The 126,050-nt window shown below is 48.3% G+C and overlaps 1 protein-coding gene and 1 pseudogene across 1 annotated transcript; one reads left to right on the forward strand and one right to left on the reverse strand.

Moving 5' to 3' along the window:
* Window positions 1–4,492: 4,492 nt before the first annotated feature.
* On the forward strand, window positions 4,493–91,435 carry DYNC1H1 (dynein cytoplasmic 1 heavy chain 1). The gene is made up of 78 exons (XM_039462777.2): window positions 4,493–4,874; window positions 15,273–15,360; window positions 18,502–18,675; window positions 18,912–19,167; window positions 19,558–19,744; window positions 22,519–22,790; window positions 22,882–23,109; window positions 25,087–26,163; window positions 26,834–27,013; window positions 28,045–28,194; window positions 31,831–31,977; window positions 34,479–34,619; window positions 35,288–35,464; window positions 35,601–35,711; window positions 35,795–35,914; window positions 37,467–37,706; window positions 39,735–39,890; window positions 40,020–40,133; window positions 40,363–40,473; window positions 40,554–40,763; window positions 40,944–41,090; window positions 41,948–42,114; window positions 42,202–42,375; window positions 43,942–44,107; window positions 44,185–44,373; window positions 44,784–44,978; window positions 45,626–45,908; window positions 46,448–46,548; window positions 47,607–47,766; window positions 49,246–49,489; window positions 49,677–49,860; window positions 50,140–50,352; window positions 51,581–51,819; window positions 52,013–52,169; window positions 54,614–54,841; window positions 55,355–55,585; window positions 55,844–55,984; window positions 56,261–56,494; window positions 56,583–56,789; window positions 56,878–56,999; window positions 58,136–58,301; window positions 59,570–59,733; window positions 63,192–63,321; window positions 66,769–66,902; window positions 67,365–67,479; window positions 67,581–67,742; window positions 67,822–68,036; window positions 68,152–68,356; window positions 69,747–69,920; window positions 70,026–70,145; window positions 70,349–70,469; window positions 72,012–72,207; window positions 72,768–72,885; window positions 72,972–73,187; window positions 73,847–74,059; window positions 74,211–74,338; window positions 76,126–76,279; window positions 77,799–77,945; window positions 78,040–78,190; window positions 78,342–78,595; window positions 78,696–78,830; window positions 78,923–79,017; window positions 79,646–79,820; window positions 80,016–80,091; window positions 81,781–81,941; window positions 82,217–82,328; window positions 82,430–82,490; window positions 82,586–82,709; window positions 82,838–82,951; window positions 84,213–84,383; window positions 84,612–84,829; window positions 84,933–85,036; window positions 88,476–88,687; window positions 89,194–89,347; window positions 90,114–90,256; window positions 90,362–90,530; window positions 90,730–90,857; window positions 91,073–91,435. The coding sequence occupies exons 1-78, from the start codon at window positions 4,619–4,621 to the stop codon at window positions 91,199–91,201; spliced, it is 13,941 nt and encodes a 4,646-aa protein (XP_039318711.1). The 5' UTR covers window positions 4,493–4,618; the 3' UTR covers window positions 91,202–91,435.
* A 2,870-nt stretch (window positions 91,436–94,305) lies between these two features.
* LOC101050624 (homeobox protein NANOG pseudogene) lies at window positions 94,306–95,025 on the reverse strand (annotated as a pseudogene).
* Between the last annotated feature and the right edge of the window lie 31,025 nt (window positions 95,026–126,050).

Genomic DNA, 126,050 nt, shown 5'->3' on the forward strand with positions numbered 1-126,050 from the left:
ACATGGCAGAACCTCATCTCTACAAAAAATAACAGCAAACAAACAAAAATTACCTAGGTGTGGTGTCCCGTGACTGTAGTCCCAGCTACTCAGGAGGCTGCAGTGGGAGGATCACTTGAGGCTGAGAGGGCAGTCCAGGCTGCAGTGAGTCATGATTGTGCTACTGTACTCGAGCTTGGTTGACAGAGTAAGATCCTGTCTCAAAAAAAAAAAAAAAAACCAGAAAACAGAAAATCTAAGGCTAGAGGAGCCCTGGGGAGGGCGTGTTGATAGAACATAAAGCAGCCTGAGGGCCAGGCCACCTTTAGAGGTGGGGAAGAGCGGGGTCCAGCAGAAGACACTGAGAAGGAACCTTAGTGAGGAGGAGGATCTGGAGAGCGTGGCTGCCGGAAGCCAGGGGAAGCTGGTGTTCAGAGAAGGAGGGCGTGCCGGCTGCATCCATGTGTCCATGGGTCAAGCAAGATGAGGACTGGTCCCTGGATTTGGCCACGTGGAAGCCACTGGTGACCTTGCCGAGAGTGCCTGCTCAGGAACGTGGGGATGGGGTGGGAAGAGCAATGCCCACCTATGCTTATTCTCAAGGAGTTTTGCTGGAAAGGGCAGCGAAGCAGTGGAGAGGTGCTGGCAGTGGGCTACAGAAGGGCTTCCTTTTTTTCATGTTAAAGATGGGATAGAATAGCTTGGACATCAGTGGAATAAATCTGGGAGGGTGAGAGAACATCTGGGAGCGAGGGGAGAATTTCAGAGGTGACGCCTCGAGAGGAGACGGGGCCCAGCACACCCCAGGGAGTAGTGCTCCTGTCTGGGGACACTGATAGGCTTTGTTAAGAGAAGGGGCCACACATCGCCAGAGGGAAGGGCCAGAGTGGTGTCAGAGGTTTTGAGGGTCTGCAGGCAGCCTGGGTTAATCCCGGGGGGTCAGGAGAGCCGGGTGGGAATTGTCTGCCCAGGAAGAGACAAGCTTCACTAACATCCTCCCTGTGGGCAGTGGGTTGCAGGCTGGCATTTTCCTTCTGGTCATTGTCATTACTTGTTCTGTGACCTTGGACCAGTGATCCAGGTGACCTTGGGAAGGTGAGCCTGCTGGCGTCACCAGGATGGGTGGGCAGCAGGATGGGGAGGGGGCCCCCTGTAAGCAGAAAAAAATTTCATGTGATGTATCCTCCTCTGCCACTAGGCGGCGACAAGAGACTGTTCTGTTCTCACCATGCGCTTCAAACGTCAACCTGCTGGGGTCAAAGCCTCCAGGAACTGCATCTGGCTGAAGCCTCACCCTGAGGCTCACCTGACAAAGCATCAAGACAGAAAGGGGGTGGGTCCTGGAACGAGCTGCATCAGAAAGCGTCCTGCAGCCTTTCCAACCCTGTGAAGTCCAGCCCTGCCCTCCAGCAGCACCCTGACAGCTCCAGAGATGGGGCCAGGAAGGTCCTGGTCCACGGCGCACCCCAAGTCCCCACAGCCACCGTGGCGCCCCTTCCTCGGGGTAAGGCATTGGTTTCACTCCCTCCAACCAATCCCGTGCTTTGGTCCAGGCCCTGCTGGTACCGAGAATCCCGAGAAGCTTTGACCTCCCTGCTCTCATTAAGTGGGGATGAATGAATGAATGAATGAACCCAAGATGGAAGTTCTTTTTAAAAATTTATTATTATTATTAAAGACGGGGTCTCACTCTGTCGCCCAGGTGGGAATGCAGTAGCGAGACCACAGCTCACTGCAGCCTCAACCTCCACCTCAGACGTTTGAGTAGCTGGGACCAAGGGTGTGCGCCACCACGCCTGGCCCAGTGTGGAAATTCCAGGGAGCAGAGCGGGGATCCTGGGCACAGAGCCCAAAAGGGCTGGGCCAGCAGGGGTTCCTCTGAGGGGTCGGTGCTGCCTGAGGGTTGGGAGAGGAAGGGAAGGATGGTATGAGACTGGGCATCCAACTTGGGACTTGGGCTTGGGGAGACCCTATGTATGGTATTTTTAAGGGAAGGGACAGGATCTCATCCATGAGACAGTACATCACGGATTTCCGATAGGATGCGAGTGCCCTACCCGCCACTGCCATCCCACATCCATCCAGAACGAATTCTCTCTCCAGCTTGCCCTACCCCCTGCCCTGCCCAGAGTCTGTCCAAGCAGATTCTACCACAAACAGGAAAAAGCTGAGGCACCAGAACAAGAGGTGGGAGAGACCAGGTTTGGGTGAGGGGCCCTACCCCCACCAGGGTCAGCTGGGAGTGTGCTGGAGTCAGAGTCCCGTGCCAGAAGGCAGAAAGGGCACCTTGAAAGAGGCTCCCTTCACCCTTCAGCCCTGGCGCAGCCCAGCCAGCCACCCAGGTAATGCACTTAAAGCACTCAGCACCCAGTCAGCGGTGACCGCTCTTCTCGTTATCTATTAAATACAACACACATCTTTCCAGAACAAAAAGCAAGCGCGTTTGGTCCACTGACGAATCCTTGTGCACTGATTGTTCAGGTTCCTTCGGTTTCCATCCGCTAAGAAATAACAAACTTGTTTCATTTTGAGCCTATCCTACAGGGCCGCAAATCCGGAGCCTGCAGTTTGCTCTCTTGGCCTGGGGCCAGGTTGCAGTTGTTTGAGTCCCTTGGATCCCGAGTGGCTGCGACTCCCAGCCTGGCGCTGACTCACGGTGCAGCCGGCAGGCATCCTGCCCATCAGCCACATCCCTGCAGGTTTTTGAGTCTCAGCTGGTATATGACCTATTCAGAGTTCACTGACCTGCACCTAACAGAATTTCCTCTTTGTCCCTCTTTCTATCCTTAAAGGACATGTGAGGGAAACCCTCTGCACGGTGCCTTGCACGCCATGAGCACTCAGCATTTGCTGTCAGTGGTGTGTCATTATTATTCATTACTATTAGGATCATTGCACAAACTCATTGCAGTTGCTTTATTTTTTTTCTGGGAAGATTATTCAGAACTGCTTGGGCACATCATACCAGGGTGGACTGATGGAGGGCAGGAAGATGGGGTATTAATCTGTCCCCTCTTCCACATGCTCCTTAAAGACAGGAATCATCTGATTAGTCTCCATGTTCCAGCAACCCCTAAAGACAGGAATCATCTGATTAGTTTCCATGTTCCAACAACCCCCCGGGACCCAGCAACCGGTAATTAGGCAAGGAATAAGCTTTTTGCATGTTCACAGTTTTTCAAAGATGATTTGGGAGAATCAAATCATGCCATCACCATTCCACCAATCAGGACTTAGCACTCTGACAGTGCACTTTGATGTAAAAAAAAAAAAAAAAAAAAAAAAAAAGCCATTGGCTTCCCTCTCTCCACCCAATTTAAGAAAGAAGTTATGAATGTGAACTTTCAAAGGCCAATTACTACCCCTTAGAAGAACCTCTAAACTACAAACATGAGCAGCCTGAATTCTATTTCTTTTATTATTTTACAAAATTTTAAATTTTTAAATATACACAGAGATGGAGTCTCGCTTATTGCTGACCAGACTGGTCTTGAACTTCTGGCCTCAAGCAATCCTCCCATCTCAGCCTCCCAAAATGCTAGGATGACAGGCGTGAGCCACTGCACCCAGCTGGGCAGCCTGGATTCTGGCCTTTATGTAGTCTGGTGTAGGGGAGGAGGTTGTGGTGGGTCAGAACTAGGGGGAAACTTGGTGGGCAGGCAACCCAGCCCCTGCCTTGTATGGACCCAGATACTGAGGCTCACAGAATGACAGTGCCAGCTCTGGGAGGCGGAGGAGCACCACTGCTGCCCTCAGTAGGTCTCCCTCTTGGTACCCTCAGCGTCCTTGAAGACAGTGATTTTTGTCATTGGGAACCAGATCCCATCCCAGCTTGACTTTACCTACAGTGAAGGTGTCATTCCTGGCTTAACCTTATACTGCCCTGAAGGTCCCCTTCCCACCTGTCCCTTTCCAGCCTGGCAAGGGGACCCTCTGAGCACGCCCGTCATCTCCTCCCCCTCTGGAAAGCATCCTCAATTCCCCCGTCTATATCTAATAACACATTTCTCGTGCCTGTATTTTGGTACCTGATAGGTGTCATTCATTCATTCAATGAGAACATTCAATGAGAGGTTAAGAGCTTAGAATGACGCCGGGCGCAGGCTAAGCGCTCACTAAACGTTAGCGCTCGCCCAAAACATCACTTATTCACTATAAAGTTTCTCGGGCTGTGTGCTATTCGCTGTCTCCACCGCAGTGAAGAAGACAGACGCGGCCGCTGACCACCCGCGCCGAGCCCGGGCGCAGAACCAGGACGCCGCCCAGCCAAGTCCGCATCTTCAGCACTAGCAGGGCGGAGGCTGCGGGCCCCGCCCAGCGCCGAGACTACAAGTCCCAGAAGGCCGCGCGACGGCGTTGCCGAGCCCGCTCTCACGCACGCGCGCCGCCGTGACGCCGAGGCCGCGAGCGGGCGCGGGTGGCTGCGGCCGCGGGCGGGGCGGGCCGGGGCTGGCCGGGCCGGGCCGGGGCGGGGCCGGCGGGCGGTGACTGACTTTAGGGCGGAGTCTGCTCCCGCTCTCAGTCGGCGCTGGGCTAGCGGACCGTCTGGCTTCCGGCGTCCGTTTCTGTCACTGGCTCGCTGTCTCGCGGAGTCGCGGTCGCCTTCCCATCGCTCCTGGAGGGTCCCGAGCGCGGCGCCATGTCGGAGCCCGGGGGCGGCGGCGGCGAGGACGGCTCGGCCGGCCTGGAGGTGTCGGCGGTGCAGAACGTGGCGGACGTGTCGGTGCTGCAGAAGCACCTGCGCAAGCTGGTGCCGCTGCTGCTGGAGGATGGCGGCGAGGCCCCGGCCGCGCTGGAGGCGGCGCTGGAGGAGAAGAGCGCCTTGGAGCAGATGCGCAAGTTCCTCTCCGACCCGCAGGTCCACACGGTGCTGGTGGAGCGCTCCACCCTCAAAGGTGCGGGGCCGCCAGGGCGGGGTCGGAGGGTCCCCAGGGCCAAGCCCCGCGGAGGGCAGGGCCTGCAGGTCCTCCGGGGCCGCAGATGTCCCCGGGATGCGAGGAGCCCGGCGGCTGCAGGTGACCTCGGCGTAGGCAGAGCCCGGCCGGCCAGGTCCCCTGGGCCGCAGACGCCCCGCGGAGGCCGGCGCGGCGCCCGGGGCTCGCCCTCGCCACACCCACTGGCCGGCCCGGAACCCCCATCGCGCCCCTTTCTCCTAGTCTCGGGCAGGGGAGAGGGGGCCCCGTCTGCCGTCACCCAAAACAATGGGGTCGCTTTGTCTGCTCGGGCCTCTCAAGATGGCCGAGTTGGGTGGAGACAGCGTCTCCCTGGGCTGAGCGCGGGCGAGGCCGCATCCCGGCCTCCAGTGTCACATGAGCTTTTCGGTTTCGATTTGTGTCCAGGCAAAGCGGACTTCGGGAGGGATGTGTCGGGGGCAGACCCGCGGAGCCGGGGGCAGCCGGGATTCTGGCTTGGGAGGGGGTCTGGCGTGTCGGAGGGGGCCCGAGGGGGCGGGTGTCCCGGTCCTGCCTTGCGGGGACCCGGAGACCGAGGCCCACGGAGCGACGGTGCCAGTCCTGGGCCTACGAGCATCACTGTTGTAGGTAGAAGCTCTCACAGCATCCTTGCTGAACGGGTGTATCCCGATTTTACACGTGAGGAAACTGAGGCTCAGGTTAAGTGATTCACCCAAGGTCACTAGCTAATCCTAGTCCTGAGACTAGACTGTATTTCAGTTCCCCGTCCACTGCATGTTTTCACTGATCATACCTTATATTTGTTTAATGCTTCGATAATCCTGATGATAACCCTATTTGAGTCTAATTTTACAGATTAAAAAAAGAAGGATTCAGGTTAGGCACCTAGTTGTGGGTGGAAGAGGCAAGAGTTAGCATATTCCAACTGTCTCTTCAAATAATGACCGCCCAGCAGCAAGGCTACATTCAGCTAAGTCTGGGGCTTCTCTGCAGGCAGGCTTTCTCATTGATTGATTGCAACCTCGTTGTAGCTCATTACAATCACTTTGGGTGTGGCATGTCCATCCAAGAACCCAAGGATGATGTCCAAGTAAATGTTAAGGTTAGCCTCTAGGGTTTGGAGATTGTCTAAAAATGTTTGCCAGCAAGCTTCTTATAATTTCAAAAAACTGGTTCTATCAGTAAGAGAACCTGTACTGTCTGCCCCATCCTTAACACAAACTGTTTCTGATAGTTTGTTTCTCTCAAAGGCTATTCTCATTCAGAAGACGCTTCTCTGTAGCCCTGGTGTCTGCCAGAGATTAGCAGAGTGTAAAATAATTTTTTTTTCTCTTATATCCACATGGAATGTTGAAGGCAAATAAACCATCTGAGCATAGAGTACTAATGTTGTTGAAGGTTGTTTACTGTGATATTTGGGGTTATTTACTCCTGAATGGAAGCCACAAGAGTTAAAAAAAAAAAAAAAATTAACTCATCTGCTCTTTTTTTTTTTTTTTTTCCAAAAAACATATGTAGTCATTGTAGAAAATGTAGTATACAGCTGAAGTAAAAGTCACTGGGAATTCTTTGACCCAGATATAATCACTGTCAGCATTTTGGTCTGTGTCTTTCTGGTCATTTTTCAATGCATATTCATTTTATTAAAGTACATTTTGATCTGCATATTTTATGTAGCTTGACCATGGCTAATCCTTGACATTTTTATTGCATGGTTTGTGTATTGGGGTCAGGTGTTTTGTGTTTTTTGTTTTTTACCTTGGGTCACCATTTCTTTTTATGGAAAAAAAAAGTTTAAGTTTTATGTTTTGCTTCTAGAGTGATCACTAGTAATTCGCTTTGTCCAGGCATCTTAAAATTGAACATTGCTAAAATTATTAGGGTAGAGGGACTGTATTTATATGGCGCACTATCTGGTATAAATTAATCTCTGTATTTTTTTATGGGAACCTTTTTTCCTTTCAGCAAAACAAATGTGCAGATATCCAAATCTTGGCTCCATAATGACTTGCACTTTTGAAACTTGACTAAGAAATGAGACCATGTAAAATTGAAATCCTACCTCATTCCTGTATTTATAAAAATCCTTGAAGTAGTTCTACCAATTCAACCTGTCTGTAATTTATTTTTCACTTACAAAAATCTAAGGAAATATTTTAAAATTAATGCAGTCCTATGATATATGGCCTGTTTGTCTTATTAGCAGCCTGGCTTCTCGGGGACACCTTAGGTTTAAGTACAGACCCAGGACTTTTGTAGGAGGGCTTTCTAATCAGTGGCTTTTATGAGTTAGCATTGGCATTTGTACATTTAATCAAATGTGTGTATCCAGTCGTTAATTACAGTGAAAGGTAGGCTTGCATTAATATAGAAAACATTTATTTAATAGACAGTAGTGCTTTTATTTATTTTATTTCTTCCCCCATCCCGTTTTTTTTTTTAAATGGAGGGAGGTATCCAAGCACTTGTAATTGAATATAGAAACTGTTTTCTTTCTTTCTTTCTTTCTTTTTTTTTTTTTTTTTTGAGACAGATCTGTCGCCCAGGCTAGAGTATAGTGGCTCAATCTCGGCTCATTGCCACCTCAACTTTCTGGGCTCCAAGTTCATTTTCTAATTTTTTTAATTTTTAATTTTTTTTTTTAGAATGAAAAAGGGTCCCCCCCGCTTTTTTTTTTTTTAGATGGAATCTTGTTCTGTTTCCCAGGCTGGAGTGCAGTAGCACCATCTCAGCTCACTGCAACCTCCGCCCCCAGGTTCTGAGTTCAAGCAATTCTCCTGCCTCTGCCTCCTGAGTAGCTGGGATTACAGGCTCCTGCAACCACGCCTGGCTAGTTTTTGTATTTTTAGTAGAGACAAAAATGTTGGCCAGGCTGGTCTCAAACTCCTGACGTCAGGTGATCTGTCCCCCTCAGCCTCCCAAAGTGCTGGGATTATAGGCCTGAGCCACCATGCCTGGCCTTTTTGTGTTGGGTTTGTTTTTGTTGTTGTTGTTTGAGACTGAGTTTCGCTCTTGTTGACCAGACTGGAGTTAGTGATCTCAGCTCACCACAACCTCTGCCTCCTAAGTTCAAGCGATTCTCCTGCCTCAGCCTCCCGGGTAGCTGGGATTACAGGCACGTGTCACCACACCCGGCTAATTTTTTGTATTTTTAGTAGAGACAGGGTTTCACCATGTTGGACAGACTGGTGATCTGCTCACCTCAGCCTCCCAAAGTGCTGGCATTACAGATGTGAAGCACCATGTCCAGCCAAATAATAGAAACATTTTTATTTGAAGCTATATATATTTTTTGTTTGTTTTAGCTACCCCAGCTAGCTGTAAACTTTTGTTGTTAAAATGCAGCATTGAACTAGGTACAGTGGCTCACAGCTGTAATCTCAGCACTTTGAGAGACCAAGGCAGGAGGATCACTTGAGGCCAGGAGCTCAAGACCAGCCTGGGCAATATAGCAAGACCCTATCCACAGAAAATTTAAAAATAAGCCAGGCATAGTGTTACATGCCTGTAGTCTCAGCTCCTTGAGAAGACTGCATGAGCCCAGGAGTTTGACACTATGTTGAACTAGGATCACACCACTTTGCCCCAGCCTGGGCAACAGAGTGAGACCTATCTCTAAATTCAATAAAGTACAGCATTACTCAAATTATAGAATAAATATTGCAAATTTAACAACTTATCTTGATAGGAATTGGAGAATCTGTGGGAAAGGGAATGTTCACTTATAGCTTCTCATTTTATTTTATTTTATTTTTTAAGGCTAGTCAAGTGAAGCAGTGGGAGTGGAGAAGGAACAAAGAAATCTGTAACTGGTTGTGATCAATCAGTTGTAAACCCCACTGCACTCGGACCAGTCTGCTTCTTGTTTTAAAAAGATAAATCTTTCTGAAGTTCCTGGCCCATAGGAAATTATCTTCCTCATAGTATACTTACAGTATGGTGACAAAACAGATGCTAGTTACTTAACTAGCCATTTTATGTTAGCGACGTTTTTGTAGAATCTCTTACTTCAGGTACCATTTTTTGGTTGTGTGTTATCCCCGTTGGGTGGCGTATGCTTCAGTTCACAGCTGATGGAACTGCTGGCTCCATGACTTGTCTGTGCTCTCCAGCTTGTTAATGACCTGCCTGGAATCAGGTGCTAGGTTGGTTGGTCTGTACGAGCGTGTGTGGTTTTGGTGGGTTTTGTTTTTGTTTTTGTGGGGAGAGGGTTTTGTTTTGTTTTTTTGAGACAGGATCTCACTCTGTCGCCCAGGCAAGAGTGCAGTGGCGCAATCACGGCTCATTGCCACCTCAACCTCCTGGGCTCCCAGTTCATATTCTAATTTTTTTTCCTTTTTTTTTTTTTTTTTTTTTTTGAGATGGAGTCTCTCTCTGTCGCCAGGCTGGAGTGCAGTAGGATGACCTCAGCTCACTATAACCTCCGACCCCTGGGTTCAAGCGATTCTCCTGCCTCAGCTTCTTAAGTAGCTAGGACTACAGGTGCTCGCCACCATGTCCAGCTAATTTTGTATTTTTAGTAGAGACAGGGTTTTACCATGTTGGCCATGATGGTCTTGATCTCTGACCTTGCAATCTGTCTGCCTTGGCCTCCCATAAGTGCTGGGATTACAGGTGTGAGCCACCATGCCCAGCCACATGTGTGTGTCTATGTGTGTATGTGTGCGTGTGTGTGTGTGTGCCCCCCGTGTGTGTGTGTATGTGTGTGTGTGTTTGTTTAACAGTCCAGTGTTTGAGACTTGGAATTTTTTTTTCTTTTCTGAGACAGGGTCTTACTGTTGTCCAGATTGGAGTGCGGTGGCATGATCTCAGCTCACCACATCCTCAACTTCCCTGGACTCAAGTGATACACCCATCTCACCTCCCAAGTAGCTGGGACTACAGGCACACACCACCATGCCTGGCTCAGTTTTGTATTTTTTGTAGAGGCAGGATCTCCACATGGTGCCCAGGCTGGTCTTGAACTTCTTGGACTCAGTGATCCTGCTACCTCAGCCTCCCAAAGTGCTGGGATTGCAGGCATGAGCCATCACATCCAGCCTGAGGATTTAATTCTAAAGGATGAAGAAATGTAGTTTCATCAGTGTAATCTCTAACACAACATATCAATATGATTTCATGCATTTCAAGGAGAAGTATTTCCTGGTTAAGTAGAAAATTGTGCTAATGGTTTTTGGAAGACCTTCTTTCTAAAGCAGCTTTATAGTAAAACATTTTATTTAGAAATCTGGACCTTCTTTCTTCAGTTTACTGTAATCTACATTCACTGAATAGAACTTATATCGATCCCTGTGACCTAGTTTGTTCTAGGGCTCTCAGTTATTCTTTCTGTCCCAAGTAAGATCTGAATTGAACAGTGCCAGATGCAGGCCCTACAGTGTTGCTCCAGGCCATACAGTACCTCCATCTCCAGCAGACACAAAGCAGGGGATCAGATTCAGCTGCTTCTTGGCCTGACTGAAGATCTGGCAGCGTTTGTTTGCAGCAGGGGCCTCCAGTTTGAAAGGAGAGAACAAACCTCGCTACCAGGCTCTGGACTCAGTGGTATTCACACGTCAGCGAGGTTCTTACTGCCCATGCTGTCACACTGTGGGTGAGGCCTACACCCTTTATAGAATACACCGTCTGCAGCAAGATAAATTTGAGTGTGCAATGTAGCATAGTAAACGAAATTTATGTACAGCACAGGGAAAACAGTTATCACTTCTTTTTTTTTTTTTTTTTTTTTTTTTTGAGACGGAGTTTCGCTCTTGTTACCCAGGCTGGAGTGCAATGGCGCGATCTCGGCTCACTGCAACCTCCGCCTCCTGGGCTCAGGCAATTCTCCTGCCTCAGCCTCCTGAGTAGCTGGGATTACAGGCACGTGCCACCATGCCCAGCTAATTTTTTGTATCTTTAGTAGAGACGGGGTTTCACCATGTTGACCAGGATAGTCTCAATCTCTTGACCTTGTGATCCACCCGCCTCGGCCTCCCAAAGTGCTGGGATTACAGGCTTGAGCCACCGCGCCCAGCCAACTTACTAGGTTTTTTAAAAATTCTTTTTTCTTTTCTTTTCTGGAAATACCAAAATGAACTCCAGTTTACATTAAATAAGTATGATATGGGATCTCGTGCTCCCTGCATGCTCCTAATGATGTTACAGTGGAAGTCTTCAGGTAGAGAATGCTCAGACTTTCTCATCTTCTTTCTGAGCCTTGTTTCAGAGCAGGGAGTGTGGTTATGGCAAAGAAGTCATGGCTCCTCAGAAGAAGGATGAAAAGGGTGGATGTCAAGGTGACAAGGAAAGCACCAGAGACAAGAAAGGGGAAAAACTAAAGCAGGAAAATAATGGGAGGACGTGTATGATAGTGATTGACCAAAATAATGTGATATTAGTATGTTTGGGATTTTTTTTTTTTTTGAGATGGAGTCTTGCTTTGTCACGCAAGCTAGACGCCATCTTGGCTCACTGCAACCCCTGCCTCCTGGGTTCAAGCAATTCTTCTGTCTCAGCCTCCCGAGTAGCTGGGATTACAGGCGCCCACCACCATGCCTGGCTAATTTTTGTATTTTTAGTAGAGATGGGGTTTCACCATGTTGGCCGAGCTGGTCTCAAACTCCTGACCTCAGGTGATCCGCCCACCTCAGCTTCTCAAAGTGCTGGGATTACAGGCGTGAGCCACCATGCCTGGCCCATATTTGGGATTTTGAAAGGGAAAGAAGACAAAAGATAAAGAGAACCCCAGGAACTTTTAACCTGTAATTTGGTAGGATGTATGGGCCAAAGGAAATGAATGGCTTTGAGACCAAAGAGAGACTTGCTGTGTGGCTGGGAGAAAGTCGGGAGGGAAGAGTACGTAAGGGAATGAGCGAGTGAGCAGGAGCCAGACAGCCTCGCCTGGCACTTCACCAGTCTGCTTTGTCCCTTTTCCAACTGCCCATTCACCAGCTTTGAGAGGGCATGCCCTGTTTACTCAGGAGAGGGCCGTATCTTTTTTTTTTTTTTTTGAGACAGGGTCTTGCTGTGTCACCCAGGTTGGAGTGCAGTGGTGCGATCTTAGCTCACTGCAGCCTCAATCTCCTGTGCTCACATGCCCTAATTTTTGTATTTTTTGTAGAGACTGGGTTTCACTATCTTGCCCAGAGTGATCTCAAAACTCCTGAGCTCAAGTGACCCCCCACCTTGGCCCCTCAAAGTACTGGGATTACAGGCTTGAGCCCCTGCGCCCAGCCGAGGGTGGTATAATTCTTAAGGAAATTGAAATTGCATGGTTTTTATATTTCATTAAAGAAGACATAATGCTGGCCAAGTGCAGTGGCTCATGCCTGTAATCCCAGCACTTTGGGAGACTGAGGCAGGTGGATCACTTGAGCTCAGGAGCTCAAGACCAGCCTGGGCAACATGGAGAAACCCTGTCTCTACAAAAAATACAAAAGTTAGCCAGGTGTGGTAACGTACGCCTGTAGTCCCAGCTACTCAGGAGGCTGAGGTAGTATTATCACTTGAGCCCAGAGGGGTCAAGGCTGCAATGAGCTGTGATTGCACCACTGCACTCCAGCCTGGGTGACAGAGTGAGACCCTGTCTCAAAAATAAAATAAAATAAAATAAATAAAAAGACGTAATGTAATGCTTACCTAATTCACAGTTTACAGATACAAGTTACTAGTAGTTTGAAATACATTAAACTAGTTTATCAATGAAGGTATACGCAGATTAGTGCTCAATGCCATTTTGAATATCTCTAGAAATTCAGTAAATTCTCAGAAGTTAACCAAAGAAGTGTTGACAAGTTGTTGTAATATGTATCAGTGTAGCTTGCAGGGAAGCGACTCATGCAGCAGGCCCAGTACTTTGATTCTCTGACTGCATGGACAGATAGTACAGTATTGGTCTGTTACATATTAACAGTAACTTTGTATAACTAGTAACTTTATCAAGCATCAGGAAATGGATTCAAATTTTACTGAAAGTGATATTACCTAATAAAACATTCAGATTGTGTTTGTATGTAAACTTCTAAATATAACAGGGTTGATCGCCTCTGTTATTAAAAATTAATAATCAAGTGTCTTTCCTCCCTGGACAATTTCTTTTTAAGTTTCTACAGAGGTAGAAAGATTATTATTTGATGGCAGTTTTTGAAACGATGTCCTAAATTGTATGTCTGTAAATGGGAGTCAGACATACTCAACGGGGCTTGATCTGTGTCTTTATGGGGAATATGCGCAAAAAGACTGGTCCAGGATGTTTTCTATAACTGATTCATAGTGACTTCTATAAGTTATTATTAAGAGAAGTTGGAATTTAACAAAGCAGTGGGGAATGTCTGTTTGCATTACTGCTGTCTGAGGATTATGTCACTGGGTGTGCCTTCCTGAGCCGAAGCAGCATTCTACTGCATTGCAGTATTCCCAGTACAGAGCTGGAGCGCTGGCCACACAGCAGTGACTCATCTCTTGGAATGGTGCCTAGTTCCCTTAACCTGGTTTGCATTAGGAGGTACAGGCCATGTGCTTAGATGCTGTGTCCGGACTGTGCAATTTCTGCATAATTTTGTTTGTGTTAATGATAGGTCTTTATGGGGGGGGGGAGAAATGATTCAGAGTTCAGAAGCTATATTTTTAGTTGTATCAGTGATTTCTTTTGATCATGATAGAATGTTAATTTTATTTTCTATATGTTGTTTTGGTGTTATTTTGATGGTATATTTAATATAAATGATGGAACAATGTTATGGAAAGTCCAGAAAATTGAGGGAGAAAATCATCCCACTACTTTGACAGCTGTTTCAGTTTGGAGATATTTCTTTATTCTCTGTATGCTTGCATTTTACAGGTTGTAATCATGTGTGGCTGATTTCAGGCAGTATGATTTCTCTTGTAATCTAGCTACATTTGAGTGGTTAGGAAAACGTTGATTTCTTTAGTTTTTTAAATCGTCATTTTTAAAAATAGCTTAGGAAGTATCTGGCATACCAGAATGTTCTGCCACCTACTCCTTCCTCTTCCTAAAATTATACCCAAAACATTAATTTGTAAGAATAAATGTTCTCTTGATAGATAATCTAATTAATTAATTAATTATTATTTTTAGACAGAGTCTCGCTTTGTTGCCAGGCGCCAGGCTGGAGTGCAGTGGCACAATCTCAGCTCACTACAATTTCCACCTCCTGGGTTCAAGCAATTCTCCTGTCTCACCCTCCCAAGTAGCTGGGACTACAGGCGCGCACCACCACCCCCAGCTAATTTTTGTATTTTTTAGTAGAGACAGAGTTTCACCATATTGGCCAGGATGGTCTCGATCTCCTGACCTTGTGATCTGCCTGCCTCAGCCTCCCAAAGTGCTGGGATTACAGGCGTGAGCCACCGCACCCAGCATGTTTTTATTTTTATTTTTATTATTTTTTGAGACAGATCTCAGCTCACTGCAACCTGCACTTCCCAGGTTCAAGCAATTCTCTCTCCCCAGCCTCCCAGATATCGGGGATTACAGGCACCTACCACCACACCCGGCTAATTTTTGAATTTTTAGTAGATACGGGATTTCACCGTGTTGACCAGGCTGGTACTGAACTCCTGACTTCAAGTTGGGAAGGAAGATACATTCATAAGTCAAACCCTGAGCAGACTCAGATAAGTGCTGTGGTGCAGCAAAGTGAAAGGCTAGACGAATGCTTCTCGGTGACCCTGGGGACATTTCTTGATAGTTTTCTTGATTGGGGTTTGCCCTGGGCCTGGCCTTGATGAAGACCGGCCATGCTACATCCTGGTGAGGAGCCTAGACTTTGGAATCACAAACTTCTGAATCCTCACATTGTTGCTTCCCAGCCACGTGCCTGTGGGCAAGTTACTGATACTCCTTACCAAGAAAACAAGGATAATAATAGTCACACCAACCCCATAGGGTTAAATGTATGATAGCTGTAAGTTGCTTAGTAAAATGCCCATCACCCAGTGGTGCTAAGTTAACAGCTGAGCAGAATATACTTGAGAGCAGGGGTGGAAAGTGACTTCTGTGTTTGAAGCACAGTGGATGAGCCACTGGGGTGGGATGCTGAGAACTTGGCCACAGCCAGCACCGGCTAGCACTGCCCACGGCCAGGCCCCGTTCCAGTGCTTTCTTGCGTCAACTCAGTTATCCTTGCAGAAGTCCTGGGATGCCCACACTACTGCGCTTTACAGACAAGAAAGTCAGGAATTTAACCACCTTGCCCAAAGTCACATAGCAAAGTCAGGAATCAGGAAAAATATGGGTAGGAAGAGAAAAATAGTGTCAAGTCATATAGGTGTTTATATGTCAGGTTGGGAGTGGGGAGAGGATAGTAATTGTCTAAGCAGTTGATTAATAAGAAATTGGAAATGTTCATATTAATTTGATACATTTATTATGATTTGTAGAGGACGTTGGTGATGAAGGAGAAGAAGAAAAAGAATTCATTTCCTATAACATCAATATAGACATTCATTATGGGGTTAAATCCAATAGGTGAGTAGTATGAATATACCATTATCTCAGATTATAAATTTGTGAGAATTAATATGAATCTTTTTTCTTTTCAAACTCAGAAATTCTTGCTAAGAGAATTAATATACATCTTAACACATTAAGAAAACACTCAAAGTTTTCTGGTCTTTAAATTCGGTGTCTTTGATTTCATGTCTTCAAATTAAGAGGATTTCCAAAACAGTATAAACTCTAAAATACTGTCCTTTTAATTGACATATCATGGCATCTATCTTGTGTTGGAGCTATAATATATTTAACATGCCTGATAATACCCAGAATATAGTTGGCCCTCTAAATCTTTGGTTCCACATCTGCAGATTCAACCAACCACAGGTAGAAAATATTTGGGGGGAAAAACAATACATACAATACAAAGATTAAAAAGCAAGTAAAAAACAGTGTAACAACTATTATGTAGTGTTTACATTGTGTTAGGGATTGTAAAGAATCTAGAGTATACAGGAAGATGTGCATAGGTTATATGCAAATACGGTGCATTTTATATAACCAACTTAATATTTGCAGATTTTGGCATCCCAGGGAGTCCTGGAACCAGTTTCCCATGTATACCAAGGGACAGCTGGATATCTGATTTTTCATTTTTACAAATAACTAGTATACATTCTATGTATAGGTTTGATTCTTTTTAGGATAAATCCTAAAGGCAACATTACTAGTTCACATATAAAACATCATTAAAAATTTTAACGCATGTTACCAGATTTTTCACCTTTCAGAAAGACCACGCTAATTTATACTCTAGTAGACATATCCAGATTTAAATATGTAAATGTCATAATGGATTCTGCATTGGTTTTTTTAAACTTATTTTGAGTATCTGAGGTTACAGAAGAGTTGTGTGAATACTATATAGAACTCGCAGATATCAGTTGTTAATGTTTGCCACTCTTGCATAATCATTTTTCCCCTGAATCATTTGACAGTTTCTTATAGACAGTATGTGCCTTTATCCCTAAATACTTGTGTGTATTTCCTGAGAATGAGGACGTTCTCATTCATAGCCTCAGTACAGTGATCAAATTCAAGAAGTGTTAAGATTGCTGCAGTATTCTCTGATTATGGTACATGTTCAGATTGTCTCAATAATATCCCTTATAGTAATTTTCCCCTGATTCCGAGTCTAGTCCAGGATCACACTTCAATTTCCTGTCGTTCTAATTTCCTTTAATCTGGAGTAGTACTTCAGCCTTTGTGTACCTTTTATGACACTGACATGTTTGACACTTGTAAACAAATAGCTTCATGGAACATTCCTCAGTTGGGTTTGCCTGATGTTTAGATACAGGTTATACTATTTTGTCAGAAATGCTATTGTGACTTTGTTCTTTCTCAGTATGGTACATCAGGAAGTTCCATTGACTTTACAGTTATATAAAGTTATTTTGGGTTGTTTGTTTGTTTTTTGAGAGGGAGTCTCACTGTGTCACCAGGCTGGAGTGTAACGGCACCATCTTGGCTCTCTGCAACCTCCACCTCCCTGGTTCATATGATTCTCCTGCCTCTGCCTCCCTAGTAGCTGGGACAGTAGGCACCTGCCACCACACCTGCCTAATTTTTGTATTGTTTTAATAGAGACAGGGTTTCACCATGTTGGCCAGGATGCTCTTGATCTCCTGACCTCGTGATCCACCCGCCTCGGCCTGCCAAAGTGCAGGGATTACAGGCATGAGCCACCAGTGCCTGGCCTGTTTGTTTGATTTGAGACAGAGTCTCACTCTGTAGCCCAGGTTGGAGTGCAGTTGGGCAATCTTGGCTCACTGCAGCCTCTTCCTCCCAGGCTCAAGCAGTCCTCCTGCTTCAGCCTCCTGAATAGCTGGGATTACAGGCACCCACCACTACACCCAGCTAATTTCTAAAAAAATTGTTATTATTTTTTTTTTTGAGACGAAGTCTCTTTTTGTCATCCAGCCTGGAGTCCAGTGGTGCAACCTCTGCCTCCCAGGTTCAAGTGATTCTCCTGCATCAGCCTCCTGAGTAATTGGGATTACAGGCATGTACCACCATGCCCAACTAATTCTTGAATTTTTAGTAGAGTCAGTGTTTTAAGTTTTTGAATAACTTCTTGAAGTTATCTGCCCGCCTTGGCCTCCCAGAGTGCTGGGATTACAGGTGTGAGCCACTGTGCCTGGCCTGATTTTTTGTAGAGCTAGGGTTTTGCCATGTCGGTCAGGCTGGTCTCGAACTCCTGACCTCAGGGAATCTGCCCGCCTCAGCCTCCCAAAGTGCTAGGATTACAGGTGTGAACCACTGAGCCAAATCTATGAAGTATTGTATATAAAGTACTCACAAGGGAATTAGAAAATTCAAATTTTATTCATGATCTTGAAGGCATTAATTTGACCAACATTGAGTGCCTGTTGTGTGCAAGGTATGGCAGTAGGTATAGAGTAATATACAAAGAAATAAAACCTGCTTTCTGTTCCCAAGAAGCTTACCTTTGGGAGAAAGATTGGCAGATAATAACTAATCATAATACTTGTCAAAATACAATGGAAACATGAAGACTGGAGAGACTGCTTCTGATTAGGGGAAGCCCACAGAAGAGGTCACACTGAAATTGAGTTTGAGAGTTAGAATTTCAGCAGATAAATGTAGATTTCTTAAGCAGAGACACAAAGCACATCATATGTTTTCGGGTCTAAGTGGTGTCTCAGGGTGGGGAAGAGGGTGCATAGCAGGAGGTGGAACAGGAAGTGCTGAGTAGGACCAGACTCGGGGGAGCCTGGAATGGCCTCTCGCCACCTTAACCAGTGAGTAACTTTTGTTTACTTAGTACAGTAAATAAATGTTCCAAATTAGTATAAGATCAAATTTGAGTATTTCTTGGCTTATAACTTGTATTTCTAGGACAGGTTAGTTTTAGGCCAATATTGTGAATTCAACCCATATATGAGACAAGTTAACTTTGCCTAGTTTCCTGTTTGTTCACATTCTATAACATAACCTCGATCCAGTAGTCTCATGTACTAAAGAAAGACAAGCAGTACATTTCACTATTAGAAAAGCAACACTTCAGTGTATTCTTAGTATGATTTTTAAAGTAATAAGCCTAATTAGGAAAGTAACATTTCTAATTTCTTCTTTTGCTTTTCTTTTTAGCTTGGCATTCATTAAACGTACTCCTGTGATTGATGCGGATAAACCTGTATCTTCCCAGCTCCGAGTCCTTACACTCAGTGAAGACTCGCCCTACGAAACATTGCATTCTTTCATTAGCAATGCAGTGGCTCCTTTTTTTAAGTCCTATATTAGAGAGTCCGGCAAGGCAGACAGGTAAAAACCATTTTCCTTCTGTGGTTTGAATGTTACATTTCACTTAATGTTCACAAGGTAGCATAGAACTTGGTGTAAAACTTGGGCATTGGGAGGGAAAGCTGGTGAACCAAGGGGATATCAACTCTGTGCATTAATACATATGTGTGTCATTACTGTTTGACAGACCTGAAATGATAGAATCTCTTTGGAGACCAATAGCACACTAGATTTTGAGGTATTTCATTTCTTTTTAGGGATGGTGATAAAATGGCTCCTTCAGTTGAAAAGAAGATTGCAGAACTTGAAATGGGACTCCTTCACTTGCAGCAAAATATTGAAATTCCTGAGATCAGCCTGCCAATTCATCCCATTATCACAAATGTGGCAAAACAGTGTTATGAGCGTGGAGAAAAGCCAAAAGTTACAGACTTTGGAGATAAGGTCGAAGACCCAACGTTTCTTAATCAGTTACAGTCTGGGGTTAACCGCTGGATCCGAGAAATTCAAAAAGTAAGAGCACAGGATTGAAAGTTATGTAAACTATGTTACTCTTTAGTATCTTTGGGAAAACTGATCTGGATTTTGCCAGTGAGGTAAATTCTGTGATAACTTGTTAGTGGTGCCTCCTCCTGGTCCTGGGGCTGTTCAGTGGAGGACTGGCCCTGGTTTGGGTGGAATGGTCAGGGAACAGTGTGAGATTGCTTAAATAGTCACCCTGATAGAGCATTAATCTCAGCAGTCTCATACCTTTGATTTCAAATCAGACCACTTTTGATTTACAGGGAAGGAAATCTACTTGAAATTTTGAAACTAATTTGTAATGCATGTGTTTAGTTAATGATACTTTTTCTACCTTTGTTTAAATAGTGAATACCCTCGGATGTTATTTTATCTTCAAAGGTGACCAAACTGGATCGAGATCCTGCATCAGGAACTGCCTTACAGGAAATTAGTTTTTGGCTGAACTTGGAGCGTGCGTTATACCGCATCCAGGAGAAACGGGAGAGCCCGGAAGTTCTCTTGACTCTGGATATCTTGAAGCATGGCAAACGCTTCCATGCCACTGTTAGCTTTGACACTGACACAGGTAACAACTAGAACTAATAATCTGATTAGTAAGTTATTGATCTGGCTTTTATGAGATCTTATTTGATAATTTAGAAAACTATAGATTACTTTTTTTTTTTTTTTGAGACGGAGTCTGACTCTGTTGCCCAGGCTGGAGTGCAGTGGTGCGATCTCGGCTCACCACAACCTCCACCTCCTGGGTTCAAGCAATTCTTCTGCCTCAGCTTCCCAAATAGCTGGGACTACAGGCACGTGCCACCACACTTGGCTAATTTTTTTGTATTTTTAGTAGAGATGGGATTTCACCATGTTAGGCAAGATGGTCCACATCTCCTGACCTCGTGATCTGCCCACCTTGGCCTCCCAGAGTGCTGGGATTACAGGTGTGAGCCACCACACCTGGCCAAAAACTATAGTTTTCGTAGATATACTGTTGTTTTTAACGATTTCCTCTCTTAAACATCGCATCTTATCTTTCCCTCATTTCCAAGTAATGAAAATCATTCCCCTACATACCTACCTTTCCCCTTTTGCTTCAGGGGTTTTAAGAACATGAAACAGTCTCTAGATATAGCATGGATTCCCTCCTCCAGATTCCCTCCTGTTTCCCACTGACGGGCTCCGTGAGTCATCTCATGGAGCTGGTAGTTGGCTGTACTATTAGCACAAAGTCAGGCGTGCTTTTCACAGGCCAGGCAAGAAGGTAGTTTAAGTAAAGCAGAAGTTATTTGCCCAGAGGACTGTGGCAGAAGAGCTGGTCAGTACCACTTTCTCTTCCTCTTTTTACTTGCCCTTTCTCTTTTTCTTCCTCCCTATTCTGATAAGTAGCCAAAATGAATTTAGTTTTCTGAGTGGAGACCAGTGCCAGTGATGTTGGTTTTTTTTTTCTTTTTAAAATTTATTTTTTAACAGGTGAGGGTCTCACTTTTTGTTGCTTAGGCTGGCGCATGGTGGCATGATCATAGCTCACTGCTGCCTTGAGTTCCCAAGCTCAAGCAATCCTCCCACCTCAGCCACCCAAGTAACTGGACTACAGGGATGCACCACCATGTCCAACTAATTGTAAATTTTTATAGAAATGAGGCCCTGCCATGTTGCCCATGCTGGTATTGAACTCCTAGTCTCAAGCAATCTTTCCATCTTGGCCTCCCAAAGTGCAAGGATTGCAGATGTGAGCCACCGCTCACAGTCATTATGATGATGATGATGATTTTTTTTTTTTTGAGAGGGAGTTTCACTCTTGTTACCCAGGCTGGAGTGCAATGGCGCGATCTTGGCTCACCGCAACCTCCACCTCCCGGGTTCAGGCAATTCTCCTGCCTCAGCCTCCTGAGTAGCTGGGATTACAGGCACGCGCCACCATGCCCAGCTAATTTTTTTTGTATTTTTCTTAGAGACGGGGTTTCACCATGTTGACCAGGATGGTTTCGATCTCTTGACCTCGTGATCCACCTGCCTCGGCCTCCCAAAGTGCTGGGATTACAGGCTTCAGCCACCGTGCCCAGCCCTATGATGATTATTTTTAAATTCTTTTAAAAACTTTAAAACTTTACTGAGCTGCATTAGCATGTACTAGGTACACAGTGTTTGATTATGAGACATTATTAGGCGTCTCTGTTCAACTCTATGCTCACAAAAAACATGTTAGAACAAGTAATTAAGACACCAGTAATCGTCATATTCTTACTTCCCCCCAAAAAGATGTGATATCCACAATTTAAATGTTAGAGGAAATTGCAAGTAGAAACCTTCTAGTTACTTAGATCACATTGTACACATTACCTGGGCACTCACTATGCCAAAATGTAAACTTCCTTTATTTTTTTAATACCTCTGCAACCTTTGTTTTTTTTTTTCCTGATACTTTTTTTGGTCTTATGCCAAAGGAAGTCAATAAATAGATTAGGACTCAAGTGCTTTCGTGATTCTGTGTCCATAGTTAGTAATACATTCACGTAACTTAAGCCATGAATGTAAAACTTAAATTTTAATGTTCTCAAGGATAAAATTTTAGTTTTTCTAAACTTGTTACTGATAAGACATTAAAATAATATAGAACGGGGTTCCCCAATACCCAGGCCTACAGACTGGTACTAGTCTGGTCCGTGGCCTGTTAGGACCCAGGCCGCACAGCAGGAGGTGAGCGGCGGTGAATGGGCATTACCGCCTGAGCTCCGCCTTCTCTCAGATCAGTGACAGCATTAGATTCTCTTAGGAGCGCAAACCCTGTTGTGAACTGCGCATGCGCAAGATATAGATTGTGCACTTCTTATGAGAATCTAATGCCTGATGATCTGTAACTATCTCCCATCATGTCACCTACAGATGGGACCGTCTAGTTGCAGGAAAACCAGCTCAGGGCTCCCACTGATTCTACGTTATGATGAGTATGTAATGACAATAATAGAAATAAAGTACACAATAAACGTAATGTGCTTGAACCACCCGGAAAGTACCCCCCCACACCATCTATGGAAAAATCGTCTTCCACAAAACTGGTCCCTGTTGCCAGAAAGGGTGGGGACCACTGACACAGGAAGCAAAGCAAAAAAGGCAAATTCTCTGAGGCTGCCACCTTCCGCCTTTAGAGTACGTATGAGATGACTGTTAAGTAAGCAAAAATGGAACAACACTGGGTTTATCCTGTTAATAACATGTTGTTTTTTCAAATCTGAACAGTTGTCTTGCTAGATCTTTTGCAACATCAAAATGTTCTGTCATAATGGCATATTTTAGTTTACTTAGTTTTGTTACTTTATATGAAAACCATTAACTCTTTCTCTGCTAATACAGGTTTAAAACAGGCTTTGGAAACCGTGAATGACTATAATCCTCTGATGAAAGACTTCCCTCTGAATGATTTGCTGTCTGCCACGGAGCTGGACAAAATAAGACAGGCACTTGTTGCCATTTTCACCCATTTGCGAAAGATCCGAAACACAAAATATCCTATTCAGAGGGCACTGCGTTTGGTGGAGGCAATTTCAAGAGACTTGAGTTCTCAATTACTCAAAGTATTGGGCACTAGAAAATTGATGCATGTTGCTTATGAAGAATTTGAAAAAGTAAGTTTTGATATATAAGAAAACCAACCTCAAGACATCGAGATGAAAATATGTCCTAATAATGAGCTTCATTTTTGAAATTATATCCTAGGTTATGGTAGCATGCTTTGAAGTTTTTCAGACCTGGGATGATGAGTATGAGAAACTTCAGGTATTGTTGAGAGACATCGTCAAAAGAAAAAGGGAAGAGAATCTGAAGATGGTGTGGCGTATCAACCCTGCACACAGGAAGCTGCAGGCTCGCCTTGACCAGATGAGAAAATTTAGACGCCAGCATGAACAGCTGAGAGCTGTTATCGTCAGGGTCCTGAGGCCACAGGTATGATTTGCATTCTAAAAATCAGTGTTTTGTTTTTGTTTCTGTTTTTTTTTTTTTTTTTTTTTTTTTGAGACGGAGTTTTCGCTCTTGTTACCCAGGCTGGAGTGCAATGGTGCGATCTCGGCTCACCGCAACCTCTGCCTCCTGGGTTCAGGCAATTCTCCTGCCTCAGCCTCCTGAGTAGCTGGATTACAGGCACGCGCCACCATGTCCAGCTAATTTTTTGTATTTTTAGTAGAGACGGGGTTTCACCATGTTGACCAGGATGGTCTCGATCTCTCGACCTCATGATCCACCCACCTCGGCCTCCCAAAGTGCTGGGATTACAGGCTTGAGCCACCGCGCCCAGCTGTTTCTGTTTTTTAAGACAGTCTCATTCTGTAGGCTAGGCTAGAGCACGGTGGAGTGATCTTGGCCCACTGCAGCCTTCGCCTCCTGCCTCAGTAGCTGGGACTATAGATGTACCCACCATGCACAACTAATTCTTTTTGTGGAGGGTGGGGTTTTTTTGTAGAGATAGGGTCTCACCATGTTGCCCAGGCTAGTCTCAAACTCCTATCCACCCACCTCAGCCTCCCAAAGTGCTGGTGTTACAGATATGAGCCACCACGCCCTTCCCATATTAATTTTTTTAATGTGTTTTTTGAAAAATTAACTCTTCCTGTTTTGCATTGTTAAGTACTTTTGTTCCATTTGTCTTGTCACTGCTGTCTTTAAGATCTAGTGAGAGAGAGAGAGAGAGAGAGAGAGAGAGAGAGTGTGTGTGTGTGTGTGTGTGTGTGTGTGTGAGACTGGGTCTCACTCTGTCACCCAGGCTAGAGTGCAGTGGCGCAATCTTGGCATAACCTCTGCCTCTGGGGTTCAAGCAATTCTGCCTCAGCCTCCTGAGTAGCTGGGATTACAGGCTTCCACCACCATGCCCAGCTAACTTTTACATTTTTATTAAAGACAGGGTTTCACCGTGTTGGCCAGGCTGGTCTCGAACTCCTGATCTCAAGTGATCCACCCACCTCGGCCTCCCAAAGTGCTGGGATTACAGGCGTGAGCCACCATGCCTGGCCCATCCAAATCTTCAGTGTTCTCCATCCATTTATCTCTTCCCCCATCTTGCAAGGACCCTACAGTCAGACTCCCCAGGTTTTAAATCCTAATTCTACCATTTTTTAGTTATATAATGGGAACACTTTATTTAATCTCTTTTTCTGAGAGTGCTCCTTTGTAAAAGATGGAGAGTAATTACATATGCCTGAGATTTATCAAAGTAATTAAATTACTAATTTGTATATGTTTTTTTCTCTTCAGAATTTATCTTTCATTCTTCTTTTAAAAAATCTAGTCCAACAAAACCACATTGTCTGAAAAATCTTTGCAGTACAGAGCTAAAATATACTCTATAGTATTTTACATGGCTTTGCTAAGTTGTGGTTATTAAATGTTCGACTGAAAGTTTAAAAATCTGTATTCCCAACTGGTAGCTTTTGTGTGGTGTGTGTAATGAAATTTTAAAAGTCTTCCAGGCACAGTGGTTCACACTTGTAATTCCAGCACTGTGGGAGGATTGCTTGAGCCTAGCAGTTAGAGGCTCCACAGAGCAAGCCTCTTAAAAAATAAAGTTTATTTTATTTACTTATTTTGAGACAGAGTCTCGCTCTGTTGCACAGGCTAGAGTGTAGTGGTACATCTCTGCTCTCTGCAGCTTCTACCTCCTGGATTCAAGTGATGGTCCTGTGCAGCCTCCTTAGTACTGGGGATTACAGGCGTACACCACTATGCCCAGCTAATTTTTGTATTTTTAGTAGATATGGGGTTTCACCATGTTGTCCAGGCTGGTCTCAAACTCCTGACCTCAGGTGTTCCGCCCACCTCAGCCTCCCAAAGTGCTGGGATTACAGGTATGAGTCTCTGCACCTGGCTTAAAATAAGTTTTAAAACCTTCATTTGGTCAACATTTCTTGATTACATATCTTTTCTCTTTAGGTCACAGCAGTTGCCCAACAGAATCAAGGAGAAGTCCCCGAACCCCAAGATATGAAAGTGGCTGAGGTTCTCTTTGATGCTGCAGATGCGAATGCTATTGAGGAAGTAAACCTTGCTTACGAGAACGTCAAGGAAGTGGATGGACTGGATGTTTCCAAAGAGGGCACAGAGGCCTGGGAGGCTGCGATGAAGAGGTACGACGAGAGGATCGACAGAGTGGAGACCCGGATCACGGCTCGCCTTCGGGATCAGCTTGGCACAGCCAAGAATGCCAACGAGATGTTCAGGATTTTCTCCAGGTTCAATGCGCTGTTTGTCAGGCCTCACATCCGTGGGGCCATTCGCGAGTACCAGACCCAGCTGATCCAGCGCGTGAAAGATGACATCGAGTCTCTTCACGACAAGTTCAAGGTCCAGTACCCACAGAGTCAGGCTTGTAAGATGAGTCATGTTCGTGACTTGCCCCCCGTGTCGGGGTCTATCATCTGGGCCAAACAGATCGACAGGCAGCTGACAGCCTACATGAAGCGAGTGGAAGATGTCCTTGGCAAGGGCTGGGAAAACCACGTGGAGGGGCAGAAGCTGAAGCAGGACGGAGACAGCTTCCGCATGAAGCTCAACACACAGGAGATCTTTGATGACTGGGCGAGGAAGGTGCAGCAGCGCAACCTCGGTGTCTCGGGACGCATTTTCACCATCGAAAGTACTCGGGTTCGGGGCCGAACTGGAAATGTGCTTAAGCTGAAAGTTAACTTTCTTCCTGAGATTATCACGCTTTCCAAAGAAGTCCGGAACCTCAAGTGGCTTGGTTTCCGAGTCCCACTGGCGATTGTGAACAAAGCCCATCAAGCGAACCAGCTTTACCCGTTTGCCATCTCACTGATCGAGAGCGTTCGTACCTACGAACGGACCTGTGAGAAGGTGGAGGAGCGGAACACCATTTCGCTTTTGGTGGCTGGCTTGAAAAAGGAAGTGCAGGCCCTGATCGCAGAAGGCATTGCATTGGTGTGGGAGTCCTACAAACTTGACCCGTATGTACAGCGCTTAGCAGAGACAGTCTTCAACTTCCAGGAAAAGGTATGCTGTAATGCAGTCCTCAGGTGTCCTGGTAATGAATGAAACACTAATCGTGAACTCAGTTAAAACACTGGTTCTCCCATAGAAGGCATGCATGATTGATGCAGCATAAGGCCATGTGAGCTGCAAAGGAGGAGGAGCCTTTGTCCTCACCAGGCTGTTTAATGGTACAGGGGCTTTAGGGAGGCCATTAAGTAACAAGCTGAGTTTAGAAACAAGTGGAGAGCTAAAGGACACAGGAGTCTGACAGTAGAATGCAGCTTTATTGCTGATGCAGCTGAATGTGCAGCAGGCTGTAGGTCTGCAGCCACGAAGGCTGCTAATGATCCACCCAGAGACTACGGCTGCCAGCAAACCAGATGCATGCAGCAGTGAGGCTGGCTCCCCAGGCGCAGGAGGAGCTAAGCAGAGCACGTTTATTCCCTTCTCCCAGATGTGCCAGTCAGTGGCCACCCTTCCTGTGAATTGGAGTAAGGGAAGAGAAGAGAAGCTAGTGAGGTTCCATGCATTTCCTAGGGATTAGTGTTCTCACCCCAGCAGCTAGGATTAGCTACTTAAGGAAGAAACTGCACCTGGAGCATTTGTTAATTTATAATATTTGAGAAGAACGTATGTGAGAATGAAAGGAACAGAGTGGGTGTTTCAGATATTAAGTATTTCTTCCTTCCAGGTGGATGATCTGCTGATCATTGAAGAAAAAATAGACCTAGAAGTCCGTTCCTTGGAAACTTGTATGTATGACCATAAGACCTTCTCCGAGATCTTGAACAGAGTCCAGAAAGCAGTGGATGACTTAAATCTGCACTCCTATTCCAATTTACCCATCTGGGTCAACAAGCTTGACATGGAGGTAAGGGATAGAATTTGCTAGTGTGTTCCTCATTTTTCTTCGGCTCACCCTCCAGTAAGCTTATTAGTTTGTCATTAAAACGCATTTTTTCTTGGGAATTAACTGTGATAGTTCAGTTCCCCTCCAAAATCTTATTTAATTAATGATAGAACTGAATTGTGGCCAGGCACAGTGGCTCATGCCTGTAATCCTAGCAGTTTGAGAGGCCGAGGCAGGTAGATCACTTGAGCCAGGAGTTCAAGACCAGCCAGAGCAACATAGCAAGACCCTGTCTCTACCAAAAATACAAAAACTAGCTAGGTGTGGTGTCCATAGTCCCAGCTACTCAGGAGGCTGAGGCAGGAGGATCACTTCAGCCCAGGAGGCAGAGGTTGCGATGAGCCGAGATGGCACCACTGCACTCCAGCCTGTGCAACAGAGTGAGACCCTGTCACAAAAAAAAAAAAAAAAAAAAGGAAATGGAACCGAATGCTGCATGTCAATACTCACGTCAAGTCTAAGTTGGAAGCAGGACGATAAGAGGCAGGAGAAAGGGTTCCCTTTATTTGCTGGATATTTGATAACTTCCTATTTGCTCTTCCTTGCTTTTCTTATGAGTCAGGTTACCTTTTCTAGCCCTCCAGGCATCCTCTTCTGATGACCCTGCCCCAATCAATACCCCCATAGGCGAGTGGGGACAGGGGTAGAAGGTATGGTAGTGTGTGTAAAGCAAGCTTACCGATCCATGCCTTTTCTCATCGGGGAACTTCGGAGAGCACCTCAGTGGACATGTTGGGGAGGAGGATATTTTATAGCAGAGGTTACACATTGTGAAGGATTGGTGATTCAGTATCCAAAGATGGAGAACACAGCCTAACAAGTCATCTGTGGCTGGGAGAAAGTGACAAAGTGAGATTCTGAGAAGAGAGATATGAAGGCATGTAGTTAGGAACTGTGTCTTTGATTTGAAACACCTACCACTTTCTAATTAACTTGCTTTGTGAGCTGACTTTTAGAAGAAACACTGTTCTCTGATATAACATTGTCTGTAGATTGAAAGAATATTGGGCGTCCGTCTACAAGCTGGCCTAAGAGCGTGGACCCAGGTTCTTCTTGGACAAGCTGAAGATAAAGCAGAAGTTGACATGGACACGGACGCTCCACAAGTTAGTCACAAGCCTGGTGGAGAGCCGAAGATCAAAGTGAGTGCTTCTGTGGCATTCTGTGTGCTAATAAGTAAAATAACACGTACTCCTGTTAAAAGTACCTATGAAAAGGTCAGTGTGGACACCTGTCAGAGGCCACCTTACCCACGTGACGCAGGTCAGCGTCGCTGGTGGTGAGTGCAGGTGCCATGTGCCCTCTGGCATGATGTGACAGGAAGGGCAGTTCACCTCTGCGCTCTTTCCCCAAAGTCTCTCACCCTCATGCAAGATGTTAACATTAAAGAAAGCTGGTAGAGGCTATGTGGAAACTCTTTGACTTCCTTTGCGACTCTCCTATGAGTCTAAAATAATTATTTTAAGTCTTAAAAAATGAAAAATGAAATTTTAGGAAAAAAAACTACACTGTGGGAAAAAACTTGTTACCAAACATTCATGCAATAAATTATTTCAAGAACTGCATATAATCTGCCAGAAGTAAATGTTCAGACCGTGACACTAAAACGTATTTCACTGTTTTAACAAAAGTCTTAAGTCCACATCCCCTGGAGGAAGGTGGCAACACAGTGGTCACTGCACAAAGTGGTATCTTTGTCGCCCAAACCATCTGTTTCCCATTTGTGTGGCGCTTAGTAAGCTTTCTAGACAGTTCAGTAATTGTGTGGGCCAGGTGCGGTGGCTCACACCTATAGTCCCAGCATTTTTGGAGGCTGAGGTGGGCAGATCACAAGGTCAAGAATTTGAAACCAGCCTGGCCAACATGGTAAAACCCTGTCTCTACTAAAAATACAAAAATTAACCGGGCGTGATGGCGGGCACCTATAGTCCCAGATACTTGGGAGAATTGCTTGAACCAGGGAAGCAGAGGTTTCATTGAGCCACGATTATGCCACTGCACTCCAGCCTGGCAATACAGCAAGACTCTGTCTCAAAAAAAAAAAATAATAATAATAATAATAATAATAATAATAATTCTGTCAACTAGAACTGTGTAAGTAGGCCCTATCTGCTGCTATTGGTGGTGATTACAAAGGTATCTACCTTATAGTAAGTGTTTGTAGTATTTGTTATGTTTACCCATAAAAAGGCCTCACAAAACAGTAAAAACTTTGATCTGGGAGAAATAGTTGGTTTTTTTTCCCCTATGTAGACTTTACCTTTTATTTTTTTCTCTTTTGAAATGTTTTCACTTTTGAATGTTTTATTTTTACTTTTGAATATTGCTGTTATTGGATTTTCATCCCCAAAGCATACTTTTAAAAATACCAAGTCCTGGGCCAGGCGAGGTGACTCATGTTTGTGATCCCAGCACTTTGGGAGGCCGAGGCAGGTGGATCACAATGTCAGGAGTTCAAGACTAGCCTGGCCAAGTTGGTGAAACACTGTCTCTACTAAAAAAAAAAAGTACAAACATTAGCTGGGTGTGGTGGTGGGTGCCTGTAATCCCAGCTACTCGGAGGCTAAGGCAGAGAATTGCTTGAACCCGGGAGGAGGAGGTTGCAGTGAGCTGAGATCGCGTCACTGCACTCCAGCCTGGGTGACAGAGCGAGACTCCCTCTCAAAAAAAAAAAAAAATTAAATTAAATTAAAAAAAAAAACAAGTCCCAGAGAAACAAATGAGTGTTTCCAAATTGATACAGTTACAGTCATGCACTGCATACTGACGTTTTGGTCAACGACAGACCACATATACAGTGGTGGTCCTGATGATTACTGTATTTTTTTTTTTTAAGACGGAGTTTCACTCTTGTTGCCCAGGCTGCAGTGCAATGGTGCAGTCTCAGCTCACCGCAACCTCCACCTCCCAGGTTCAAGCGATTCTCCTGCCTCAGCCTCCCGAGTAGTGAGCATTACAGGCATGTGCCACCACGCCCAGCTAATTTTTTGTATTTTTAGTAGAGACAGGGTTTCTCCACGTTGGTCAGGCTGGTCTTGAAATCCTGACCTTGTGATCCGCCTGCTTCAGCCTCCCAAAGTGCTGGGATTACAGGCGTGAGCTACCACGCCCGGCTTGATTACTATACTTTTACTGTACCTTTTATATGTTTAGATATACAAATACTTACCATTGTATTACAGTTGCCTGCAGTATTCAGTACAGTAACAAGGTGTACAGGTTTGTAGCCTGGGAACAATCGGCCATGCCACATAGCCTAGGTGTGTAGTGGGCTCTGCCATCTAGACTTGTGTAGATGCATGCTGTGAAGTTTGCACGATGACAGAATCGCCTAACTGTGCATTTCTCAGAACGTATCCCTGTTGTGAAGCAACACATGACTATCAAGTGGGGACTGAGTTGGAATTCTTGTTTAGCTTAAAGCACTGGCAGGTGGCACAGACTTACCTGACCTTGGTCAACCTAAATTGTTGCCTGACAGTTGATACCTGATTTGTATCACTGCATCAGTGGTGCTAGTTTCTTGGGTCTCAAGTTCGTTATATTGAGAGATCATCATATACTATGTCAAATCAGATGAAGCTTCATTGAGTACCTGTTGTCTGTTCAGTGCTTGGGGACCAGGGACCCAGGAGGAGGTGAAGCAGCACCTGCTGTCTGACTTACGTTCTTTTGGGGAAGGCACAGATGACAAACATGGCATACAAGACCACATCTGACAATTTAGTAACAGACTTTGTGGTTCAGACTGAAGTAGTTTAGTAATTTAGAGAGAAGATATTGAGTATCAAAACTATTTTATCGAGGTCAGGCACGGTGGCTCACACCTATAATTGTAGCACTTTGGGAGGTCAAGGTGGGTGGATCACTTGAGCGCTCTGAAGTTCAAGACTAGCCTGGGCAACATGACGAAACCCCATCCCTATTAAAAAAAAAAAAAAAAATACAGGGCCAGGCGCAGTGGCTCAAGCCTGTAATCCCAGCACTTTGGGAGGCCGAGGCGGGCGGATCACGAGGTCAAGAGATCGAGACCATCCTGACCAACATGGTGAAACCCCGTCTCTACTAAAAATACAAAAATTAGCTGGGCGTGGTGGCATGCGCCTGTAGTCCCAGCTACTCGGGAGGCTGAGGCAGGAGAATTGCTTGAAACCGGGAGGCGAAGGTTGCAGTGAGCCAAGATTGTGCCACTGCACTCCAGCCTAGCACCTGGAGACAGAGTGAGACTCTTCTCAAAAAAAAAAAAAAAAAAAAATACAAAAATTGGCTGGGCATGGTGGTTCACGCCTGTGGTCCCAGCTACCTGGGTGGCTACAGTCAGGAGGATTGCTTGAGCCCAGGAGGTCAAGTAAGCCATGTCACCACTGCACTCCAACCTGGGTGGCAGAGTGAGACCCTGTCTCAAAAAACAAAAAACAAACCAAAGGACTGGGCATAATAGCTCATGCCTGTAATCCCAGCACTCTGGGAGGCTGAGACAGGTGGTCATCTAGGGTCAGAAATTAGAGACCAGCCTGCCCAACATGGTGAAACCCCATCTCTACTGAAAATATAAACTTAGCTGGGCGTGGTGACACAGGTCTATAATCCTGGGTACTTGGAAGGCTTAGACAGGAGAATCTCTTAAACCCAGGGGGCAGAAGTTGTTGCAGTGAGCTGAGATTGTGCCATTGTACTCCAGCCTGGGCAATAAGAACATAACTCTGTCTCAAAAAAAAAAGAAAACACCTTTTATTGAAATAGATTGCTGAGGAAAAAATGAAACCTTTCTTTTACAGAATGTCGTTCATGAGCTAAGAATAACCAATCAGGTAATCTACTTGAATCCACCGATTGAAGAGTGCAGATATAAGCTGTATCAGGAAATGTTTGCCTGGAAGATGGTTGTACTGTCTCTCCCCAGGATCCAGAGTCAGAGGTACCAGGTAAGTCTTCAGCGACTTGAAGCACACGCCCCTGACCAGGCCTCTCATGGGGCTCTGTGATACCACTTCTCCATGGTGCCTCTTTAAACAAGCTCTTGGTGTGTCTTTACAAACTCCAGACATCCAGGGGAAAGCTAGGGAAGCTTTGTGTGCCCTGACCATTTTTTCCAACTCATTACTTGGCATCTGTAGCTTGTTCACAGTAATCTCTTAGAACTCCTGTCCATGAGCTTCTTTGGGAATCTCAATTCCTGCTTCTCCCTGTCCCTCCCACCCCCAACTTTGTATTAGGGGAATTTTAAAATATACACAAAAGTTGAAGGAATCAAGAGCCCCACACAGCTTTATCAGTATGTGGCCATTGATACTTATATTTTCTTCCCTACCTCTCCACCCCCACCAGATTATCTTAAAGCAGATCTCAGATATAATGTACTCTTAGCATACTTTTAGAGCAAGAGGAAAGCTCAAAAGACCAGTTAGTCCCCAACCTCAACCCAGTATTACTTCTAAATAAGACCAGTGGCTTTCAAACAAAAAGATGGCACAGCTTCTGCTATGGCAGACTCTTCCAGAATTTCGTGATCTTGTCAAGACATTATCCCTTTTCTTACCTTTGAACATAAACTCAGTTCTTTTAGGATTTTTTTGAGGGAGTTAATTGTCTGTGACTAAGTTAGGATTTTTTTGAGGGAGTTAATTGTCTGTTTCACCTAATGCTGGGCACTGTCCAGCTAATCAGAACCAAGCTGTGAATATTGATTTCTGCCCTTCAAGGAGTCTGTATACAGTCCTCAGCATCTTTCTCATCATGTGTCTTCTGTTTTTAACCAGCCGTGTTTTTATTTACATTGTTCTCTTGCTTATCTCCAAATTTAACAAACTAAAGCCAGCCCTCTCCTTGTGCCCTAGTACCCATCTCCTCGTTCTTGCTCAGCTGTTCTTTCCTCTCTCCTGGGTCTTCTTTTAGTAGCTTGTCCCCTGCAGTCTTCATGAGGAAGCTCCTTTCTCAGGCACTCATCCAGCCTCCTCCAGCACTGCTCTGTGTGATCACCAGCGGTCCCACCCTGCTGACTAGCGGGCTTCTCCGTCCTTGTCTCACCTCTTAACTGCAGGATTTGATGGAGGCTTCCTCCTGCATGGTGGGCTGGATTCTTCAGAACACCATGCCTCCCGGTTTTCCTCCCACCTCAGTGGCTGGTCTTCTTTATTGGTTCCTCTTTTGCCTTCCCCTTAAATGCCCTTTAAATGTTCCCTTCCCTCTCCACTCCTGAGCACTCTCTTGTGATCTCATCTAGTCTTGTTGACTTTGAATGCCACCAAAAGCTGACAGCTCTGTGCTCATGTCTCCAGCTGACCTTTCTCCTTGACTCCAGGCTCGTCTGCCCAGCTGCCAGCATGGCATCTCCACTCGGCTGTCTGGGAGGCACGCCACACTGAGCATCTCTCCAGCCCTGCCTTCCCTGATCTTCCCTCAGTCTTTCACTTCCCATCCTTCAGTTATTCAGGCCCAAAATGGTGTGTCTCTTGAAAATGAATGCTGAGCTGTTTCACTGGCCCCACCCTGTGCAAGGTACCATCACCTCTCATTTGGAATATTAATGTTCCCTCCTATCTGTTCTCTCTGCCTTTACCTTCCTAAAATCTGTTTTCAACACAGCAGCCAAAGCAAGTCTTAGATTCTAAGTCAATCCTGACACTCTTTTGGAGCCCTTTAATGACTTCCTATCTCACTCATCATGAAGCCAGAGCCCCACAGTGGCTTACTGGGCCAAGGTGATACTTCTTGCTTCTCTGACTTCCGCTCTTGCTGCTTCTCCCTTCACTGGCTGTGCTCCATCACAGTGGAGTCTTGCTGGTCCTCAAACATGCTGGTAGACTCTTGCCCCTGGGCCTTCTCAACGCCGAGTCCTTGGTGGCAAATATTCACAACTTGCCCCTCCCCTCCTGGTGTCTCACAACTGTCCCCTTCGCAGTGAGGCCTTTCCTGACCTTGCTGTCTAAAACGCAGCCTTCCACATGTTGCGCCCACACTCCCTCTCTTCTCGCTCTTGCTCTGTAGTTACCTCTCACCACCTGACATTCTGTGTGTTTGATTTATTCCCTAATCATGTCTCTCCTCCCATAGAGTGTAAGTCCCTGTGAGCAGGGGTTTTTATCTGCTTATTGTACCTAGAATAGTGCCTGGTACATAACAGGCACTCAGATAGTTAAAATGAGGAAATGGCTTTGTGCTCTCTCCAGCTGTTTTTGCATTGTGCCATTAGTGATGCCACATTCCTCTCTGTTGTGATTAATCTAATGTTTCCTTTATTGGTTGGATGAGTTAAATATAAGTAGGCTTTGTGGTTACTTGTTGCCAGGGTAAGTGGATATTATCCTGTAAATGCCATTTTGGTCATGAGCTTTTCTTGCAGTTCATTTTAATTAAGTAAAAGGTGACACTGAGATTAGCATATTCATATATACTATTTGCATTCATTTTGGCTTTGGTTGGCTAGGTGGGTGTACATTACGAATTGACTGAGGAAGAGAAGTTCTATCGAAATGCTTTAACACGGATGCCTGATGGCCCTGTGGCCCTGGAAGAGTCGTATTCTGCTGTCATGGGCATTGTAACTGAAGTTGAACAATATGTCAAGGTAAGACACTCCTCATTTCATTCAAATATGCATGTAGTCTGTTCTAGATGCTTAAGAGTACAAAATATAGGCCTGGTGCGGTGGCTTACACCTGTAATCCCAGCACTTTGGGAGGCCAAAGTGGGCAGATCACCTGAGGTCGAGAGTTCAATACCAGCCTGACTAACATGGAGAAACCCTGTCTCTACTAAAAATACAAAAAAATAGCTGAGTGTGGTGGTGCATGCCTCTAATCCCAGCTATTTGGGAGACTGAGGCAGGAGAATCAGTTGGACCTGGGAGGTGGAGATCGCAGTAAGCCAAGATCACACCATTGCACTCTAGCCTTGGCAGCAAGATCGAAATTCTGTCTCAAAAAAAAAGTACGAGATACAAAGAAAAGAACATGGAGCTAAATAAGGTCTTGACTATATGTATGGTTCACTAGATACTATTTGCTGATTTAAAGCAGAGTAAATGATAGGTTACATCTTTTGGAGTTTTAACCATGACATTGGAGAATAGCAAATTTTATTCTTTTTTGATAGGAAAATTCTGAGAATCTGAAGTGAGAATTTCTCTAATAGTGGTGAAAGACATGAACCTTCTTAGTGGAATGTGAACGTAAGAGGGCTAGTATTCTACAAAATGAAAAATCAAAGTATTATTTAACTGTTTTTCATTTGCAGGTTTGGCTTCAGTATCAGTGTTTATGGGATATGCAAGCTGAAAACATCTATAACAGACTTGGAGAAGATCTCAACAAATGGCAGGCTCTCCTAGTCCAAATAAGGAAGGCCAGAGGAACCTTTGACAATGCAGAAACCAAGAAAGAGTTTGGACCAGTAGTTATAGATTATGGCAAGGTGAACTCTGCTGTCTAATTGAAAGGTGTCAGGGTAGCTGTAAAAGCAACATTTCTGTTAGACTAAAATTTATTTGAAGGATAAACACACCAGCAGGAATATGTTGATGATGTATCATGTGCTGTTTCACCCTCAGGTACAATCTAAGGTGAACTTGAAGTATGACTCTTGGCATAAGGAGGTTCTTAGCAAATTTGGGCAGATGCTAGGATCAAACATGACAGAATTCCATTCCCAGATCTCAAAGGTGAGGACATAGGATTCTGCCTCTGTGACCAGTCTATTGGTAAACCCTGGCTCTGTGATGAATTCTCCCCTCTTTCTCAACAGTCTCGCCAAGAGTTGGAGCAGCACTCAGTAGACACGGCCAGCACCTCGGATGCAGTGACTTTCATCACCTATGTGCAGTCTTTGAAACGGAAGATCAAGCAGTTTGAGAAACAAGTTGAGGTAAGCTCTATGAACATTGAAAAATTTGGCTTCTATAGTATTTTGAATTCTGAGAGAATCTCCTCACTCAACCCTTAAGGCTCTCTTTTCTTAGTATGGCCCACAGATCACCTATTATAACAGCCTGATTGTTAAGTCTGATTGTGATTGTGAAAACTCAGTGTAGGTCGGGTGCAGTTGCTCACGCCTGTAATCCCAACACTTTGGGAGGCCAAGGTGAGAGGTCAGGAGTTTGAGACCAGCCTGGCCAACACAGTGAAACCCCATCTCTACTAAAAATATACAAAAAATTAGCTGGGTGTGGTGGCACATGCCTGTAGTCCCTCACCCTGGGCAACAGAGCAAGACTCCATCTCAAAAAACTAAATAAATAATAAAAACTCAGTGCAGATGCTGGGCATCTACTTGTTTTTTTTTTTTTTTTTTGAGATGGAGTCTTGCTCTGTCAACTGGGATGGGGTGCAGTGGTGCAGTCTCAGCCCACTGCAACCTCTGCCTCTCAGGTTCAAATGATTCTTCTGCCTCAGCCTCCCTAGTAGCTGGGATTGCAGGCGCCCACCGCAACACCCAGCTAATTTTTGTATTTTTAGTAGAGACAGACAGGGTTTCTCCATGTTGGCAAGGGTGATCTCGAACTGACCTCAGGTGATCTGCTTGCCTTGTCCTTCCAAAGTGCTGGGATTATAGGCATGAGCCACCATGCCTGGCCAGCATCTATGCTTCTTAAAGTTCTGCAGGTGATTCTTAGGCACAGCAAGGTTTGAGAACCACTGTTTTTGTCTTTTTAAAATCTTTTACCTTAGTTGTTCTGAAGTCATCAAACTGGAGTATCCTTTTTTTTTTTTTTTTTTTTTTTTGAGTCTCGCTTTGTCTCCCAGGCTAGGCTGGAGTGCAGTGGTACGTTCTCAGCTCACTGCAACCTCCGCCTCTCAGGTTCAAATGGTTCTCCTGCCTCAGCCTCCCGAGTAGGTGGGATTATAGGCACACGCCACCACACCTGGCTAATTTTTTTTTGTATTTTTTGTTTGTTTGTTTTTGGTTTTTTTGAGACGGAGTTTCGCTCTTGTTACCCAGGCTGGAGTGCAATGGCGCGATCTCGGCTCACCGCAACCTCCGCCTCCTGGGTTCAGGCAATTCTCCTGCCTCAGCCTCCTGAGTAGCTGGGATTACAGGCACGCGCCACCATGCCCAGCTAATTTTTTGTATTTTTAGTAGAGACGGGGTTTCACCATGTTCACCAGGATGGTCTTGATCTCTCGACCTCGTGATCCACCCGCCTCGGCCTCCCAAAGTGCTGGGAATACAGGCGTGAGCCACCGCGCCCGGCCATTTTTTTGTATTTTTAGTAGAGACAGGGTTTCACCGTGTGGCCAGGCTGGTCTTGATCTCCTGAGTTTGTGAGCCACCGCGCCTGGGGCCCAGCAAACCACTGTGGGGCTCTGGCTTCATGATGTTTTATAACTATAAAGTGCCTTCTCTTTCATGGGGCTCTGATAATAATTTCTATCATTGTTATAGAAGAAAATTTTGGCTTATTTTTTAACTCTCAAAGCTCTACCGCAATGGCCAACGCTTACTGGAAAAGCAAAGGTTCCAGTTCCCACCATCCTGGCTTTATATTGACAACATCGAGGGAGAGTGGGGAGCCTTCAATGATATCATGCGGCGGAAGGACTCTGCCATTCAGCAGCAGGTGGCAAACCTGCAAATGAAGATTGTCCAGGAGGATCGGGCTGTGGAAAGCCGCACCACTGACCTGCTGACCGACTGGGAGAAGACCAAGCCTGTCACAGTGAGTCCCACCAGCTGGTGACCCAGGAGACTCCTAATCTATTGAGCACCAACACTGTTCCAGGCATTGTACTAGGTAGTGGAGATAGAGCAGTGAGTGAAAAGGACAGGAGCCCCTACCCTCATGGAATCACGCTCAGTGAGGGAGAGAGATAAAATTGGGCAAGAAGAGACAGGCGAGTCAGGTCGTGATGCTGCTGCAGACGGAGGCAGATGAGAGCGCTGGCTCGGTGGCCACTGCTGTGCCTGAGGGTGGTGTGGAAGGTGTGGAAGGGGGCTGGCAACTCGTGCTGACAGCAGAAGTGATAGTAGATAACAGTGTACTTGCTTTACTGGGAGTGGAATTCAAAATCTTACTTATTTTATTTTTTGCTCCCTTTGTTAATTGTGTTCTTTCCTAAGGGTATGTGAAATTATCTGGAGAGCATATAAATACAAATGCCTGGACCTTTATTCCCTCTATAAATACTGATCCACTTGGATTATGGTGGGTCCCAGGCAGTTGGTTTGTTTTTTTAATTTTCAAATTTTTATTTATTTAGGGAATATAAGCATAGAAAAGACAAATGGAAAAGACGTGAACATATTTTGAATGTTAATCTGGTTTTTTGGTTTGGGGATGTAAGTTTCCCACAACAGGCCTAATGACAGATTTAGTCTTCCACAAACATCTGCTGGTTAATTGGCCCGTCCTGCCTGTAACCATTTCTGTGCCTCTGGGCCCCTGCCAGTTCTGCTCTGTGCCTACTTTTGGTTTGATGGTCTCTGCTTTTGCCAGTGCTACTGATACTGCTAGGTTATGAGTGCTTGCTCCATCAGAAGAGTTGAGTATTAATCAATAGCAAGATTCTGGTCACCAAAATTTGAATATTTTTTATCACCTCACCTTGGTGCCAGTATTGTATTAGACTTAAACAAAAAAAATTTTTTGAGGCAAAGTCTCACTGTGTCACTTAGGCTGGAGTGTAGTGATGTGGTCATAGCTCACTGAAGCCTCTATTTCCTGGGATCAAGCATTATAGCTGGGACTATAGGCATGCCCTATAATCTCAGCTAATTGTTTATTTTTAGCAGAGATGAAGTCCCAGGCTGGTCTCAAACTCCTGAACTCAAGCGGTCTCCCCACCTTAGCCTCCCAAAGTGCTAGGATTACAGGCGTGAGCCACCAAGTCCAGCCTAAATAAAATATTTTTTTGATATTTTGTCTTAGTAGGAAACAGCAATATTTTATGCACCTCTCATCAGTTATTAAAATGAAAAGGAAATATGCAAATAGTAGTGTTAATGCCAAGTAGAGTCTGTTTCCAGTGATTTCCCATCATTCTTCTCTTGGCTGGGTAGCTGATGTAACAGCTGTGTTCTCTGGGGAAGATGTGGCTGGCAGGCCCTGGAGGTTTGTCCTCTTTTATCATTGGGGCTGTGCACATGAGGCCAAGTCTGCTGCCTCTTCTCCCACCTCCCAGGGTACTGGATAAGAGGATGGCTAAATCAAGAGATGCTCCACCATTCTATTTTTTTATTTATGTACAATATTGATGTCAAAATAAAATTCACTACTGAGGCCGGGCGCGGTGTCTCAAGCCTGTAATCCCAGCACTTTGGGAGGCCGAGGCGGGTGGATCACGAGGTCAAGAGATCGAGACCATCCTGGTCAACATGGTGAAACCCTGTCTCTACTAAAAATACAAAAAATTAGCTGGGCATGGTGGCACGTGCCTGTAATCCCAGCTACTCAGGAGTCTGAGGCAGGAGAATTGCCTGAGCCCAGGAGGTGGAGGTTGCAGTGAGCCGAGATCGCGCCACTGCGCTCCAGCCTGGGTAACAAGAGCGAAACTCCGTCTCAAAAAAAAAAAAAAATTCACTACTGTACACACATCCAAAGTGGACTTCTTGTTGAATGTTTCCATATGAAGTTGTGTGCAAAGAATCAGAAATGTCCAGAAGCCCTGTAGGCCCTGTGCATCATTTTAAAGCCTAAATGCTCATCTCCCCTGAGACTGTGCTCCGATTCTCTGTGCTCTGCTTTCAGGGCAACCTTCGCCCAGAAGAGGCACTTCAGGCTCTCACCATATATGAAGGGAAGTTTGGCAGGCTGAAGGACGACAGAGAGAAGTGTGCAAAGGCCAAGGAGGCGCTGGAATTGACAGATACTGGGCTTCTCAGTGGCAGTGAAGAGCGTGTGCAGGTATAAACCACAGGGAAGGGGTGGAGAATCCTGCTCCCCACCACTGATGTTGTTCATCTCCAGGGCCCTGCCAGATCCTGGGGTCATTTCTATTTCCAAAGTCAACTGCTTTGCTATTCTCAATCACAGGTGGCCTTAGAAGAATTACAGGACCTAAAAGGCGTTTGGTCAGAACTTTCTAAGGTTTGGGAGCAAATTGATCAGATGAAGGAGCAGCCATGGGTTTCAGTACAGCCTCGAAAGGTACATCTCACAAAAATTGGTGTTTGTGTACCTCTGTTTTAACAGTCATAGACCTCATTCAGGAACTTGGCAAACCAAGTTTGTGTATTTGTACTGTGAGTTCATCAGATTTCACTTAATGTCATCCAGAATATTGTAAAATTTATTTTGAAACCATTTTTTAAGGAAATATTTCACCATTTAAAGAAATGTTGGCAAGCTAATTGCCGTCTTGTGTTTCTCTCAACAGCTTCGACAAAATTTGGATGCCCTCTTGAACCAGCTGAAAAACTTCCCTGCCCGATTGCGACAGTATGCATCCTATGAGTTTGTTCAAAGGCTTCTGAAAGGCTACATGAAGGTGGGCAGCCAGTGTTGCATGGTGATGACTATACATTAGAAATGCACCTGCACGGATGACTTTGTGTACTTTCTCCACAGATAAACATGCTGGTGATTGAACTGAAATCCGAAGCACTTAAAGACCGCCATTGGAAACAGCTCATGAAAAGGCTTCATGTTAATTGGGTTGTTTCTGAGCTAACCCTTGGCCAAATCTGGGATGTTGACTTGCAGAAAAATGAAGCTATTGTCAAGGATGTACTGCTTGTGGCACAAGGGGAGATGGCGTTGGAAGAATTTTTGAAGCAGGCAAGTAATAGGACTGAACAGCTGCTTTCACATCGTGTTTCAGGCTGTCGTATAGATCTGAGCTATGTAAAAATGGAGCCTGTCATCTGTGGTCCTTTCTGTTCTCATAATGCTTGGTCCCTTGTGCAACTGGTAAATGCCCACATAGTGATAACGTGCATCCTTCTGGTTTGAATTCAGATAAGAGAAGTGTGGAATACTTATGAACTAGACTTGGTTAACTATCAGAACAAGTGCCGCTTGATCCGTGGCTGGGATGACCTCTTCAACAAGGTCAAAGAGCACATCAACAGCGTCTCAGCCATGAAGCTTTCTCCGTATTACAAGGTGCTGTTGCTGGGGAAGCTTCCCCTCCCCACCAGTGGTCTTCCACACTTTCACTGTAATATGTTTTCACTGACAGTTACTAGATACCTGTTTTTTATTTTATTTTACTTTTTGAGACAGAGTCTTACTCTGTCACCCATGCTGGAGTGCAGTGGTGTGATTACAGCTCGCTGCAGCCTTGACTTTCTGGGCTTAAGCGATCCTCCCACCTCAGCCTCCAAGTAGCTGGGACCACAGGCACATGCCACCTTGCTGGGCTAACTTTTTATGTTTTGTAGAGACGAAATCTCACTATATTGCCCAGGTTGGTCTTCTGGTCTTGAACTCCTGGGTTTAAGCAGTCCTTCTGCATTGGCCTCCCAAAGTGTTGGGATTATAGGCATGAGTCACCACAACCAGCCAATTCTTGTGTTTTTCTTGTTTGTGGGTTTGTTTGTTTTTTTTTTTTTACACAGAGTCTTGCTCTGTCACCCAGGCTGGAGTACAATGGCATGATCTCAGCTCACTGCAACCTCTGCCTCCCAGGTTCAAGCAATTCTCCTGCCTCAGCCTCCTGAGTAACTGGGATTACAGGCACGTGCCACCATGCCCAGCTGATTTTCGTATTTTTAGTAGAGATGGAGTTTCACCATGTTGAACAGGCTGGTCTCAAACTCCTGACCTCACATGATCTGCCTGCCTTGGCCTTCCAAAGTGCTGGGATTACAGATGTGAGCCACTGCGCCTGGCCTACTTGTTTCTTAAAATGTGAATCATATTACTTCTTGATATCCTAATCTGCATTTTTTCAGTGAGTTTTGCATATCTGTGAGTAAAAAGGTTAGCAGTTCACCTCTGCCCCCTTGTCTATCCACCAGGTTTTTGAAGAGGATGCACTCAGCTGGGAAGACAAGCTGAACAGGATCATGGCTCTGTTTGATGTGTGGATTGATGTGCAGAGGCGGTGGGTCTACCTGGAAGGCATCTTCACAGGCAGTGCAGATATCAAGCACCTGCTGCCAGTGGAAACCCAGCGGTTCCAAAGGTATGGGCTCTAGCCAGAGAGCCAGATATTGCCAGTGGCTGGTAACTACTCAACAAAGGCTGACGTATGTTTTAATTTCATTTGTAGCATCAGCACTGAGTTTTTGGCTCTAATGAAAAAAGTGTCCAAGTCTCCCCTTGTTATGGATGTTCTGAACATTCAGGGAGTACAGAGGTCTCTGGAAAGATTGGCAGACCTGCTAGGAAAGATCCAGAAAGCATTGGGAGAATACCTGGAAAGAGAGCGGTCGTCTTTCCCCAGGTAAGATCCTCACTTTGACTTGGCCTGGAGTCAAATTGAGTTTTCATTGTGCATTTTTCCAGACACCTTCTTTCCCTTCTGGGTCTGTGTTTGTTAGTTTTGACATCAAGGATTTTGTTAGCCAATAATACATATAATGATTACCATTCCCTTCCCTTTCATGCAGCGATTACTAATTGTACCTATCTTGGATTTATTAAATTGTCTTACTTTGGATTTCTTAAATCCTCAATTTAACCATCATCCACCTTCCAAGGCAGCTTGCATTGCATCTCTTCAGTGTTTATCTCTGAGAGTTTTCTTTTCTTTTTTTTTTTTTGAGATAGAATCTTGCTCTGTAGTCCAGGCTGGAATGTAGTGATATGATCTCAGCTCACAGCAACCTCCACCTCCCAGGTTCCAACAATTCTCCTCCCTCAGCCTCCTGAGGAGCAGGGATTACAGGCATGCGCCACCACACATCCGGCTAATTTTTGTCTTTTTAGTAGAGCTGGGGTTTCACCATGTTGGCCAGGCTGATCTTGAACTCCTGACCTCAGGCGATTTGCTTGCCTTGGCTTCCCAAAGTGCTGGGATTGCAGACATGAGCCACCGCACGCAGCCTGACAGTTTTCTAAGTGGCATATTTTCCTTTCTAAATAATTTGCTTAGGATGAATTGGACAGGTTTGTTTGTTTGTTTTTTTAAATGAGTTAATAGGCTGGGTGTCGTGGCTCACACCTGTAATCCCAGCCCTTTGGGAGGCCAAGGCGAGTAAATTGCCTGAGGTCAGGAGTTCAAGATCAGCCTGACCAACAAGGTAAAATTCTGTCTCTATAAAAATTAGCCGGGCATGATGGCGGTTGCCTGTAATCCCAGCTACTCGGGAGGCTAAGGCAGGAAAATTGCTTGAACCCAGGACGTGGAGGTTGTAGTGAGCCGAGATCACGCCACTGCACTCCAGCCTGGGCGACAGAGCAAGACTCCGTCTCAAAAACAAAAAGAGTTAATAAAGTAACTCACTAAAGTGAATGACATGAAAATCTCTTTTCTTTCTTTCTTTTTTTTTTTTTTTTTTGAGATGGAGTTTCACTCTTGTTGCCCAGGCTAGAGTGCAGTGGTGCAAACTTGGCTCACCGCAACCTGTGCCTCCTGGGTTCAAACAATTCTCCTGCCTCAGCCTCCCGAATTGCTGGGATTACAGGCATTCACCAACACGCCCAGCTAATTTTGTATATTTAGTAGAGATGGGGTTTCCTACATGTTGGTCAGCCTGGTCTTGAACTCCTGGCCTCAGGTGATCTGCCTGCCTTAGCCTCCCAAAGTGCTAAGATTACAGGTGTGAGCCACGGCACCCTGCCTGAAATTCTTGGCATTCATTGAAGTCCTCTTACTTCAAGATCTTGTTAGGTAAGTGTGTATCTTTTGCCAAGGGCTGGAAGAAATTTGGATGTGATCTGAATTTGGGCTGGAGATTGCCACTACCAGCCACGTCTTCTTTCCTTTCCTGCAGTTTGAAATTTTGCCTTGATTCACCTTACACGTGTATATAATATTTTAGCAACTTGAGTGCTATTTTAATTTTAGGTTCTATTTTGTGGGTGATGAAGATTTGCTTGAAATCATTGGAAACAGCAAGAATGTTGCCAAATTACAAAAACACTTCAAGAAGATGTTCGCTGGAGTTTCAAGCATCATCCTGAACGAGGATAACTCTGTTGTTTTGGGTATTTCATCTCGGGAAGGAGAAGAGGTAAATTTATCTTGTAACTTCTAAAACTTCTCTCATATTTTTGCACACCTCATTTCTTAAAATTGTATTTATTTCAGGTTATGTTTAAAACTCCTGTGTCAATTACTGAGCATCCCAAAATCAATGAGTGGCTCACGCTGGTAGAAAAGGAGATGAGAGTCACCCTGGCCAAACTTCTCGCTGAGTCTGTCACAGAAGTCGAGATTTTTGGGAAAGCAACTTCAATTGACCCAAATACCTACATCACTTGGATTGATAAATACCAGGTAATCTGTGGTAGTAGTGAGTGGGCTCACAGTGAAAACACTGAGCAATCTTTTTTTTTTTTTTTTTTTTTTTTTTTGAGACGGAGTTTCGCTCGTTACCCAGGCTGGAGTGCAATGGTGCGATCTCGGCTCACCGCAACCTCCGCCTCCTGGGTTCAGGCAATTCTCCTGCCTCAGCCTCCTGAGTAGCTGGGATTACAGGCACGCGCCACCATGCCCAGCTAATGTTTTGTATTTTTACTAGAGACGGGGTTTCACCATATTGACCAGGATGGTCTTGATCTCTTGACCTCGTGATCCACCCGCCTCGGCCTCCCAAAGTGCTGGGATTACAGGCTTGAGCCACCGCGCCCGGCCAACTGAGCAGTCTTTAAAGTCATCCTTTGAGATCTTGTTTCTGTGTCTTTCAGGCCCAGCTTGTGGTTTTGTCGGCCCAGATAGCCTGGTCTGAGAACGTGGAGACTGCACTGAGCAGCATGGGCGGAGGTGGCGACGCTGCGCCCTTGCACTCCGTGCTGAGCAACGTGGAGGTCACCCTCAATGTGTTAGCGGACTCTGTCCTCATGGAGCAGCCCCCACTCCGAAGGCGGAAGCTGGAACACTTGGTTAGTCTCACACCTGACTCCTTCCTTACCAGTTAGACTCTTACACTCTCAACCATGCAATTAAATGGAAATCATGCTTGGAAAAGGTTTTCGTATCAAGGAGAACAGTGGATGGTGTATAGATATACTCTGAGGGTGGACGTTTGGCTCTCTGTCCCTATCGAAAGGTAATCTCAGGGGTATGCAGGGGCTACACGACATCACAGTAGAGAGGAAGGGATCGACCTTGGTCAGGGCCTCTCGCTGTTTCCGGTCTTCTGCCCAGAGAGGGGCCACAGCAGTGCCAAGCTGCACAGCGTGGGCCATGCCTGCTCCAAGCCCCGTGGTGGCATATGGCAAGACTCTTGGGACAGACATCAGAAAGCTAACCTTCCATCGTGTTTTAGGATAGTTGCAGAATTTGAAAAAACTTAAAGCGAGGGCTTCTGTTTCTTTGTTTTTGCTGCAGCTCTGGGTTCTATGTAATACCATTGCATGAGAAACATTTCTCTCATCTCTGAAAGTGAATTTGCCTTTTGGAACATTTACTGAAAGCCGTACTTAACTGAACCTAGAACCTCAATTTAAGTTTACCAGTTCACAAACCCAGAGAATGCACTGTATTGCTTTAGTGCAGACGAACTTCTAAAGTGACTCTCTTTCTTCAGATTACAGAGTTGGTTCACCAGAGAGACGTTACAAGGTCCTTGATCAAAAGCAAGATTGACAATGCCAAATCTTTTGAATGGCTCAGCCAGATGCGATTTTACTTTGACCCTAAGCAAACTGATGTGTTACAGCAATTGTCAATTCAAATGGCAAATGCCAAATTTAACTATGGCTTTGAGTACCTCGGTGTTCAGGACAAACTGGTCCAGACCCCCCTCACTGACCGCTGCTATTTGACAATGACACAAGCCTTGGAGGCCAGGCTGGGGGGTTCCCCATTTGGTAAGTTCTTCCGCAAATCTGGACAGATGGAATCATATAATTAAGTATTTAAAGATTAATGATTTGAATGTTGAATGTACCTCTTGATTATGTTGTGTATACATTCTAAAATCTTAAATTTGTTTGCATTTATTACTACTTTGATTTTTTTTTTTTTTTTTTTGGAGACGGAGTCCTGCTCCGTTGCTCAGGCTGGAGTGCACTGGTGCAATCTTGGCTCACTACAACCTCCGCTTCGCGAGTTCAAGCAGTGTCCTGCCTCAGCCTCCCAAGAAGCTGGAACTACAGGCGCATGCCTGTATTTTTGTATTTTTAATAGAAATGGGGTTTCACCATGTGGCAGGCTGGTCTCAAACTCCTGAGCTCAGGCAGTCTGCCCACCTCAGCCTCCCAGAGTGCTGGGATTATAGGTGTGAGCCATCACACCTGGACGCTACTTTGATTTTTTAAATGAGTTGCTTTTTATAGTTCTTTTAAAGCTAAGATATGTTTTCTGTTAGGTAATGGACTCAAGCCCTCTATTGCTTTTCTTTAAACAGGACCTGCTGGAACTGGGAAAACAGAGTCTGTCAAAGCTCTTGGCCATCAGCTTGGACGGTTTGTTTTAGTTTTCAACTGTGATGAAACCTTTGATTTCCAGGTGAGCTTGATGGGATCTGCCTAAAACCTAATGTCCTGCGGGGATCATTTGGAGAATATCAAGCTCATACCTCTCAAAGCCATTGGCCATACAGCTCAGCATGGTTGATATGGCCTCCTGAGGCCTGTGCTAGGGTTGGTGTTATTTTGAAGTGTTTAAGGTGTCCAGCATACATGCTTTGAAGTTGACTTTAGTTTCATGTTTTCAGAGCTAGATCTTCAGTGTAATATATTTTCTAAAATGTCAGTTTTTCCAAGACATTTTTAGTGCCTGAATCTTGGAATAAGCACATATTATGGAAGAGGTTTTTCTTTAATCATGTAAAGTAATAGAATAAAAACAATAGCTTTGTCATTGAGATTTTATTAGCATAGGAGGAAAGAAGGTATTATATTTTACGTCTGTTATGATAATGGGTACTGTTCATGAAGTGACTGCTGTATGTAGGCACTGGGTCCCTCACCTGAGATGTGACTCTAATCCTTCACAACCACCGTGGGAGGTAGGTAGTAGTATTCCCATTTCAAAGACGAGGAGATGTGCATTTCAAAAAGGTGTGACTTGCCCAAGGCCAAACAGATTGTCAGAGTCATTGTTGGAGTCCAGTGAAGCCAGCACTGAGGCAGGTGGTGTGGTGGTCTGCTCAGGCCGCCATATCCAAGCAGCACAGGCTGTGTGGCTTAACAATAGACATGTGTTTCCTCCCAGTTCCAGAGGCTGGGGATTCCAAGATCAAGGTGCTGGCAGGGTTCAGTTCCCAGCGAGGGTCCTCTTGCTAGCTTGCAGACAGCTATTTTGTCTTCACAAGGCCTTTCCTCAGAAATGCACAGAGAGCACTCTGGTTCCTCTTCCTCTTCTTATAAGGGACCAGTCCTGTGGATCAGGGGTCCCCAGCCCTTCGGACCTAATTTAACCTTAATTACATCCTTACATGCCCTTTCTCTAAAGACAAACCCACCAGGGTTAGGGCATTCACATACTAATTTTGTAGCAAGGGAGGGGGGAACACAGTTTGGGCCACAGCAGGTGGTATTAGCTTTTCTTTCTGTCCTTCCCAGGCAATGGGCCGGATCTTTGTGGGCCTTTGCCAGGTGGGTGCCTGGGGCTGCTTCGATGAGTTCAACCGCCTGGAGGAGCGAATGCTGTCAGCTGTGTCCCAGCAGGTGCAGTGCATACAGGAAGCACTGCGTGAACATTCCAACCCCAACTACGACAAGAGTAAGACCTCTTCAAAAATCACTTAGAGACCATAGAGGGAAATTTCACTGTGAACTAATCTTCTACCTTTTGGATTAGAAATAAGCAAGAGTTTAGCTCACAGGAACTGTTTCAGGCAGCATAGTGAGTTGTGGTTAAAGATGCAAGGTAAGAAACCCAGGCCAGACATGGTGGCTCAAGTGTGTAATCCCAGCACTTTGGGAGGCAAAGGCAGGCAGATCATTTGAGGTCAGGAGTTTGAGACCAGCCTGGCCAACATGGTAAAACCCTGTCTCTACTAGAAATATAAAAATTAGCCTGGCGTGGTGATGCATGCTTGTAATCCTAGCTATTCAGGAGGCTGAGGCAGGGAGAATCCCTTGAACCCAGAAGGCAGAGGTTGCAGTGAGCTGAGATTGCCTCACTGCACTCCAGCCTGAGCCACAGAGCAAAACTCTGACACACACACACAAAAAAAGAAGAAACCCACAACTGTACTGCATCAACAGTCCTCATTCTAGGGCAGCAGCAGAGAGGTTGCTATGCCCTAGGACAGCCAAAAACCTGAGCAGTCCTTCCTCAGCCAGACAGATGCCCCCGTGCTCCCTTAGAGCTTGTATGTTCCCTCCATGGCCTTTGCCACGGAATGACTGTGTCCACTGATGTGGGCCCTCGGTGCCCCCTCTTCCCTCCCACATCATCAGAGAGCCAACCTCCCCAGCCACCTGTCTGGCCATCATTCTACCATCTGTCTTTGGAAATGAGCCCTTTATCACAATCGAGCAGCTGTCTGTCGGAGAGGCCCCAGGGACTGCTTCCCTTCCCTGTTGAACACGAAGTATCAGTATGTGGGGTCAGGGAGGGTGGATGCTGAAGAAAGCAAACGTGGGGATTGGGTAGGTGTGAAATTCTGTCTTATGTGCACAGTGTAACTTTTACTCTTTCCTTCAATTGCGTAATAACAATTTGCCTTATGGAGAATTCCCCAGACCTCCTAAATAAAATAAAACGAGTGTGGAAGAAAGCAACACTTGCATTTGGGATCAGTATTCTCTTAAGGAAAGAATATACTTTGTTCCAAAGTAGCTCAGAGGTACTTGGAGATTTTGGAGGCTTTTTATTTTGATGATCCTAGGAAAAAGTAATTACCATATCTAAGCCAGTCAGGTGTCACAGCATTTATTCCTTTTTATTTTTGCACATTTATTGGGCAGCATCTCTATCTTGAGTTCTCCATGACACTCAATGCTGTGTTGCCCAAATAGAAAAGTGGACCCTGCTTGACCTGGGACACATGTGCCCATGAGGTGCATGGGAATGGGTCCACCTGGGCTGGGAGAACATGGCCGGTGGTCCCTGAATAAAGGCCGCAGAGCAGCCTCCCAGAAAGCCTCTCCACCAGCTCCCTAGAGGAACAAGAGCTTTGTCTTTTGTTTTAGAGATATTTTAGAACAGGTTTTTCTAACATTTCTAGTTTTAACACTGTCATCTCATTCTTAGCCTCTGCCCCCATTACTTGTGAGCTGCTGAACAAACAAGTCAAGGTGAGCCCCGACATGGCCATCTTCATCACCATGAACCCTGGCTATGCAGGCCGGTCAAACCTTCCTGACAACTTGAAGAAGCTGTTCCGGAGCTTGGCCATGACCAAGCCCGACCGACAGTTAATCGCCCAGGTCATGCTGTACTCACAGGGCTTCCGTACTGCTGAAGTCCTTGCCAACAAAATCGTCCCATTTTTTAAGTGAGTAGCCTAGAATTCTTCATGATTATGTTTCTTGCATATGTTCAATGTGCCCATTTAACCTTAAAAGTTTTACGTGTAATGATTGCACATCTTACAAAATACTCATCTCTGATTTCTTGACGCCTGACCCTATTGTTGCTTAAAGTACACTGTTTTTAAAGAAAGCCGTTTGTTTCCTTTCTAGACTTTGTGATGAGCAGCTCTCTTCTCAGAGCCATTATGACTTTGGTCTCCGGGCTTTGAAGAGTGTACTGGTGAGCGCAGGCAATGTGAAAAGAGAGAGAATCCAGAAGATAAAGAGGGAGAAAGAGGAGCGAGGGGAAGCTGTTGATGAAGGAGAAATTGCTGAAAATCTCCCTGAACAAGAGGTGCGTTACAGACCTTTTGATCATCCAAACCTTACACGTTATTTAAATTTGCCTTTTCAACATTGAAGCAATGACTTGTGAGTTCTTCTTGCGGTTCACGTGTGTTGGGACAACTGGAGCCGACTGTCCTGTTTACCCAGCGAGTGGAGTGCACGGATGCGGGCGAGCGGTGGTCGCACCCTTTGTTCACCAGCAGTTACTGAGCACGCAGCTCCTGGGGCTGCAGCGGGCGGCCCGCGAGCCATGCTCCGCTCTCATGGCCCATTCCTCTCCCCATAGATTCTGATTCAGAGCGTCTGTGAGACGATGGTGCCGAAGCTGGTGGCGGAGGACATCCCGCTGCTCTTCAGCCTCCTGTCGGACGTGTTCCCTGGAGTCCAGTATCACAGGGGTGAGATGACTGCCCTTCGAGAGGAGCTGAAGAAAGTGTGTCAGGAGATGTATTTGACATACGGAGATGGAGAAGAAGTTGGTGGAATGTGGGTTGAAAAGGTAACCCGGATTGTTCCATTGGCCAACTGCCCTCACAGACTCTGCTGGCTTTAGTGTCCAGTAATGACGGCTGTGGGCCCTTTGGTGAAACTGTCCGTGAAGGCTGTGAAGGTGCATGATATCGTTTATGAATATTTGCCCAAGGCCTGTTTGAATGTTTTTGTTGTTGTTTAAATGAAGAGGTAGCAAAACTTAACCTGAAAATTTTACTTACATGATATAGTTCAATTTTTTCTTTTTTCTTTTTTTTTTTTTTGAGACGGAGTCTTGCTCTGTCACCCCAGGCTGGAGTGCAGTGGCATGATCTTGGCTCACCACAACATCTGCTTCCCAGGTTAAAGCAATTCTCCTGCCTCAGTCTCCTGAGTAACTGGCATTACAGGCACGTGCCACCATGCCTGGCTAACTTTTGTATTTTTAGTTGAGACAGGGTTTCACCATGTTTGCCATGCTAGTCTCGAACTCCTGACCTCATCATCCTCCCATCTAGGCCTTCCAAAGTGCTAGGATTACGAGTGTGAGCCTCCATGCCCGGCCTGTATAGTTCAATATCTGAAAATGCTGAGGGCATGATTACATTGGAAATTTATTTATGCTGGTAAAAACTCTGCTTACAAGACTTTCCAGCACCATAGATGAACAACTGAAATCGCTGATCAGTAGGTAGTTTACATTCTATATTGGCTTCTTTCCTTCCTCTATGTGATTTATTTAAGAAAAAGTTTACTGCTTACACAAGCTATGTGTGTTTAGCCTGAGAGACTCTGTACTGGATTGAACACGTGGCTCATCCATTCGGTCTCTTACTGTCCTTGGCAAGGTCTGATATGTCCTTGTTGAGGCTGCTCATTAGTATCTCCTGTCCCACTGGCTCCAGCTTTCCTGACTTAGTAAAGAACTCTCCACAGTTTGGAAATGTTGTAGATGTGGCCTGTATAATATCTCTACAGTTGGAGAGTTCCAGTACTTGTCTTTAAAAATCCATTTATAGGCGCTTGTAATCCCAGCTACTCAGGAGGCTGAGACAGGAGAATCGCTTGAACCTGGGAGCTAGAGCTTGCAGTGAGCCGAGGTCATGCCACTGCACTCCAGACTGGGAGATAGAGATTTCAAAAAAAAAATCCATAGGTCATGTTTCTTGCTCACTTTCACAAGAGGTGGCTCAGTGAGGAGCTGTCCCCATTCCTCCTCTGGGACGGTCACTGTGCTGGTCTATTGGGCCCTGCAGGTTCTCCAGCTCTATCAGATCACCCAGATCAATCATGGCCTGATGATGGTGGGGCCATCAGGAAGTGGGAAGAGCATGGCGTGGCGTGTCCTGCTGAAGGCGTTGGAGAGACTCGAGGGTGTGGAAGGCGTGGCCCATATCATCGACCCCAAGGCCATCAGCAAAGACCACCTCTACGGAACCCTGGATCCCAACACCAGGGAATGGACTGATGGGCTCTTCACACATGTGCTGAGAAAGTACGTCCTCTTTGATCTTTGTGTTCTGCTGGATACGGGGGCCAAGTACTTTGTTCTTGCAATGGCAGAGTATACCTTATTTTCAACCAAAGTCAGTAAATTAAAGATCACTTCAGAAACCATTGTAGGTAAACATGCCTAATCTTACAATCCTGATTTAGTCAGCAGCTGTTTTAAAATCCTTCCCAACCAGGATCATAGACAGTGTGAGAGGTGAGCTGCAGAAGCGCCAATGGATTGTCTTCGATGGCGATGTGGATCCAGAGTGGGTTGAGAACTTGAACTCGGTGCTGGATGACAACAAGCTCCTTACTCTGCCCAATGGAGAGCGCCTCAGCCTTCCACCCAATGTGAGTAGCCTTTTGCCTGTCATCAACCGAATCATTCTATTCAGCCAACTAAAATCCATGTGCCAGCTAAGTGCGGCTCTGGAGTCCTGGACCCAGATTGTGTAAGTAATTTTCAGTAATTTTCAAAGGTAGAATCTCAACTGCTAGATTTGTTTCCATTTCCATGGCTAGTGAGAAACATTTTGGTAGGTTTTATTAGTGGTGTTCTCTAATTTATTGAGTAATACACACACTCCATGATTATCAGTTAACCTTGTTCAGTGGGGTGGTCATTAGGATTTTTTTTTTTTTTTTTTTGAGATGGAGTCTCACTCTATCACCAGGCTGAAGTGCAGTGGCTCACCGCAACGTCCGCCTCTCAGGTACAAGCAGTTCCCCTACCTCAGCCTCCTGAGTAGCTGAGACTATAGGTGCACGCCGCCGAACCTGGCTAATTTTTTACATTTTAGTAGAGACAAGGTTTTGCTATATTGGTCAGGATGGTCTCGATATCGGCTCACTGCAACCACCACCTTTCAAGTTCGAGTGATTCTCCTGCCTCCACCCCCTGCCTCCGTCTCCTGAGTAGCAGAGATTATAGGCGTTCGCCACCACGCCCTGCTATGTTTCCTATTTATAGTAAAGACAGGGTTCCACCACGTTGGCCAGGACAGTCTCGATCTCTTGACCTCGTGATCCACCCGCCTCGGCCTCCCAAAGTGCTGGGATTACAGGCATGAGCCACTGTGCCCAGGGTCATTAGGGTTTCTTAAGCCGTTACACATCTGGAAGTTGGGAAAATTAGAAATTTAGAATGGGGCTTTCTGGGCTGTCCCTTGGGAAATGGGTGTGTGATGCAGGCGCCGGACAGAGCGCCTACTGATCAGTACACATGCCAGGCCCAGTGTGGATGTGCGCTGAGTCAGAGCATGTTACAAATGCTGAAAATACAGCAGTAAGAAAGCAAGAAGACAAAGCTCTTGCTCACGTGTGAGGCGGAAGATGGACGTGAATAGCAATTGGTGCAAAGAAGAAGAAAAGAAATTGAAAGCAAGCTGTCAGGTGTTGGTGGGGGTTTGAGGTTAAAGTGTGCAGCCTTCCCTGAGAATGTGGTTTGAGCAGAGACTGAGGGGAGTGAGGGAGGAGGTCCCACGGCGCCCAAGTGTTCTGGGCAAAGGAGGAAACAGCAGGAGTAGCAAGTCTGGGACAGGGGGCCGGTGTGTGTGAGGACAGCAGAGGCTGAAGTGGAGAGGACAGGGGATGACAAGTCAGGGCTGAGACCAGAGAGGAAACGAGCCAGGTCAGGGGCCCTGGAGGTCTGTGTGAGGGTGTGAGTGTGTACCGTGGGCAAGCTGGGATCCTAGGAGAAGCTGGACAGGAGTGACACACCCTGACATATGTCCACAAAGGTCGTCTGCCTGCCGTTTGGAGAAGGAAGAGGACGGGGTGAAAGCCAGGCCAGTTGGAGGCTGCCTCCTTCCTCCAGGCACCAGGGGCAGGGGGCGAGTCTGCAGCAGTGGCTGACAGGCTGGAGTTTGAAAGCACGCGTGGGATTTGCTGATGGACTACATGCGGTTGTGAGGGAAAGGATTCAAGATGATGCGAGGTTTCTGGCCTGAGCAGCTTATGAGCCTTTAACAGCAAGGCTTTGGATTGGTATTTATCACAGCTTCAGGAGCCAGCCGTGGATTCTCAGTGCTGTCTGAAGGGTGCCCTTACTCAGACTCCTCAAGTTCCACTCTGACAACCGATCCAGTAGAGTCTTAACTATTGACAGAGGAGATTGATCCCCTGGTGAGGAAATTACAGCTCCAACGTTAATAAGGCTCTGGAGTCCAACCACCTGGACCCTAGCAAGTCACCTGCGCCATCTTTAAACCGAAGGTGACGGTATGCCTGCCTGGTCAGGTTGCGTGAGACTAGAGGGATCCAGGCCTGGTGCACACCCAGGACACAGCCACTGACATCACCCTGGAGGGGCTGTTGCTTCCACACCCTCAAGAGCCTTCTGGTGGCAGGAAACCTTAAACACGGTGGTCTGCCCTGCTCTTCTCCCTGCAACACACGGCTGTCCTGCCCAGATTCTTACAGCGAGAATGGTGAATACTGTAGTGATGTGAGCTGTAGATAGTTTTTGTCTTTATTTTTTAAATAAGTGCAGAAAAATTAAGTTTGGGTTATTTGTTTTGGGGGTTTTTTTGAGATCGGTTTTCACTGTCATCCAGGCTGGAGTGCAGTGGCATGATCTTGGCTCACTGCAACCTCCATCTCCTGGGCTCAAGTGATTCTCCTGCCTCAGCCTCCCAAGCAGCTGCAATTATAGGCACTACCATGCCCGGCTACTTTCTGTATAGAAAAATTAAGTTTTAAGTCACCCTTTCAGTGTGTATATAGATAAAATAATTTTAATATCCTGGTTTCTACCAAACCTGTGTCATTAAATCTGCTTAATGTTTTCTTTAAAGGTGAGGATAATGTTTGAGGTACAGGACCTGAAATATGCGACCCTGGCCACAGTGTCACGCTGCGGCATGGTCTGGTTCAGTGAGGACGTGCTGAGCACCGACATGATCTTCAACAACTTCCTGGCCAGGCTGCGCAGCATCCCGCTGGACGAAGGGGAGGACGAGGCCCAGCGGCGGCGCAAGGGCAAGGAGGATGAAGGGGAGGAGGCCGCTTCCCCCATGCTGCAGGTGCTCCCAGGAGGGCCCCACATGTCACGGTGTGAGGGTGCTGGGATGTTCAGATGTGGTCTTGCTGTGTTGCCCAGGCTGGTCTTGAACTCCTAGGGCTCAAGCAGTCCACCTGCCTTGGGCACTCAGAGTGCTGGGATTATAGGCATGAGCCACTGTGCCCAGCCAAATTTTGTGTAATCAGTGTTGTCTTCTGCCAGCTTACAAGGAAGCCCAGCCGTCGCAGTTACCAATGTTGGAAGTCACGTATGGAAAAGTTAAAGAATTCTTTTCATTATCTTACTTTTCTCTATAAATTGATGAAAGAATGCCCTTTTCCATGGGAAAACCAAAGTTCCTGGGAAGCAGGGTTTTTGAGAACCACCTGGATGAAGGAATGAGGATTGATCATTGAAGCTTCATCCAGAATTAGTTTTCCAAGGTCATGTGACTTTCTCCTGGGCCCAGGTTAGAATCGATGAAACTCACCTGCCTTTTGAAAGATGGTTAAATATCACTTATTCCACCTTCTAGATCCAAAGAGATGCAGCCACAATCATGCAGCCGTACTTCACGTCCAACGGCCTGGTCACCAAGGCGCTAGAGCATGCCTTCCAACTGGAGCACATCATGGACCTGACGCGCCTGCGCTGCCTGGGCTCCCTCTTCTCCATGCTGCACCAGGCCTGCCGCAACGTGGCACAGTATAACGCCAACCACCCCGATTTCCCCATGCAGATCGAGCAGCTGGAGCGCTACATTCAGGTCAGCAGGCTTCAGGGCTTCACAGAGCTCCCCACTGTGCCGGTCCACAGGTCCGCAGACCTCTGAAATGCTGCACCTGTGTGGATGTACTCTTCTGGGCGAGGGCAGAGCCTTCGCTGAGGGGCTAGGAAAGGTGCCCAGGGTGTCTGTGATGCAAGAAGACTGGGAACCACTGTCTTCAGGTTAACTTTGCTCTAAGTGTCTCTCTTTTGTTGTTGAAATTTTATAAAAATCAAAGTTTAATTCCTCTTTTAATAGCGATATCTGGTTTATGCCATACTCTGGTCCCTGTCTGGAGACAGCCGGCTAAAAATGAGAGCAGAGCTGGGTGAATACATCAGAAGAATCACGACCGTGCCTCTGCCCACTGCGCCCAACATACCCATCATCGATTACGAGGTGAGCATGCAGTTACAGCCCGTGTTCTGATTCTCGCTTTGCTGATTTTACTCATCCTGGAACAACCTGACCATGGGACCTGGACTTCCATCTTTTCATTTTATTCCATTTCATAGAAGGACCGTATCCTTTTAGTTTCATGTGTTAGCAAAGAATGCAGATTAACCTGACCAGTTCCTCCTTATGCTGAAAGTTCTAGTTTGTGTTCAGGCAAGCAAATCTCGTGAGGCGGCACCTTGACTCTAGCCTGACTCGCATCTCCGTCTCTGTGTGTAGGTGTCTATCAGCGGAGAGTGGTCTCCGTGGCAGGCCAAGGTGCCTCAGATTGAAGTGGAGACGCACAAGGTGGCAGCCCCTGACGTCGTCGTGCCAACACTGGACACAGTCCGCCACGAAGCCCTCTTGTACACTTGGCTGGCCGAGCACAAGCCCCTGGTCTTGTGTGGCCCTCCCGGGTCTGGCAAGACCATGACGCTCTTCAGCGCCCTCCGGGCCTTGCCTGACATGGAGGTAAAGGGGCCGGGAGGTGGGCAGCAGGCCTTTAGCTGTTGAGCATGGGGTTGGTCTTACAGTGCAGTTCTGTGTCTGCCCTCCACAGGTGGTGGGTCTCAACTTCTCCAGTGCTACTACTCCAGAACTGCTTCTGAAGACTTTTGACCACTACTGCGAGTATAGACGCACGCCCAACGGGGTCGTTTTGGCTCCTGTTCAACTTGGAAAGTGGCTGGTGTTGTTCTGTGATGAAATCAACTTGCCAGATATGGATAAATATGGGACCCAGAGGGTCATATCCTTCATCAGACAGGTTTGTTTCTATCCACAAGGCCCTTCCTGCCCCACAATGTTTCTTGTTCACGTTTTGCTCCTAATGTGGTACCTGTCTGCTCCTTCAGATGGTGGAGCACGGAGGCTTTTACCGTACCTCAGATCAAACATGGGTGAAGCTGGAGAGAATCCAGTTTGTTGGGGCTTGTAATCCCCCCACAGACCCCGGCAGAAAGCCCCTCTCACACAGGTAAAACCCCTGGGTAGACTGCCCTGCTTCACACACATGCAGCTTCAGGATTGCTGTAAGCACAATGCCACAGAAACCTGGTATTGATAATGAAGATGGTAATACTGCTTATCATGGGGTTCCTCCTAGGTTACTTCTCTGAGCTGTAATGCCAGGAAAGCATGTTAAAAATAAAATCATGGAGCCGGGCGCGGTGGCTCAAGCCTGTAATCCCAGCACTTTGGGAGGCCGAGGCAGGTGGATCACGAGGTCGAGAGATCGAGACCATCCTGGTCAACATGGTGAAACCCTGTCTCTACTAAAAATACAAAAAATTAGCTGGGCATGGTGGCGCATGCCTGTAATCCCAGCTACTCAGGAGGCTGAGGCAGGAGAATTGCCTGAACCCAGGAGGCGGAGGTTGCGGTGAGCCGAGATCGCGCCATTGCACTCCAGCCTGGGTAACAAGAGCGAAACTCCGTCTCAAAAAATAAATAAATAAATAAATAAAATAAAATCACTGGCCGGGCACAGTGGCTCAAGCCTGTAATCCCAGCACTTTGGGAGGCCGAGGCGGGTGAATCACGAGGTCAGGAGATCGAGACCATCCTGGTCAACAAGGTGAAACCCCGTCTCTACTAAAAATACAAAAAATTAGCTGGGCCTGGTGGCGCATGCCTGTAATCCCAGCTACTCAGGAGGCTGAGACAGGAGAATTGCCTGAACCCAGAAGGCGGAGGTTGCGGTGAGCCGAGATCACGCCATTACACTCCAGCCTGGGTAACAAGAGCGAAACTCCGTCTCAAAATAAAATAAAATAAAATAAAATAAATAAATAATAAAATCATTGATCTTTTGGTAGTTATTAACTGCCCCAGACTCATCTGTTGGTCCAAGATGAGGCTGAAATAAGCCTGGGTTATTTTCTCATCTTTGCTGGGTTCTTTTTCAAGTGTTTTCTATCCACTGTTGTGTGTCAGACCCCAAGCCTAAGCAGTGCGTGTGAGATCTCAGCTTATACTGATATCAAGTCTGCATAGCTAGGTTAGAAAGCAGCCTCCAGTCAGGGCCCTGGACAGGGCAGCTCCACTGGCACACTGCCCCTTCCCTGGAGCCGCTGTCAGGGAGGGAGACTGAGCTGGGCCATCTGTGCACAGGTTCCTGCGTCACGTGCCTGTTGTTTACGTGGATTACCCGGGACCCGCCTCCCTGACGCAGATCTATGGCACTTTCAACCGCGCCATGCTGAGGCTCATTCCGTCCCTACGGACGTATGCGGAGCCGCTCACTGCTGCCATGGTGGAGTTCTATACCATGTCTCAGGTACGCAGAGTTTCTTTATTCTTCCAGAAATTGTTTTCCTCTCATAATTAAAGAACTCTGTTGGCTAGGTGTGGTGGCTTACGCCTGTAATCCCAGCATTTTGGGAGGCCAAGGTGGGTGGATCCTTTGAGTCCAGGAATTTGAACCCAGTCTGGACAACATGCCAAAACCATGTCTCTACAAAAAATACAAAAATTAGGTGGGTGTGGTGGTGTATGCTTGTAGTCTCAGCTGCCCAGGAGGCTGAGGTGGGAGAGTTGTTGAATCTGGAGGCAGAGCTTACTGTGCCGCTGCACCAGCCTGGGTGACAAAGTGAGACCCTATCTCAAAAAAAAAAAAAAAAAAAAGAGAGAGACCTCTATTAAAGGATTGGACTTTATTCAGAGATGTTGAGCCAAGAGACTTGCTCCAGGGTCTGTCATCAAAGTCTCTTTTCTGTGAAGGTACTAAGATTGCTGACATTTACATGCTTAATCATTATCCTATATGCGTGTGTATATGATGAGAAGTATGCATTTCTACATGTATACAAAGGCTGCATATCTGCCAGGTTGCTCTCAACGTAGTTGGACCAGCTGGGCTCCCACCAGCAGCACCCCTTTCCCTTTGCTCTCCAACATTTAAAAACCAGTCAGCAACAAAAGCGTCTTTGCCCATTTGGTGAGACGTGACTCTCACAGCTGAGTTTTGCATCTCTCCGTTTAGCCTCCGGTGGAGCCCTCCGGGGTGGAGGATGAGTGGGAGCTGCCGATTGCCCTGCTGTGTCTTGCTCTTCACGCTGGGAGACCGCTTGCTTGTCATAGGTGGCAGATGCTTTTTCCAAGCATTTAGTTTGCTTTTAAGTATTTTCCGAAGGATTTTTTGTAGTTTCATTGTTTAAAGATTTAAATTGTTCAATATAATTTGTTTCAACATAAAGTGAGCAGCTTGAATCTAACTTTGTTCTGGACGGTTATCCAATTGTTCCAACATTGCTTACTCATTTGGAGATGGAGTCTTGCTCTGTTGGCCCAAGCTGGAGTGCCGTGGCGCAGTCTCAGCTCACTGCAACCTCTACCTCCCAGGTTCAAGTGATTCTCCTGCCTCAGCCTCTCTAGTAGCTGGGACTACAGGCGCCCACCACCACGTCCAGCTATCTTCTTAAATATTTCAGGGTCTAGGTTCTTTATCTTTAATGTAAACATGTTTTGCAGCATTTTTTACCTTTTGACCACTTCTCCGTGTCTTAAGATATTTACATGTAACTTCCAATTTTCTCATTCCCCTAGGAGAGATTCACTCAGGATACACAACCTCACTATATCTATTCACCCCGTGAAATGACTAGGTGGGTGAGAGGCATCTTTGAAGCGCTGAGACCTCTGGAGACCCTGCCTGTCGAAGGCCTCATTCGGATTTGGGCACATGAAGCTCTGCGTCTCTTCCAAGATAGGTAAGGGAAGCCAAGGAACCAGTGTGTCCCATGCTCCCCTGCTCTGAGTCCTTCAGCTGTCAGAGTTGGGATCTTTGCAGGGGTGGCCTGCCTAAGTAGAGTCAGGTGGTGCCAGTGGTGGAAGGAGCAGAGTCAGCAAGGGCAGCCTCCCATCTGGACACCGGTCACAGCCACCTCAGGGTGACAAAGTCACAGTGCACTGAGGGCACCGGGCTGGCCCAGCACTGTCTGCTTACACAAGGCACTTTCATAAACCTTGTAACTTTGAACACGGCACTTTTTTTAAAAAAAGGATACACCAGGCCGGGCGCGGTGGCTCAAGCCTGTAATCCCAGCACTTTGGGAGGCCGAGGCGGATGGATCACGAGGTCAAGAGATCGGGACCATCCTGGTCAACAAGGTGAAACCCCGTCTCTACTAAAAATACAAAAAATTAGCTGGGCATGGTGGCGCGTGCCTGTGATCCCAGCTACTCAGGAGGCTGAGGCAGGAGAATTGCCTGAACCCGGGAGGCGGAGGTTGCGGTGAGCGGAGATCGTGCCATTGCACTCCAGCCTGGGTAACGAGCGAAACTCCGCCTCAAAAAAAAAAAAAAAGGATACACCATCGAAGTAAAAAAGGGGGCACTTTAATAAACCTCTTTAACTGTCAGGTGGGACCACACAAGGTAGCAGCTGCCTGTGATAACTTACTAGAGCACAGGTTCACTGCTGGGTTAAAAGATCTCTCAGCAATTGCCTAGTGCACAGGCTCCATAACCTCCCCTCTTCCTGATTCTTAGTCTGTGTTCGTATTAGAGGCTTTGCAGCTGGATCTCTGGGCCACTGGTTTTCTCTTTTGCCTGTTGCCCACTTGGATCAATTCTTGTCTTGCAAGTTTTGAGTTTTTCTAGTTCAGTGACCAACACTTCAGGGGAAAAACTGCTAATGGCTGATGGATCAGCATCGATTGTGGAAGGTTTTGTTGTTTGAATTGCAGTAAGAGGACTTGGCAGATGGTTCTCTCCGACTAAGAAATGCTTAAATGTTTGGCAGTTGAGCCTCTGGACCAGGTCTTATCCTGCAGCTTTTCCTATCACTGATGTACAGGGAGTCTCAGAATACTGCATAGTTGTAGATCACTGACTTTCAAACCCAACTCCTTGCAATTCTTGGGTAACACCAGGTACATTACTGAGAGCCACTGTAAGAAGTGAGCAGGCAAGGCAGAGTGCGGAGCGTGTTGGCCGTGGCAGGCCTGTTTCTATTTCTTATTGGAGTTCTGCTGGTTTTAAATGGTGTTTTGTTGTTGTTGTTATGTCAGCTACCTTCACTCTCCCTTTTTCAGTTAAAAAAAAATTAATCAGGCCGGGCACGGTGGCTCAAGCCTGTAATACCAGCACTTTGGGAGGCCGAGGCAGTTGGATCACGAGGTCAAGAGATCGAGACCATCCCGGTCAACATAGTGAAACCCCCTCTCTACTAAAAATACAAAAAATTAGCTGGGCATGGTGGCACGTGCCTGTAATCCCAGCTACTCAGGAGGCTGAGGCAGGAGAATTGCCTGAACCCAGGAGGCGGAGGTTGTGGTGAGCCGAGATCGCGCCATTGCACTCAAGCCTGGGTAACAAGAGCGAAACTCTGTCTCAAAAAAAAAAAAAAAAAAAAAAAAAAAAATTAATCAGGCATCGTGGTTCACATCTATAATCCCAGTACTTTGGGAAGCTGAGGCAGGAGGATCATTGAGCCCAGGAGTTCAAGGCCAGCCTGGTCAACACAGTGAGACCCCCATCTCTACAAAAAATAAAAAAACTTAGCCAGGTGTGGCAGCATGTACCTGTAGTCCCAGCTACTCAGGAGGCTGAGACAGGAAGATTGATTGAGCCTGGGAGGCTGCAGCTACAGTGAGCCATGATTGTGCCACTGGATTCCAGCCTGGGTGACAGAGCAAGACCTTGTCTCCCACAATATAATTTTCACAGATTTCTAATAGCACAAAGAATTTTGTTTAAATTCAAATGTAGCAACATAAATTGTGCTTACAGATTCAGATTGGCCTCAATAGGTACATACCTGCCTTCACTAGACCCTCAACCTGGTAGCCTGCAGAAGCTCTTACAGTCAGCTTCTCAAAAGGTCCTCCTTACACAGCAATGCAGTCTCACCCGCTTACCTTGTGCTAAGTAAGTCTTATACCTCTAAAACTACATGCATCACAGTTCCCATTTCTTTCTTTTTTTTTTTTTTGAGATGGAATTTCACTCTTGTTACCCAGGCTGGAGTGCAATGGCACGATCTCGGCTCACCACAATCTCCACCTCCTGGGTTCAAGTGATTCTCCTGTCTCAGCCTACCAAGCAGCTGGGATTACAGGCATGCACCACCACACCCAGCTAATTTTGGGGTTTCTCCATATTGGTCAGGCTGGCCTTGAACTCCCGACCTCAGGTGATTGGCCTGCCTTGGCCTCCCAAAGTGCTGGGTTTACAGGCGTAAGCCACAGCACCCAGCTTTTTTTTTTTTTTTTTTTTTTTTTTGAGACAGAGTCTCAATCTGTTGCCCAGGCTAGAGTGCAGTGGCATGATCTCGGCTCACTGCAACCTCCGTCTCCTGGGTTCAAAGCAATTCTTGTGCCTCAGCCCCCTGAGTAGCTGGGATTACAGATATGTACCACCATGCCCAGCTGATTTTTGTATTTTTAGTAGGGACAGGGTTTCACCACACTGGCCAGGCAAGTCTCAAACTCCTGACTTAAAGTGATCCACCTGCCTCAGCCTCCCAGAGTGCTGGGATTACAGTTCAAGACCAGCATGGTGAAACCCCATCTCTACTAAAAATACAAAAATAAGCTGGGCGTGGTGACACGTGCCTGTAATCCCAGCTGTTCAGGAGGCTGAGGCAGGAGAACTGCTTGAACCTGGGAGGCAGAGGGTGCAGTGAGCCGAGATCACACCACTGCACTCCAGCCAGGACAACAGAGGAAGCCTCTATCTCAAAAAACAAAAACAAAAAAGCTGCTAGGCAAGGTAGCTCAAGGCAGGCAGATCATGTGCAATGGCATCATTGATCACTGTGAGGTCAGGAGTTCAAGACCAGCTTGGCCGTCATGGTGAAACCCCGTCTCTACTAAAAATACAAAAATTAGCTGGTCACGGTGTCAGGCACCTATAATCCCAGCTACTCGGGAGGCTGAGGCAGGAGAATCGCTTCAACCCGGGAGGTGGAGGTTGCAGTGAGCCAAGATCACACCACTGCACTCCAGCCTGGGTGACAAGAGCAAAACTCCATCTCAAAAAAAAAGACTAAAATTTCAGATTGCCTAAGCTGTTGTGAGTTCCGCTTCTTTGGTTTGTCCATGCATAGTAAAGGAAAATGTGTGATAAAGACTGCATCTTGGGAGGAGCCCGTAGCACCCACAAACATGGTGCTTCTTCACCGTGGCCTCTAGTTACCCAAATGCACGTGCTGCTCTCCCCACAGACTCGTGGAAGATGAGGAGAGGCGCTGGACTGACGAGAACATCGACACAGTTGCTCTGAAGCACTTCCCTAACATTGACAGAGAGAAGGCAATGAGCCGGCCCATCCTGTACAGCAACTGGCTGTCAAAGGTAGCAAACCGCGTCATTTCAGACACACTTCCTTTTCTGCCATCCCTTTCTAATTCTAACAAGTTCTAACAAATTATCTTCTACTCAAAAATATCTTTGGGCAGGGTATGGTATCTTAACACCGGTAATTCCAGCACTTTGGGAGGCTGATACAAGAGGATCACTTGATCCCAGGAGTTTAAGAGCAGCCTGGACAACATAGCAAGACCCCATCTCTACAAAAAAATTTTTTTTTTATTTAGGCAGGCAAAGTAGCTCACACCTATGGTTCCAGCAGTTTGGGAGGCTGAGGTGGGAGGATTGCTTGAGCCCAGGTGTGATCACGCCACCATACTGCAGCCTGGGTAAAAGAGCAAAACCCTTTCTCAAAAAATACTTTAAAAAATAAATACAGCCAGGCACAGTGGTCACGCCTGTAATCCCAGCACTTTGGGAGGCTGAGGCAGTCAGATCACTTGAGTTCAAGACCAGCCTAGACAACATACTGAATCTCTATCTCTACTAAAAATACAAAATTGAGCCGGGTGTGGTGGCGCATGGCTGTAGTTGGGAGGCTGAGGCAGGAGAATCGCTTGAACCCAGGAGGTGGAGGCTGCTGTGAGCCAAGATGGCACCATTGCACTCCAGCCGGGGCAACAAGAGTGAATCTCTATCTCAAAAAATAAAAAAGAATTTAAAAGAGTCCAGCTTGGGTAAACAGAGATTCTACCTTAAAAAAAAAAAAAAAGAAAAAGAAAAATCTGTGTCCTGAAGTGTACCATAAATGCTGCGGTCACAGCAATGAGGCACTGTGCGTTTGCAGTCACTGATGCTTCAGGGCAGGAAATCCAGGAGCGCAGCTGGCTGGCTGCTGTGGGTTCTGACTTCTGTGTGAGGTCGAGCCTTTGGATTTCCAGCCAGTAGAAGATGTTGCTTCAGCAGGTTTGCAGTGAAAAGAGATATTGCTTCACAAATTGGTTTTCACATTCCTCACACTGAAAATAGGACAATTGTGAATAACTTGTGTGGAAATGTTCCATATGCTGAAATGCTAGATAGAGTTCATCTCTCCAGAATAGCTGTGCGTGGTCCTTTTTCTCTGAAAAGAATGAGGACATTTTACTGAGTTACAGTATTGACATGCATTTCATTCAGCAGCCCCAGATGATAGACATGAGTAAGAGTTTCTGTTAGGGAGCTCCCACTCCAGTGGAGGAAAGAGCAAGACAGAGGGAGATAGGCTGGGAGAGAGTTCTGGTAGAGTGATCCTGGTATTGGGTCTTCATGTGTTTAGGTTCAGTGGCTTTCAGTAAAGTCAGTTTTCTCTGTAAAGGTTTACCACGTCAGGCAGAGGGCCCCACAGGAGCTGGGAGTAGAGAGGTGGGTTTGTTCAATATTGGTAGAATTTACTGTATATTTTAAGACTCTAAATACCCATTCTTTTCATTGATAGAAAACATCACCCCTGGCTTCTCTTTTTATTTTTTTACTGCTTATAAGGTCTTTTGAAGAAAAAACATTCTTAAAGATATATCTTTCAGGCTGTGAACAGTAGCTCATGACTGTAATCCCAGCACTTTGGGAGGCAACGGTAGACAAATCACCTGAGGTCAGGAGTTCGAAACCAGCCTCACCAACATGGTGAAGCCCCATCTCTACTAAAAATACAAAAATTTGCTGAGCATGGTGGCACATGCCTGTGATCCCAGCTACATGGGAGGCTGAGATGAGAATCTTGAACCTGGGAGGTGGAGGTTGCAGTGAGCCAGGATCAGGCCACTACACTCCAGCCTGGGTGACAGAGTGAGACCCTGCCTCAAGAAAAAAAAAAAAAAAAGATGTATCTTTGAAACCTTTAATCTGTCTCTAATTGAGTTTGTGTATGGAGTGAGCTATGAGTCTATTTTCAGTTCTTTCCTTGTAGATGTCCATTGTCCCTTCAAAGTTGATTAAATAATTCTTTACTCTGCAGTGTCAGTCTGTCATCACAGGTTTCCCTGTGTGCATAGGTCTGTTTCAGGATTCTGTCCTCTTCTGTTGATCTGTTTGTTGTTCTCTGTGCTAAAACCATACGGTACTGATTATGGTAATAAGTCTGTTCAGTAGGGCAGACGCAGGCCGGGCGCGGTGGCTCAAGCCTGTAATCCCACCACTTTGGGAGGCCGAGGCGAGTGGATCACGAAGTCAAGAGATCCAGACCATCCAGGCCAACATGGTGAACCCGTCTCTACTAAAATACAAAACTTAGCTGGGCGTGATGGTACATGCCTATAGTCCCAGCTACTTGGGAGGCTGAGGGAGGAGAATCGATTGAACCCAGGAGGCCGAGGTTGCAGTGAGCCAAGATCATGCAACTGCACTCCAGCCTGGCAACAGAGCAAAATGCCATCTCAGGGGAGAAAAAAAAAAAAATGGCGGGCCCTCACACCTGGGTTTTTTTTTTTTTTTTCCACTCCCCAGAGTTTCGCTCTTGTCGCCGAAGTTGGAGTATAGTAGCTTGATCTTAGCTCACTGCAACCTCTGTCTCTCTGGTTCAAGCAGTTCTCCTGCCTCAGCCTCCGAGTAGCTGGGATTACAGGCACACGCCACTATGCCCGGCTAATTTTTTGTATTTATTTTAGAGATGGGGTTTCACCATGTTAGCCAGACTGGTCTCTAACTCCTAACCTCAGATGATCCACCCGCCTCAGCCTCCCAAAGTGCTGGGATTATAGGCGTGACCCACTGCACCCAGCCACACTTGTTGTTTTTTTTTTTTTTCCCGAGATGGTGTTTCGCTCTTGTTACCCAGGCTGGAGTGCAATGGCACGATTTCAGCTCACCGTAACCTTCACCTCCTGGGTTCAGGCAATTCTGCCTCAGCCTCCTGAGTAGGTGGGATTACAGGCACGTGCCACCATGCCCAGCTGATTTTTTGTATTTTTAGTAGAGATGGGGTTTCACCATGTTTACCAGGATGATCTTGATCTCTTGACCTTGTGATCCACCCACCTTGGCCTCCCAAAGTGCTGGGATTACAGGCTTGAGCCACCGTGCCCGGCCATACCTGGTTCTTTTTTAGAGGGATCTGTTCCAAATGAAATACAGAATTGGCTTCTCAGGCAGGTTATACCAAGACAATAAGCACCTCCCACCACTGAGGTTTTGATTGGGATTACATTGAACTTATGGGTGAGTTTGGATGGAACTGACATTTTGATAGTAGAGTGTTGTCTGTCCGTGATCATGGTATGTCTCATGTATTGAGGTCATCTTCATTGTCTCTTGAAGTTCTGTTTTCTCTATGAAAGTTTTTCATGTTTTTAGATCCATTCCTAGTGAATTTATATTTTTTTGCTATGTTATAAATGATGCGTTTTTTGTTGCATTTTTCAACAGTTTCTTCATGGTATGTGGAAATACAGTTGACTTCGGTCTAATCACTAACATTTTTTTCTAAGTAATTGGGTATTACCATTTTTCCTATAGGATTACATCCCAGTAGACCAAGAAGAGTTAAGAGATTATGTCAAAGCTAGGCTGAAGGTCTTTTATGAAGAAGAACTTGATGTTCCACTGGTCCTGTTCAATGAAGTCCTCGACCATGTGCTGAGGATTGACAGGTGGGCTTTTTATTGTTACAGCCCCACCTCCAACCTAAGCTGCTCTTGAGTTAGTGCACCGGGACACACCAGGCCTCATGCTGTCCTGTCACCTCCACCTCAGGCTTCTCTGCTAAGCGGCTTCCTCCTCATCTTCTTTTAGAGTCCAGCTTAACCATCCTCAGTTTATCCCAAGCAGAACTTCACTCTTCCTCCCCCCAGCACTGCATACCTGCCATGATTATGGCCCTTTGACCTCCAGCTAGAATTGCATTAGTCTCTCGTGTTAGTCTGGAGAACAGGACCGTGTCTTACCAGTCTTTGCGTTCCTGCTGGACCTCGCAAATAACAGTAGCTCAGCACATGTTTAATGTACAAGTTCAAGTTAAAACATGTTCAAAATACCATAGACACTAGACCTGAGTCAAAAGGGGAATGAGGCATTATAAGTCTTAACACTGATCGGTTCTGATAATGTTTCAGAATATTCCGTCAGCCTCAAGGCCACTTGCTTCTGATTGGTGTTAGTGGAGCAGGAAAAACTACCCTGTCACGTTTTGTCGCCTGGATGAACGGGCTGAGTGTGTACCAGATTAAGGTGCGTCTGATCAGTGGCCTCTTAATCTCAGCAACAGATTCTTGCTGTGTGTGCGGAGCTCAATGAGTAGGAATGGACCTAACTTGCCCCTGCTTCTGTAGGTCCATAGGAAGTACACAGGGGAAGACTTTGATGAAGATCTGCGGACAGTGTTGAGACGTTCTGGCTGTAAAAATGAAAAGATAGCATTCATAATGGATGAATCTAATGTATTAGATTCTGGCTTCCTGGAGCGAATGAATACCCTTCTGGCCAATGGAGAGGTAATTAGGTGATGTGGTGCTGTCGCATTGTGTTGTGTGTTCCCGGGGGATCAGTAAATCAGCACTGTGCTGTTCCCAGGTACCTGGTCTCTTTGAAGGAGACGAGTATGCCACCTTGATGACACAGTGCAAAGAGGGGGCACAGAAGGAAGGCCTGATGCTGGACTCGCACGAGGAGCTCTACAAGTGGTTCACCAGCCAGGTTATCCGCAACCTCCATGTCGTGTTCACCATGAACCCGTCCTCAGAGGGACTCAAGGACCGGGCAGCCACATCGCCAGCACTTTTCAACAGGTATGCGGACTTTTACTTGGCTCTGGGTCAGAACAGTTGGTAGAACAGTTGGTACCCTTCCACGGGGCAAAGCCTGCCCTTCATAGCTGTTTTGGAACATGGGCCTCTTTCTCAGGTGTGTGTTGAATTGGTTTGGAGACTGGTCCACCGAAGCACTGTATCAGGTTGGCAAAGAATTCACAAGTAAAATGGACCTGGAGAAGCCAAATTACATCGTGCCTGATTACATGCCAGTTGTATATGATAAACTGCCTCAGCCACCATCCCATCGGGAAGCCATTGTGAACAGCTGTGTGTTTGTTCATCAGACTCTTCACCAGGTGGGTTCAGTTTTGAGATCAACATATAAAACACAAAACTAACTGTCATGCTAACATAAAACTAAATTGCTATAAAAATAGACCTTAAGGCCAGGTGCAGTGACTCATGCCTGTAATCCCAGAACTTTGGGAGGGCAAGGCGGGAGGACTGCTTGAACCCAGGGGTTCAAGACCAGCCTGGGCAACATGGCGAGACCTCATCTCTACAAAAAAATAAAAATAAAATTAGCCAGGCATGTTGGCGTGCACCTATAGTCCCAGCTACTCAGGAGGCTGAGGTGGTAGCATCACTTAAGCCCAGGAGGCGGAGGTTACAGTGAGCTGAAATCATGCCACGCAATCCAGCCTGGGCACCAGAGTGAGACCCAGACTCAAAAAAAAAAAAAAATACAGACCTTAGGGCACTTCATATTTGATATTGTGCTATTATAAAGGAAGTACCTGTTTCTTACCTCTTTAACAACATCTCATTCTTGTCACTAGGCTGTAAATTCTGGGGCCATCTAATACTTTAGTGCCCCCGCTGACACTGCCTCTAATGAAGTGATCTTCTCTGCCTTTTTCTCCCACCGCTGCTGTATGTTCAGGCCCTTACTCTCCTCTAGACCAGGCATCAGCACGCTTTCTCTTCTAAAGAGCCAGATTGTAAATGTTTTAGGCTTTGCAGGTGGTGGTGTGGTCTCTGGCACAGCTACTCTGCTGCCATTGCAGGGTAAGAGCCTCCAAAGACCATATACCAGTGAATGGGTGTGGCTGTGGCCAGTAAAACCTCATTACCGAAAAATGCAGGATTTGGCCTGCTAGCCATATTTTACTAACCCTTGCTGTAGATTCTCTGTCATAGAAGAGTCCAGTCTACTCCTCTCTCCCGGAAGAGCTTTGTGAAATCCACTCTGAGCTTGTGGGTGTCCTGCTACCCAGCCCCTGCAGGCCGTCTCCATTGCCTTTGGAATGTCGCCCAGCCCTGGCTTCCCCTGCTAGTCTGATCATGCTGTGCTTCAGAAATCAAGGGACCAGAGCAGCTTTTCACGTCAGGCCTGCCTTGCCCCTCTGGCTTGTGTCATTTCTTACTAATAGAAGGTGGAAGCAGGCTACCCAACACTCCACAGTAACTGACATTTGTGACACCTTTTCACGTAAAGTACACCTCTAAGGTTAGCATCATCACCAGCGTCGGTTTAGAGAAGTTAAAGTGCTTAGAGAAGTTTGGAAGTGTAAGGGGCCTCTCGAAAGCTCTAAGTGGGTAAGCAGAGGCCCGACACAAGTGTTCTGGCCCCCAAGGACTGAGCTCCTTCTACCATGTCACACTGGCCTGCCAAGGCCAAAATTGTTTCCTGAGGTTAACTCAGAGAGTTTCCTGAAGAGTGAAAAGATGTAACTTTTCTGAAAGGCGAACGCTCGACTAGCAAAGCGAGGCGGCAGAACGATGGCCATCACCCCTCGCCACTACCTGGACTTCATCAATCACTACGCCAACCTGTTCCACGAGAAGCGGAGCGAGCTGGAGGAGCAGCAGATGCACTTGAACGTGGGGCTCAGGAAGATCAAGGAGACAGTAGACCAGGTGTGTCACAGGCACACATTCCCACGGGAGTGAGCTGCAGTGAGGACCCCTTTCTATGTGATTTCTGCATGTTTCTCGTCTCCATCTGTGGGCTTTGCTCTTTAGGTAGAGGAACTGCGTCGTGACTTGAGGATAAAGAGCCAAGAGCTGGAGGTGAAGAATGCAGCAGCCAATGACAAACTGAAGAAGATGGTAAAAGACCAGCAGGAGGCTGAAAAGAAGAAGGTACTTGCCTTGGTGTCAGTGAACTCTGGCTTGTAAGGACTGGGCATTCTCAGTCTCCAATGAGAGAGTAGGAAATGTTCAAAATGGGTCTCAGAGAGAGAGAGAGACAGAGTGTGTGTTGGCAGAGTGACAAATGTTGTTTAGAATTTACTCAGCAAATTAACCATTGCTTAACCCATACCTAAGCCATCCCTCCTTTCTAGGTTATGAGCCAAGAAATCCAGGAACAGCTGCATAAGCAGCAGGAGGTAATTGCGGACAAACAAATGAGTGTGAAAGAAGATCTCGATAAAGTGGAACCAGCCGTCATTGAGGCCCAGAATGGTATGTCAAGACTGTCAGAGCTTTGGTATCTAGAAAGTGTGCTCTCACTCAGCATTACTGTGGAGTTCAGGTCACGGAACATTGCACACACGCTTCCCTCAAAGTTTTTGGTGATGTACGTTTCCAGAAATATTAGTAACCATCTGAAGCGTTCTCTGAATGCTTCACTGTCTTCATGTCCTAAAGCAAAGTTCCCATAACGCTAGCCTGGGCAACATAGCAAGACTCCATCTCTATTTTAAAATAAATAAATGAATGAAAAGGAAAAGAAAGAGTGCTCTCTTCCTGCCCGCTAGTATTTAACCTGCTTAAAATAACCCAATTATCTGTAGTTTTTACATTACACAACAAGATAAATTCAAATGTACCACCCAAGCTATAGATTTTCATTTAGAGTTGGATTTGGATGAAAATGTAATGTAGTTCTCACCTTCTAATAATTACTTAAAATTGTTTTACAAAAATTCCAGTGTCAAAAACTATTTCAGTGTATAGAAGTCATTGGCCATTGTTTTTGTTTTGCTTTTTTTGAGACAGGGTCTCACTTTGTCCCCAGGCTGGAGTGTAGTGTACAATTGTGGCTCACTGTAGCCTCAGCCTGCCCTGTTTCAGATGATCCTTGCACCTGAGCCTTCCGAGCAGCTGGGACTATCCGTGTGCACCACCACACCCAGCTAATTTTTGTACTTTTTGTGGAGTCAGGGTTTTGCCATGTTGCCCAGGTTAGTCTCAAACTCCTGGGCTCAAGCGATCTACCTGCCTCAGCCTCCAAAAGTACTAAGATGACATGGGTGAGCCACTGTGCCCAGCAGCCATTGTTCTAGAACTGTGAACTCCACATCTTTACTCCTTCCATCAGACAGCTTCTAAATTGCAGCAAATTGAAAATGTCTGTTGAAATTGTATAAAATGCATAATTACACTTGAAAAAACTTTTGGCCGGTGCAGTGGCTCAAGCCTGTAATCCGAACACTTTGGGAAGCCAAGGCAGGTGGATCACCTGAGGTCAGGAGTTCAAGACCAGCCTGGCCAACATGGCGAAACCCCATCTCTACTTAAAAAAATACAAAAAATTAGCCAGGCGTGGTGGTAGGTGCCTGTAATCCCAACTACTCGAGGCTGAGGCAGGAGAATCACTGGAACTTGGGAGGCAGAGGTTGTAGTGAGCCAAGATCGCGCCACTGCACTCCAGCCTCAGCAACAGAGTGAGACTCCACCTCAAAATAAATAAATAAATAATGTATTCTTAATCTTTATAGAGATAAAGGAATTAGTGAGGACTTGTGAGACGTTATAAAGGTAATATCCTGCTTTTTAATGAATGCTTGCATTCTGTAAGATCTTCATAATCATTTAAGAGATAAGCTACTTACCCTATTCCAGAGGGTTTAATATAGAAAAGCTCATTTCTTAGCTCTTCTGAGCAGCTAGCTGTCCTTTCTGTCTTTGGAGTTGGAGCCCCTGGCTGTTTGGTTCATTCTCACCATGCTTTGCTCTGTCTTCTCCACCTATCGGCCCTCATCCACTCCTGCTGCCACTCAGCTGTGAAGTCGATCAAGAAGCAGCACCTGGTGGAGGTGAGGTCCATGGCCAACCCTCCTGCTGCCGTGAAGCTGGCGCTCGAGTCCATCTGCCTGCTGCTGGGGGAGAGCACCACGGACTGGAAGCAGATCCGCTCCATCATCATGCGGGAGAACTTCATCCCGACCATCGTCAACTTCTCTGCAGAGGAGATCAGGTGAGACAGTGGAAGTGCCAAGGTATCGTTGGAAATTGAAATCAGTTGTTCATGCTGGGCACAGAGCCTCACGCCTCTAGTCCCAGAACTTTGGGAGGCCAAGGCAGGTGAAGTGCTTGAACCTAGCTAGGAGTTGGAAACCAACCTGGGCCACATGGCAACACCCTGCGTCTACAAAAAAAAAAAATACAAAAATTAGCTGGGCGGGGTGGCATGCACCTATAGTCCCAGGTACTTGGGAGGCCGAGGTGGGAAGATTGCTTGAACCCAGGAATTGAGGCTTCATTGAACCTAGATCACGCCACCGCACTCTAGCCTGGGTGGCAGAGCAAGACCCTGTCTCATTTAAAAAAAAAAAAAAGAAGAAGAAGAAGAAGGAGATTGTTCAAGTGTTGAGAGTACATTTTCGGCTTTCGCCTGAGAACCACGGGTCAGTCTAGCTCATCCCCATTGGGACAGTGAGATGGGAGCTGGCTCTAATCTTTTCCATTTTAATTTTGTGAAAACTCTTTCTTGCTTTTGTCCTGCATGTGCTTAGAAATATCATTCGTCTTTTTCAGTGACGCCATAAGGGAGAAGATGAAGAAAAACTACATGTCCAATCCAAGTTACAATTATGAAATTGTCAACCGGGCTTCCCTAGCTTGCGGCCCTATGGTGAAATGGGCAATTGCACAGGTGAGTAGCACAGCCCAGAGCTCCCACATGAAAGGTGACCTCTTTTCCCATGGCTTAAATAACAGCTATCAATTGGTTCTTCCCAGCTTAACTATGCAGACATGTTAAAGAGAGTGGAGCCCCTGCGCAATGAGCTGCAGAAGCTGGAAGATGACGCCAAGGACAACCAGCAGAAGGCCAACGAGGTGGAGCAGATGATCCGGGACCTGGAGGCCAGCATCGCCCGCTACAAGGAGGAGTATGCCGTCCTCATCTCAGAGGCCCAGGCCATCAAGGCCGACCTGGCAGCTGTCGAGGCAAAAGTAAGATCATCATTCATCCAGTCTTCCTGCTGTGGATTAACACACTTTAACACGAGTTGCATGGACCATGTTGGTCTCAGTAGCTCTTTAACATCTGCCCTGAGGACTTTTTTCCTGGAAAATAATACACACCGAGTATTTACTAAGTCTTGTTAATGAGGATAGATCGATAAAAACTGGACGGTTTGCAGCCAGTGAATCCCCCACCGCCAACTCCAGACCTGTTTGCTGTGCTGCCCGAACCCTCAGTGGTGGCGTCTCTGGTCTGCCTGCGGTCCCTTCCCTGCTGTCAGGGTCGCCGCCTCCTGTACTGCTCCACAGAATCCTCAGCATAGGCTCTCTCATCTGCTGCCATCAGTGTCTCTCCCTTAAGGCCTCCGCCAGCTGTTCCACCTCAGAGGCCCTTTCTACTCCCATCTCTCTGTCCACTGACAGGTCCCAAGGCTGAAAGTTCTCCGTACCCAGCTTCAGCCCTGAGTCATGTGTGGTCATTAGTTATATATGATCTGGGTCTCATCCCCTTTGGGATTGTGAACAACTTGAGCACGTTTCTGAGCCACCCGAAACCCTGCACTTAATGTGGATGAACCAATTTGCAGGATTGAGTATAAATCCTAAAAGGCCTGATCCCCAAGCATCTTGTATGATTTTCCTTTTAGGTAAACCGGAGCACAGCTCTTCTGAAGAGCTTGTCTGCTGAACGGGAACGATGGGAAAAAACAAGTGAAACTTTCAAAAATCAGATGTCCACTATTGCTGGGGACTGTCTCTTGTCAGCTGCGTTCATTGCCTATGCGGGTTACTTTGACCAGCAGATGCGTCAGAACTTGTTCACTACCTGGTCCCATCACCTGCAGCAAGCCAACATCCAGGTGAGCATTGCAGGGAATTCAGAAAGGATGAAGGATGTACAGGCAGTGTGAGGCAAGCCGGTGCCGAGTGCACAGTTGCAGAGTCTTCCCTTGAGAACAGTCCCGTCTGTGGCTTTGAAGAGGAGGAAAGGTTAACAGCCTTGCCTTTCAGTTCCGTACAGATATTGCCAGGACAGAATACCTTTCCAACGCCGACGAGCGTCTTCGCTGGCAGGCCAGCTCCTTGCCTGCAGATGACCTGTGCACAGAAAATGCCATCATGCTGAAACGGTTCAATAGGTACGAGCTCGGGTACTGAGGAGAGGCATGGGAGGAATGTGGGTGGTGATCTTAAATTTTTTTCAAAACACACCCTTGTTTGAAGAGAAGAATAGAAAATGGGGGTGGGTATACAGTGCTGGCAGCTTGGTGCTTCTCTGACGGTGGGGCATGTGCTGTTCTCTTGACTGTCAAGTGTCTGAGTTATTCTGCAGTGAATGCTTCTTGTAACCTTCTAAAATTGACTGGTAGGGGCCAGGCGCAGGTGAATCACCTGAGGTCAGGAGTTCAAGACCAACCTGGCCAACGTGGTGAAACCCCATCTCTACTAAAAATACAAAAAAATAGCCAGGCGTGGTGGTACATGCCTATAATCCCAGCTACTCAGGAGGCTGAGGCAGGAGAATCGCTTGAACCCAGGAGGCAGAGGTTGCGGTGAGCTGAGATTACACCACTGCACTCCAGCCTGGGCAACAGAGCGAGACTCCATCTCAAAAAAAAACCATAAAAATGTATGATAGAATATTATTTGCTAGGAAAAATTAAAAGTAAAAAAACGTAGGAATGAAACTGATTAGCAGCATTGTGTTTAGGGGTGGACATTCAGACAGTCCTCCTGTATTACAAGGACTAAAAATACCTAGCTAGTTAAAGGGGAAGTGCTACCTGTTTTTCTGTTTAGGAAGGACAGAATGAGAAATGGGATGTAACTGCGATGAAGATAGGCTAGGTACTGAGAGGGCTCCATGTCTCACCAGCTGGTGCCGACAAGAATATGGATCAATCAGTATAGTCTGTGTGCAGGGCTGGATTTATCTACATTTGTAGACATTTGTCAAAATGACCCTTTGACCTAGGAGTTCCACTTCTAGGTGTTCATTCAACAGTAGCCTGCCATGTGTAAAAAAACAGCAAATCTAAAACCGAGTATGTACCAGCTGGAGACTGGAGATATAACTCGGATGGCCCTCCTGAGGGCCCGGTGAGAGACTGTCTCCACGCTGCAGTGCTGGGTAGTCTTTCAGACACAGGACATTCAAATACAGGCTGCACAGGTGCAGAGCAGAGGGTAGAGGCCTCCCCCAAGGCCACAGCACCCATTCTGACACATGTGTCTGTAAATTCCTAGACCTTCTCTATAAAGACAGACAAGAAACTGGTAAAAGCCATCACTTGGAAAGGGACTTTAGTGACCAAAGAATAGGGTCAGAAAGGCAGGGCAGCATGGTTCTTCTCACCATGTGCCCTTTTATAGTTTGAGTTTTGTGATGCTTCAACTGTTAGACTAGGTAGATTCATATTAGCTTATTTGTGCCTTTCTGTCCTCAGTTGTATAATGGATTCGATAATAGTATCTGCCTCATAGGGCTGTTGTGAGGGTTATGTAAGGTAGTGTCTGTAATTTGACACGGTCCCTGGCAATTTAAATTCTGCGTGATGTTATCCCTTGACGCTGCTGCACCGTTGGTGTTGATACCTGCTGTCTAGAAGGGTTGTAAATGTGAAAAAGCTATTCTAACAGTGCAGGATGCTGAGAGAGGATGATTGTCCCAGAGGAAAAGGATGTTTAGGTATGCCCCTCCTGGTATGTGATTCAAGCTACCTCCTCATTCTAGTAGTTCTTCAAAAGGATGATGTGATGTTAGCATTAAGCACGTGAGCTTTATTGGTAAACCTGAAAGCATCTCTGAAAAGCACTCTCAGGTGGCCGTGACAGCCTGTCCCTCTCCTCAGGGACTTGGCTAACCGTAATCCTGTGCTTTCCCCATCTGGTGTTTCAACCTCCTCCTCTGTGGCCTCATCCGCAGGTATCCGCTGATCATTGACCCCTCTGGACAGGCCACCGAATTCATTATGAATGAATATAAGGATCGTAAGATCACACGGACCAGCTTCTTGGATGACGCTTTCAGAAAGAACTTAGAGAGTGCACTGAGATTTGGTAACCCACTTCTGGTCCAGGTTGGTGTTTGCCTTTGAATTCTTGAAACACTGCATTTAAGAGTGAATTCCTTTTTGGGGCCTGCATTTAGTTTTCAAGTTTGTAAGACTTCATTTTGTATCAGAAGGATAAAGCTTTGAGATGGTTCTATAACAGGTAAGTTCAACAGAATCATTATTTGCATTTAAAATTCTAATCAGTGGTAGGGCACAGTTGCTCATGCCTTAATCTCAGCACTTTGGGAGGCCAAGGCAGGTGGATCGTCTGAGGTCAGGAGTTCAAGAAAAGCCTGACCAACATGTTGAAACCGCATCCCTACAAAAAATACAAAAATTAGTCAGGTGAGGTGGCGGGCACCTGTAATCCCAGCTACTTGGGAGGCTGAGGCAACAGAATCACTTGAACCCTAGAGGTAGAGGTTGCAATGAGCCAAGATCACGCCACTACACTCCAGCCTGGGAGACAGAATGAAACTGTCTCCCAAAAAAAAAAAAAAATGTTCAAGAAACAAGAACAAGGAACATGACCTTTGCAGCAACATGGATACATGGATGGAGCTGTAGGCCCTTATCCTCAGCAAACTAATGCAAGAGCAGAAAACCAGTACTGAATGTTCTCACTTAAAAGTGGGAGCGAAGTGATGACAGCACACGAAGACACAGAGAACACAGGGCCTTCCGGAGTGTGGAGGGTGGGAGGAGGGAGAGGACCAGGAAAAATAACTAATGGGCACTAGCCTTATCATCTGGGTGATGAAACAATTTATAGAATAAACTCCCATGACACAAGTTTACCTGTGTAACAAACCTGCACTTGTATTCCGGAACTTAAAAGTTGGAAAAAAAATTTTTTTAATAAAGCATGTAAGGTCACTAGGAAGCATCAGATTTGCAATGAAATGAATTCATTATGCAAATGGAAAAAAATTTTTTTAATGAAATAAAATGCCATTCAGAGAGTGTTTGTCAGCACTGTCCCTCAGAACTTTCTGCAGGGTGGGAGTACCTTTTGGTCCACACTGTCCAGTGTGGTAGCCACTAGCCTCGGGTGGCTACTGAGTACTTCCCATGGCTAGTGTGACTAGGAACTGAGTGTTTAATTGTTTTTTTGGGGGGAGGGATGAAGTCTTGCTCTGTCCCCCAGTCTGAACCTCCCAGTTTCATGTAATTTTCCCGCCTCAGGCTCCCAAGTAGCTGGGATTACAAGTGTCTGTCACCATGCCCAGCTAATTTTTGTATTTTCAGTAGAGATGGGGTTTCAGCATGTTTGCCAGGCTGGTCTCAAGCCTGACCTCAAGTGATCTGCCTGCCTTGGCCTCCCAAAGAGCTAGAAATACAGGTGTGAGGCACCACACCTGGCCAAGTTTTTAATTTTAGTTAATTTAAGTCTAAGTAGCACACATAGCTAGTGGCCACCATATGCAAGTGGCAGGTGGCTTCTGGGAAGGCATGCTTATCTAGAGTGGGACGTCGACACAGCATTTGGGTGAAGGTAAAGTTGCAGAGCCCTGACTGTCAAGTTCCACCCTGTGCTCTGCAGGATGTGGAAAGCTACGATCCAGTTTTGAACCCAGTGCTGAACCGTGAAGTGCGGCGAACAGGTGGGAGAGTGCTGATCACCCTCGGGGACCAGGACATAGACCTGTCGCCATCGTTTGTCATCTTCCTGTCCACCCGGGATCCAACTGTAAGGAGTGGGACCCTTCCCCAGAGAAGTCTGGCAAGATTTGGTTTTGCAGCGGAGCTAACAAAACAGACTATCCTGTTACCTGTTTTGGCAGGTTGAGTTCCCACCAGATCTCTGTTCCCGGGTTACTTTTGTAAACTTCACAGTCACCCGTAGCAGTTTACAAAGCCAGTGTCTAAATGAAGTACTTAAAGCAGAAAGACCTGATGTGGACGAGAAACGATCTGATCTTCTTAAACTTCAAGGTAGGATCTGGACCTGTGGCTTTTAGATGTTGGTGCAGGTGAAGCAGCTGAACTTTTAAGTGACTAGGATGTTCCACATTTGTGGCAAACACTTGAGAGAGCGTTCCTTTTGAAGTATTATTGCAAACTCTGGATGTTTTACTCATTTAAGGGGAATTTCAGCTCCGTTTGCGTCAGCTGGAAAAATCTCTGCTGCAAGCTCTGAACGAGGTGAAAGGGCGCATTTTGGATGACGACACAATCATAACCACTCTGGAGAATCTGAAGAGAGAGGCTGCAGAAGTCACCAGGAAAGTCGAGGAGACGGACATCGTCATGCAGGAGGTGGAGACCGTGTCCCAGCAGTACCTCCCGCTCTCCACTGCCTGCAGCAGCATCTACTTCACCATGGAGTCCCTCAAGCAGGTGGGTGCCTTGGCCGTGCAGAAGCTGGCGGGCCCCCGCACAGAAGCTCCCTGGCGTGCAGAAGTTCAGCTGCTCACAGCCGCCCACTGCTTCCTTTCAGATACACTTCTTGTACCAGTACTCCCTCCAGTTTTTCCTGGACATTTATCACAACGTCTTATACGAGAACCCGAACCTAAAGGGCGCCACCGACCACACACAGCGCCTGTCCATTATCACGAAGGACCTCTTCCAGGTAGAGAGTGAGGTCTTCAGCCGCCCCCTGGCGGGGGGAAGCACAGGGCTGCCTGTCTTATGGAACAACATTGTCTCCTGCTCTTGTCCCAGGTGGCGTTTAACCGAGTGGCTCGAGGCATGCTGCATCAGGACCACATCACCTTCGCCATGCTGCTGGCGAGAATCAAACTGAAGGGCACCGTGGGGTAAGAGCAGCCGCCTGCACTCACGGCTGCAGGAGGATGGCATCCGTGCTGGTTACCCACAAGGGTTTCATGATCAGATATGTGCTTTTATTTTTTCTTTTATTTCTTGAGATGGAGTCTTCCTCTGTTGCCTAGGCAACAGAGTAGTGGTGCAACGTCAGCTCACTGCAACGTCCACCTCCCAGGTTCAAGCAGTTCTCCTGCTTCAGTCTCCTAAGTAGCTGGGACTACAGGCATGCGCCACCACGCCCAGCTAATTATTTTTTTTTTTTTGAGATGGGGTTTCTCCATGTTGGTCAGGCTGGTCTCAAACTCCTGACCTCAGGTAATTCACCCACTTCGGCCTCCCAGAGTGCTGGGATTACAGGTGTGAGTCACCGCACCCGGCCTTTTCCCTTTTTTTTAATTTTTGCATTTTTAGTAGAGATGGGGTTTCACCATGTTGGCCAGGCTGGTCTCAAACTCCTGACCTCAAGTGATCTGCCCACCTCGGCCTTCCAGAGCACTGGGATTACAGGTATGAGCCACTGTGCCTGGCCTGTTTTTTTTTTTTAAATCACAACTGTTGTTTTAGTGACGGTGGGAATGACTGTGAGAGACCCTAGCTAATCTGTCACATCCTTCGCAGGGAGCCCACCTACGACGCGGAATTCCAGCACTTCTTGAGAGGAAAGGAGATCGTCCTAAGTGCTGGATCCACCCCCAGGATCCAGGGTCTGACCGTGGAGCAGGCAGAGGCAGTGGTGAGGCTGAGCTGCCTTCCTGCGTTTAAGGACTTGATTGCAAAGGTTCAGGCGGACGAGGTGATTGTTCTTTTAAATGTTCCCAGTGAAAATTGTTGGCTTTTTCCCAGGAATTGTAAGGAATCGCATGTTGTATAAAACCTAGAATGTTGTGTCTGTGCTTCTCGTGTCAGACTCTCGCGTTAGATGTTAGTTGAGTTGCTATCCCCAGAGGCGAGCCCTGTTCCATGGGTGCTTCCACTGTTGTTTCCACAGCAATTTGGCATCTGGCTGGACAGCAGCTCTCCAGAGCAGACCGTGCCCTACCTCTGGAATGAAGAAACACCTGCAAGTAAGACCCGTGGTGGTTTTCTTTCCAGACCTGAATGTACAGTTGGGTTTTGCTGCTTAAAGGGATGCTTTCGAAAATGGGCAACATCTCTACAAAAAAAACTTAGCCAGGCATAGCGGTGCACACCTGTAGTCCCATCTACTCAGGAGGCTAAAGCACGAAGGTGACTTGAGCCTGGGAGGTTGAGGTTGCATGAGCTGTGATTGCATGCTGCGCTCCAGCCTGGGCAGCAGAGACCCTGTCTCTGAATAAATGAATGGTCACTGATTCCCAAGATAAGTATTTCAATGTCAAAACCTTTTAAGGGCCGGGCACAGTGGCTCACGCCTGTAATCCCAGCACTTTGGGAGGCCAAGGCAGTGGATCATCTGAGGTCAGGGGTTCAGTACCAGCCTGGTCAATATGGCAAAAACCCATCTCAAAAAAAAAAAGACTTTTTTTAGGAAACCACTTAAGGAGATTGCTTCTAGGTAGGTGTTGGCTTAGAAGTAGATCCAAAATTTCTTAAAGTCTGATGTTCAGGGGCAAAAAAATAAAAACAAAAACGGAAGTAGATCAAAAATTTCTAATTCCTATCCATCTCTTGCTTAAAGACCACAAGAGAATGAGACAAGGAGCTCTTGGTAAGGAGTTAGTTGGCTGTATTCATGCTGCAGACAGGAATAGAATGCCATAAGCCATTTTTGAGTGTGTTAGGCCAGACCCTGGGCTAGCCCAGCTGAGAGGAAGTGTCAGACCGTGGGGGACAGAGCATGGAGCCCCCTTTCTCAGTACCTTCAGGTGTTCTCAGGAGATGAGCAGTTTTTTCTTTCTTTTTTTTTTTTTCTTTTTTGAGACAGAGTTTCGCTCTTGTTACCCAGGCTGGAGTGCAATGGCGCGATCTCGGCTCACCGCAACCTCCACCTCCTGGGTTCAGGCAATTCTCCTGCCTCAGCCTCCTGAGTAGCTGGGATTACAGGCACGTGCCACCATGCCCAGCTAAATTTTTGTATTTTTTTAGTAGAGATGGGGTTTCACTATGTTGACCGGGATGGTCTCGATCTCTTGACCTCGTGATCCACCCGTCTCGGCCTCCCAAAGTGCTGGGATTACAGGCGTGAGCCACCGCGCCCAGCCCTCCTTTTTCTCTTTTTTTAAGACGGAGTTTCGCTCTTGTTACCCAGGCTGGAGTGCAATGGTGTGATCTCGGCTCACCCCAACCTCTGCCTCCTGGGTTCAGGCAATTCTCCTGCCTCGGCCTCCTGAGTAGCTGGGATTACAGGCATGTGCCACCATGCCCAGCTAATTTTTTGTATTTTTTAGTAGAGACGGGGTTTCACCATGTTGACCAGGATGGTCTCGATCTCTTGACCTCGTGATCCACCCGCCTCGGCCTCCCAAAGTGCTGGGATTACAGGCTTGGGCCACCGCGCCCAGCCGAAGGAGATGAGCAGTTTTTAGGGTAGTAATTTTAAAATCAGCAAACATCACCTTGTCCTGTGGATACAACCGGGTGGTAAGGTGTTCTCATACACGTGTCCAGAGGACTTGTGGAAGGCACAGGAGGTGTGGCTGATCTTTCTGGTTTGAGCTGATCCTGAAATGCTGAGTGTTTGCTGAGCAGGTGCTTTGGGAAGAACAGTCCAGGCAGGGGAGGGTGTCCCGAAGTCCGTGCTTCCACCCAGCACCCACCCCTTGTACCTGTTTCAGCACCCATTGGCCAGGCCATCCACCGCCTGCTCCTGATCCAGGCTTTCCGGCCCGATCGCCTGTTGGCCATGGCCCACATGTTTGTTTCAACAAACCTCGGGGAGTCTTTCATGTCCATCATGGAGCAGCCGCTCGACCTGACCCACATTGTGGGCACAGAGGTAATGTCCTGGTACAGCCTGGGCTTCCCAAGAGACTCCATGCACCTCCCCAGCCACAGCTAGCCACAGCCCTGGCATCTGCTCTCTCTTTGGGCTAGTCTCCTCCTCAGACCAAGAACTCACTGCAGATTCTGAACTACCAGCTCTGTGGTGCCCACACCTCTGTGCCCAGGAAGAACATCTTCCCAGGCCCCTCACTCAGGGCTGTCCCTTCCCTTGACAGGTACATACCACTGGCTGGCACCAAAGTAACTTTCTGCTTTCTTTGTTTGCAGGTAAAGCCCAACACTCCTGTCTTAATGTGCTCTGTGCCTGGTTATGATGCCAGTGGGCATGTCGAGGACCTTGCAGCTGAGCAGAACACGCAGATCACTTCAATTGCCATCGGTAAGGGTGGTGGATGGGCTTCATGGGTGGGAGCCCTGCAGGATTCATGGTGAGCCTTGATGTCCAAGGCAGCCGCTGCTAATACTGTTTCCCTGCACCAGGCTCTGCGGAAGGCTTTAACCAAGCAGATAAGGCCATAAACACTGCTGTGAAGTCGGGCAGGTAGGCCTGTTCTCTTTTGCTGAAGGAAGTCTTAGTCCCCAGACACTCAGGCAAGCAGCCTGGCCTATTGCGTGACTCTCACTTTGTGTGTGCAGGTGGGTGATGCTGAAGAATGTGCATCTGGCCCCAGGGTGGCTGATGCAGCTGGAGAAGAAGCTGCATTCCCTGCAGCCGCATGCCTGCTTCCGACTCTTCCTCACCATGGAGATCAACCCCAAGGTGGGTGGTGGAAGGGGTGGAGATGTTGCAGGCTGGTGTGGCACTGTTCTGTTGGCCCGTGTGTGGTGGAGGTGAGCAGGCGCCAGTGTCCACACCTGAACCATAATGGGAACCAACATCTCCCTTAGGTGCCCGTGAATCTGCTCCGCGCTGGTCGCATCTTCGTCTTTGAGCCACCGCCAGGGGTGAAGGCCAACATGCTGAGGACGTTCAGCAGCATTCCTGTCTCACGGATATGCAAGGTGAGTACCTTGTCCTCCTGGTGCGCTTTCTCCAGAGAAGTCAAAGCCCGGTCCCATCACCAAATGCAGAGGTGGGTCCCTGGGCCTCCCAGAAACGCCATGTGATGAATTGTACAGGCGTTTTTGCTTTCAGCTATAGGTAAAATTTCCTTCCTGGCAGGGCACTGTGGCTCACACTGGTAATCCTAGCACTTTGGAAGATCGAGGCAAGAGGATCGTTGAGCTCAGGAGTTCAGGATGTGTCTGGGCAGGCTGGGTGTGGTGACTCACACCTGTAATCCCTGCACTTTGGGAGGCCGAGGTGGGCAGATCACTTGAGGTCATGAGTTTGAGACCAGCCTGGCCAACGTGGCGAAACCCCATCTCTACTAAAAATACAAAACATTAGCCGGGCATGGTGGTGGGTACCTTTAATCCCAGCTACTGGGAAGGCTGAGACAGGAGACTCGCTTGAACCTGGGAGGCGGAGGTTGCAGTGAGCTGAGATCACACCACTGCACTCCAGCCTGGGTGACAGAGCAAAACACCGTCTTGGGGTAAAAAAAACAAAAAACACCTGTCCGGGCAACATAGTGAGACCCCATCTCTCTATGTACAATTTCCTTCCTGTGAGCAGGTTGAAAAGTAAAAGCAGTGTTTGGTTATGGGGTGTGATTAGGTCCTAAAGGAGAGATGCCATGGGCATCTCTGCTAAGACTCAGAGTTGTGTCCCCAGGTGGTGGGCGATCTCCTGTCCCCCAGCACAGGTCGCCTGAAACCAAGCAGAGCCCTCCCGGGCACCAAGTGTAGCTGGGGTTACAGACCAAGACTCTTGGGCAAGAGGAAGTGGGCAGTGGCAGGGGTTTTGCATCCATTCTGTCAATTCTGCTTCATACTGTTCTGTTTTGTGCCATATCCACCTTTCCTTTTCTTCTTTTTTTTTATTTTTTGAGACAGAGTTTCACTTTCGTTGCCTAGGCTGGAGTGTAATGGCATGATCTCGGCTCACTGCAACCTCTGTCTCCCGGGTTCAAGCCAGTCTCCTGCCTCAGCCTCCCGAGTAGCTAGGATCCCAGGCACATGCCACCACGCCCAGCAAATTTTGTATTTTTAGTAGAGACAGGGTTTCACCATGTTGGTCAGGCTGGTCTCAAACTCCCAACCCCAGGTGATTCGCCCCACTCAGCCTCCCAAAGTGCTGGGATTACAGACGTGAGCCACCACGTCTGGCGAGAAGTGCTGCTTTCTAATGACCCTGTGCTTGGTCACTTTCCTCACCCAGTCTCCCAACGAGCGCGCCCGCTTGTACTTCCTGCTGGCCTGGTTCCATGCTATCATCCAAGAACGCTTACGATATGCACCGCTGGGGTGGTCAAAGAAGTATGAATTTGGAGAGTCTGACCTGCGGTCAGCTTGTGATACAGTGGACACGTGGCTGGACGACACGGCCAAGGCAAGTGCGGGCTGTGCCGGGACAGGCGGCAGGCGTGTGCCTCAGGAGGATGCCGCAGGGCATTGTGCTGAGGGGCCAGACTCAGCTTGGAGGGTCGAGCTGACCCCTTGGGATGGCCTCAGCCTAGCAGGCGATGGGGAGTGAGGAGGACAGCTGTGCCCCTCGAAAGGGAGCCCCAGGCCTCCCTGCCTCCGACCACACACACGAAGCCTGCCTTTCCTCCCCCAGGGCAGGCAGAACATCTCACCAGATAAGATCCCGTGGTCTGCACTGAAGACCTTGATGGCCCAGTCCATATATGGCGGGCGTGTGGACAACGAGTTTGACCAGCGTCTGCTCAACACCTTCCTGGAGCGCCTGTTCACAACCAGGAGTTTTGACAGTGAGTTTAAGCTGGCGTGCAAAGTCGACGGGCATAAAGACATTCAAATGCCCGACGGCATCAGGTATGCTGCTGCCTGCTGGGATGGGGACAGTTGTGATATCAAGGCGTCTGGTGTCACTCAGAGGTAGCCCCTAACATCATTTCCAATTACACTGGTTTTCTAGGCGAGAGGAGTTTGTGCAGTGGGTGGAACTGCTCCCCGACACCCAGACGCCCTCCTGGCTGGGCCTGCCCAACAACGCCGAGAAAGTCCTTCTTACTACGCAGGGTAGGTAGCGAGGGTCCTCACACGCGGGGAAGGGGGAATGCTGCTGTCCCACAGTCCTCCCTGCCTGTGCTGGGTGTGGCTGTCAGCCTCGGCCTCCCTGCCAGTCTCTACCTGCTCCTTACTCCACTCCACGGGGACGCAGAGGAAAGAACAGGCTCTAACAGGGAACTTTTTTGCATCATCAACCCAGTTCTAGAGTAAAGGCTTGATATTTTTGTAAATGAGCCTAGAAATAGCATTTAGATTTTCATCTCATATTGAAAAGCAGTTACTGGCCAGGCACAGTGGCTCACCCGTTATCCCAGCACTTTGGGAGGCCAAGGTGGGCAGATCACTTGAGGTCAGGAGTTCCAGACCAGCCTGGCTAACATGGAAAAACGCTGTCTCTACTGAAGATACAAAAATTAGCTGGGCATGGTGTAATCCCAGCTACTGAGGAGGCTAAGGCAGGAGAATCACTTGATCCCGGGAGGTGGAGGTTGCAGTGAGCCAAGATTACACCATTGCACTCCAGCCTGGGCGACAGAGTCAGACTCTGTCTCAAAAACAAACAAAAATGGCCGAGTACAGTGGCTCACTCTTTGGGAGGCCGAGGTGGGTGGATCACCTGAGGTCAGAAATTTGAGACCAGCCTGGCCACCATGGTGAAATCCCATCTTCTACAGAAAATATAAAAATTAGCCAGGGGCCGGGTGTGGTGGCTCACGCCTGTGATCCAAGCACTTTGGAGGCCAAGGCGGGCGGATCACCTGAGGTCAAGAGTTCAAGACCGGCCCGACCAACATGGTGAAACCCCGTCTTTAAAAAACAAGAAAAAAAAAATTAGCCAGGTATGATGGCAGACACCTGTAATCCCAGCTACTCTGGAGGCTGAGGCAGGAGAATCATTTGAACCCGGGAGGCAGAGGTTGCAGTGAGCCAAGATCATGCCACTGCACTCCAGCCTGGGCGACAGAGAGAGAGACTGTGTCTCAAAAAAGAAAGTCTGGTTTTTTTTTCAAGAGTTGAAAAGTACCTGATATTAAGTGATATTTTAAAACCATTTATCTTCCCTAGAATATACTTTTTAGCAGTCTTTTTTCTTTTCACTTACAAGATGTTTTTTTCAAGACTATTCAAGTGTTATGAGCAAGAAGTGAACTAAGACATTCTCTAACCCAGTGACTTTCTCAGTGTGGTTCCCAGGCCCACAGCAGCAGCCTCCCCAAAATTTAGAAATGCAGGTTCCCAGGCCCAGCCCAGACGCACTCCATCACTGCGGACAGGCCTGGCAATTGGCCTTCACAAAGCCCCCAGGCACTGCACGCAGGATTGACAGCAGCTGATCAAATCTCAACTTTCCATTATGGGAAAAAGTCACAAAAAGAAGACAAGGGGTTTGCTGAAACTCACAGCTGGTTAGCAGAATCGGGCCGCTCCTTTCAGGCTGCCTCTTCAGTCCTGTAAGCAGTTATAGGGCCTGCCTGTCAGCCGAGGGCACCTGTGCCTCCTGCAGAGCAGCCTTCTCCCACGGAGGACATGCTTGTAGACCAGCTTCAGGGCCGCAAACTCAGCTGCCTGTTCAGAATGAAAACAGGATGGTTGGCAGCTGAGTCACTGGGGATCTGGTGAGGAAGCCCAGGATAATTGGAGCCCTGGGTGCCAAGCACGTTTCCAAGGGTAAGATAGGAGCATTTGCTCTGCAGAGGCTTGTGCTAAGTACTGGGGGTCACGTGCTGGAGCCCCAGTGTGGCCCTGCACAACTGGGTCTCTGTGAAGGACCCCCTCAGGCCTATCATGATTGCTCTTTGAGCCCCATGCTGTGCCAGCACTGTGCTGGGGACAGCACACCCGTCACCTCGCCCAGTCCCACTTAGAGCATAGTAGCAAGGCCCAGGCCCTGCCTGCCTATGGTGCAGCCTCCTGGGAGCCTGATGTTCAGCATTCTGTGTCAGAGGCAGGAAAAGGGAACTCCCCTAACCCAGAGATCCAGCTGCCCCACGTCATCACCAGTCACATCCCAAAGGCGGCAAAAAAGCCAGGGGGCCTGGGCGGGTCTGGAGGGAAAGCCAGGTGGGGCCGGAGCACACTGGAGGTACCACGAGGCTCAGGGTAGTCCTAGCCACATGGTGGCAGTCACAAGCCAAGGGACACCGCTGAGTTAAGAGGGCAGGCGGCACCCCCTCCTGGAGCCCCTTGAGCATGCAGTCATTCGGGCTGCGGCTTGGCCCAGGGCTCACTGTGAACCCAGGATTTTGAGGAGCCTCCCTTGAGTCTTTGGACTCAGGCTGCTGGTTCAGTTGTTTTGTTTTGCTTTGAGACCGAGTCTTGCTCTGTCACTCAGACTGGAGTGCAGTAGTGCAATCACAGCTCACCGCAGCCTCGGCTTCCTGGGCTCAAGCAATCCTCCTACCTCAGCCTCCTAAGTAGCTGGGACCACAGGTGCCACCACCACATCTGGCTTTCTCATTTTTTGTAGAGATGAGATCTCACTATGTTGCCCAGGTCACTCTTGAACCCCTGAGCTCAAGAAACGCTCTGGCTTTGGCTGGGCACAGTGGCTCATGCCTGTAATCCTAGCACTTTGGGAGGCCAACGTGGGTGGATCACCTGAGGTCAGGAGTTCAAGACCAGCCTGGTCAACATGGTGAAACCCCATCTTTAAAAAAAAATTTTTAAAAGAAACGCTCTGGCTTCAGCCTCCCACAGTGCTGGGACTGCAGGCGTCAGCCTCTTGGTCTGTCTTGCTGCGTCAGCTGTAACAGTCACGTACTTGACCTGGTAGCAATTGTTTGGCTGTATTTGTCTCCTTAGCTTTCTGGCCAGGCCATTCTCTGTTCTTTAAAAGCGTATACAGCCGGGCACGGCAGCTCACGCCTGTAATCCCAGCACTTTGGGAGGCTGAGGCGGGTAGATCACCTGAGGTCAGGAGTTTGAGAACAGCCTGACCAACATGGTGAAACTGTCTTTTTAAAAAAAAAAAAAAAGGACGGGCGCGGTGGCTCAAGCCTGTAATCCCAGCACTTTGGGAGGCCGAGGCGGGTGGATCACGAGGTCAAGAGATCGAGACCATCCTGGTCAACATGGTGAAACCCCGTCTCTACTAAAAATACAAAAAACTAGCTGGGCATGGTGGCCCGTGCCTGTAATCCCAGCTACTCAGGAGGCTGAGGCAGAATTGCCTGAACCCAGGAGGCGGAGGTTGTGGTGAGCCGAGATCGTGCCATTGCACTCCAGCCTGGGTAACAAGAGCGAAAACTCCGTCTCCAAAAAAAAAAAAAAAAAAAAAAAAAAAAAAAAAAAAAAAAAGCACCTACAGCTGAGCACCTTTCAGACTGCTGCAGCTCCCAGTCCCAGTGCAGACTCACCTGTGGCCTTCACATTCAAGACCTTTCCTCCTCTGTGATTTCCTTCCTGTCCTCTCCCTCCCTCCTGCTGCGACTGTGGGACTGTGGCCCAGGTGTGGACATGATCAGTAAGATGCTGAAGATGCAGATGCTGGAGGACGAGGACGACCTGGCCTACGCTGAGACCGAGAAGAAGACGAGGACAGACTCCACGTCCGACGGGCGCCCCGCCTGGATGCGGACGCTGCACACCACCGCGTCCAACTGGCTCCACCTCATCCCCCAGACGCTGAGCCACCTCAAGCGCACCGTGGAGAACATCAAGGTAGCTGGGAGGGCGGCGAGCCAACCAGGTCTCAGGGTCCCGGGTGCTGGAGATGGTCGTGGACTGTCCTTCCATGGACCATTGGTTACATCATGCTGGACGGAACGCGCTCGCGCCCACTGTCGCCTCAGAGCGGGTGTCCAGGCATTGGGCAAGATGAGTTGACCCTTTTGAAATGGACTGAAAACACTCCAGGAGATTGTCTGCCTTTCTTCCACGAGATAGGCAGACACTTCCAAAGCGAGCAGCTGCAGCCCTTCCTCCCTAGAGAGCCCCGAGAGCCGTGGCTCAGGCAGGGGCCTCGGTGGGTTTCTGGGGAGCAGCAGCCTCACATGCGCTCAGTTCCAGGTCAGGCTCTGCCAGAACTGCCCATGGCCCTGGGCAGGTCAGGAGCTCCGGGGCTGTCCCGGAGGCTGAGTTACTTCTGCTTGATCTTTCTGCCTGAGAAATGACATCTTCCTCACTTCTCCCCTCCCTGGCCTTCTCTTCTCTTTGAACGATTTTAGGATCCTTTGTTCAGGTTCTTTGAGAGAGAAGTGAAGATGGGCGCGAAGCTGCTTCAGGACGTTCGCCAGGACCTCGCGGATGTCGTCCAGGTGTGCGAAGGAAAGAAGAAGCAGACCAACTACCTGCGCACGCTGATCAACGAGCTGGTGAAAGGTGCGTGAGATGCCAGCCTGCGGGCACCTGAAGCCCAACACCTTAGCGGTCAGGTCTTCTCCCAGGGGCCTTGGCCTGGGGCCACGACCCAGCCCAGCCCCACAGCACCTCTTGCTGACAGCCAGGCCTGCGGGAGTTTCCCTCCAGGTGGGCGGGGTGGGGGAGCTGAGAAATGCCCAAGAACTTGTCTTCTTGCTGGTTCACTGAATGTTGGCCAAAATCTTTATGCAACTTTTAACAGTTTTTTAGGGTCTTGCAAGATGGTGAATGGGGGACATGGTGGCCCAGGCCAGTGAGGGACAGTGGTAGGTTGTGGCCTGTGAAGAATGGGTATCCCCCAGGACAGTGGAAAAGCAGGGGCAGCCGGGCCTGGGGGGCTTGTTCAAAGTTGTGAGGAGCCCCCAGCATCTTCCTGTCTGCCCAAGAGCCCTAATCACCAGGAGCACTGAGCTGCTTGTTTGACATGAGTTAAAGCTGCCGTTTTACTTGGATGTGATTATAGTCCTCCAGACAGACACACCCAGACTAATTTGACCCTCGAAATTGCACAGTTCTGAGACATGCTCTGGACCAGCCTGAGCTAGAGCAGATGCAGCGGTGAGGGCGGTGCCAGGGGCATGAAGCACAGCCTAGAAAGGCAGTAGGTGGAGGTGCCAGCCGCCTGTGTGGGTAGCCGGGACATGGGCACACTGGCGGATTTGTCCCATCTGTGCGGGGGAAGCTGTGAGAGCTGACACCACCCCGGCTCTGTGTGCCTTGGCTGCAGGAATCCTCCCTCGGAGCTGGTCCCACTACACAGTGCCTGCCGGCATGACTGTCATCCAGTGGGTGTCCGACTTCAGCGAGAGGATCAAACAGCTGCAGAACATCTCACTGGCGGCTGCGTCTGGTGGCGCCAAGGAACTAAAGGTGAAGGCGCTCCTGATGAGTCTGGGGTGGGCAGCAGCAGCTCTGGGGACAAACAAGGCCCAGGTCTGACCTGAGCTCCTTTCCCGGGGCTGCCACTTCCCACAGAACATCCACGTGTGCCTGGGTGGCCTGTTCGTGCCTGAGGCATACATCACCGCCACCAGGCAGTACGTGGCCCAGGCCAACAGCTGGTCCCTGGAGGAGCTCTGCCTGGAAGTCAACGTCACAACTTCACAGAGTGCCACCCTTGACGCCTGCAGCTTTGGGGTCACAGGTGAGTGGAATCTCACAGAAAGTACTGGCTCATCTCTGCAGATAACCTTCCCTGCATCTGGCCTCTAGCTTGGCCAGCCTGCCTACCTGCAGATGACCAGCTGTTGGTGGGGTGGAGCCATCGTGTTGGTCAGCCTGTGACCGGGGTTGGTGTAGCTGTCGTGTTCACCTCAGGCTGGGTTTTGGCTTCCATCTCACAGGTCTGAAACTTCAAGGGGCCACGTGCAACAACAACAAGCTGTCGCTGTCCAACGCCATCTCAACCGCCCTGCCCCTGACGCAGCTGCGCTGGGTGAAGCAGACCAGTGCCGAGAAAAAGGCCAGTGTGGTGAGTGGGCGCCGCCCTCCCGCGCTCCGCAGGTCCTCAGCAACACCGGCAGGGGCATCTCCTCATCTGTGCCTGGGTTCTGCTTGGACCTGGGAATGGAGCTTGTAGAAGAAAACCATTTTACACCGTCTGAGCCCCTCTCCTGCCGGGGGCCTGTCAGCTGTTTTCTTACCTTTCCCTCCAGCCACCAGTAACCCCCTCTGCTTCTCCTGCAGGTGACCCTACCCGTCTACCTGAACTTCACCCGTGCAGACCTTATCTTCACCGTCGACTTTGAAATTGCTACAAAGGAAGATCCTCGCAGCTTCTACGAGCGGGGTGTTGCAGTCTTGTGCACAGAGTAGGACTAAACTTTTCTAGCTCCCCTTTCTGTAATAGTGAGAGCTGCTATTTAACTTGTGTTCATTATTAAAATGTTTGGAAGGTCTGAGCTTGTGAAAAGAAAGTGGTTGGTTTGAGGTGGGAGGAAGCTGAACGGAAGCTGACGGTTGGGAGTGGTGGGAATGGGAAGGATACTAGGAGGGGTTTGGGAGGGCCAGCGGCATGGCTCCTTTGAGGAAATAAAACACTAAGCATGAGCCGGCTCCGCCTCTTGTCTCAGCTTTCGTCTCAGGACAGGGAGCCCTGGGTTCCCATGCAGCCCAGGGAGGACGACCACACACCCACCCTCCCCGCTGTCATCACGAGTTCACTCCAGAACAGGAATTAAGACCCTGGGACCCTGTCACAGACACAGACGCAGGCAACGTGGCTCCAAAAGCCCAGGCCCAGGCCCAGTGGTTCACGCCTGTAATCCCAGCACTTAGGGAGTCTGGGAGTTAAAGACCAGCCTGGGCAACATAGACCCCGTCTCCACAAGAAATTAAACCAGGTGTCACGGTGCGTGCCTGTAGTCCCAGCTACTGGAGGGCTGAGGTGGGAGATCGTCCGAGCCCAAGAAGTTGAGGCTGCAGTGAGCTGTGATCGCACCACTACACTCCAGCCTGGGCGACAGAGCAAGACTATTTTTTTGAGATGGAGTTTCACTCTTTTCACCCGGTCTGGAGTGCCGTGACACAATCTCAGATCACGGCAACCTCCACCTCCTGGATTCAAGCGATTCTCATGCCTCAGCCTCCCAAGTAGCTGGGATTACAGGCGTCTGCCACTATGCCCGGCTAATTTTTATATTTTTAGTAGAGACGGGGTTTTGCCATGTTGGCCAGGCTGGTCTCAAACTCCTGACCTCAAGTGATCTGCCCACTTGGGCCTCCCAACTCAATGTCTTTTTTTTTTTTTTTTTTTTTTTTTTTTTTTCGAAATGGAGTTTTGCTCTTGTTACCCAGGCTGGAGTGCAATGGCGCGATCTCGGCTCACCCCAACCTCCGCCTCCTGGGTTCAGGCAATTCTCCTGCCTCAGCCTCCTGAGTAGCTGGGATTACAGGCATGCGCCACCATGCCCAGCTAATTTTTTGTATTTTTAGAAGAGGCGGGGTTTCACTATGTTGACCAGGATGGTCTCGATCTCTTGACCTCGTGATCCACCCGCCTCGGCCTCCCAAAGTGCTGGGATTACAGGCGTGAGCCACCGCGCCCGGCCCTCCAACTCAATGTCTTTTGAGAGTGCCTGGGGTGGAGTGGGGATAGGCCCCAGGCTTGGCACAGGCCTCAAAGGGCTGCCCACACCCTGCTGCTGCATGACCCTGACTCCATCTCAACCACAGATGGTTTCTGTGGAGCTGCCAGGCCTCAGTCAGTGCCTCCTCCCTCCCCTCCCCCCAGTTCTGCAACTTTCCACTGGAGATCCTTGATGGCTTGATTGCAGTTCTTAACTGTATTTGATTGAAAATTGGGCCCACGTGGCTGGGTGCAGTGGCTCACGCCTATAATCCTAATACTTTGAGAAGCTGAGGCAGGCGGATCACGAGGTCAGGAGTTCAAGACCAGCCTGACCAACAAGGTGAAACTCCATCTCTACTAAAAATATAAAAATTAGCCAGGTGTGGTGGCACACACCTGTAATCTCGGCTACTCAGGAGGCTGAGGCAAGAGAATCGTTTGAACCCAGGAGGTGGAGGTCGCAGTGAGCAGATATCACGCCACTGTATTCTAGCCTGGGCGACAGAGCGAGACTGCCTCAAAAAAAAAAAAAAAAAAAAAAAAAATCATCAGCCAGGTGAGGCCAACTGTGGTAGCTCATGTCTGTAATCCCAGCACTTTGGGAGGCCAAGGTGGGCAGATCACCTAAGGTCAGGAGTTCAAGACCAGCCTGGCCAAAAACCCAGTCTTAAAAAAAAAAAAAAAATTAAGAACAACTTGCCAAGCGTGGTCGTGGGCACCTGTAATCCCAGCTATTCAGGAGGCTGAGGCATGAGAATCACCTGAACCAGGGAGGCGGAGGTTGCAGTGAGCCAAGATCACACCACCGCACTCCAGCCTGGGCGATAGAGACTCAGTCTCAAAAAAAAAAAAAAAAAAGCCGGGCGCGGTGGCTCACGCCTGTAATCCCAGCACTTTGGGAGGCCGAGGCGGGTGGATTACGAGGTCAAGAGATCGAGACCATCCTGGTCAACATGGTGAAACCCCGTCTCTACTAAAAATACAAAAAATTAGCTGGGCATGGGGGCACGTGCCTGTAATCCCAGCTACTCAGGAGACTGAGGCAGGAGAATTGCCTGAACCCAGGAGGCGGAGGTTGGGGTGAGCCGAGATCGTGCCATTGCACTCCAGCCTGGGTAACAAGCGAAACTCCATCTCTCCATCTCAAAAAAACAAAAAATAAAACAAAAAAATTGGGGCCGGGCGCGGTGACTCAAACCTGTAATCCCAGCACTTTGGGAGGCCGAGGCGGGTGGATCACGAGGTCAAGAGATTGAGACCATCCGGGTCAACATGGTGAAACCCCATCTCTACTAAAAATACAAAAAATTAGCTGGGCATGGTGGCGCGTGCCTGTAATCCCAGCTACTCAGGAGGCTGAGGCAGGAGAATTGCCTGAACCCAGGAGGCGGAGGTTGCGGTGAGCCGAGATCGCGCCATTGCACTCCAGCCTGGGTAACGAGCGAAACTCCGTCTCAAAAAAAAAAAAAAAGAATTGGGGCCCTTTTTTTTTCCCCCACACCAATTTATACTTTATTTCTGATTCTTGAAGTTAGATTCTAAGCCCTAAAGATATCCAGACTAGTATTAGATCTATAGCCAGAGACGAGCTTCTATCACAGGGTCCTTAGTAGCCAAGGTTATTAAAATCTCTTTTCTCCAGGAAGATCCAACAGGAAAAAACAAAGAAACCTCTCTGATTAGGCTCCAGCCATACCCCACCCTCCATTCAGATTGACTGGATAGGCATAACGTAAACAGAACACGTGGTTTCCAAACAAGAAAAATCCTATGAGAAAGGGGAGGAGGTGAGAGGAAGGATTCAGCCAGTGCCCAGAGTGAAACTGAGCAATGTCAGTTTCATTCATCCTCACACATCTTCAGGTTGCATGTTCATGGAGTAATTTAGGAATAAATCCATGGTTTGTGGAGTACTCAAATACCTAGCGGTCTGCTGTATTACATTATGGTTTTCCCCAGCAGTTTCGTAGGCAGCCTCCAAGTCACTGGCAGGAGAATTTGGCTGGAACTGCATGCAGGACTGCAGAGGGTCCTCTCCACAGTTATAGAAGGGACTGCTCCAGGCCTGAGTGTTCCAGGACTGGGTGCACCAGGTCTGAGTGTTCCAGGAGTGGTTGGTCCAGGACTGGATGTTCCGGGTCTGGTTGTTCCATACCAGAAAGTTCCCAGTTGTGTTCACCAGGCATCCCTGGTGGTAGGTAGAGGCTGGGGTAGGTGGGTGCTGAGGCCTTCTGAGTCGAATCACTGGTACTCCTTGGCCAGTTTTTCTGCCACCTCTTAGATTTCATTCTCTGGTTCTGGAACCAGGTCTTCGCCTGTTTGTAGCTGAGGTTCAGGATGCTGGAAAGTTCTTGCATCTGCTGAAGGCTGAGGTATTTCTGTCTCTTGAAATCTATCATTGAGTACACACAGCTGGGTGGAAGAGAGTACAGTTCTGGTCTTCTGTTTCTTGACTGGGGTCTTCCTTTGTTGTGGCCCTACTCTCTGCAGCAGTGGGTCGTTTGCCTTTGGGACTGGTGGAAGAATCTGGGCTGTCCTGAATAAGCAGATCCATGGAGGAAGGAAGAGGGGACACAGTCTCTGTGTGAAGCATCTCAGCAGAACACATTTGCAAGGATGGATAATTTTCTTCAGGCTCACAAATCACAGGCGCAGGTGCAGATGCTCCACAGTCGGATGCTTCAGGGCAAGGCAGGCTTTGTGAACAAACTGGATCCATACTCACGTTATTATTGGGGAAGAGGAGGAAAAAAATTAAGACCTGGACTGGAAAAAAGACTAAGGCAGCCGTAGGACTTTTTTCTGGAAGATTTTAGAGAAATATGACCTCCAGAAGCAAAGTATCAGGAAGTTGGAATGAAGCGAGTCGCCTCTGCAGGAACTGGAGACAGCTAGCTGAGTCCAGCAAAAAACCAACTGGGGCCCTTTTAAAATGTTTTTCTCTGAATGAATACATAAGGATTCTTGGCTTTTTTTGGGGGGGTGGGAGGGTGGAGATGGAGTTTTGCTCTTCTTGCCCAGGCTGGAGTGCAGTGGCGCGATCTCAGCTCACTGCAACCTCCACCTCGCAGATTCAAGTGATTCTCCTGACTCAGCCTCCCAAGTAGCTGAGATTACAAGTGTGCACCATCATGCCCAGCTAATTTTGTATTTTTAGTAGAGACGGAGTTTCTCCATATTGGCCAGGCTAGTCTCAAACTCCCGACCTTATCATCTGCCAGCCTCCATCTCTCAAAGTGCTGGGATTCCAGGCGTGAGCCACCATGCCCCACCGACCCTTGGCATTTCTACACAGATTGATGCCGCAGGCTGTTGCCTGTGAAGAGCTGCGACTGTGCCCCTGTAGCAGCCAGGAGTCTGCAAAAGATCCCATCATTCAAGCATGTTCTTGCCCAAGCCTTAGGTGGTCACGCCTTTTACAGGTGAGGGTCCCGAGGCACAGAGGCTAAACTGGCAGAAGAGGGACTCCGGAGCACAGAGGAGAAAGGCTGCCATCCTGTTACCCCCAGAGGCCCTGGGCAAGCTCCTGAGATGAGGAAGCTGACTGCAGCCCAGAGGTCAGTGAGCAGCAGCCTCCCTGGCCACCAGATGCCACCGAGGGGCATGTCAGGGAGCGGACAAGCCACCCAGGTCCAGGACTGAGCCTTCCCCAAGGTTGAAGACTCCCCTGTGGACCCCACCAGGGGCACCTGATGCTCTTCCTCACTGCCTCCCAACTTACATCCCCCACATGATGGTACCTGGGTCCCAGGTCATGCAGCTGTCCCATGGCAGGGTACAGGGTGCAGGGCATCCACCTGCACAGCAGGACCTCTGCCTCTGGACCTTCTGCCAGCCCTACTCCCTCCTCACTCAGCAGAGCTAGCAATAGCATCTCCGCAGAGAGGGCCTGCAGGGCTCCCATCACAAGCAAGGGGTCTTTGGAACACCTGCCAAGGGGCCAGTTCCACCACCACCTGGGGGCACCACCACCCCACCTCTGCAAGGATGGCAAGTGGCTGCCTGCAGTGACTTCACTTTTTTGACACTCAGGAGCCACGTGATCCTGGGGACTGGCCAAGGGTGCCAGACTTGGAGAGGAGGACATGGAATACCCATATCAGCACCCAACATGTGAGGGGTCTTGTCTGCTAGGAAGTAACTTTAAAGCTTAGTGAACGAACCCACAGTGACGGGACAGAGCAGAAGCGCCACCACCCACTATTCTCAGGCATGCCTGTGCCCAAGCGAGCAGCTCAGAGGAGCCTTGTAAGTAGCATCAATGAGGAACAGAAGCCGGGCGCGGTGGCTCAAGCCTGTAATCCCAGCACTTTGGGAGGCCGAGGCGGGTGGATCACGAGGTCGAGAGATCGAGACCATCCTGGTCAACATGGTGAAACCCCGTCTCTACTAAAAGTGCAAAAAATTAGCTGGGCATGGTGGCACGTGCCTGTAGTCCCAGCTACTCAGGAGGCTGAGGCAGGAGAATTGCCTGAGCCCAGGAGGCGGAGGTTGCGGTGAGCCGAGATCGCGCCATTGCACTCCAGCCTGGGTAACAAGAGCGAGACTCCGTCTCAAAAAAAAAAAAAAAAAATGAGGAACAGAAATAAAAGCAGAGGCTTGACCAGCAGTGGCTCACACCTGGAATCCCAGCACTTTGGGAAGCTGAGGCAGGTGGATCATCTGAGGTCGGGGGTTCAAAACCAGCCTGACTAACATGAGGAAACCGTGTCTCTACTAAGAATACAAAAATTAGCCTGGTGTGTTGGCAGGCATCTGTAATCGCAGCTACTTGGGAGGCTGAAGTGGAAGAATTGCTTGAACCTGGGAGCTGACAGTTGTAGCAAGCCAAGATTGCACCACTGCCCTCCAGCCTGGACTACAGAGTGAGATTCTGTCTCAAAAAGACAGGGAGGAACTTCTTAGCACACTGAGGAGCAGAACCCATGGGTGTTCACGCGGAAATGAAACAAAAGCCTGTTGCACTCACATGCCAGCCTTTCTGTGGCTTTGCCTGCATCTTAGCATCAGCTCAGCTACTGTCTAAAAAAAATAGGCTGGGCTCAGTGGCTCACGCCTGTAATCCCAGCACTTTGGGAGGCCAAGGTAAGTGGATCACCTGAGGTCAGGAGTTCCAGACTAGCCTGGCCAACATGGTGAAATCCTGTCTCTACTAAGAAATACAAAAATTAGCCGGGCTTGGTGGCTCATGCCTGTAATCCCACCTACTCGGGTGGCTGAGGCAGGAGAATCACTTGAACCCGGGAGGCGGAGGCTGCAGTGAGCTAAGATCACACCACTGCACTCCAGCCTAGGGGACAGAGCGAGACTCCATCTCAAAAAATAATAACTGTGGCCGGGTGCAGTAGCTTACGCTTGTAATCCCAGCACTTTGGAGGCCGAGGCAGGAGGATCACAAGGTCAGGCGTTCAAGACCAGCCTGGCCAACATGGTGATGTCTCTACTAAAAAATATATAAATTAGCTGGGCGTGGTGGCACACACCTATAGCCCCAGCTACTTGGGAGGCTGAGGTGGGAAAATTGCTTGAACCCAGGAGGCAGAGGTTGCAATGAGCCGAGATTGCACCACTGCACTCCAGCCTGGCGCCTAGCAACAGAGTGAGACTGTCTCAAATAGAAAAATACTAATAATAAATGAATAAATAAAGAGTAGATACAAAGGTCATAGCAAAGATTCAAGTAAGCTAGAGAACTACAGACCCCATGGGTCAAGATTCCAAAAAAATTCACTAATTTTAAGGATAAATAGTAAACAAAGAAATTCTCTGGGATTCAAGGAAAGTGTGGCCCATGAGGGCCACAGGGCCTTCCCTGAGTTGGAAACCCATTTCCAAGCTAGGTGCTAGGCATCTGATGATCACTGAAGACATATAAAGAGTCACATGTTGCATCAAAAACATTTTTGAAACAGGGTCTTGCTCTGTCACCCAGGCGCGAGTGCACTGGTACAGTCACAGCTCACTACAGCCTCAACCTCCCAGGCTCAAGTGATCAGCCCGCCTCAGCCTCCCAAAGTACTAGGATTAGACATGAGCCACTGCACCTGGCCAAATGTTTGTATTTTTTTTTGTAGAGATGGCATCTCGCTATTTTGTGCAGGCTGTTCTCTAACTCCTGGCATTAAGGGCTCCAGTCCCACCTCAGCCTCCCAAAGTGCTGGGATTATAGGCGTCAGCCACCGAGTCCAGCCCCTAAAAGCATTTTTTTTTTTTTACCTTTTAGAGACAGGGTCTCACTCTGTTGCCCAGGCTGGAGTGCAGTGGCATGATCATGGCTCACTGCAGCCTCAACGTCCTGGGCTCAAGGGATCCTCCCTCCTCAGCCTTCTGAGCAGCTAGGACCACAGACATGCACCACCACATCCAGCTAATTTTTCTATTTTTTATAAAGAGGTGGTTTCACCATGCTGCCCGGGCTGCTATCAAACTCCTGAGCTGAAGTGATCCTCCCACCTTGGCCTCCCAAGTGCTGGGATTACAGGCGTGAGCCATCGTGCCCAGCCAGCCGAGCATTCTGAATGACGACTAACCACCCTCCTCACTCCAATTCCAGAATTCCCTCTTACCCTTCCTTTTTCCACCTTCTTGTGTCTGTCTTTGGTTGGTTGCTGTCGTTTTTTTTGTTTTTTTGTTGTTGAGACGGAGTTTCGCTCGTTACCCAGGCTGGAGTACAACGGCGCGATCTCGGCTCACCGCAACCTCTGCCTCCTGGGTTCAGGCAGTTCTCCTGCCTCAGCCTCCTGAGTAGCTGGGATCACAGGCACACGCCACCATGCCCAGCTAATTTTTTGTATTTTTAGTAGAGCCGGGGTTTCACCATGTTGACCAGGATGGTCTCGATCTCTCGACCTCGTGATCCACCCGCCTCGGCCTCCCAAAGTGCTGGCATTACAGGCTTGAGCCACCGCGCCCGGCCTGCTGTTTTTAATTTGAGCCAGATGTGGTGGCTCACACCTGTAATCCCAGCACTTTTGGAGGCTGAGGTGGACAGACTGCTTCAACCCAGGAAGTTAAGGCCATAGTGAGCTACGATTGTGCCACTGCACTCCAGCCTGGGCAACAGAGCTAGACCCTGCCTCAGGGAAAAAAAAAAAAAAAATTGAGACAGAGTTTTGCTCTGTTGCCCAGGCTGGTCTGGAACTCTAGGGCTCAAGGGACCCACCTCAGCCTCCTGAGTAGCTGGGACCACAGGTGCGCCACTGCCCCCGCCCCTGCATCGGTGTTCTGGCTGAGTGGCTCCAGCAGCCAAGGTCTCCAGGACAAGTTCAAACCCCTGGGACTAATCTGAACAGTTGCTACATCCTTGCCATTTCCTGAGCTGAAGAGCAGGCCAGCTGCACTTGATGAACTCCCAGTGCTACGTGGGAACATCTCGTTGGAAAGGCTAAGAGGTGCCCCACTGAGGACCGGTAAGCCATGAGGTCGATGATATTTAGTGTGCACTAAGTATGCGCTCGCCTCCAGGACCTCCACTCCTCACTGAACACGATGGCTTCAGTAAAACACACCGCCAAGCCATGCAGTGGGAAAGGCCCCATAGCTGGTCCTGATGCAGGGACCCCTGTCCCCCGGACCTTGGGTCACTTCACTTGAAGAGTGAAAACCTCTCTAAAGCATTCATTTAGACAGCTCTTTAAACAGCAGACATTGTTATTTATTCCAAAAAAGGTCAAAATGCAGCTGGGTGTGGTGGCTCAAGCCTGTAATCCTAGCACTTTGGGAGGCCAAGGTGGAAGGATTGCTTGAGACCAGGAGTTCAAGATCAGCCTGGGCAATATAGCAAGACCCCATCGCTACAAAAAATTTTTAAATTAGCCGGGTGTGGTGGTGTGCACCTGAAGTCCCAGCTACTCGGGAGGCTGAAGTGGGAGGATTGCTTGAGGCCTGGAGTTTGAGTTTGCACTGGGCCGTGATTTAGCCACTGACTCCAGCCTAGGAAGAACAAGATCTCATCTCTTAATAAAATAAAAAGGTTAAAATTCCATAAACGAGGCCGGGCACAGTGGCGAGCACCTGTAATCCCGGCTACTCAGGAAGCTGAAGCAGGAGAATTGTTTGAACCCAGGAGGCAGAGGTTGCGGTGAACTGAGATCGTGCCACTGCACTCCAGCCTCGGCAACAAGAGCGAAACTCCATCTCAAAAAAAACCCTAAATGGCGAGAGTGGCTCCTGGCTCATGCTATAGCAGACCTCTCCAGATGCCTTCAGCAAGCCCCTATGATTCTTTTTGTGATTGACCTGGGAAGAAACAGGCTTGGATACTGCTCCTCTCTGTCAAGGCCGGTAGGCAGCCGCCCCACAGGCAAAGGCATGCCCACCACCCACACCAGCAGTTCCTGCTGAGCCAGACACTCGGAGGGAGGCAGCCCTGGCAGGGTGAGGGCAGACAAGACAGCATCTCCCAGGAGCCTGAGCAGAGGTGAGGGCCCCCTGGTGGGCTTGGTTCGAGGGACTAAAAATGCAAATCTGGGCGATGCAAAAGGAAAAGTCAAACCAGGAATGTGGCCAAGAGGCAGACAGCAGCCAGATGCACTCTGACACCTGAGGAAGAGGCGCGAAGGACGTTCACATTAGCTATGCGGTGCTTGTCCTGGCCCCAGACCCAGAAGACTCTGTTAGGTACCGGATGCTCCTTCCCAACCCCCTCCACAGATGCCACAGCTGAGGCCCAGGGAGGGCCAGCCTCGCCCAGGGTCCCTTGGAAGAACCCAGGGAGGGTGTCCAACATTCTAGAACCCTCTTGCTAAACCCAGGCTGCTGAGGAAAACAACTGTTTTCTCTTTTGAGACACAGTCTTGCTCTGTCACCCAGGCTAGAGTTCAGTGGCATGATCTCGGCTCAAGGCAACCACCACTTCCTGGGTTCAAGCGATTCTCAGCCTCCTGAGTAGCTTGGACTACAGGCATGTGCCACCATGCCCAGCTAATTTTTGTATTTTTAGAAGGGATGGTGTTTCACCATATTGGTCAGGTTAGTCTTGAACTCCCAACCTCAAGGGATGCACTGGCCTGGGCCTCCCAAGGTGCTGGGATTACAGGCATGAGCCACCAAGCCTGGCCTTGTTTTCTATTAATCAAAAGAAAGACTCTCAAAACACTGGGATTTGAACACCTCTAGGTTTTGGAAGAGAAAAAAGATCTTTACAAATGAACCAGAACCCACTGAAATTAATATTCTCAGGGGGAATCCGGGCCCAGGGCCAGGGTCCCCCCCCTTTGCGGCCCTCTCAGCTTGCTCCCCAGTCCACGGAGAGGGCAGGGGTGGCAGGCAGGAGAGCACCTTGAAGCACTGGCAACAACAGCCCCGAAGGAAGCCCAGGTGCAGTTGGGTGGGCCGGGCCTCAGACAGGTCATGGCTCCGGCCGTGCAGACTTTGCACTTAACTAGGGAAGACCGAGTGCATGGGGCACAAAGCACGATCAGTAGGAGCAGGGGCCGGGGAGGAGCAGGCCTCAGCAGAGCTGATGAGTAGGAGCAGGAACGGGGAGGAGCTGGCCTCAGCAGGGCACGAGGGAAAGGTCAATGGCTGTCCTGTTGGTGCCGGAGGTGGTGGGACAGGACGTGTTTGTGCAAACTCAGAAATGTGCGCCACAAGGTGTGGGCTCCGCTGTAACTAAGTTGACCTCAGTAAGACCAATCAAGGGAGTTTTCAAATAAACTTTCTGGCCGGGGGTGGCTCACTCCTGTAATCCCAGCACTTTGGGAGGCCAAGGAGGGTAGATCACGAGGTCAGAAGATCGAGAGCATCCTGGCCAAACACAGGGAAACCCCGTCTGCACTTGTGATGACCTGCTTTTTGTCAGCGAAAACCGACTCTTTCTCAGACTGAGAGCTGTTCAGGCTTCAGGTTAGCTTCTTGAGCCGGACAGACTCCACCTTAGCGTCTTCATTTTAGTTATTTTCCCACCATTGAGTATGTAACTACAGTATGTAGCTGGGGCAGGCTGACACTGGGCACCTCCAGGAAGCCGTTTGCTGATGAGAGGCTGAGTTAAGTGGCACCAGCAGAGCCTGGGGATGCAGGTGCAGGGAGCGCCCAGAGCCCCCGCTATCTCTAAGTGGCATGTCTTCCATGACGGCTTTACCCCTGCACCCGGCACTGTTTTATTCCTTAGGTACTAGTTTATCTTTTAACTTCTTGCTTACTCTGCTTCTGTGAAAAATTTGTTTCAGCCAGGTTCCCCCTCCCTTTTAAAACTAGGGTATAAAAGACCTCCTAACTTTTTCTCAGGGGCCGAGAGAATTTCGAACATTAGCCACTGTCGGTCGCCGGCACAATAAAGGACTCGTAATTCAATCTCCGAGTGTGGCGCATTGCTTGACTCGCTCGGATACAACATACTAAAAATACAAAGAATTAGCCGGGTGTGGTGGGTGCGTGCCTGTAGTCCCAGCTACTCGGGAGGCTGAGGCAGGAGAATTGCTTGAACCCGGGAGGCGAAGATTGCAGTGAGCCAAGATTGCACCACTGGACTCCAGCCTGGGCGACAGAGCGAGACTCCGTCTCAAAAAAAAAAAAAAAAAAAAAAAAAGAAAGGAAACGAAAACTCACAGGCAACTGGGTGCATTGGCGTGCAGCACAGGAGTCAGTGTGGGGAAAGCCTGGCCTTCTTATCTCCTATACAGAAAGCTCTTGGAAAACATCACGAAAATCTGTCAATTCATCAACAAAGTGCTGGAACATCAGAGCTGGGAGGGGGCTTGTTCAACCCCCTCCTTTTCTTGTCTTTTAACAGATGAAGAAATGTAAGTCCAGACCGGGGACTGGCTTGCCCAAGATGACATGAAAACTCAGAGAACTCTTCCTAAGAGCTGTGAGGTCCTTAAGAACAAAACAAAATCCTCAAAAACCTACACACCCAAAGAACAAAGAACAGCCATTCTAGGCTGGCCACACAGTGGCCCATGCTTGTAATCCTAGCACTTTGGGAGTCCAAGGTGGGAGGATTCACTTGAGCCCAGGAGTTCAAGACCAGCCTGGGTGGCATAGTGACATAGTGAGACTGTCTCTATTTTTATTTTTATTTATTTATTTATTTATTTATTTATTTATTTTTTAGACGGAGTTTCACTCTTGTTACCCAGGCTGGAGTGCGATGGTGCGATCTCGGCTCACCGCAACCTCCACCTCCTGGGTTCAGGCAATTCTCCTGTCTCAGCCTCCTGAGTAGCTGGGATTACAGGCACACGCCACCATGCCCAGCTAATTTTTTGTATTTTTAGTAGACATGGGGTTTCACTATGTTGACCAGGATTGTCTCGATCTCTTGACCTCGTGATCCACCCGCCTTGGCCTCCCAAAGTGCCGGGATTACAGGCTTGAGCCACCGCGCCCGGCCCTGTCTCTATTTTTATAAAATTTAAAAAAAAAAAAAAAAAAAAAAAGCCACTCTAATCAAATTAGAATGAAGAGATCCCAAGACTGCAAACTACCTCAGCGTTTCATGTCACTTGCTTTCTTCAAGAATCCTTGCCCCAGGCGCGGTGGCTCATGCCTGTAATCCCAGCACTTTGGGAGGCCGAGGCAGGTGGATCATGAGGTCAAGAGATCAAGACCATCCTGGTCAACATGGTGAAACCCCACCTCTACTAAAAATACAAAATATTAGCTCGGCATGGTGGCTCATGCCTGTAGTCCCAGCTACTCGGGAGACTGAGGCAGGAGAATTGCCTGAACCCAGGAGGCGGAGGTTGCAGTGAGCTGAGATTGTACCATTGCACCCCAGCCTGGGTAACAAGAGTGAATCTCCGTCTCAAAAAACAAAAAACAAAAACAAAAACAAAACAAAAAGAATCCTTGCAAGGAAGCACCACTGAACCCTGTGGGAAAGCGTGCGTGTGACAGGCGTGTGCCCGCAGCTGCCACCTGTGCATGCTCACCCCGATAAGCTTGGGCTTTTTCCACACTGTGCTCCCTGGAACCCAGTTATGGGGCCCATCAAACAAAAGTTTGAAGCCGGGCTTGGTGGCTTACACCTGTAATCCCAACAGGTTGGGAGGTGGAGATGGGCATATCGCCTGAGGTCGGGAGTTCGAGATCAGCCTGAACAACATGGAGAAACTCCATCTCTACTAAAAACACAAAATCAGCTGGGCATGGTGGTGCATGCCCGTAATCCCAGCTACTCAGAAGGCTGAGGCAGGAGAATCACTTGAATCTGGCGGATGGAGGTTGCAGTGAGCAAAATGCCATTCCACCCCAGCCTGAGCAACAAGAGCTAAACTCTGTCTCAAAGAAAAAAAAAAAAAAGAAAGAAAAACTTGAAGCAGGAAATGCCTCAGACCAAACCTCCAGCGTCATTTGGCAATACACATAATACACTGGCATTTTAAACGCTAGAAAGTTTCCCAGTAAGAAACCAAAACTCATATATATATATATATACACACACACACACATATACACATATAGATACATATATACATATATATATATATATATATATATATATATTTTTTTTTTTTTTAAATATAAGATGGGGTTTCTGCATGATGGCCAGGCTGGTCTTGAACTCCTGACCTCAGGTGATCCACCCACTTCAGCCTCCCAAAGTGCTAGAATTACAGCCATGCCCGGCCTTTTTTTCCCTTTTTGTGGAGAATGGGGTCTCACTATATCACCCAAGCAGGTCTCAAACTCCTGGGCTCAAGCTATCCTCCAGCCTCAGCCTCCCTAAGAGCTGAGATTATAGGCATGAGCCTCAGCGCCCAGCAGAAATCTACTTTTCAAATAATTTTTAGAATTCACAGAAGTACATACTTTATATTCAGATTTCATCAGTTTTCACCCAATGTCTTTCTGTCCCAGGATGCCACCCAGCACCCCACGGGGCACTGAGCCGGCAGCTCTGCTTAGGCCCTTCTTGGCTGTGACAGTTTCTCAGGCTCTATCTTGAGAGTTCTGAGGGTCCTGCCTGGGTATTTTATTTTATTTTATTTTTTTATTTTATTTATTTATTTATTTATTTATTTATTTATTTTTTTTTTTTGAGACGGAGTTTCGCTCTTGTTACCCAGGCTGGAGTGCAATGGCGCGATCTCGGCTCACCGCAACCTCCGCCTCCTGGGTTCAGGCAATTCTCCTGCCTCAGCCTCCTGAGTATCTGGGATTACAGGCACGTGCCACCATGCCCAGCTAATTTTTTTGTATTTTTAGTAGAGACGGGGTTTCACCATGTTGACCAGGATGGTCTCGATCTCTCGACCTTGTGATCCACCCGCCTCGGCCTCCCAAAGTGCTGGGATTACAGGCTTGAGCCACCGCGCCCGGCCTATTTTATTTATTTTTTTTTTTGAGACGGAGTTTCGCCCTTGTTACCCAGGCTGGAGTGCAATGGCGCGATCTCGGCTCACCGCAACCTCCGCCTCCTGGGTTCAGGAAATTCTCCTGCCTCAGCCTCCTGAGTAGCTGGGATTACAGGCACGCGCCACCATGCCCAGCTAATTTTTTTGCACTTTTAGTAGAGACGGGGTTTCACCATGTTGACCAGGATGGTCTCGATCTCTCGACCTCGTGATCCACCCGCCTCGGCCTTCCCAAAGTGCTGGGATTACAGGCTTGAGCCACCGCGCCCGGCCTGCCTGGGTATTTTATAAGCTGTCCCTCCACTGGGATTTGTCTGATGTTTTTCTCCTGAGTAAACTGGGGAAGAAGATCAGAGGTAAAGCACCACCCTCTTTTTTTTTTTTTTTTTGGGCAGGGGGAAGGGGAGTGGGAAGATGGAGTCTCCTTCCGTCACCCAGGCTAGAGTGCAGTGGTGCAATCTCAGCTCACTGCAACCTCCACCTCCCAGGTTCAAGAGTTTCTCCTGCCTCAGCCTCCCGAATAGCTGGGACTATATAGGTGCCCACCACCAAGCTCAGCTAATTTTTGTATTTTAGTAGAGACGGGATTTCATCATGTTGGCCAGGATGGTCTTGAACTCCTGACCTCATGATCCACCTGTAAGGTCTGATCGCGCCATGAATGGCATGGTAATCTCTGTGACGTGTGTGCACACCCCAGATGAGTTCCTGGAAGAAACAACCAACCCCTGTGCCTGCCTAACCCGAGACAGTCTTCTATGGTTTCTTATTCCAGCCGAAACTGACAAGGCCATTGGACTTTTTTTTTTTTTTTTTTTTTTTTTAAAGATAGGATTTCACCGTGTTGGTCAGGCTGGTCTTGAACTCCCGACCTCAGGTGATCCGCCCGCCTTGGCCTCCAAAGTGCTTGGATTACAGGCGTGAGCCACTGCACCCGGCCTGACCATTGGACTTTGTGACCAACCTTGCCCAACCCTGTGACTCCGCAACTTACAAACCCCTCCCACCTTGCAAAAAATCGCCAACTATAACTTCTATAACTTTCCACTGTTTACCCCAAACGTATAAAACCAATTCCTATCCCTCTGCCCTTTGCTGATGCGATTTTCAACCTCAGCCCGCCTGCACCAGGTGAATAAACAGCTGTTGCTCACACAAAGCCTGTCTGGGCGTCTCTTCATTCAGAGCGTGCGTTTTACCACCACCCAGCTTGGCCTCCCAAAGTGCTGGGATTATGGGCGTGAGCCACCACCCTGGCCCTCTTGTATTTTTTTTTTTTTTTTTTTTTTTTTTTTGTAGAAATGGGGTTTCGCCGGCCGGACGCGGTGGCTCACGCCTGTAATCCCAGCACTTTGGGAGGCCAAGGCGAGTGGATCACGAGGTCAAGAGATCAAGACCATCCTGGTCAACATGGTTAAACCCCGTCTCTACTAAAAATACAAAAAATTAGCTGGGCATGGCGGCGCGTGCCTGTAATCCCAGCTACTCAGGAGGCTGAGGCAGGAGAATTGCCTGAACCCAGGAGGCGGAGGTTGCAGTGAGCCGAGATCGCACCATTGCACTCCAGCCTGGGTAACAAGAGCGAAACTCCGTCTCAAAAAAAAAAAAAAGAAAAGAAATGGGGTTTCGCCACATTGGCCAGGCTGGTCTTCTGGGCTCAGGTGATCCTCCCACCTTGGCCGCCCAAAGTGCTAAGATTACTGGCCTGAGCCATGGTGAGCAGCCCAACCTTATCATTACTGAAGTCACCACACAAACCTCTGCAATTCCTACTGGCCATACCTTCTGGACTTTCCTTTCCTAGCCAAGTCAAAGTGGGCCTTGGGGAGGACCCTGGAGGAGAAGCCCCCTCTTCACTTCCACTCTGTCTTCCACCCCTGACGTCAGCTTTCTTTTTTTTTTTTTTTTTTTTTGAGATGGAGTTTCGCTCTTGTTACCCAGGCTGGAGTGCAATGGCGCGATCTCGGCTCACCGCAACCTCCACCTCCTGGGCTCAGGCAATTCTCCTGCCTCAGCCTCCTGAGTAGCTGGGATTACAGGCACTCGCCACCATGCCCAGCTAGTTTTTTGTATTTTTAGTAGAGACGGGGTTTCACCATGTTGACCAGGATGGTCTCAATCTCTCGACCTCATGATCCACCCGCCTCGGCCTCCCAAAGTGCTGGGATTACAGGCTTGAGCCACCGCGCCCGGCCCGACATCAGCTTTCTGACCTCAGAAGCCCAGCTGTCCTCTGAACTCAGGCGACAGGTCCCCTAAGTGACAGATGCATCCTGCACCTCAGGACCACCCCCCTCCTCCTGCAGCGGCCCCACCCCACAGAGCCGACAGGGCTGTGTCTATGGAGGCCTCCGCTTTGAGGGAGACACGCGGGGCAAGGGTGGGGCAGTGAGGGCAGACCCGGCCTTGGCCATCTCTGGAGCTGGGAGAATACCATCATGCTCCTCTGTTGGAGTCAACGTCTCTGTGCCAACAGCCGCCAAACCTCCACCTCCAATTAAGCTCCACCCCCTTGTCCTCACTGCCCACAGGACATCTGTCCAGGCCCCCCCTTCAACTTGGCCAAGGCGCAACACACCGCCCTGGTTTCCCTCTCCACCCAGCCCCCGCCGAGATCTCTAATGCGTCCTTCCGATTCCACCCATCCAAGGTAAAACCCTGAAGTTGTCCCGGCTCAGCGGAAGTACCCCCGGCTATCTGATGGCTCCGGCTGAAATGCTTCCCGAGGCCCAGATGACTCCTTCCTCCAAACCCCACAGGAGGCTGATTCGCAAACGCTGAGGCCACTCTCCAAACTGTCCAGAATCCAGCCGCATCTCCCCGCTTCCCTGCCTGGCCCTGGGACCCGCTATTCCCACTGGATCCCTGCCCTAGGCTCCCTGCTCCAGCCCCAAGCCCAGCTCTCAGACCAGAGCAATGCTTGTGAACCCCGAAAATCTGAGACAGGTCTCAGTTCATTTAGGAAGTTAATTTTGCCAAGGACGAAGACACAGGCCGTGACAGCCTCAGGAGATTCTGACATGTCCAAGGTGCTCAGGGCCCGTTTTGGTTTTCTACATTTTAGGGAGACAGGAGACATCCATTACCTTAGTAAGATGGACAAAGGTTCGGTCTGGAAAAGGCGAGCAGGGAGCTTCCAGGTCTTAGGTAGGTAAGCGACAAATGATTGCATTCTTTTGCATTTCCGAGTAGCCTCTCAAGGAGGCAGTCAGATAGCCATGAGGAGGCAGTCAGATAGCCATTTATCTCTGGGAGCAGAGGGATGGCTTGAATAGAATGGGAGGCAGGCTTGCCCTAAGCAGTTCCCAGCTCGACTTTTCCCTTTAGTGATTTTGGGGCCCCAAGATTTTTTTTCACTAGCTGCTAAACCCCACCATGCCGCACCCCAGAGAGCCTGAACCCTTGCCACAGCTCAGACCACTCGTACCCCTCCCACCTGGCCATCCCCGCCTTCCAGCCAGTCTTTGGGGTCACCCTTCCCCGAGGCTTCCTGGAGCCCCTTTCTGATATTTCAACACCCCCACACACACATGCACACACACACGCGCCTGCACACACGCACCCTGCGTTTCTCTCCTCAGTCTTTGTGCTCTGTAATGTGCTCATATTTTCCTCCTCTACCATGGTTAGGATCAGGGTCACTCCCTCCAAAACTGACCTGTGCTCCAGGGCCTGGGGCTCGGAGGCTTTGTCCACAGCTGTGTCCCGGGAAGCCAAGCCTCTGGCTCTGAGCAGGCAGTGGTGGTCAGAAGGTATTTGCCGGATGAATGAACGCACACATATTCCAGAGGCCACTTGCCTGACATGTCCCAAACCAAATGCCTTTCCCCCAAAAACGTGCCTCTGTCGACTGTGTTCCTTGAGGGCCCCAAAATCCCTAAAGAGAAAAGTCAAGCTGGGAACGGCTTAGGGCCAACCTGTCTCCCAGCATCTACCGAGACTCCCGAGCCAGAAGCACAAAGCTTCCTTCTGCTGGAGGCTGAATAGCTGATGGGTCTAGGACCAGACTCCCTGGGTGAAACTGCCTTTGCGAAATCACGCCAGTGAGGGCAATCTGATGTGGCTGACTCCATCTTGCTTCTAGCCCCACAGGCTGGCTGCTGTCTTCACCCATTCCTGGGCATGGGTCAAACTAACTTTGAGAAAAATTTAGTTTGGAGTTTAAAGGATAATAGCCCTCCCCCAAACTAAACCGCCCTTGTAAAACTAATAAGAGGCCACCAGATTAGGAGGATGAGAGGACCCTGAATTCTGCTATTCATGCTTGGTTAAAATGATTTCCAGTTCTAGCCTGGCGCGGTGGCTCAAGCCTGTAATCCCAGCACTTTGGGAGGCCGAGGCGGGTGGATCACGAGGTCAAGAGATCGAGACCATCCTGGTCAACATGGTGAAACCCGTCTCTACTAAAAATACAAAAAATTACCTGGGCCTAGTGGTGCATGCTTGTAATCCCAGCTACTCAGGAGGTTGAAGCAGGAGAATTGCTTGAACCCAGGAGGCGGAGGTTGTGGTGAGCCAAGATCGCGCCATTGCACTCCAGCCTGGGTAACAAGAGCTAAACTCCGTCTCAAAAAAATAATTTCCAGTTCTGACACAATCCTTTGGCAGGACATGGTGGCTCATGCCTGTAATCCCAGTACTTTCGGAGGCTGAGGTGGGCAGATCATGAGAGACTAGCCTGGCCAATATGGTAAAACCTCATCTCTACTAAAAATACAAAAATTAGCTGGGCATGATGGTGCACGCCTGTAGTCCCAGCTACTCGGGAGGTGGAGGCTGGAGAATCGCTTGAATCCAGGAGTTGGAGGTTGCAGTGAGCTGAGATAGCACCACTATACTCCAGCCTGGATGACAAAGTCTGGAAAAGGTGGGAAGACTTGAGGGGAGGGGCTTCAGGTCACAGGTGAGTGAGACATCATCTCAATTAAAAAAAAAGATTACCAGCCGGGTGCGGTGGCTCAAGCCTGTAATCCCAGCACTTTGGGAGGCTGAGGCGGGTGGATCACGAGGTCGAGACATCGAGACCATCCTGGTCAACATGGTGAAACCCCGTCTCTACTAAAAGTGCAAAAAATTAGCTGGGCATGGTGGCACATGCCTGTAATCCCAGCTACTCAGGAGGTTGAGGCAGGAGAATTGCCTGAGCCCAGGAGGCGGAGGTTGCGGTGAGCCGAGATCGCGCCATTGCACTCCAGCCTGGGCAACAAGAGCGAAACTCTGTCTCAAAAAAAAAAAAAAGAAAAGAAAAGAAAAAAAAAAAAAAGATTACCAGCCTTTGTTCAGGAGGTCATGGGAATTGCCACTTCCTCAGTCTCTCCCACAGTGAAGCTAAGATTGGCCTGTTGAGATGTCTTAGGATTTTGCATTTCTGACAACAGATGGCCCCAGGCAGAGCATGACTCAACCAATCCCTGCAGGGCATGAGGACCATTTTCCATCCCCAACCGGGCAGCAGCACGCATTCCCTAGCCCCCTACCCACCACACTTGCTTTGAAAAACCCATAACATCTGAGCCTTTGTTGATTTATGACTCCGTCTCCGCTGTGGCATAGCCAACTTCCTGTCACCTTTTTTTTTTGAGATGGAATCTCAGTCACCCAGGCTGGAGTGCAGAGGCTGGATCTCAACTCACCACAACCTCCACCTCCCAAGTTCAAGGGATTCTCCTGGGATGAGGAGCCTGCACCACCACGCCTAGCTAATTTTCCTATTCTTTAGTAGAGGTGGGGTTTCACCATGTTGGTCAGACTGGTCTTGAACTCCTGACATCAGGTGATCCACCTGTCTCAGCCTCCCAAAGTGCTGAGATTACAGGTGTGAACCATCAAGCCCAGCCTCCTAACCTCTTTCTTGAGTGCAATGCCATGCACTAAAGTGGATTCACTTTGTGCAGCAGCAGGAAGAACCCATTGGGCAGTGACATGAGTTCCAAACACTGGATCTGCCACCAACCCAGCTGTGTGACTTTAAATATCTAAAGGGGCCTCTCCTAGCCTGTTTTCCCATCAGTAAATCTGGACAAGTGGGTGAGGAGTCCCGGCTGTGACAGGTGAGGAGGCTTTCCATTTCACTGTCTACCCCAAGATAAACATTCAACATCCCACTCCCACAAAAATCACTGCCCATAAGAATCCCAAGGTTCAAAGGACATCCAGCCACTGGAAAACGGCATTTTAAATAAGAGCATCACCTGTCACCCAGGTGCAGCAATGGAAGTCTGCACAACACACACAGTGTCTTTTTTTTTTTTTTTTTTTTGAGAGGGAGTTTTGCTCTTGTTACCCAGGCTGGAGTGCAATGGCGCGATCTCGGCTCACCCCAACCTCCGCCTCCTGGGTTCAGGCAATTCTCCTGCCTCAGCCTCCTGAGTAGCTGGGATTACAGGCACACGCCACCATGCCCAGCTAATTTTTTGTATTTTTAGTAGAGACGGGGTTTCACCATGTTGACCAGGGTGGTCTCGATCTCTCGACCTCGTGATCCACCCGCCTCGGCCTCCCAAAGTGCTGGGATTACAGGCTTGAGCCACCGCGCCCGGTTTTTTTTTTTTTTTTTTTTTTTTTTTTTTGAGATGGAGTCTTGCTGTGTAGCCCAGGCTGGAGTGCAGTGGTACGATCTCAGCTCACTGTAACCTCTGATTCCCGGGTCTGGATTCAAGGAATTCTCCTGCCTCAGCCTCCAGAGTAGCTGGGATTATAGGCACATACCACCATGCCCAGCTAATATATTTATATTTTTAGTAGGGTATTTTTGTATTTGTATTTTTAGTAGGGGTTGCACCAAGTTGGTCAGGCTGTTCTCAAACTCCTAACTTCAAGTGATCTACCCACCTTGGCCTCCCAAAGTGCTAAGATTACAGGCATGAGCCACTACACCTGTCTTTTTTTTTTTTTAAGACGGAGTTTCACTCTTGTTACCCAGGCTGGAGTGCAATGGTGTGATCTCGGCTCATCGCAACTTCCTCCTCCTGGGTTCAGGCAATTCTCCTGCCTCAGCCTCCTGAGTAGCTGGGATTACAGGCATGCGCCACCATTCCCAGTTAATTTTTTGTATTTTTCTTTTTTAGTAGAGACAGGGTTTCACCATGTTGACCAGGATGGTCTCAATCTCTTGACCTCATGATCCACCCACCTCGGCCTCCCAAAGTGCTGGGATTACAGGCTTGAGCCACCACGCCTGGCCCTTTTCCTTTTTTTGATACAGGGTCTTGCTGTGCTGCCCAGGCTGGTCTCAAACTCCTCCCACCTCAGCTCCCAAAGTGCTGGGGCTAAAAGCATGAGCCACCGTGCCCAGCCCCATGTCTTCTTTAAAGGGAGGGTCTTGTTTAAAATGCTCTCTGGCGGCCCATGTAGTGCATTGAATGGTGATCCCCCCCCTCAAAAAAAAATACATCTCTACATCAGAACTCCTGGAGCCTGCAAATATGACCTTATATAGAAATGGAATCTTTGCAGAAATTATTAAGTATCTCAAGATGAGATCATCCTGGATTTAGGACAGACCCTAAATCCAATGACAGGTGTCCTTAGAAAGGCAAAGGAGATTTGAAACACACACAGACACACACACACACACACACACACACACACACACACACACACACACACAGACGCGCGCGCGTGCGCGCCCGCAGAAGTGGTGTTGGGGAAGAGGTGTCCCCTAGCCAAGGAGTGCCCAGGGCTGCCAGCAGACCCTCCGACCGACTGAGCCTGCAAAGGAAACCCGCCTTGCACACGCGCCCTGTCAGACTTCAGAACCTCCAGGAGCAGCAGGGAAAGCAGGAAGCCCTAGAGGGCCATTTCCAGGACTGTGGAAGGACAGATACCTGGGTGCAGTGGTGTATGCCTGAATCCCCATGACTCCACAGGCTGATGCGGTAGGATCCCTTAAGCCCAGAGTTTGAGACCAACCTGGGCAACATAGTGAGACACCCCCCCCCACTCAAAAAACAAACAACAAAAGTCATTTTCTGTTGTTTAAACAGTTTGTGGCCACAGGAGACTCCTACACTCTGAGGTGTAAGAACGAGCTGGGTACTGTGAGAAAAATGACGTTATCAGGCTGGGCGCAGGGGCTCACACCTGTAATCCCAGAACTTTGGGAGGCCGAGAAGGGCAGGTCACGAGGTCAGGAGATCCAGACCGTCCTGGCCAACATGGTGAACCCTGTCTCTACTAAAAATATAAAAAAAATTAGTCAGGCATGGTGGTGGGCACCTGTAAAATCCCAGCTCCTCAGGAGGCTGAGACAGGAGAATCGCTCGAACCTGGGAGGCAGAGGTTGCAGTGAGCCGAGATCCTGTCATTGCACTCCAGCCTGGGCAACAAGAACGAAATTCTGGGCCGGGCGCGGTGGCTCAAACCTGTAATCCCAGCACTTTGGGAGGCCGAGGCGGGTGGATCACGAGGTCAAGAGATCGAGACCATCCTGGTCAACATGGTGAAACTCCGTCTCTACTAAAAAATACAAAAATTAGCTGGGCATGGTGGCACATGCCTGTAGTCCCAGCTGCTCGGGAGGCTGAGGCAGGAGAATTGCCTGAACCCAGGAGGCGGAGGTTGCGGTGAGCCGAGATCGCGCCATTGCACTCCAGCCTGGGTAACAAGAGCGAAACTCCGTCTCAAAAAAAGAACGAAACTCTGGGGCTGGGGTGTGTGGGGGCGTGGGGCGGGGGAAGCTGCTCTGACTAGCCTTGGGTTTTGCCCTTGCCTATGCAGGCCCCACCGGTGGCTGTCCGGGCCCCACCCACGGCCCCGCCCTTGTGTCCACACCAGCTCCCAACTTCGCAACCTGTAACAGTTAAGTAGGATGAAAAACCCAACAGCAAAACACAAATGGGACACCAGAGGGGGCATTTGTCACTGGCGTCTTCTGGGGTCTTTTGCCTGTGGCACATCCCACTGCCATCTAGATGGCAAAGGATCAGGACAGGTTTCCTCATGACGCTTTTTAAATTTTACTTTGTAAAAGCAATTATGCTTTAGTAAAACACTGGATCATAGCAAAATACTAAAAATAAGTAAATGCCTGTCAACCAGGCAGGAAGAGGACAGAGGACCGGCCAGGGCTCTCCCCAGACAGCCCAAAGCCCCAGGCTCTGGTGGCCTCCCTCCCTGAGACTGGGCTGACCGGATTCCCAGGGCGCCAGCCAGCACTGTTACCCTGCCCCTGCAGCCACACCCAGGGGAGTGGCCCGGTAGGGCCAGGTGGCTGCTAGCCCAGAAACCCCTCCGAGCGCTCCTTTTGGGGTCCAGGAGGCAGTCTGCAGTCTGGGGAGCCAGCCCCGGAGAGAAGAGCTGGGGAGAGTGGGATCCCAGCCAGTGCAAAACGGCCTTTCCACAAAGAGGGGCTTAGCGAATGTACTCTCCGGACCTGGAAAAAGGACTCAAAAGATCACGGGCCTCCCTGCCCCCACCCTCCACACCATCCAAGAGCAAAGAGAATCTTCCAGGCCCCTCCCCCAGGTGTGGTGGCTGCCGCAGGATTCAGAACAGATGAACCCTGCCTGGACGTTGAGGCTGCCCTCAGGTTCAGACCAGGGCTTAACTCAATGCTGCATTTCTGCTTTAAAGGAAGCTCCCACTTAATATTTAACAATTCACCGATAGTTTTAGTTCAAAACTAGACATCCTTTCCTTGCAATGTGTTGTGAAAGATTTCTCAAGCTCCTTCTCCCCAGCGCAGTTTCTAAGAGGCTTAGCGTGAGCCAACACTCAGACCCCTTCACTCCCAGGAAATGCTGAAATGCTCTGGGTTTACAGGGTGCCCTGTCTTTCTACTCCTCCACACACTTGCAACGATGATCTGGTTTAGGCTTTCAGTGTCTGAATACCTTTTCTAGATCAGGCACCAGGGAAAGCAGGGAGCCCTAGAGGGCCGTTTGCCCAGGATGAATATACACACTTAGTTTTGTTTTTTGAGATGGAGTTTCACTCTTGTTACCCAGGCTGGAGTGCAATGGCGCGATCTCGGCTCACCCCAACCTCCGCCTCCTGGGTTCAGGCAATTCTCCTGCCTCAGCCTCCCGAGTAGCTGGGATTGCAGGCACGCACCACCATGCCCAGCTAATTTTTTGTATTTTTAGTAGAGCCGGGGTTTCACCATGTGACCAGGATGGTCTTGATCTCTTGACCTCGTGATCCACCCACCTTGGCCTCCCAAAGTGCTGGGATTACAGGCTTGAGCCACTGCGCCCGGCCTTGTTTTGTTTTTTGAGAGCCACTCCATTGCCCAGCCTGGAGTACAACGGCATAATCTCGACTCGCTGCAACCTCCATCTCCTGGGTTCAAGCAATTCTCCTGCCTTAGCCTCCTGAGTAGCTGAGATTATAGGCACCTGCCACCATGCCCAGATAATTTTTGTTTTGTTGTGAGACTGAGTCTCGCTCAGTGGCCTAGGCTGGAGTACAGTGGTGCGATCTCAGCTCATCGCAACCTCCTTCTCCCAGGTTCAAGTGATTTTTCTGCCTCAGCCTCCTGAGCAGCTGGGATTACAGGCACGCACCATCATGCCCGGCTAATTTTTGTATTTTTAGTAGAGATGGGGTTTCACCATGTTGGCCAGGCTGGTCTCGAACTCCCGACCTCATGATCCACCTGCCTCGGCCTCCCAAAGTGCTGGGATTACAGGCGTGAACCACTGTGCCCGGCCCCAATTTTTGTATTTTCCCTTGAGACAGCGTTTCAGCCTATTAGCCAGGCTGGTCTCAAACTCCTGACCTCAAATGATTCACCCACCTCAGCCTCCCAGAGGGCTGAGACTACAGGCAAGAACCACTGTGCCTGGCTGAACACACACACACACCTCTAACAAGAGGGGCCCCTGTCTGGGAATACCTTCCAAGGAGGACTTCATCTCCAGACCCCCAGCCAGAGTCAGTGCTCAAGAAATATTTATTCAAGTGTAATAGTCTAAGTAAAGTCAGGAAACTGAACATTATCCTAAATGCAGGTAGAGTGAGAATGGACCACTCCACTAGGTGGGAGGATCACTTGAGCCCTGGAGTTCTCAGCCAGCCTAGGCAACACAGCAAGATCTGTGTGTCTACAAAACACATTTAAGGAAAAAAATGCAAATAAATGTCCTACCCTCTATGTGGTGAGGGCCTTCAGAGGGGACTCAGGTTCTGTAATTTGATATCCAAATCACAGGTGTGTGTTTTTGTTTGAGAGTCTTGCTCTTTAGCCCAGGCTGGAGTACAGTGGCTCGATCTCAACTCACTGCAACCTCCATCTCCCAGGTTCAAGTGATTCTCGTGCCTTAGCCTCCTAAGTAGCTGGAATTACAGGTGCCCACACCTGGCTTTTTTTTTTTTTTTTTGTATTGAGTAGAGATGGGGTTTTACCATGGTGGCCGGGCTGGTCTCAAATTCTTGACCTCAAGTGATCTGCCCATCTCAGCCTCCCAAAGTGCTGGGATTACAGGTATGAGCCACCATGCCTGGCCTGCAAGTCAGGAAACTTTTTATTCTCTAGCATTTATTTAATTTTTTTTTTTTTTTTTTCTTTTTTTGAGACGGAGTTTGGCTCTTGTTACCCAGGCTGGAGTGCAATGGCGCGATCTCGGCTCACCGCAACCTCCGCCTCCTGGGTTCAGGCAATTCTCCTGCCTCAGCCTCCCGAGTAGCTGGGATTACAGGCACGCGCCACCACGCCCAGCTAATTTTTTGTATTTTTAGTAGAGACGGGGTTTCACCATGTTGACCAGGATGGTCTCGATCTCTCGACCTCGTGATCCACCCGCCTCGGCCTCCCAAAGCGCTAGGATTACAGCCTTGAGCCACCGCGCGCGGCCTATTTAATTTTTTGAGACAGCATCTCCCTCTAGTCACCAGGCTGAAGTGCAGTGGTACGATCACGGCTCACTGCAGCCTTGACTTCCCAGGTTCCAGCAATCCTCCCAGCACAGCCTCTCAAGTAGCTGAGATTATAGGTACATGTCAGTATGTCCAGCTAATTTTTGTATTTTTTGTAGAGATGGGAATTTACCATGTTGCCCAGGCTGGTCTTGAACTCCTCACCTTAGATCTGTCCACCTCAGTCCACAAAGTACTGGGATTATAGGCATGAGCCACTGCATCTGGCCTAATTTTTAAAAGACTGGCACCTTCATACCATATTTAGTATTATATTGAACACACACTTCGTTTTGAGATGGAGTCTCAGACTGTTGCCATCCACCTCCCACATTCAAGCAGTTCTCCTGCCTCAGCCTCCCAAGTAGCTGGGATTACCAGCGTGCACCACCACATCTGGCTAGTTTTTTGTATTTTTAGTAGAGACTGGGTTTCACTATGTTGGCCAGGATGGTCTCAATCTTTTATTTTATTTATTTATTTATTTTTTGAGACGGAGTTTTGCTCGTTACCCAGGCTGGAGTGCAATGGTGTGATCTTGGCTCACCACAACCTCTGCCTCCTGGGTTCAGGCAATTCTCCTGCCTCAGCCTCCTGAGTAGCTGGGATTACAGGCACGTGCCACCATGCCCAGCTAATTTTTTTTTTTTTTTTGTATTTTTAGTAGAGACGGGATTTCACCATGTTGACCAGGATGGTCTCGATCTCTTGACCTCGTGATCCACCTGCCTCGGCCTCCCAAAGTGCTGGGATTACAGGCTTGAGCCACCGCACCCGGCGAATTCACCACTTTCTTAGCCTCCTGCTTCTTCACGAAGTCAGGGGCCGGAGCCATCTTATTCTCCTTTAGCATCTTGGGCAGCGGGAAGAGAAAGCTGGTCTCAATCTCTTAACCTCATGATCTGCCTACCGCAGCCTCCCAAAATGCTAGGATTACAGGCATGAGCCACTGCATCCCACCTAGCACACCCATTTTCATATTATTCTAAGATATGAAATAGCAGTGGATTTTTTTTTTTTTTGCTGGAGTGCAGTGGTGCCATCATGGCTGACTGCATGACAGCCTCAACCACCTGGGCTCAAGTGATCATCCTGCTTCAACCTCCTGAGTAGCTAGGACCACAGACCCACACCACAAGGGCCAGAGTCTTGCTCTGTCGCCCAAGCTGGAGTGCAATGGCACAATCTCAGCTTACTGCAACCTCCACCTCCTGGGTTCAAGCGATTCTCCTTGCCTCACCCTCCCAAGCAGCTGGTACTACAGGCATGTGCCACCATGCCCAGCTAGTTTTTGTATTTTTAGTAGAGACAGGGTTTCACAATGTTAGCCAGGATGGTCTTGATCTCTTAATCTTGTGATCTGCCCACCCCGGCCTCCCAAAGTGCTGGAATTACAGGCATGAGCCCCTGCACCTGGCCTTTATTTTGTCAGATGGGGTCGCCCCCATGTTGCCCAGGCATAGATTATTTTGCCATTTCCCGTCCCTGATGACACTTGAAAAAAAGGTCAAAACTTATACCTCGCCAGGGGTGGTGGCTCACGCCTGTAATCCCAGCACTTTGGGAGGCCAAGGCAGGTGGATCACGAGGTCAAGAGATCAAGACCATCCTGGTCAACATGGTGAAACCCCGTCTCTACTAAAAATACAAACATTAGCTGGGCATGGTGGCACGTGCCTGTAATCCCAGCTACTCAGGAGGCTGAGACAGGAGAATTGCCTGAGCCCAGGAGGCGGAGGTTGCGGTGAGCCGAGATCGCGCCATTGCACTCCAGCCTGGGTAACAAGAGCGAAACTCCTTCTCAAAAAAGAAAAAACAAAAAAACAAACAAAAAAAAACTTATAACTCAAGGTCAGGATAATGTTGACCAAAGGGACAAACAAACTTCAAACGTGGTCACTGAAAGCCTGTTCAACTTAGAGAATGTCATATTGGCCCGGTGTGGTGCCTCAGGGCTGTAATCCCAACAATTTGGGAGGCCAAGGTGGGCAGATCATGAGGTCAGGAGTTCGAGACCAGCCTGGCCAACATGGTAAAACCCTGTCGCTACTAAAAATACAAAAGTTAGTCAGGCACAGTGGCTCACACCTGTAATCCTAGCACTTTGGGACGCTGAGGCAGGCAGACGACCTGAGGTCAGGAGTTCGAGACCAGCCTGACCGACATGGAGAACCCTACTAAAAATACAAAAATTAGCTGGGCATGGTGGTGCACGCTTGTAATTCCAGCTACTTGGAAGGCTGAGGCATGAGAATCACTTGAACCTGGAAGGTGGGGGTTGCAGCTGAGATCACACCACTGCACTTCAGCTCCAGCCTGGGCAACAGAGCAGGACTCCGTCTCAAAAATAAAACAAGAATGTCATTTTACCTTGTATTTGTGAGCTGACCTCTCCAAAGAGCCCAGGGTCTTTATCAGAATCCACCAATCACAACGTTCTACAGCCAAAAACAGCAGCTCAGGGCTGCACGGAGACGCTGAGGACGGGACAAGCCGGATTTGGTTTCTCATTTAAATCAGGCGGCTCCAGTGGAAACGACTTCAGGTGAAAATAGTATCTTTCTTTGGAAGTGACTCTGCAGCTTTGCACGGAGACGCTGGTTAGCGCCAGGTTAATTTCACAGGTGTCTTAGAATTCTGTGGGTTTGGAGGGGAGGGGAGGTGTCCACACTCCCCGGCTGGGGCTCCCTGCTGTCAGAGGGCAGAGCAGGCTCACCCTGGCAGAGCTGCTCTGACCACCTCACGTGGTGGTGACGCTTCCCCAGCCCTCACACTTTATGCCTGGGGAAACTCGAGCATCCCCTCATCAGCCCTCACCCCACACCAAGGTCCCCCCACCCTGCAGGACTGCATGTGAAATGGCATATTTATTCCCCGACCAGACCCCCAAACCTCTTCCTTTTTAAGACAGGGTTTCTACTATTAGAGAGCTTAAAAAAAAAAAAAAAAAAAAGTCTCGCTCTGTTGCCCAGGCTGGGGTGCAGTGGCGTGAGCAGAGCTCACAGCAGCCTGACCTTGCAGGCTCAACCAGTCCTCCCACCTCAGTCGCCAGAACAGCTAGACTCACAGGTACACACCACCACGTCCTACTAATATTTTTTTGGTAGAGACAGGGTTTTGCTATGTTGCCCAGGCTGGTCTTGAATTTCTGGGCTCAACCAATCCTCTGGTCTCAGCCTCCCAAAGTGCTGGGATTCCAGGGGTGAGCCACTGGAACTGGCCTCCCTACCCTCTTGAGGAGTCACATCCTCCCTCCCTTGGGGCAGGGACCACCCCCACCCTCTGTGTGAGGGGAAGAGTGCTGCCTTTCCTGGGGGGCCTCTCTTGGTGCTAGGACCTCTTTTTGATGGTGGCAGCCACCCGGCTGGGGGCAACTGAGCACATTCATGCCTGGTATGTCCTTACCCAGCGCACCCAGACCCAGGCTGGGCCACAGCTTCCTCTGTTCCCCAAAAAAGCAGCCCCAAATTCAGCCTGGTGTAGCAAAGAATTGGTCCATGATCACTGACTGTGAGCACAGCATGTTGTTACTCAAGCTGGGGCCATTGTGAATCCGGGCTCAGATCAGTTTGGCCCTGGGTGTGACACTGAGTTAAAGCCTGTGCCGTCAGAGGGGACAGGACTGCCACTCTGCACTTACCTCCTGGACGGGATGTTCATTTTGTTCCCAGAATGATCGATCACCCAGGAGTGAAGAGTGGCGGAGATCTCACAGTCCAGCCCGTGTGATGTTGCTGCTCCATAACGACCCGAGCAGAAGGGCTGCTACCGAGTCAGCTCAGCTGCAGAGATCCCCACTCAGGCGGCGCTGAAGCCATTAAGAAGCAGACACCCAGATAGAACAGCAAAGTGGGACTATCTGGGCCTAACAGCCTTCAGCGCTGAGAGCCTCAGGGGCCGACGGCATTATGGGCGGAGGACCTCGAGCAGACGCTGACCCACGCTTTTATTCTCTCTGAACAGGTGCTTAATATTAACAAACAGGTGTTCTGTGCTTTCTCATAGAACCAAGATAAACTGGGTAGGCAGCTGGTGCCTGCTTACCACTGATCAAGGACAGACCAGAAAGTATTCACGAGGGAGCCATGGGGGCAGGGTCATCAATTCCGTGCTTGAATTGATGGCCAGGTGCGGTGGCTCAAGCCTGTAATTCCAGCACTTTGGGAGGCCGAGGCAGGCGGATCATGAGGTCAAGAGATCGAGACCATCCTGGCCAACATGGTGAAACCCCATCTCTACAAAAAATACAAAAATTAGCTGGGTGTGGTGGCGCATGCCTGTAGTCCCAGCTACTTGGGAGGCTGAGGCAGGAGAATTGCTTGAATCGGGGAGGTGGAGGTTGCAGTGAGCTGAGATTGAGCCACTGCACTCCAGCCTGGAGCCTGGCGACAGAGTGAGACTCTGTCTCAAAAAAAATTATTTTGTATTTTTTTTTTTTTTTGAGACAGAGTTTCACTCTGTTGCCCAGGCTGGAGTGCACTGGCACAGTTTCGGCTCACTGCAACCTCTGCCTCCTGGGTTCAAGTAGTCCTCCTGACTCAGCCTCCCGAGTAGCTGGGATTACAAGCACGTGCCACCACGCCCAGCTAGTTTTTGTATTTTTAGTAGAGACAAGGTTTCACTATGTTGGTCAGGCTGGTCTCGAGCTCCTGACCTCAAGTGATCTGCCTGCCTCCGCCTCCCAAAGTGTTGGGATTACAGGTGTGAGTCACCATACCTAGCCTTATTTTATTTTATATTTTATTATTTGAGACAGAGTCTGGCTCTGTTGCCCAGGCTGGAGTGCAGTGGTAAAATCGCTGGTCACTGCAGCCTTCACCTTCTAGGCTCAATCGATCCCCCCAAATCAGCCTCCCAAGTAGCTGGGACTACGGGCACATGCCACCATGTCCGGCTAATTTTTGTATTTTTTGTAGAGATGGGGATCTCACCATATTGCCCAGGCTGGTCTTGAACACCTGGGCTCAAGCAATCCTCCTACTTTGGCCTCCCAAAGTGCTGGGATTACGGGTGTGAGGTATTGTACCCTGCCCCATTTTATTTTATGGATAAGAAAAGCGCTGAAAGTGGAGTACGCACAGTGCCCTGTGGGGAAGGGAGGCCAGGGCTGCGGTGCAAGCATTGGGCTTCTGTTCATGCACGCCGGTGCCTCTCAAATGGCCAAGGGCTGGGCAGGGCTGGGGAGCCGGACGGACGTCCTAGGCTCAGCTCTGCTTCCAAAGAAGGAGTTCAGGAGGCGCAGATCGACCCAGTCTTGAGTTTAACACTACAGACGTGTGTGCGTTTTGTTTACGTTTGTATCCCAAATACTCATAACAGTGTCTGGCACATGGCAGGCACACAAATACTTGCTAAGAAATAACAACAAATAACAAATTAACCTAAGCACTTTCACTTACAGTTTCTTTTTTTTTTTTTTTTTTGGAGACGGAGTTTCGCTCTTGTTACCCAGGCTGGAGTGCAATGGCGCGATCTCGGCTCACCGCAACCTCCGCCTCCTGGGTTCAGGAAATTCTCCTGCCTCAGCCTCCGGAGTAGCTGGGATTACAGGCACGCGCCACCATGCCCAGCTAATTTTTTGCACCTTTAGTAGAGACGGGGTTTCACCATGTTGACCAGGATGGTCTCGATCTCTTGACCTCGTGATCCACCCGCCTCGGCCTCCCAAAGTGCTGGGATTACAGGCTTGAGCCACCGCGCCCGGCTCACTTACAGTTTCTATTTTTATTTATTTATTTTTTTGAGACCGAGTCTGGCTTTGCTAAGAGAGTCTCTCAACAGTGGACAGGAGTAATGGTTTTCTGCTGTAACGTTGGTGGCTTGGACAATAGAAAAGAGCATGGGCCAGGGCGGTGGCTCACGCCTGTAATCCCAGCACTTTGGAAGGGCAAGGGGGGCGGATCCTGAGGTCAGCTGGACCTCGAACTTCTGACTTCAGGGGATCTGCCCACCTCAGCCTCCCAAAGTGCTGGGATTACAGGCATGAGCCACCGCACCTGGCCTGTAACATAAACCATTTTAAGTGTACAGTCCACTACCATCAACTACCTTCACAACATTATACAACTATCATTACTATTTCCAAAACCTTTTCATTCCCCCCAACAACAACTCTGTACCTGTTAAGCCATCATTTGGCTGAGATGGTCTCCATGTCCCCTGCACCAGGCTCCGTCCTTCCACTATGTGTGGCCCCAGTTAATCCTTCCATCATCGTGTGTCAGAAAATCTTTTCCTGATATCACATAAGCCCTACATACACGCTCCTTGCATCCTCTACCTTTCTCTGTAGCATTACGCAACTGCAATGAAATGATTGTTCATTTCAGGTCGGTCTTCCTGTGTCTCTGCTGCCTGTCAGCCCAGGAGGGAAGGCGTGAGTGTTCACTGCTAACTTGGCGCACATGGCAAACACCTGATACGTATTTGTGGATGGCGTGAAGAAGCGGTATGTACAACTGATGCTTTTCCCCTTCCTGTGGGGATGGCAGTTTGTTTAATAATTCTGTATAATTGAGGAAGCTTTTGTTCCCTTTGCTAAGCCTTCAAGATCTGCTCAAGCCTTTGAAAGTGTGATTACAGATTCTTCTTCCACAGGAGGAACGTCACATCACCTCGCTGGGAAGAACATTCCAGGAAGCCAGGCTTTTAGTGAGTCACAGTGTATTAATAGCACCATCAAAATCTGAACAAAGATTCTATTATGTTAATACAGAGCCAATGAGCTGAACATGCTATCTGCCAAGTGTATCTTTTTGCTTGGAACATCTATCATCTTCTTATAAAAGCATTTTAAGGCCTCAACCCTTTTTTTTTTTTTTTTTTTTTTGAGATGGAGTCTTGCTCTGTCACCAAGCTGGAGTGCAGTGGTGCAATCTCCGCTCACTGCAACCTCCGCCTCCTGGGTTCAAGCGATTCTTCCGCCTCGGCCTCCCGGGTAGCTGGGACTACAGGTGCCTGCCACCACACCTGGCTAATTTTTGTATTTTTAGTAGAGAAGGGGTTTCATCATGGCCAGGATGGTCTCAATCTCTTGACCTCATGATCCGCCCACCTCGGCTTCCCAAAGTGCTGGGATAATACACGTGAGCCACCGCACCTGGCCAGGCCTCAACACATGATCAATGAAAGTTCTAGAACTTGGCCAAGCGTGCTGGCTCATGCCTGTAATCCCAGCACTTTGGGAGGCCGAGGCAGGCGGATCACCTGAGGTTCGGAGTTTGAGACCAGCCTGACCAATATGGTGAAACCCTGTCTCTAAAAAAAAAAAAAAACTTTTAGAACTTGAAATGTGGTCCAAAAAGAAGCACTCTTGTTTTTTTTTAATGCCAGGTTAAAATTCAAAAAAAACAAAAACAGGCCAGGCACATCTGTAATCTCAGCACTTTGGGAGGCCAAAGTGGGTGGATCATTTGAGGTCAGGAGTTTGAGACCAGCCTGGGCAATGTGGTAAAACCCCATCTCTACTAAAAAATAAAAATAGGCCAGGCGCAGTGGCTCACGCCTGTAATCCCAGCACTTTGGGAGGCTGAGGCAGGTGGATCACAAGGTCAAGAGATCAAGACCATCTTGTCCAACATTGTGAAACCCCATCTCTACTGAAAATACAAAAATTAACTGGCATGGTGGTGGGTGCCTACAGTTCCAGCTACTCGGGAGGCTGAGGCGGGAGAATTGCCTGAACCCAGGAGGCAGAGGTTACAGTCAGCTGAGATGGCATCATTGCACTCCATCCAGCCTGGGCAAAAAGAGCAAAATGCCATCTCAAAAATAATAAATAAGTAAAATAAACAACTTATAGATTAAAATAATTTAAGGAACACGCCAGCCAGTTGCAGCCTAAAGGCCTGTTGGCACTGCAGGGTAGGGTGGAGGGAGATGGGGTGCGGGGTGGGGTGGAGGGAGACAGGGTGTGGGATGGCCCAGCTGGGGAAACATGTCTCTACTGCTGGGTAGCAGCTGCAAAGCTCCAGCATTCATATGGCTGAGATTGCGCCACTGCACTCCAACCTGGGAACAGAGTGAGACTCCGTCTAAAAAAAAAATATATATATATATATATATATATGCATATATACATATACAGCTGTTCCGGCACTACCTGATCGTTTTCCAACACTTCCATTGCCCTCAAAAGTTCCTTCTTGCCTCTCTGTAGTCACTGTCTACTCTGACTCCCGGCCCAGGCAACTACTGCTTTTCTTTTTTTATAGAGACAGGGTCTTGCTCTGTGTCCTAGTTTGGGATGCAGGATGCAGTGGACTGATCATGGCTCACTGCAGCCTTCAACTCCTTAGGTTCATGCAATCCTCCCACCTCAGCCTCCCAAGTAGCTGGACTACAGGCATGTGCCACCACGCCCAGCAATTTTAATTTTTTTTTTTTTTTTTTGAGATGGAATTTCACTCTTGTTGTCTAGGCTGGAGTGCAATGG

Source organism: Saimiri boliviensis, chromosome 2 (assembly GCF_048565385.1).
Source record: "Saimiri boliviensis isolate mSaiBol1 chromosome 2, mSaiBol1.pri, whole genome shotgun sequence".
NCBI lineage: Eukaryota > Metazoa > Chordata > Mammalia > Primates > Cebidae > Saimiri > Saimiri boliviensis.

Excerpts from the sequence above, each read along its gene's own strand:
- DYNC1H1 (XM_039462777.2), top strand. The coding sequence starts at position 4,619 with ATGTCGGAGCCCGGGGGCGGCGGCGGCGAGGACGGCTCGGCCGGCCTG. Across the intron at positions 55,586-55,843 it reads AGCTGGAGCGCTACATTCAG|CGATATCTGGTTTATGCCAT; the intron begins GTCAGCAGGCTT and ends CTCTTTTAATAG. Across the intron at positions 80,092-81,780 it reads GAATGAAGAAACACCTGCAA|CACCCATTGGCCAGGCCATC; the intron begins GTAAGACCCGTG and ends TACCTGTTTCAG.